The sequence below is a fragment of the Daucus carota genome, chromosome 1 (assembly GCF_001625215.2).
Source record: "Daucus carota subsp. sativus chromosome 1, DH1 v3.0, whole genome shotgun sequence".
Classification (NCBI taxonomy): Eukaryota; Viridiplantae; Streptophyta; class Magnoliopsida; order Apiales; family Apiaceae; genus Daucus; species Daucus carota.
In genome coordinates this window covers 34,067,467-34,211,645 of record NC_030381.2, presented here as the reverse complement: position 1 = coordinate 34,211,645, position 144,179 = coordinate 34,067,467, and the positions used below count along the sequence as shown (strand labels likewise).

The following is a 144,179-nucleotide window of genomic DNA, read 5'->3' as shown; positions in this document are numbered from 1 at the left end:
AATAATATATTTATATATATTATACTAAATATATTATTAAAAATGAATACCTTTTATAATATTATTAAAAATTAAGAAATAATATTTATTTTTATTGATCGATTATTATTATATTGTAATATAATATATTTAATAATTTTAAAATTATCGTTTATTTATATTATAAATCAAATTTAATATGATTTGATGTTAAAAATATGAGATAATATCATTTTATTAATATACTATGAGTTAGTAGTTTGTTTTTAATTGAAAAAGTATATTATATATTATAAAATTATTATTTTTTTATTAAAAACTATGATAGAGTATATATTTACATATATTTTATATGATTTTATTCGTCATATTTATTATATTTTGCATTTAATTGGATATTTATTTAATAGATTTTAATGTTTTATTGTAGGATGCAAGGAGTTCCTAAACTTGGAAGAAATTGGAATAAAGAGTTTAAATTGGAGATTAATTTGAAGGAAATTCGGATTTATTGGATTGCTTGCACTTGACTCACTGTTTGGGCCATAACTTGAGTTCTAGAAGTCAGAATTGGGTGATCTTACAGCCCACGCGAAGCTTAGAGAATTTTCTTTAATTCAAAGATGGTCCAGTATCCAAAATCCAACAGAATCAGCCCAGAAAAAGGACAGAATAATCTGCTGCGAATTTTCTTAGGAGAAACCAATTCCGTTTGGGAAACTGTTTTGTATTTCCTTGTAAGCATTAAAATCATATATATATTAGGAGAATAGACATTAGAGAGGAGAGATTGTATTGTATAATTAGTTTAGGTTAAAAACACCTTTGTCTTCTTCTTCAAGACTTCGGAGTTGAAGAATCCATTGTATAATCCATCTTTATTTTCTTTTATATATTTATTATGCTAGAGTAGATTTTATTCTGGAATTGAGTTGATCCCTAGTTATGGTTGATGCGTGATTTTTGATGATCTCTGATTGATAAGGTTATTTGCTCTTGCTTATTGAGTTGTGCTAATTAACAATAACAGGTCAGACGTGATTTTGTGTATTGTTTGAACCAATATCTATCTACCATCGGAAGTTGGATTTAGATGGTTGTGATTTATCCAATAAGGACATGAACTTCTCCATGGAAATAGGTAGAAGGAATTGTTTGGAAGTTAGAATGCTGTGTTTAATGTCTCTAAATTGCATGATACCATGGAAATAGGCTTGATTGTATTTTTAGAGAAGCCATTAATACTCGGAAGAGGTTATTGGTATTTTATAGGGCGCATCTTTCCTCTTGGGTAATTTATCTGATTAATTGGGGAAGAAAATCATAATCATTAATTCATACTAGTGGGGATACTTGATTCTAGATATTTTTAGTTAATTGTTTTATAAATTTTATTTTTATTAGTTTATTATCTCTCAATATTTTATTGTGTTACTTGTTAGTTGGATTGAATCGAGCATAACTAGTGTTTGATACGTTTGTCTCTATGGGAACGACTCTGACTTACCCTACTACATAGTTAGGAGGTTTGGTTAGATATTTTATTATTTGATAGGCACGCGACAGCCTTGTCAAATTTTTGGCGCCGCTGCCGGGGACAAAGCGGTATTAGATTAGTTTGTTTTTGATAAGATCCGACTAATTTTATTTTATTTTATTATTGCTTCGGCTATTATTCTTGTTCCGTTTAATCCTTCACTTGTGGTTTTTCTTGCGTTTGCAATATTTGAATTTCAGGTTTCTAGGACAAGAAAGTAAGCAAGTGAATGGAGGAAGAGGAAGAAAGCATGGAGGCATTGACTAAGGCTATGCTTTCATTATCTCAGACAATTAATGAACTTGAGCCTATATCTTCATATTTGGTTGCTACATGTGAAGTTTGCGGTATGAAGGGACACACTCGAAATTTTTGCCAATTCAACACCCCTTGTTATCCAAACCAAGCACCATATTGGGATGGTAATTTCGATTACACTACCAATTACAACTCTAACCAAATACCACAGTACAATCCATATCCTAGCACATACAATTCTGGTTGGGAAAATTATCCTGATTTTTCCTACCAAAACAACCCATATCCACCACAAAAGTCTAGCTTGGAAACTGCCCTGGAAGCTTTTATCTCTGAATTTTCCCAAAATCAACAATGTAATCCTCAGTTTGAAGAGATTCAAGTTAGTCCATGCCAAGCTCAACAACCTGAAATCATCTACCCTCAACCACCACAAAATTCCCACTTGGAAATTCTTTTGCAAGAATTTATTTCTACGCAAGAGAAAAAGAATGAAGAGTTTAAGACACATCTCAATGAGATGCAAGCTCATACCAAGTTAATGGAAAAGACACTGGCTCAAATGACTCAACAGGTAACTCAATTCGTAGAGATGCGCACTCAAACGGATAGAGAACCTATAAGCCAAATTGATGATGGAACTTTGTGGAATGGTGAGGAGGTCAAAGAGTCTACAAACGAGGTCAGTAACAGTAATATAATTTTTGATGATTTTGATGATTTTGATGATGATGATTTTGAAAATATTATCTTTGCTGACCCATATGCTTCTCAAGAAATTAAGTTATGTGAAAAATCTTGTGATAACAATTATGTTGATTTCTTAGATGACTCTTTTTGCATGTTATTTGATGAGGGTGATAATATATCTGTGGTGGAAATTGATTCGGATAAGGATATTGTGAATTCAACTGTGGTAGATGATATGAAACCAAATTTGGATGATATTAAATCAATTGATGTTAGGATTGAGAATGTGTATATGCCTTTTGTCGATCTGATTTGGGAGGAATTTGTGAAAAGTAACTATAAACCTGTTAGTGATGATTTCTCTAAATACTTTCACATTCCCAAATTTCTTGAGCATCATATATGTCTTATATGCCAATTTATATATCTCCTTCGTAATTTAATTGGTGCTCAAATGAATAGATTAATTGAAATTAGGAGATATGTACATTTGTTTGCTTTTTCACCTCATTGATAAATATTAGTTATTAAATAAGTCGAGCTAATGACAATAAACAAGCGCTTCTTGGGAGGCAACCCATGATTTTTAAGGTTAGTAATTTTTTACTTCATTCTTTTTGTATTTTGTTTGGATTAGAAATTGTTTATGTATTTTTTTTTTTTACTCCTCAAGGTGCCTTGATAAATTGTATGAAGTGTTTCAGGATTAAGGAAATATTTCTAATAATTTTGAAATAGAAAAAAGAAAAAAAAAGAGCTCAGAAATTTTGGAACGGCTCTCAACGCTCCCTGTAGCTCGCTTGGGCAGAATTTTTTAGAACCACAGCTCTCCTCGTAGCTCTCCCTCGGCAGAAGGCTTTAGAGCCGCAGCTCTCCCCTCCCGCCTCACAGCTCGCGCCTGGCCAGACTGTTTAGAGCCGTAGCTCTCCATCCCTCCTCACGGCTCTGAGACGTTCTGCTTTATTATAATGCGCTTTATTTTGCAGCTGCGCTTGATGCCGGGCTGGTTTCATAGCAAGCCAATCTGTTGAGCCCACCGTGTTCCTGCTCCGTTACTAGGCCTTATGCTAGCCCATAAGTCCATCTCCAGCCAAGTTGGTCTGTTATATCAGTTGTATGCAGCTGGCTGGTTTACAAGGTTGCTGCGCCACCACTTGGCCAAAGTCCACGTTCTGTTATAAGTGGTTAACTTATTACTTAACTTGATGGAGCTGGAAAATTAATAATTGGAGCCAACACTTCACTTCTTTCTCAAACGGCACTTCGTGCTTATGCACTAGGGGAGTATTTCTAACTTTTCTTTGTATAATTTTTTATTTTGTTCTTTTTGTAATTTTAGAAATATATTATTATTAAATTATTCATTGAGGACAATGAACCATTTAAGTGTGGGGATAAGTTTTTAATGAATGAAAAAAAAATTCCAAAAAAATTATATATGATTAAAATTTAAGAAAAAATAGAAAAAGTAGAAAAAAAATTGTATATTGCCTTGTCTTAAATTTAGGAAATTCATGTTAGTTGCATTTAAATTAGAGCATGTAGTTATTTAATTTGTAGTTTTTTTTAGTTTGCATTTGCATAATTCATGAAAGTATATAATACCAAGTTAATTTCTTGTGATGAGTTTATTTGCATAATTTCTTGGCTAGTAGTCTTGATCATATGTGATGTCTTGCATGCTTAGAAATTGCTTGTGCGAAAATTTTAATTACACTATAAAATGCTCTAGAGACGATACTTAGACTAGCTTAATTCTTGAGTATTAACTATGAGTCGAGCGTAGATATTTGACTATTCTCTTTTGAGCTTAGAGTATGTAAATCTTAAGTTTGGGGAAGCTTTGGGATGTATATGCCTTTCTAGAAGAATAAAAAGGAAAAAAAAAGAGAGAGAAAAAAATATTAAAAATAAAGTATCAAGTACTCCTTTGAGATCAATGGGTGACAATATAATGTCATGTGGAAGGGACGATCCATGTACAGGTGCTGGTATTAAGTGATGTACTAGAAATAAAATTTTCTTGGTGACTTTTCACAACCCTTGGTTACTGGAGAATTACTTGACTTCAAAAAAAAAAAAAAAACATAAGCTAGCGAAGTCTATGGTGGTCGTAACTCACTTACCCTGAGAAGCGTCCCGACCTTAGACCGAGCATGAATAAAAAAATATGGATAAGAAAAATATAAGAGAGGCATAGAAGTTCCATTGTGACCCTGACCTATAGTTGACTCCAATGTAACGAAGTGTTTAAGCTTTATTCTGATTAACGGCTCATGGTTAAGACTCTGTTGAAGTTTGTTGGTCTCTGTTTTTGTTTCATTAGAGAGCATATTGAACACACACGATGCACTCCGTACTTGCAGTGGAAGAGTTGCATGACTAATATGTGAGATAGGTGAATGCCTTTATTGTTGCAAATTCTGAAGATTATATATTGACGAGTTTAATGCTTTCATGATTGGGTTCTAGGCATATTCATTTAGATTGCATTCATATTAGTTGCATGTTTGAGACTTGGCAGAAAAAATTGGATTTTGTGGGTAAATCTTCTATAAACCCTCACGAGACAAAACTCGTCCTACTAGGGCTGCCTAGGGGTTTAACGGCTTGTTGCATGCACTCAATGCAATCGTGTCATCTACGAAAGTGGTGTTAGTTAGGATATTTTTATTGCTTTTATTTGCCCGAGGACGTGCAAAAGCTAAGTGTGGGGATGTTTGATAGAGTATATATTTACATATATTTTATATGATTTTATTCCTCATATTTATTATATTTTGCATTTAATTGGATATTTATTTAATAGATTTTAATGTTTTATTGTAGGATGCAAGGAGTTCCTAAACTTGGAAGAAATTGGAATAAAGAGCTTAAATTGGAGATTAATTTGAAGGAAATTCGGATTTATTGGATTGCTTGCACTTGACTCACTGTTTGGGCCATAACTTGAGTTCTAGAAGTCAGAATTGGGTGATCTTACAGCCCACGCGAAGCTTAGAGAATTTTCTTTAATTCAAAGATGGTCCAGTATCCAAAATCCAACAGAATCAGCCCAGAAAAAGGACAGAATAATCTGCTGCGAATTTTCTTAGGAGAAACCAATTCCGTTTGGGAAACTGTTTTGTATTTCCTTGTAAGCATTAAAATCATATATATATTAGGAGAATAGACATTAGAGAGGAGAGATTGTATTGTATAATTAGTTTAGGTTAAAAACACCTTTGTCTTCTTCTTCAAGACTTCGGAGTTGAAGAATCCATTGTATTATCCATCTTTATTTTCTTTTATATATTTATTATGCTAGAGTAGATTTTATTCTGGAATTGAGTTGATCCCTAGTTATGGTTGATGCGTGATTTTTGATGATCTCTGATTGATAAGGTTATTTGCTCTTGCTTATTGAGTTGTGCTAATTAACAATAACAGGTCAGACGTGATTTTGTGTATTGTTTGAACCAATATCTATCTACCATCGGAAGTTGGATTTAGATGGTTGTGATTTATCCAATAAGGACATGAACTTCTCCATGGAAATAGGTAGAAGGAATTGTTTGGAAGTTAGGATGCTGTGTTTAATGTCTCTAAATTGCATGATACCATGGAAATAGGCTTGATTGTATTTTTAGAGAAGCCATTAATACTCGGAAGAGGTTATTGGTATTTTATAGGGCGCATCTTTCCTCTTGGGTAATTTATCTGATTAATTGGGGGAGAAAATCATAATCATTAATTCATACTAGTGGGGATACTTGATTCTAGATATTTTTAGTTAATTGTTTTATAAATTTTATTTTTATTAGTTTATTATCTCTCAATATTTTATTGTGTTACTTGTTAGTTGGATTGAATCGAGCATAACTAGTGTTTGATACGTTTGTCTCTGTGGGAACGACTCTGACTTACCCTACTACATAGTTAGGAGGTTTGGTTAGATATTTTATTATTTGATAGGCACGCGACAGCCTTGTCAAACTAAAATTCCCCGAATTCCCGCGGGGATCCCCGTTCCCCGTTCGGGGTTCGGGGCGGGGTTGGGTATTAAATTCGGGGATCAGGGGCGGGGATAGCACTCCCCGATCCCGAAGTGCCCCCGTGCCGATCCCTAGTATATATAGATAGTCACCTTTAAACTATTCATAAAAATTTGTTAGGAATATGTGATGCTTGATGATACAAACTATTTTATTCTTACTTGGAATAAAATTGCATGTAGCTGATCAATTGATAGCATGCTAAGGCAGTATCAATTGATCAGATCAACCCATCAACGGATGATGAGGTATTGTAACAAAGCTGGAGTATCTTAGTAATTGATGTATTATTTTGTATACTTTTAGATTAGCAGTTGATCTATTAATGGATGTATAGATAGGGTGAAATAATTGTAAATATGTGAAGTCATGTAATATATCCAAGTGAAGTGAAGATCGATCGCTAGTCATAAAGTATCGATGGCTAATTTAAAGAGAGCTTATCAATCGCTACATCAACTTCATCAATCGATAATTCAAGAAGGCTATCAATCGCTAATTCAGAGTGCATATCAATTGATAGTTCAAGAATATTATCAATCGATAATATTAGCAATTGACAAAGAGCACATGGGTTGATGTGACAGATGCTGCACCAGTTTTGCAAGCTAAACCAAAAGCAGTTTAGTCAAATATTGCGAACCTCGAACCCTGCCATTTCTGGCAAAACAACAAGAATTTCAAGCTGCCAAATGCTGTATCAAGTCCAAGAAATTCTATATTTTCAATAGCTTGAAATTGAGTAGGAAAATTTACAGACTAGTTTTGTTTGTAGTAGTATATATTCACTTTGTAATTTACATTTCAAAGTATCCAAATACCAAGAACTGAAGAGCAAAGCAATAGAGATAGTAAACAAGAAATTGTAAGCTTCTGCTCTTCATTTTTTTGTAAGCAGCCAAGTATTTTTACTTGGAAAGTTCTTAATATAAAAATCTCTCAGGTGGATCAAACAATCCACCTGAAATTTTTAATATCCTTGTTTTTTAAATTTCTGTTTTAGTTTTAATATTCTCTTGTAGTTTGAATGATCAAATAAGCAAAAATTTGTTAAAATTTTTGTAGATTGTATTCAACCCCATTCTACAATCTAATTTATTGTTTGCATTGTCTGAATAACAAAACTTGTTTTAGTTATACAAGTATTATCATATTTATTATAAAAAAATCTTAACGTTCTTAGTCTTATTACCTCTTAGGCTCTTAGCTGTAATCAGAACATACCATCTATGATAATTGTCCAAAACTAAAATAATTATACAACTCATATTGATCTTTAGATCACCTAAGCTCATAACATCTTATTTGGTTAAACTCTATAATATTGTATTTAAATTGAAACTTCACAATTAATATAATAGAAAATGTCCATGTATCTAGCCTGAAATATTAACTTTTCGATCTCATCCTCTAAAGTTTGAAGAATTGCTAAAACTTGTATGGTCACTTTCAAATTATCATTTTTCATCATAATAATGTATCTTAATGTAAAATCGCATAAATCAATCTCAGATGTCTTTTTTTTTTTTTAATTAGTCAATTGATCCTTGCTTCATCAATTTTTAAATCTAGTAAAGAAGAATAGTAGCCTCATCCACGTTATATATATATATATATTTTTTTTTACGAACCCATCCACGTTATATAATTGGGCCTTTAACATTACTTGCGTAAATATGTTTCTGTTAATTATAAACTTGATGTTAATATTAGCTGACAAATTTGTTAATAAATACAATACATGTGGACTAAATTCGAGTAAAGATAAAACGAAATGATAAAAGAGTTTCTATAGTGTATATATAAGCATATATTAATAATCGAACTGATGCGGTGTGACATATTTTTATTGGTAAAAAATTTAAAACATGCAGAATTACATTATTTATATGATTGGAACCGATAAATTTTTTTTGTGTGATTAAAAGTACTTCTTCCGTCTCAATATACAAGTCTCTTTTGAAAAAAAGACGCATAAAAAAGAGTTAGTTAGATATGATTTTATCTTTTATATATCATTAATTAGTGTATTGAAAAGTGAGAATAGAGTTGAATCTCAAAAAAACTACAATAAATATAGAGATTTAGTGCATTGAGAAATGAGAATAAAGTTGAATTTCAAAAAAATCACAATAAAATATAGAGATAAATTTGTGTTGAAAGAAAATAGGGACATGTAATATGGGGCAAATTTTTTTCTTAAAATGGACTTATTTGAGACGGAAAGAGTAGTTATAAGTGGAAACGAACAACAAAAATCGGTAATAAAATACTAACTCTATCTCATTTTAATTGATATTTGATTTTTTGACACGTATATTAAAATGTTAAAAAAAAAAATACTCTCAATAAAAAAAATTCAATTTATTATGTCAAATAAAAATTGAGATTCTAATTTTTTATTTGATATAAATTTTATAAAAATCATTATATTTATATATGATTTTTTTAACAACTTAAAATATGTGTAAGAAAATTAAAAACTCTCGAAATGAGATGGAGGGAGTATATGTTCATATTCCAAGGACTGTATATATGTTCATATTCCAACATAACTATTTGACACCAATAAATACGCAGTGATCCTCTGAGACGGGCTTAAATTTGGTGTAGCGAGTGTAGACACTCCAAAAGGATGGTCTATAACATGCCCGCACCGACTATTCTGACATTACAACCTTGTATTCACTTTCTGTAACACACAGACGTCTGTGACACACTAAATGAAATACATGTGTGCTCACGGTCGTCTTGGACTACCATTTTTGTTTTACCAACAATTCCGAACATTCCTCGGACTGTGGACTACACAAAAGGGTTAGAGTATTCTTTGACCTAGTTTAGGAAATAAGTCATTAATTATAAAAAGAATATATTTATATATTCCGAGAATAAATAACTTGTTTCTGAATGTAAATATAAGACAAGCTTTATATATAAAAAAGCTCTAAGATATATAAATACTTATTTGCCTCTAGAATGCTGATCCAAACATGACCTAACTTTCAAATAAGCTTATATGACAAGGCGAAGGAAAGTCGGTCATATTCCTGTGAGGACTGAGGACCCAACACAGAGGTTTTACTCATGCGATCTTGTTCAAAGGATAAAAAATAGAGTTCGGACAGAGTCAAATCAAATTAATTAGCTAAGCAATTGGAGTCAAATGAGGACGAGGAAACAACGCATCAATTCAAAGGAAAAAATGACAACAATTTCTTTGTTTGAAAAATCACTCACAAGCTCTTCTTCTTGAATATAATTAATTTTCAGAAACTCGAAAAACAAACACTTTGAACAAAGAAATATGTTAATCTTTGTGAACACTGAACCGGATGCACACGTTATGAAATGAATATAAAAGGGGGAGACTAATAACATTATACTTTTAAGTAGACAATTGTGACTTTTCTGGTGTGTGGTATGTTATTCAATATAGTAGTAAAATATCGAAAACACTGTAATGTTTTTTCGTACATTTTGGAATGGCGGCTGTTTGTTTAGTTAATGTAGCAGATTTTATGCGCCTTATTTCGGCGTTTAGAATACAAATATATATATCTTCCCGCCAACTCTTTACGTTTAGTTTGGACACGGACGTTAAAATGTATTTATAAAAACATTAGAAAAGGAAAAGAAAAAAAAAGATGAAATCATGAAATACATTGATTTTTAATATATAAAAAAAAGATAGTGGAGTAAACGTGAAAAGGAAATAAAAAAATGAGAAAAGTGATAAGACTCATTGATCATTTTTGAAAAATGTTGTTACGTAAAGAAATGAGTGAAATGTGAAGAATACAGTACGACGGAAGAGGGAGTATAAATTAACTTTAACTCATTGGTGTTATATATAGAATTTATAAATATTGTAACAAGATCTACAGCCCTATACTTTTCAAAGAAAATCTCTATTTTGCTAAATGAAAAATACTTATTTTTTGAGATATTAAACAAAAAATTCTAACAACTTGAGATTATTTTGTATGTCAATTTCAATCATAATCTCTACAAACATTTTATAATAACAATAATAATATATTTGAACTATACGAGAAACCGCGGAAACCAGAATTGGAAGAACTATAATAATAATGGAGACCAACAATATAAAAACGGTGAAAAATTGAAATAAGAGATGATCAGCGGAATAATGATATATTCCGAGGAAATTCTAGCAGAAATTATCAAATCCAGTTAAAAGCATCATTTTAATATTTAATTATAGAAGCTCTAATATAATGTAAATGACTAAGAAATAAATTTAATTGGATAAAAAATGTAAAGATATATTTGAAAATTTGAAAATCATATTTGATTTGAAGTATAAATTTTTTAGTTTTGTTATTACAAAATTGAATTGAAAGTTAAAGTTATACGAAAAATTTTATTGTGAAATTCTAGTTTCTGCAGGAATGCTATTATCGATTGAAAACTATATGATTCTACATGTCATTATTTTGAGATTTTGGAACAACCTCTTATTTCATATAGTATAAGAGTTTAGGCTTGCGAAAGATAACAAAATTACGCTTGTCCACTCCCCACTCAAAACTCCTAGTATGTGTGAAGAATCAAATTTATTTTTTATTTTTTTTACGGAAGAATCAAAATTATTAAGATAAAGAATGTGTGATTTATCAACATATATACTTCTTAAAAAACTCAACCAACTCATAAAAGAATCTGTCCAGGTTTCATAAACCAGCTACAATTCCTTATCTGTTAGGCACTTGAAACACGTTACTACTGAGATTGTAATAAATTTGTTCCTCATCAACTCTTGTTTTTCTACTTAGGCGTCAATTCAGTAATGCTCCAATTTGTTTAATATATCTTTTATACGTGTGAATCAAATTGAAAAGTCCCGGTTCCAAAGCTATAATCATTTGACTTTTCTGTCTGGTATTTTATTTCTGAACCTAATTCAAGCACAAAACGTGCCTATAAATAACTAGCACATGATCCTGCAATTATCATTCATTCTCCTCCCCCTCAAATCAAAACCAGCAAAATCAAACATATAAAAAATCACAAATGGATAGTTTTTTCAAAAGCCCTTCAAGAAAAACAAGCATTCTTTTGGTTATTTTCATCTTTTTAGCTAGTAACAATAGTATAATAAAGGGTGGAAATGCCATGAGGCCTTTGAATGAATACAAGGAGTGGCTGAGGGAGTTTGAAGCTCCGTTGCTGCTGGAGTCGCTGCAGAGAGGTCCGGTGCCACCGTCTAGCAGTTCTCCCTGCACTAACATCCCCGGCAGCGGCGGAAGGTGCACCTTGGAAGTTAACTTTGCTGCCGGGGCTGTCGTCCATCCTCCACCACCACCTTTTTACAAAGAATCAGCTAACTGAAGCTGAAGAGCTATAAAGTTAAGCTTTTGAGCTTCATTCTTTAATTTTTCATTTACTTTGTGTAATTTGAAGCTTGGTCTTTGGATGATTATCACACACATTAGCTTTATATATTTTGTTTACTGTCTAGATTGAAGGATTTAGACTAGTGGATGTTGAAATTGTTACTTTGCATTTGTATACCTCGTTCATTATCCCTGTATCCATTAAATATTCATATTTTATGTACATATATATTTTGTTAAATTCAATCTCATTTCGATTTTCTTTTTACAACATCCTTTACATGATCAACAAGGGCTCGATTTAAAATCCCGGAGCCTTAAAATAATTAAGCAACTTGCATGCAATGCCTAGGAATCTTGCATGCCACAGTCGAAATATTGCAGACTATAGTTGTAGTGGGAGCTTCTTAATCAGCTCGATTTACTTGGTTTGAAATTTAACGCTCGGATTCGATCCACAAATTACTTAAACTTAACTACGCATCAAATAGCAATTCGAATTTGACATGTGACAACAAAAATATAGTATTCTCTCCGTCTCATTTATTAATTATTATACCGTTGTTATCTTTTTTATCTAAAAAAATATATTTCTATAACTTATTTTTATTTTCAGACATTGCCATCAGCTTCTAAACAGAACCCAGAAGATCTAAACCTATATCCCGAAGCCACCGATGGTGATGATTATTAATATATGATTAAACATAACGTATCCCTCAAGAATGACGTTTACATTATCAACTTTGATAGTATAACTTTCATGTCAACTTTGACATGCTATACGAAGATTAATATGCGCCCATCATATTAGTTACTCACTTAAACACCTACTGGTCAACCCGACCTATAAACTCTCACTTATATTAATATGCAAATCAAGTACTCCCTCCGTCCCACCCATTTCTTATCGAATGGATTGGGCACGGAGGTTAAGAAATATGAATAAAGTAGTGGAAAAGAGAAAGAAAAGTGGGTGAAGTGGTGGGACCCATTGATTTTTAATGTATAAAAAGAAGATAGTGGAGTAAAAATAGTGTGAAAAGGAAAGAAAAGTGGAGAAGTGGTGGGACCCATTGACTATTTTCGGTAAGTTTTGAAATGTAAAGAATTGGGTGGGACACCCCAAAAAGGAAAGTGTAAAGAAATGGGTGGGACGGAGGGAGTAGTAACTAATGCTATTATGTGTGTTTGGTCAAACTCTATACAGTGGCATTTCGAGATGACTTCTTGACTTTTTTTTTTCTTTTTTCTTGAAGTTAGATGACTTCTTGACTTTAGTTCAAGTCATTTCTATCCATTTCATGTGTCGTTCCATACTTCTGTTTGTGTACTTTTCCATCTCTCTTCTTTGCATTACAAAATTTATATAAAAATTAATAATATCTATTACTTTCTTCCATTTTCAACAATTTATAAATTAAATATTATCATATCTTGTCATTTTACCCATTTTTCATCTTTTTTTCCACGCTACTTTATACTACATTTTAAAGTAAAAATTTAAATAGGTAGCAAGAAATATTTCTATCTTCTTTCATAATTACCTTTACTCTTTGGATAAATACTATTCCAAACATTACCCTTATCTATTGTTTTAATAATTGATTAACTTGTATATACAAACATTTATATGCATTTTTAAGACTTATTAAACTAAGTTGTTCTTAAAACATGTTATTTTTTCCAAATCAATATGTAAAAGAGAGGAAGGAGTAATATAATTTTGCCAAATTTTGTGAACGTTTTAGTTGAATCAAGTATACAATAGTTGTAGTGAACATTCATATGATGTGTGTTTAAACACTTAAACATGTAATCATGTATACCCAAAGCTCATGTAAATTTGGGATGTAAATCAAGGATGGAGGGATCAGTATTACACTAGGAATTTAAACTTATTACTGATCAAAGCTGACCTAATTTTCCAAACTCGTTTAGCCCCATCTCTCCATTAATCACAAATAATTTCTGCAAATTTATAGAAAGAAATTCAAATCAAGGTAATTCTGTGTGTTTATAATCCGCCTTTCCTAAAGAAAGGTCGGAAACTGAAAATCATCCTCTACAAATTGGTTTCATGCGGAAAAAAGTCACAATCTGGCTGCCTCCAAAACTAATAAAAGAAAAAACAAACAAGGCTTCTTCCTTGAATTACATTATTCATATTCATTACACCAGAGCCATAAGCTTGCTAATTTGTAACAAGCTCCACTACAGTTAGGTTTATCTAGGAAGGCCGGAATACAGTATAACCATTTACACCGCTCACCATGTTTGAATACTCTGGAATGTGATACGAGAAACCATCATTTTCTGAACTTCTCATGCTTAGATATGATAGATCAGAATTATCCATCTGCCATTGATTTGCCATGAACCTATCAGAGTGTCCATCTGGGTGAGGTTGTAAATTAGCCTGATGAAACATATTTGAGTCGAACTGACCAGAAGAAGAGCTGTAATTATAATGATATTCGTCATCATGGTAACTTTGAGTTTGCTCAAACATGTGGGAGCTTGTGGAGGTCCCTAAATCATTAGAAAGGCCAATATCACCGGGGAAAGTAAGCCGCTGGTTCTGATGGTGAGGCCTGTTGCTAAAAGTCTGAAAGCCAGAACTTGTGCTTGCTGCCATAATTATCTCATCATCCAGCAAGTCATTTATGATGTCCAAATGTGGAAAATCATCAGCCAATACCCCAGGGTTTTGACGGCCTGATGTGCCAACAGGAAATCCAATAGGAGACTGATCTTGAGATCTGTTTTGCAAAGACTTGTCCATATCAAAGTTTTGAATGTCGCTACGTAAAGAATGGTCTCCGTTTATGCTTCTGCTGGTATCCCTTTGATGGTTTTCCATCCATCGAGGCCCATTGTGTATTGGAGAATCGAAATTGCTCCTCCTGCTGTCCCTTCTACGGCTATCTATCCACGAAGGGCCATTCTGAAGCACATCATGACTCTGTATTCCAAACGAAAGGTTTGACCTAACCGACTTTGTGTCTATCCTTTCAGAGCTCTCAGGCGAATACATCGGTGCAGATATCACAGAGGACGGTTGTGAATTTGATAAATTTGCTGCTAAATTTGGTGACTGAGTAGGAGTGTAACCTGCTGAACTAGCAGTAGCATGGTTTCCCATCATAGCATTTCGATATGACTGAGGTACATGACTAGTAGTTGCAGGCGAGGGATCAGGGCCTAAACGACCTGCTGCACTCACCGAACGGGACAGAGACTGTGCTGTTTGGGCCACTGTAACTGCAGGCGAGCTTTTTTCGGGCCCTGGAATCACGGGTGCACTTAAAGGCCTCGAGATGCCTGGCTGCACTGTAGTAGGCTTCTCAATTTTGACTAAAACCTGCTGGGATACGGGCTTTACAGTTGTGGCTTGCATTTGCACAATAGCTGACTTCTCAGATGAGTTGGGAACAAGCTGAGAGACTGGCTTCTCAGTAAGCCTCCGCATCCCCGTTTTAACAGCTATAGTTTCAGATAACTTTTCTGCAATGGTCGACTTACCAGTATCTTCAGCACTCGGAGATGATAAATTTCTAGCAATGACTGCAGCAGTCTTCAACTGCGCTGTTGGCTGAACGGCAGATGACTGATTCTTCACCGGACTCCTCAAGGAGGACTGGATTCCTGGTGTCTTCCCTTTGATAGGTTTTTCCACACCAACTTCCTCTATAACAGTCGATTTCCTTTGCAGAGATGCAACTCCCACCTGTTAATACACAAGTCAATGGATCATCCTAACAAGATTGAACCAAAAGACGACAGAAATTTGTATAGTAAAGCAAGTCTGTGACTAATTTCAAAGCTAATAGAACAAAAATTTTAAACACAATAATTTTATTAATTGATTCACAATAATGCTATCACTACCAGCTGCAAATTGCTTCTTACTTTGTACTAAATAGTGATTATCCTAACCCTTCTAGCATGTTCTTCATGCAGGAATTTTACTAGTCCTAACACTAAAGGGACTTTACTTGATGTTATGAATGTGACATGCATTTCAACCAAAAAAAAAATAATGCTAGGATGTCAATATGAATATGCAAAGAGATAGATAAACAAAGAATGATATTAACTGAATCACACTCATTCTGGTTCTGATACCATATTTTGCTTCCTTTAAAATTGAGTTAAAGATAGTAATGGTTTGCATTTCGATTATAGAACAGACAATAGCTGATGACCAAAAAGTATGTATCCCACCTTTGCCACCTGTTCCGTCAACTTTGTCTGGTGTTGTAACGAGTTCAAGATACCCTTCTCTGGTTTAGCTACCTTGGATTTTCCTGATTTATAAATGACATAGCCCTCGTTAGAAGTATCAGGTGGCTGGATGTTAGTATCAGCAGCACATCCAGTGGCTTCTTCAATTGCTTTAACCCTCTGATATTTTCCTCTGAAAAAATAAAGGACAAAATTTAGTGAAGTTCTAGGCTTGCGAAAACTCATCACAACAGTAAAGACAATTTATAACCTTGACGGTGATTTTAGGCTGTTTTGTTTTATAGGTGAAGTTCCTTTACAAGGCCCGTTTGCTGTCACTGATGGGAGTGAGTCAGTTGAGCATGTAGATGAACTATCATCCATTAATGCAGAACTTTTTCTTTCTCCGTTTTGTACAAATGAAATTCCACTGCCGTTGGCTTCTGTGGTTAGATGCATTTGTGATGTGTTAGTATCCCAATTGACCATGCTGGAATCTCTATCTCTGGAATCTTCCTGAAGTCGTTTAGGAGGGCAATCTACTGAATCTGAGACATCAGAAACATCTTCAAGTGCATGGGTTTGGCCAACAGGTTCAGCCTCCTCAGCTAAGAGCTCACTTCTTCCACTTTCGAGCTCATTTTCTACTGTAAGATCAGGCTTTTCATACCTTCCCTTGTCCTTAACTTTGCGATTATTTCGCTTCTGTTTCCCCTGATATGTAACCAAAAAATTGAAAGGATAAATTATTTAAGTGAAAAGGGCCAGTGTAACTAACAGTATTACATGGATGGTGTGGTCAGTTTCTAGTCTGCCCTTTTAATGCAGTGCTGGAAAAAGAGGACTCTTGCATTAAGATGTCTTGATATATTATCAATATATATAACTAAGAACAAGATTTTACCAAAGGGATGATGTAATTAAAAAAAATCATATATGCCTCACATAGAAAATCAAGAATAGCCCAGCGGTGGCTACATAGAGTTTGATTCTTAACCCCGTTCCCCAATACTTATATCGAATCAAAGATATTATTACCCCAAAAAAATTATTCTTAGCCAAAAAAAAGGTGAAAATTATGGCATTTAATTGAATATTTTGGGGTGGGGTTTAATACCTTGTGAAAGAAAGAGGTTAGCACATAAATGGATCTGCTTTACTTCCATACAATTTTCATTAACATATATTATCTTAAGCTCATCTCTGTTTGTCATCTTTCTTCTGTTACTCTTCTCTATGAGGTCCCATTTTAAGCCTAACCAATAATTGTGTAAACATAAATATGAACTGAAATAACACTTATTTGCTGCAAAAAATACAAGTGGTATCCCAGTGCACAAGATTCCTAAATCTGACTGAGTGATTCAACAAATGTTCACATGCATGCAGCCTTGCCTTCCCTCAGAGACACTGCTCATAAAACTTGAAAAAACAGCCCATAATATAACAGGAAACACTTGACCGTACACCAAGCCCAACAATATTTTAATAAATACAGTTTATGAGGTAATTACGTTAATTGTATTACCTAGATCTAGTCATAAACTAAAACCAATTCTCCAGATTCATATGCTCATTTCCACATGGTGCGACCATAAAAGTGTGTCTAACCTGCTTTTTTTTTGATTTTTTGTCTTTATCAGGTATACCACGTCTCATTTTCTGCTCAGTTTCAGCTAACCAAGCCGCCTCTTCCTCACGGATAAGCTCCTCTTGTCTCCTCAAAGCAACAGCCTCCTGGTACGCAACTTCAATTTTACTGCTGCAACAATTGGGAAATAAAGGAACTTGAAATATGATGACAATATATAGGTGTTACTGATCAAATATAAGAAAGGACTGATCCCTGACATGGCATATTCAAATATAACAGAGATAATTTGGTGAGAAATTTATAAGCTGACACAATCTGTTAGTGTGCTGGATGATGAATATGGAGATGTCAAACAAAGAGTTCCATTTTGGACAATGCAACTGTTTGCGTATGTTAGCAGTGTAACAAAGTGCAGAACTCAGAGTTGCAGCTTAATATCTAGTAACAAACTAACAATGACAATAAGGGCCATCCAAATATCTAGCAGTTTAGGTCTAGATAATAGCAAATAAAATGCCGAGTTAGCTAACCTTTTCCCATGGAGTACTACTATATAAAATAAGTCATAAACTCATAAATATTTTACAAGTTACCTGAAGATATGAGCTAGGACGAATATATCAATAGTTCTACGACCAAGTTCCGTCAGCCGCCTTTCATCACGCTCAATTGAATCTTTAGAGAAGTCCTCTCCAGAACTACCATCCTATATGACAAAATGAGCAAATTTTGCAAAATCAGCATATGTCCTCAAAAACCAGTTCTGAGTACTGACGTGATATATATATATAGAGGGAAAAACTAAACATGAGGTTTGGTGCCTCACAAACTCCAGATATAGGTCTTGCACACAAAAAACAATACTTATGAGCATATTCTGTTGCTTGTACTAGATAAACTACCATAAAGCTAAACTATTAGACCTATGCAAGACCAGTGGCATTGCCATCAATTTGCTATGTTTCAGCCAGTCCCCCTTGGTAATGTTTTATGGAGGGTTCTTGAGTTATGAGAAGTGAATGAGTTCGGAATACAAACACTGTATCTGACACTTCCAAAGTGACCAATTCTCTGAAATGAAGATGAGTGCCAAATGAACTTAATGCTGATGCTACAAGTAAGAATATAGGACAACGAAACAATTAGGCGAATCACATAGGAAGAAAACATACTGCTGAGACGGGGTTATGTAAAATTTTGCCATTTAACTCTATTAATATAAGCTGAAGCCTCAACTAGGAGGCAATGGTGCTACCTACCCAGCGTATTGCGCACCGCGTACATTCAGCCGCGAGGGTGCAGCCAGATACGCGCGTGCCCCCCATATGTTACCGATCAGATTCGTGGCGATGCGGGAAGGGGGTGGGGAAAGGGCATAAACCTTAATTGTTTAATTGATTTTGACCTACCAAATGATTCAAACATGCCCTAATCTGAAGACAACTGTAAAGAAGGGAAAGATGTCGCCGATTACCAGTTTTCATCACTGATCTGTAGTGATTAAGAGGTGTAATGTATATTATGTATGTATGCAAGTATGTATATGTGTGTGTGTGTGTGTGTGTGTGTGTTTGTGTGTGTGTGTGTGTGATGTACTGATGTATGTAAGTATATGTGTGTGTATGTCTTGTGTCGACTGCTGTCTGTATATTGTCTATTGACCGTTCTCTTAATTCAAATTGTGTATATTGTCAACTAATTACATGTTTTATCATTTTTTTAGAATTCGGTGCCTATTTCTTTTACATACTAATTGTTATTTCTAATTTTTAAATTGCCAAATTCCCGTATCCGGTACCCGCACCTGTGCTCCATAGAGCCTCACCAATCATAAGAGGGTAAATATGTGAGGCTTTCTCTCACTAGGACCTAAATACCTCATAAAGGTATTTTTTGTTTTGCAAATAAAATGAGACAAGAGAGACGAGTACTGAATGACATGGAATTGTTTGAATTTAAATTGATAGTATCAAACAAATAATTCAGAGTGAAGAATGGGGGCACATAGGGGAAATCTAGTTGCTTTGAGGTGATATTTTAACTGCCAAACTAGCTTGCTGGTGTGTGTTTAGTGGGGTAGGGTTCTTACAAAGAAGAGGTAGCAGCAGAGCAAATGTTAAATAACACTAACAAGTGGGCAAACTTTCCTCACAAGAATGACAGTAGGGGAAGATGCCAATAACTCGCTCGTATTCCATGTTTCAGAAGCTCTAGACTGACCTAGGGACCTTGTGGCGCCTAGACCTACATCCTGTTATTTTATATTATATAGCATGACAAAATACAACATGTAAGTTCTGCTAAACTTGTAAGATACTACGTTTTTTTATATGCGATGATTCTAATTCTTACATAATTATTTATCTAATACATATCGCTAACGATACAACAATTTCATTTCAAGAAATTCTCGTATAATGGGATTTCAAGTGATGCACTGTGATAAGAGAGAAAGAGTAAATTCAGAATTTAATTAAAACACAAATACATATCATACCTTGGTTCGGTTCTGGGGACCTTTCTCATTATTTGCCGGCAATGGTTCAATAGCGGCCCTCTCCAGTAGTAGCAAGACATCTTCCACCAAAACAAATACGTCTTTCTCAATACGGACTATGGGAACTGGTTGTTCTTCATCAGCCAGATATTTCCCCTTGGGTTTCTTGGATGGACCTTGGAGGGCCTTCAGCCCACTGTGCAAGGAATCCATAACTAAAGTAGATGTGACTTCCTTTTCTATAAAGAAATGTTTCACAATAATTTTCAGAACCGATTCAGTTTTCTCCCTGGACATGCGGTGCCTAGCATTTGAATCAATTCCAAGCCAGAAAGCACGGAAGCTGAAAGACTTCATATTAGTATGCAGAACATAAAACAGTAATATGGATTACAATTTCACACTCCAAAGGAATATAACACAGAAAATAAAGCACCAGAGGAACAAATTATATTGCTTGGATGTACTTTTGTCCTATATAAATCTTCATATAGTTTAAAGATAATAATTACATGAGCATTTTAGACTGCTTTATGTGATTTTGACTTACAACTAGTCCAACTAATCACAATTGGGCATCCATAAGAACGGGCACTTTTATGTTTCACAGACCTTATTAGGCCGTAAGAGGATAGAGCGATTTAGCATCAGTGGCTGCATCTACTCTTTGTGCTGAATGTAAAATACTGAAATGGATGGAGCTGAATCTACATAGCAATGAAATGATAGAGTAGTAACCTGATGTAAAAAAAATACAGTTGTTTGTAATTCATTTGTTTATCTTGGTGAAGAAGTTTACCACCGGCCTTATTCCCTGCCATGATGGATTACGGGTGAGGAAGCTTAATACTTTATATGTACATAGGACATAACATGTACACAGATTCTAATCAAGTAATTTCCAAGCGTGCATGTACCTTGTAGTTGTAGACAACTAGATGGACTATCTTATAAAGCTTTACCCCTTTTAGCATACTTGTTCATGTGAAAACACTAGTCAGAACTAGAGGTAGAGGTCCTGCCACCCGGAAGTCCAGAACTTTTACAAAATAATTTGGAAATATTTACATTATTTTAATAATTTTGGTATTTAAGATTACAAAATAATGTATAAATTAAACTCTGCCACCCCACCCCCCTAAATAATAATAATAATAATAATAATAATAATAATAATAATAATAATAATAATAATAATAATAATAATAAATGTATGAATAAACTACATCTGTTATGATAATATTGGCCGTTCTTTCAAATTTATAAATTTAAATATAGACATCAGAGTTAATTTAAATATTTCTATAGTTTAAGAAAATTTTAAATTAATATGTTTAGAATATTTTACATGTAGATATGTATTTATTTCATATTTGGTATATAAAAGCTAAAACAGGTATAACCACATGGGAAATTTAGCTGCCTCTCCTTGATGTTTCTTTATCGGGGTCATTTTTCATGTTCAGTAGGAGGCCTATTACTTTCCTATTCGTTTGAACTTACAGCATAACTTCTTTAATCTTCATTTCTATAATGAGAATTGAGAAATGTACTAGGTCTATAGGTAGGCGATGGACAACTTCCACTATTACATGCTGATACGATAATGTAAAATTTTTCAATCCTACTAAGAAAATAATAAAAGATTCTGTCAAATGGGCCACCCTTGAAGGTTAAATATCCTACGTTCTCCTGTTCTGAACTGTGGTTTTTGTGCTAGCAAATAGGTATTATGTTCACTTTTCCTTTTTGAGGCTTTTGTACAGGGTCAATTGGCTGAAACATAATTGAAGTCACCCCCAACTTGCAAAAAAGCTTGTAGGTACTCGCAACAGTCGGTCTAGAATTGAGATCTAAGAATGTATAAACATAAGTATAGCGATTTACATACAAGTGAAGCAGGTAAAATGGAATTCAAGTTGAATCTGGTCAGGTCAAAATTCTTATATGGCAGCTGAACTAACAGGTAAATTGGTAGATTTCACGGCCATCCTTTAAAGTCAGACAAAAAATAATTGTTCATGATTTTTTCCAGTTCAGTGACTCAAGTACAAGACAGGGGTACGCATGCTTACTCAGTCCTACCGTCCATGACACGGACATGGTATCATATCCTGTCAAGTGATCCCCCCCACCCCCAAATATATATATATATATATATATATATAGAGAGAGAGAGAGAGAGAGAGAGTCTTACTCTAATACAAACTCCTTATTCTACAAACTAAAAACCATCACTAAATTACTAAATTCTTAAGAGAATATCACTAAATTCTCCAACAACCCACCTCCTTCTCCAAGCCAGCCTCTGCCTCCACCCCACTTCCGGCAGCTTCAACCCCCCCCCCCCACCCCCGCGAAGTCTGCCGCTCCCTCCACGTCTGCCACCCCCATCTCTACCGTCCCCTCCACCATATCCTTCTCTTTTCCATTGTAATTAGCCTTTCTAGTCTTTACTGCCCTCTGTACCCTTCCGACATCGTCAACTTGCCTCACCGGAAAACTCCCACCAGCACTCAACAACAACCACGCCACCATACAAATCAATCAAAGCCACCACCCACACCACTCTGAGATATATATACACACATACCCATATCCTCCAATCCCAGTACTGCAGCACCTTGACGGAGTCCGGCCAGCCACCAGCCCACTCTCCCGGAATCCTGGCTCTGCAATACAACGATAGCCAACCCACCCCCCCACCCCCCCACCTCACCCCCCGTGCTCTGTCAAACACCGCCTTACACAACCACAACACCAACCCGAACAACCAACATCCTTATCACTCCGGTTGTCGAGCCACCCCCTTAGCAGTATAGTCGCCACCTTCATCTCCACCTCCGCCTCCACTATCTTCACCACCACCACCACCAGAATCGAGTACAAGAACAGATCCACAAATTTTAATCGATTTTTGGAAGATTTCACCAATTTTTGCAACACAGATCACTAAATTCTAAAGAGAATATCACTAAATTGAATTGGTTTTTAGTTTTTATTTAGGGGTTGGTTTGTATTTGATCACTACCCTTATATATATATATATATATATATATATATATATATATATATATATATATATATATATATATATATATATATATATATATATATATATATATATATAAAGTTTATATAATGTACCCAGAGAAGAAAACTTTCTTGTAGAAACATTAAAACAGAATTACTGTCAGGGATGGTTTCTAAGTCTCGGTTCCACACTCTTTGTGCAATTATTGTTCCTGGCTTAGATTGTCATGCAAAATTTCATCCCCTTGACTTTGTATCAAATTGTATGATTATTATTCCACTCTAAAAACAGAAGGCAGTTAAACAACCATCAGGAACACACCTTCCAAAAAATGTGTTCATACACCATGCATGGCTGACAAAAAGTGAAAATTAACATTAATTACCTTGACCATCTAGCCTTATCCTCTATCAGTTTCCCGAGCTTGCTTCTTCTTTCTTCAACAAAGCGACGGCAAATCTGCTCTACATTTGTTAAATATACACGAACAAGTTCTCTCCTATACTGGCAGTCAAGGCAACGAAAGGGACGGTCTGCTCTTTCCCTACAAAAAATTGGATTAAGCCAAGATTATATTTCACAATGATAGTTTTAACGGAAAAATTAAATATATTCGTACTTGAATAATCAATCAAGCGAATCAAAATGCCCTATACCTAATTAACTTGATTCCCAACTGAAGACATTTCATAGCTCTGAAATGGAGAGGTGACAGAAGACACTCCCCCATATGTATAAAAATTGAAGATAAGAGAAGAAAGGTGCTCTTGATAGATTAAATTTTCCTTCATTTTAAATCTTCTTTTTCAAGTTTAGGATATACGAACTAGCAAAGACAGCTGTGAAATCTGACATCTATTCATTCCCTTTTAGACTATAGCTGTTGACGAAAGACAAAGGCTGGTCAAGATATCCAAGATATTTACCTTTGGAGGTATAAGGTAACAGGTTCAAGGAATTAGGTCTTATGATCTATAGCATCAGCGTTTCTAAAGAAACTACTACCTAGGTAAGAAACAAACAAATATAATAGAACAGAAGGCATGAAGCATATCAGCCACTTTCATCAGAACCCAACCCATATAAATATATACATATATATATATATACACACACATATCATATATAAATATATACACACATATAACGGCCTTTTCAGAGTAAGTAATTCAGTTCATGGTAAATCTGCTCTGGTCTTGCATCCATCTAATCTCAAAGGACACTAAACAACACTATAAAGAGAAGTATAGAAGTCATTTTCAAGGATGAAAACACCTTTGCTTAATGATGTTTATCATCCTTTTGTATAGAAGAAATTACGAGTTTTATCCAACAACAAAAACTAAACAAAACCTGCTAATTTTGTGTGTTTATCATCTTTTAGCACATCAATTAAACACTACACAGCATTGGTTAATACAACTCTGTTTAGTCTCAACAATGCTTATTGCTTGCAAAAACCAATATAACAAGAATACAAACATTCAACAAGGTATCAAATGGAAGAATGACTGGCATGCAATCTACCTTCATAATAAGGTAAGAGGGAAATTAATTCAGGCACTAATAAACAAAACTCTTAGTAAGCTTGATCATAAGAAACCAACTCTGCTAAGCCTGATCATGATAATACCAACTGAAAAAGAGATCAGTAAAAACTAAATATGAGTTCACATTTATTATATAATCAGATTACCAGTCCAGATGAAGTTAGATACAATTTTTTGAAGGGTTTGTCTAGTGTGTGCCCATGGGCACATGCTAGGCACTAAAATCTATGAATTTGGATGCTTTGATTGGTGTAGTTGTTGTAAATGCAAGGGGGTCCACCATTATTAAAGAGTGTAAGCCAATCAAAACAAGAGAAATTTATCAAATTTTGTGCTTATTGTGTGCCCATGGGCACACTATAGAAAAACCGTTTTGTGAAACATTTTAACAAAGACATGGTCCAACATTATTTACACTAATAAATGGATATATAATTTACATGTTGACCACACTAAGTATCAAACAGAAAACCTATCACCTGAAGTAACTTATATAGTTATATATCATATCATTGTACAACAATATAATATCAGCATTAATAAGGCTGAATATGCAGTGGAAACTTATTACTATCAGATAACAAGGTTCCTAACAGAGTAGATCAAAATGTAAGAACAGAATGGAAAAGATTCTCACAGACAGAACAGAAATGTGAGGAAGATTTGTATTTGAAAAACATATTACTATTTACAAGGCAACTGAAAAAAATAAATGGTACTCGTAATTAATGAAATCCAAAATTTTGAAGCATGTGATATATGAATTATTTGACAATATATACAACAATGCAAAGCAGCAAGCAAGCATACAAGTAAGAAATGTAGGAATGATGAGTGTTCAGTATCAAACCTTATGACTTGGACTTGAGCTTTGATTATGAGAGTGTCAGCATCAATGAACCCATCCAAAACTTTTGACAACTCCATGAATTTTTTCCAACCCCAATCGTGCTCCTTTTTCCAGAACCGGTGTAATGTATCTGCAAAAGAAAATTGCAGCATATAAGAGTGTCGTCAAAATGAAATAAATTAAAATCTAGTTTGCCCAGAAGAATATCTAGGCAAGCACCAACTAACCAGAATACTTAGATTTCTTTGGATCCTTGTTCACAACTGCAATTGTAAATTGTGCAAAGTGGCTCCACCCTATTTTAATGGAATAAGAAACCATATGGTTAAACTCACAAACATAAAAATCATTATCAAGCAACAAAGTAGACACTCTATCTTATCATATTACCTGGAAGAAGCTTGTCATGATTGGCAACACAAAGAAACAAGGAAAGATGATTGCAGACATCACATCCTTGAGGGTAAATCAATATATACCTGCCAAAACAAATCAAGGTAACTAATTCTTGAGATAGATCCTTTAGATGATGACCTAGTGACTCTAAAGTCTAAACCATTTTTGACGATTAATCAAAAAATCAAAGGAAGATTCATAAAACAACTTGGATATGGGATCCCATACCACTTCTGTTATATGAACCAGACATCAATCGTAATATAAACAAATCCACAGCAGGCTGCATGAGTTGTATAACATAAATTATCAGCATGCCCGAATTAATAAAAACTTGGAGAAAATGAACATTGCTCTCCTAATTCAAATGTTCAAGCACATGCTGGACACATGTTCTTAGTTATAAGAAAAGAGTCGTCAAATATATTCATATAAAATCTCTAATCTCATCATCACTTCCACTGCATTCAGCTACAAACATTGATTCAATATAAGCCACCAGAATAGTCTACTTATGCATGCTATATATTCATTCCTAGAAGATATCTACACAGCACACTGGTATTATTTTTATAAACTACACTATGTGATGATAATAATCCACAGAAACTTAAACTATTAGTAGGCAGAACAGAAAGTAAGAAAATGACTGTTTTTTAAATATTTTACGAAGAACAAGGCTTACCATTTGTAGCCGCCAACCTCAAATGCATTACTACGTAGTTCCCTCTTGTTAATTTGGGAAAATTTATCTATCTTCCATGTATACCTCCCATACAAGTCAGAAGGTTTTGGCCCTGCAATGCAGTGAATGAACTGATGAATGAACCTAAGAGCAATATTGGAAAACATGCACCAAAATAAAGAACTGGTATGCTTCTATCCAGAGCAAAGGAATTCAGAAGTCCCAATTAAATTTAGAATTCTGAAACTATAGAAGTTCTAAAATCTGATTGAAACATAGGTTATTGCAAATGCCTAGTCACCGAAAAAGAGATGCAAGTTCAGAAACACAAACAAAAAAGACATGTTTAGAGGTAACAAAAATATTCGATTTAGTTCAGACACCAGGGACACACACACACACACACACACACACACACACATATAGTTTTAAAAGCTTTAAAAAATGATGCTATTAGTGCAAGCACTGACACATATAAACTCAATTAACGATGTCAGACTCAAAACATAAAAGAAAAACAAAATGTTTCAGTTCTATGGGATATATGCTTGGATTTTGCAGCCCAGACATGAAAAAAATTATCATTAGGAAAATTTATACAGGTAAGGCAAAACACATCTAAGCAATATAATGATTCCTGTGATATTGTCCATAATTAAGCATTTAATATAAATAGAAAAGATAAAACAATTTGATGTAAAATAACAACTTGCCCAATCTTGTGGGAGTTGTGGCATCAAATACCTGATCACTAAATAATAATTACTTTCCTGGGGCCATATACTATCAAAATTACCTCCTATATCATGAAACATATATGATCACTATAAGATTGCCTGGTGAACTGGTAAATTGAAACAGTCAGCATGTCAATTAAATTGCAGCTAACAGCAGCAACATAATAACAGACAAGAACATATGTCCCACTCTCCTGATATAAAACAGTTAAAGACAAATATTAAATCAATTTTAGTGGGTTGACCATTTGAAGTCAGAATTATAATATGCCGATATCCAAAATACAAAGTTCATAATACAATTATAAGTGCACCAGAATTGGCAGGCTGTCTCTACAGTTCAATGAAATACCTTATCACTTAATACATAAAGAAACTGGAGAAGATACTTTACTTTGCTAACATAGCTGCCAGTAATTATACTACAAACATACACAACATGTAATGCATACCACAGTCATCCTCATCATCAGTATCCCAGTATGGAGGTGAAGTCGATGGTGATCCATTTTCCACATGCTCAGAAGATCGCCACTCAGCCAATGCTTCACTTGATTGGCAACGCTGCTGCGCACTTGATATTCCCTCCAACGACCTTCCAACTCCAGACTCTTCACTTGCAGTCCCAGCCATTCCCACTATAACCCCCCCTGCAATAAACACCCCTCCAATCTCAGCTACTAAACAAAACATCAAAAATAAAAACACAAACTCAATTCACATAAAAATCATCATATACAATTATCCATTTTCTTGATTCTCAATCTAATACCCAACATTAAAAATCCGACCTTTCATCCGAAAATATCATCAGCTCATTCAACACTACACATTTCACAAACACCAATCCACAATCACATCAAACAAACATCCAGAATAGGAATACCAATAAACAGAAACCCAATTCACCAATCACACAAACCCAACAAAAATTAAGAACTCAATTACAACAAAAAGACTATAAATTCAAGAATCGAAACAAAACCCGCATCAATCAAACAATCCAAAAGAAACCCAATTTCAAGAAAATCACAAAAAACCAATCCCAACAGTCCATCACCACTAAAAACAAACAATAAAAACTGAAACTTGAAGCTAAACCTAAAACCCCAATAGAAAAACAATAGAAATTAAACAGCAAAAAAAAAAGATTAATACAGATCTCCAAAGAGAACTAACCTTAAGCAAACAAGAGAGGTTTAAAAATGGCGAATGGAAGATTATGTTGTTAAGATGGGGCGGAAGGAAGAAAAAGAGAGAGATTTGGGTCCAAGAAGCAGCAGCAGAGCAGAGGCGGAAATGTTATATACTATGCTATATAATATTTTAATATGTAAATGTGGATTATGTAATTTTTATATTATGCTCCTCGGCTCCTCGCATATATTTAACATGTATTATTCTCATCCTCGTGAAATTATTTGTGACATATAAATTATTAAAATTAAATTAAATAAATTTTAAATTTGACTACAGGTCATATATTAGGGAAATCTACAAAACTATCTACCTTTTCTTTTATTGTTTTCAAAAATACTACCTTCCAGAATTACTTTTAAAAATACCTTTTCATAAATAAAAAAAATTCAAAAATACTGTTTGCAACTTTTGCAACCTCATTTACAACTACAGGCGGCGCCAGCCGTGTTGCAACCTCTTTTGCAACTTCATATGTAGCTGAATTGCATATATGGTTGCATATGGTTGCATATATGGTTGTATATGGTTGTATTCAGTTGCATATGGTTGCATTCAGTTGATTCTATTGTAATCTAATGGCCCCGCCAGGGGCACACCATACATCTGTTGTTACTTACAGTTTTCAGTTGCATTTAATTGCAACTGAGGTTGCAAATGAAGTTGCAAAAGTTGCAACTATAGTTGCAACCTCATTTGCAACTTTTGCAACCTCATTTACAACTATATATAGTTTTCAGTTGCAACCTCATTTGCAACTTTTGCAACTTACAGTTTTCAGTTGAACTAGTTGCAATTGCAGTTGCAATTTTCCATTTTTATTTGCAACTTTTGCAACCTCATTTGCAACTTTTACGGTTGCGCCGCCCAAGGTTGCAAATGAGGTTGCAAAAGTTGCAAATCGTATTTTTGAAAAAAAAAATTTATGAAAAGATATTTTTAAAAACAATGAAAAAGATGGTAGTATTTTTAAAAAAATAATTTTACAGATGGGTATTTTTAAAAAGATCCCTATATATTACTTGGTTATAATTTTATCAATTTAAAATTAATATAATAATATATTTAAAATATATTTAAGAACGCCAGATTTTGCATGACAGAGAGAGTACAAACAAATTTTGTTGTGTTTATTGCTCAAGTATTTGCACATAAATATTTTGGGATTATCTTAAATCAAGATTCTAAATCACTTTTAATTTTAAACTAAAATTATTAATTTATAAGAAACAGATTTAAAACAAAATAATAAATTTGAAGAAAATGTAAAATTAGGAGTTGCTATGATGTCTTTTCCACGTAACTTATTTGACTTTCAAATTAATAAGTTATTCTAGTCGTTTTGATTTTTGGCATGTACTTTAAAATTCAAAGAAAATATATTTATATAAATAATTTCATTTAAAAAAATCAAAATAAAATTTTAACATATATATATATATATATATATATTCTGGAAATGAAAAATAAAATATAAAAATATGTTCTTTTAATCTCAAATTACATGCAAAAAATGATTATTATTTTGATACATAAGAAATGTCAAATCATTCTTATTATTACATTTTTAATAAATTAAGGGAAAGATATAAAAATTCATAAACACGTGATTAATATATATATACTTCTCATATTTAATCATTACAAGTGATAGATAGTGTAACCTTTTGCCGTAAAACAAGTGGAAAATTGTTTGATAAATTTAAAATCAATTTTTCCAAACAACAGTTTTAAATGAGAAATAAGCAAATATCAAAAAAAGAACCAACAATTATTTGACAACAACCTAAATTGAGCAAATTTTAACAGCACTTCCAAAAAACACATAAATCGTTATTTGGTGAATAACTGATGCTCTCTCCAACTTTTCAAAAGTTGACACATACAAGTCATAATTAAATTTATTATTTTTGAATTTTTTTTCTATGATCAATAATCCTTCCAAGTGATTATTGTTGATTTTTTTATAGCAAAAAGATAAAAATCGTGGATGAAATTCTAAGTGAAACACTTATTTTTTTACATGAACGTCATTTTTTTTTTCAAGTAGTTAAAATAAGTTGCTAACTTTGGAGACTATAAGACTAAATTCCTAATAGCATGTGCGTTTACCGTTAGAACAGAGATTTAAAACGGTTTCATATTAGGCTGAAAAATATTTGTTGCTTAATAAATCAGAAATTAGTTTAAAGTCAGAAATATATTTTTTTCAGTAGCTTTGATTTTTTTGATAAAAATTAATCATAAATCATAAACTATCCATAAATCAATTATATATTATTATATTTTTAATAGGCCACAAAATCATTGATAAATCAAAATTATCCAAATAATATTTTAAATTATCAACTTATATTAAATAAGTCACATTAAATCATAGGCCAAACCAATCGAGCTCCAAGTATTAACTCTTATTCAAAAAATTCAAATTATCGTACGGTCTCTTCACTTCTTGCCGAGATTGTCATAAATTTTAAAAGTCTTTACCAGTAAATATTCAACGTTTAAATTTTTATTGAATTTTTAAAATAATTTATAATATAATATTTTATATAATTTATTTTTTTGAAGAAATATATAATTTAAAATTTAAATTGTGTGTCAAACAGTAAAAAAATAATAAGATTAAAAGAGAAAACAAAACTATAATTGAATTAGTTTGCAGTTAAATAATTTTCTTACCCACTTGAGTTATGACGCATATTTTAGGTGGTAAACTGGAACTCGTCAATTGATCTACCAGTCTACCACTCAACACTTTTTCTTACAACATTTTTTAATCACTTTCCAACAACTTTTTCACTTATGTTCGAGTTAACCACCGATCAAAACTGAAACTGCCTTGACGACTTCTCCAAGTCCCCAACTAACTCTTGTAAGAAGCAAAACCTCATGGCGGCAGTTGTCAAAGGAGGGACAAGACCACCGTGGGTGGGGCTTGGTGCCGCAGTGTGGGTCCAAATAGCTGCTGGTAACGCTTATACTTTCCCCTTGTACTCCCACTCTTTGAAATCTGTGCTTGGTTTTACTCAACAGCAGCTCACAATCCTCGGAGTTGCAAATGATATTGGAGAAAACGTTGGAATTCTTCCTGGGATAGCTTCCAACAAGTTCCCTCCGTGGGTTGTTATGTTTGTCGGTGTTTTCGCCGCGTTTTTCGGGTATGGTGTCATCTGGCTTGCTGTTAGCCAAACTGTTCCCTCCATGCCTTATTGGGTTGTAAGTCACTGTGCTCTCATCTTATTTTGGTAGACTAGAGTATGTGCTTTGAAAAAATAATTGATCATTCAAACGAATAAAAATAATTGAACAAAATTGATCCGTTATTTGATCCAATGAAAAATTGATATAGTAGTGGTCACCAGTTTGATTGATGGGCCAAGAACTACTGGTTGCTTGTATACAAGTCCTCAATTCGTCGATTATGAATCATTTAGAATCAATTTGCATCGTGGCATTAAATTAACGAAAAAAGTGATTTTGTAGTGATTATTTGACCTTATCTAGTAAATTGATAAATTGATGTTTTGGAGGTCATGAAGCCTGAAGGTATGGGGATGCTTCAACTTTCCCCCATTATTGGATTTTAACATGCTCTTATTTACGAATCACACATAAGGACTTGAGAGCATCTCCAAGGGGAGGGAGCCCTTAGGTATAATATCTATGTGGCACGGGTTATTGAGAATTTGTAAAAGATGTAGAGTTGTTTGGATCTTTTTTATACAATAGCCATATTAACCTTAGTCAAACTATCCCTGGATTATGCTCTTCCTTCAGAGTTGTTTGGAATTCTTATACAATATCTATCTATGATCTCCATTAGGAAAATGATTTAATTGATTGTTGAAGAAGTTTGGTATGTGATCTAAGCTACATATTACATTTATATCCAGAACAAGTTTATGTATCACTACTGTTGTTTATAAGAAAATATTTATATTTTTGGTTTTCCCTTGGCATTACTTTATGTACGAGCACTTTTGCTGCTCCAGTTCTTTCACACACACACAGATTATATGTCTAATTGAATGTCAGCATCAGTGTGGAATCTGTCAATTTTTTAAGAAAGAAGCATAGTGATAACTAATTAGTAACTTGAAACAGTTTCTTTTTTAGCTGATTAACTTGAATCCATTATATTGGGTATCCTTCCTTCATTACTCTTCTTATGCTTTCTTGTGAAAAAGAATTATTATAATCTTTTTCCTTTACAACAAGAAATTTGTATTTTCATAATTTTTATTAATTTTCTGTATTAGATGTTTCAATTCCATTATCTGGACATATTACTCTTTATATCTACTTGACTTTTAAGTTCATAATTTTAGTTCTATTAGAGCCCTCTATGTTTCTAAAGCCAAGTTTGGTGCTATGACAGTTATGGGTTGCACTTGTTATTGCCACTAATAGCAGTGCATGGTTTGGCACCGCTGTACTTGTTACCAACATGAGAAATTTTCCTCTCAGTAGGGGAACAGTTGCAGGGATTCTTAAAGGCTATGTCGGGCTTAGTGCTGCAGTTTATACTGAGGTACACAGTATGTTGCTTGGTGGCTCAGCTGAAAACCTACTGCTCTTCATGACAATAGGTATACCTGTTACATGTCTGGCTATGATGTACTTTGTTCGAGCATGCACGCCAGCTTTAGGTGAAGACTCTTCAGAGCATGTTCACTTTCTTTTTACCCAAGTATCAAGTCTAGCTCTTGCTGTCTATCTCCTCACCACAACAATATTGAAAAGCATAGTGCCTATTAGTAGATCTATCTCCTACACTTTAATAGGTATCATGGTTGTACTTCTCATGTCTCCATTGGCGATTCCTATTAAAATGACACTGTTTCCTGCAAGTAGTAAAAAAATAGGCAAGCAAGCTAGTTCCTCTGACGATATTGTTACAGAAGATGGTGAGTCAGATCTAACAGGTCCACTGTTGAGTTCATTTTCGTCAGACATAAATCTCTTAGGCCTATATGAGAATGAAGATGTCTCAGAAGTTGATATACTCCTGGCGATGGGCGAGGGGGCAATAAAGAAGAAAAGAAAACCCAGGAGAGGGGAGGATTTCAAATTTCGTGAAGCCGTAATCAAGGCTGATTTTTGGCTTCTCTGGGTAGTATACTTCCTTGGGGTTGGTTCTGGAGTAACCGTGCTTAACAATTTGGCAGAAATCGGGGTTTCACTAGGTGTTAACGATACGACAATATTGTTAAGTCTATTTAGTTTTTGCAACTTTCTGGGGCGTCTTGGAGCAGGTGTTGTTTCTGAACACTTTGTCAGGTAATTATAATTACAGACTCCTGTCACTTATAAAAACATTAGTAAGAGCATGTGAATTTGATATATTAATGCAGTTTTAAGTTGTATCTTGCTTAATCCTAAATAGAGTGTTGAAAGTTTCTAAATGGCACTTTCTATAATAGCCAGATGGAAATCAAATTTGTGCTTAGCTGGCTACGGACTTCTCAAATTAAAATTGTTCTAAAAAATCAATGCTGATCCCTAACTGTCTCTTCCTATATGGTGTGCACGCTGCAGGTCAAAAGCCATTCCTCGCACTCTTTGGATGACAGTCACACAAGTTCTAATGATAATAATATATCTTCTATATGCTTCAGCACTACATGGCACTTTATATGCTGCAACAGCGTTACTTGGTATCTGCTTCGGTGTTCAGTTCGGTATAATGATTCCCACTGTCTCAGAGCTTTTTGGTTTAAAAGATTTTGGTATAATATTTAACTTCATGCAGCTAGGCAATCCCATCGGAGCTCTTCTTTTTTCTGGGCTGGTTGCTGGTTATGTATATGATTCCGAAGCAGCTAAACAACTAAGTTCCTCTTGCTTGGGTCCCACCTGCTTTAGGCTTACCTTCTTGTTCCTTGCTGGAGTCTGTGGTTTGGGTACTATCTTGAGCATAGTTTTGACAATCAGAATAAGACCAGTTTATCAAATGCTTTATGCTGGTGGTTCGTTCCGGCTGCCAAATGGTGCTAGTAGCTGATATATAGATTTAGGCTTCCCACATACAAGGAATCAAGTGTTTATAATGCAGCAGCGTTGTCTTTATAATGCAGCAGCATTGTCTCCAGTCCAGGAAACTATGCAATTTACATGGATAGCATATTTAGAGCTCCGAAGAAATGAGCAACTTACATCTATCACTAGTCGAGGAAAATCCATGACTGTTATATTTGGGTTACCAGTGAAGTATTTGAATAACTATGCCATTATATGAAGATAATTTTCGTAACCGGGTAATGGTTATTAGTCATTCCGGTGAGTTGGTTTCATGTGCCATTGCCGTAAATAGGATGTTGCTAGTCAATCTTACAGTGCCATCTAAATCACATCTAGTGATATTTCCAAAACCAAAAGACAGTTATTCTTCTTGATCTTTATTATCATCTTCTAACAGTAACTCGCGCATCATATGAAAAGGTACTCTCGTTCCTCTACACTTTATATTTTTGTCGTCTACATATTATATAAGATTTAGCTAGTTGGCTGAGAACAAATTTAGTTATCGCATACAGCTTTACAAGTTTTATGACAAATATGAGCAATTAAGCTTAATCGTTCATCAACAGACATTTCTTAAACCATGATCTCCATATTGCAGTTCTATTCTATATAGAGGTAATTGCATATCGCACCCCATAAGTATCGTTCAAAAACGATAGAGTACCAATACTTTAAGAATCTCAACTCGCACCCCTTATCTTTACTTCTCAAAACCGAGATGCACCCCCTGCCATTAACTTCCGTTAACTCAGTGCACTCCGTTAAGTCAGTATATATATAATTGCAATTCGGACCCCCTAACTTACGTTCAAAAACGATATGGTATCCATATTTTTGAAAACTCGAATCGCACCACCTATTTTTACATCTCAGGAACGATACGCACCCCCTCCGTTAAATTCCGCTACCTTCGTTAAAATTCTCCCCCGTCTCAATTCACATGTCCCTTTTGCTTTTTGAGGAGTTAAATTGACTAATTTTTTACCAACTATTTGTAAATATGTATTTATTATTTTAGAAAATAGAAAGTTACATATTAAAATAGACTAGATTTATTTTTTGATGATATTTTTTTGATCAATTTTTCCAAACAAAATAATTAAAATTTATATATTTTAATCAATAGATAAATTTATGTAATATTTATAATAAATATCACATGATATTTATTTTTTATATTTAAAATAGTGTATATTAAATACCTAATACACATGTCACTAAAAATTTAAAATCATTCAATATGTAAAATCATTTTGACTTGGGGATAACTTAATTAAACAAAAATTTAAAAAAAAAATATCATCAAAAAGTAAATCTAGTCTATTTGTTTTCGCAAATAATAGAGGGTCCGAATTTCACAAATAATAGAGATAATTGCAATTCGGACCCCCTACTATTTACCTCTATTAAAATAGGCTAGATTTACTTTTTGATTAAACGACAAGAGGCTTATATAAAAAGCACATTATACTTAACTTACGTTCAAAAACGATATTATACCTATACTTTTGGAAACCCAAATCTCACCACCTATCTTTACAACGATACGCACCTCCTCCGTTGAATTCAGTTATCTTCTGTTGAAATACTCCTCCGTCTCAATTTACATGTCCCTTGTCAAATTGACTAATTTTTGACCAACTATTAAAAAAATATTTATTTATTATTTTAGGAAATAGAAAGTTACACATTAAAATATATTTTCTAGCCTGTTTTAATAGAGGTATCTAGTCTATTTTAATATGTAAATTTCTATTTTCTAAAATAATAAATACATATTTTCAAATAGTTGGTAAAAAATTAGTCAATTTAACTCCTCAAAAAGCAAAAGGGACATGCAAATTGAGACGGGGGAGAATTTTAACGGAAGGTAGCGGAATTTAACGGAGGGGTCGCGTATCGTTCCTGAGATGTAAAAATAGGTGGTGCGATTCAAGTTTTCAAAAATATGGATACAATATCGTTTTTGAACGTAAGTTAGGGGGTCCGAATTGCAGTTATATATATACTGACTTAACGGAGTGCACTGAGTTAACGGAAGTTAACGGCAGGGGGTGCATATCGGTTTTGAGAAGTAAAGATAAGGGGTGCGAGTTGAGTTTCTTAAAGTATCGGTACTCTATCGTTTTTGAACGATACTTAGGGGGTGCGATATGCAATTACCTCTTCTATATATGGGAAGTTGAAAACGATATTTTAAAACTGTAAACACTTCAGAAACAGAGTTGGATATGATAAGAAGCATAAGCAAACAGCTCCTTTCTTATTTTGAGAGTAATGGGGCATCAACAAACTATTTAAAAGAACCATAAGTAAGCAGCTCTTTCTGTGCTAGAAAATTTTTCATATCCTGCTCTCCCAATCCTACAACAGCTCTAATTTCGTCATTCGCAGTATCCATCAAAGAAATGATATCGACCATCCCCGTGTCAACAAGAATGGCTTTGATCGGCTTTCCCCACCCGAAATCCGTCGCCTCATATATTGGAAAATTACATATGCTGCTGATAATGAAGAACCTGTAGTTATTTTTACTGAACTCAACTAACTTTGGTCCCAGTTCATGTCCATCTAAATTTTTGATTCCTCTGAGCCGCCTCTTCTCTTCCCTCATCCGCGCCACCAGCGTTCTGTACTTGGTCTCACTCTCTGTGCTTGTTGGAATGTAGTTTACAGTTACAATATTCCCCACACTTGTTTCTGGCAATGGCGGATCAAGCATAGGCCTTACGTTTACACCTCTAATCAGAACTGATCCTTTGTCCGCTCCTGTATTAGTCTCAGCTACCGCTGCTACAAGACATCTGTAAAGGAGTGCAGTCAGGAGCTCATTGCGGGTGTATTTTTGATCTTCTGCAATGCCATCGAGCTTGTCTTCATTTCCTACAACCACCTTCAGTTCTGCTAGCTTTCTGTTGGGAAATACCACCTCCTTAGTGGTCCAATTCTTATCAGGATATGAAATATTTTTGATTGAATCATCATCAGAGGGAGGCAGCAGCTCATTCACCAAACGCGGACAGAGATGTAATAACTTCTTGTGGTCACCGGAGTGGAGTGACAAATTTGCCCAGTACCTTAGAAATGAGCACAGAGTAAGAGCATCTCCGAGATGGTGATGAAGGGTAACTGCAATGGCTACTCCTCCACAAGTAAAATGGCTAAGCTGAACGTGCATTACGACACCAGGATACATCTTAGATGAATGATTCCAAATTGTGCAAGCCGGAAAGAGATGGCCTAAGCCTTCTTCTTCTTCCTTAACAGGAGCTTTTTCCAGAACTTCTGACAACTTGCATCCAATTTCAGCTTCAACAAAATGAACCCCTTCATCGTTGCACTCAACGTAGGATCCAGAGCGTAGCCTTCCAGCAAACGGGTAATACTTAGACAGTGTCTCTGACAAAGACTTCTTCAGAAGATCTGACAATGATGCATCATCTGGAATCAGTTTGAGACTATGATCAGAGTTGTAGCTGGGATACAATAAAAGCAACGGCATATGAGCATCTGCAGCCATGCGATCATATAAAGGAATGTTGTATCGGTTGAGCTTCGAGGGAGTTGGAGAAGCTGGTTTGATGTTGGTGGATGATCTTGAGATGACATGGAGCTGCCTTTGAAAAACTACTGACTGGATCAATCTTGACCGGATCAATCTTGTAAATGCCATTTGTTTTAACCTGCCAAAAGAAACTTGATGTATAAAAGAAGGAAGCTGATCATTTATGGAGTGAGTTCAGTGTGTGAATTACTTATCAGTCCAAGCTGGTGATTCTGGACTTGAGACCCTGCACAATATTATAATCGATGTCAATGTAGATCAGTGATTGCATGTTAAATGCTATTCGCATTTCTTCGCCTGTCTTCTTGATTCACGTTTTAAAATGGAGCTGCTCAGCTGCATTTATGGTCCACGTCCCAACAATCACGTACTAACAGTCTAACACATGCTGGGAGCTCTTAAACAACATAATAATTTATAGCTGTTCAATGATGAATCCAATTGCTAGGATTATAGAAATAATTTCTCACGTCCAACATTTCACGTCTAGTGTTTTTTAACCGCCATTGCGCTTACTTTTTCCATTGGATGTTTTAATTTCTTTAATCCATTCAACAATTTAAAAACTATGCTCATCAAAGTGTGTATCCCTCTTATTATAAAACTAGTTGAGAAGCCGCGCGTTGCGACGGCCCTATAAAAATTATATTAATGATTCAATATTAATATTTGTAAAATAAAATAATTTTGTGGATGTCTATAAAAACTATATTAACGTTTCAAAATTAATATTTGTAGGATAAAATAAATTTTATATTATAAAAATCTTGATGTAATACCAATACTAATATATAAAATTGCAAAATTGGACTATAATTCATGGTGAAAAATGAAAATAATTTATGCAGGTAATTACCTATTTAAAGCACGACGAATCTAAATTTCATTTATGTTTTTTTTTTTAAAAGTAATCATTTCTTACATTGTCACCTTCCGCCAAATTTTATGGATTAATTGTGCACAAAAACATCTAACTTAAATCCGTGAGGGTGTGGTATTGAGAGAGAGGAAGTTGTGTTTAGATGATTCAAAATCTTACGATCTATAAGGGTATTTATAGGTGCAGAAAGACTTGTGTGTTACTCTTTCCATAATTAAATAATCTGAAACAAAATCAGATTAAAATTTTCAAGCTACTATATTCCTTAAATAATCTGAAATAAAATCAGATTCTGAAACTTGCTTCTAATATATCCGAAACTAAAAAAGGTAGTTCAAATTTTTGATATTTTTCATCCAAAAATTCCAGAAAATTAGAAAAATAGAATGGAGCGATGTGAGAGACGTCACCTACACGCCCCTCGCTTCTCTGCTTTATTTTCCTGTATACAAAGTAAATCATATAAATATTAAGAATAACAAACATGTCCGATGAACAAAACAAATATTATAAAAGAATAATCAACAAACATACATTACTAATAGTTAATTTATGATATTATCCATCAATATCATGTCAAGACTATATTTTTTTCCGTTTGAATTTGTCGACTCCCACGTAACGATCTATACCTTTGCTTGCAACAACCTTTATTTTTTTAATACTATATAAACAGCCTTCACTTATCGTTGCAGAAGAACGGCACCACCAAGTTAGAAATCAAATAATAGAACTATCACTAGAGAGACATGGAGTTGTGGTATTGAGCGAAAGGAGGAAATTCCTGAAAATTAGAAAAATAAGATGAAGCGATGTAAGAGGCGCCACCTACACGCCCCTCACTTCTCCACTTTATTTTCCTGTATACAAAGTAAATCATATAAAAATTAACAACAACAAACATGTCCGATGAACAAAACAAATATTATAAAAGAATAATCAACAAACATACATTACTAATAGTTAATTTATTGATATCATACATCAATATCATGTCAAGACTATATTTTTTTCCCGTTTGAATTTGTCGACTCCCACGTAACGATCTATACCTTTGCTTGCAACAACCTTTATTTTTTTAATACTATGTAAACAGTCTTCACTTATCGTTGCGGAAGAACGGCACCACCGAGTTAGAAATCAAGTAATAGAACTATCACAAAAGAGACGTAGAGTTCTGGTATTGAGAGAGAGGAGGTTGTGTTTAGATGATCCAAAACCCTACAATCTATAGGGGTATTTATAGGTGCAGAGAAACTTGTGTGCTACTTTTTCCCATAATTAAATAATCTGGAACAAAATCAGATTAAAATTTTCAAACTACTATATTACATAAATAATCTGAAACAAAATCAGATTCTGAAACTTGCTTCCAATATACCCGAAACTAAAAAAGGTAGTTCTAATTTTTGAGATTTTTCATCCAAAAATTTCAGAAAATTAGAAAAATAGAACAGAGCGATGTGAGAGGCGCCACCTACACGCCCCTCGCTTCTCCTTTATATAAGTATATTGATTCTCAAAATCACTGGACATCAAGGTGGATATCTGTGTTATATTTTATAAAATTCTACAAATTGTATATACATGAGTTTCATAGTGTGACTACTTACCGGAAAGAATAGAAGAGGCAGGGGTGTACATGGATTGGTGAAAACGACCAACCCGATCTAAATCAATCCCTTCTAATCCGAAATTTTTTAACCCGATAATTAACTTGAATGAAAATGTATTAACCCAATTTAGTTGGGTTGGATATGGGTTTCCGATTTTACAAACTAATTCAACCTAATAAGATTCAAAAATATGAGTACATATTAAATTTATCTATCCCATCGCATATTAGCCTAGTCCATTTGGTTTTATTGTATTTGTGTGCTCCTTAAATTTAATATAATATTTTTTGTTTTCTATTTAAATATATATGAGATTAAATTCATTATCATGTTTATTTAGGAGCACACAAATATGAATATTGTTTGTTTGTTACGTAAATGTATTTATGACCTTTTTTTTTTTTTTTAAACAATGTATTTATGACGTTAAATTTATCTATTTAAGTAGCAAACAAACATGGATGAGAATATTAGATTAAATTCATGAATATATTTGTTCATTATTTGTTACCACTTATTTTATTTAACTGAATTCAGTTTTATGTCTTGACAAGATTGTTAAAGTAATATTTAGTGTAAAAAATTGTACGTTGAAGACATATTTGACACCGACTATTATAATATTTTGCTGAACTATATTCAATTATTAAGATCTTGAGACTTTCCGTTCTAGTTATATAATTTATCAACCCAATTAAATCGATCTGAACCGAAGTATTACAAATTGGTTTGGCTTTCAAATTTATACAATTCAAATTGGGTTAAAATTCCGATTTAATTGGGCTGGGTTAATAAATTCCGTCAACCCGCCTAACTCGAACAGTGTACACCCCTTAACCGGATGTGTGCATATTAAGGTAAAATCAAGGGCTTTTATATTCCAAGAAATTATGGGCATGTTTATTTCACAGAAGTAAATTCTGCTTCTATTTTCTACTTTTCTTGACCCGTTTACGTATTAAAATGAAGCATTTTTAAGAAGGTAAGAATGCTAGCTTCTCTCTTAAAGTCTCTGCTTATTTTCTAAATTGTTTATTAATTTATTATTTCTTACTTTTAATCCAAATTTACCCAAGGGCCCTCAATATGTGAATATAATTAGGGGGATGTATTCGATTGGGATTTTAATGGATTGTTTTTAGTTTATGGATTTTAATGGATTGTATGTGATTTTGATTTTGTGCGTATTCTTGATAAAATGTCGTAGAGTTGATGGGATTTAAGTACAATGCTTCAAAATCCCATTGATTTTGATGGGATTTCAAAAAACTTAAAATACACTGAAGAATGCTACAAAATCCATCATTTTATGAAATGAAAAAAAAATCCATCAGCATTTGAATACCATCAGATTTTAATGGATTTTAAACAATCCCAATTGAATACCATCGGATTTTAAAGCATAATTTAAAATCACAATTGAATACCACCAGATTTTGTAGCATAATTTAAAATCCCAATTGAATACCTTAAGATTTTAATGGATTTCAAACAATCCCAATCGAATACACTCGGATTTTATAAATGCAAAAAAATGCTTTAAAATCTCAATCCAATACCCCCTCTTAGAATCTATCAGAAGAGAAGTGATTTCCACACGACCTCTATTTTTTCCCTTCAATTGCTAAGAACGTGGATTAGTGCTAATACATTGCCACCAAATTAAGGATTACTTTATATTTAGTTCATGAGTTCATCGCAGAATTCATCCGGTTTCTCCTCCCATATCTTTCTGTATCCGTTATCCCCTCCTTTTTTCTAATGAAAATGGGTGACACCGAAATCATGTAAAGACAATACGTATTATTCCCTCCTGATTTAGATCTATTATCTTCTCCATCCAGATTGAGACAATTTTTTTACTAATTTAACACATGTCAAGGAGTATTAAATGTTTGTATTTTTTTTTCATATTTTGTTTATATTTATTATCTTGACTTTCTATAATACTTTGATATATATATATATTGGATATGTCAAATGAGAAAGGTAAAAATGTAGAAGAGAAATTTAACTAATTTGAGAATAATTTTCTTCAAAAAGATTATCTAAACTTAGAAAATGCATTTAATTGAAAAAAATAAATGAAAGAGAAGATGGGCTGCTACAGGGGTGTTGTGTGATAAGAATGTACCTTTGAAGTTGAAGGGTAAATTCTATCGTGTAGCAATCAGACCATCATTATTATATGGTTCCGAGTGCTGGCCATTGAGAAAGGCTCAAGAACGTAGGCTAGAGACAGCGGAAATGCGTATGTTGCGTTGGACCTGTGGTAACACCATGACAGATCATATACCGAATGATACTTTTCGACGTCTTTTAGGTGTTGAGTCTATCTCTAAGAAGATAAGGGAGGGACGTTTACGTTGGTATGGACATGTTCGGCGTAAATGTAACTCAGCACCGGTTAGGAGAGTAGAGCACATATCAGTTCGGGGTAAGAGAAAGAGGGGTCGGCCTCGTCGGACATGGGCTGATCAATTAAGTTTGGACATGGGAGCCTTAAATCTCACAGGTGATATGACATTAGATAAGAATGATTGGAGACGGCGTATTAGAGTAGTTGAGACTAGGTCTCGTGTCTCACAGAGATTATGATGGTTATGGTGTATGTTTTAAGGGAGGGTTCAGCTCAGTCATTACCAGATGCATTAGCGCCAATAAAAAATGTTTGGGTAAGTCCCATGTGAAGAAGGCCATGGGCTAAGGTATTATTTTCTTCTTATAGCACACACTATTTTATTTGTTGTGCACTAAGCCGGGGGTCTTCACGGAAACAGCCTCTCTACTTTAAGGATAGGGGCAAGGCTGCGTACATCTTACTCTCCTCAGACCCTGCTCTAAGCGGGATATACTGAGTATGTTTGGTTTGGTTTGGTTAGAAGATGAGGCTGGGACAGGCGGACAGCCCACAACCACAAAGGCAGGAACACTCTGAGCTGCTTGTTTTAAAACTGATTTCTCGTTACGTTACATATTTTAAGTGACACATTCAAGGTTCAGGATGTTAACCAAAATGTGAAACATGAGGTTCAAGATGTTAACCAAAATGTGAAACATCTCAATTTCAGCGGACAGGTAACTGAATACGGATTCATTATTAAATTTAGTTTTGAGTTTCTTCAACATTTACTCAGTCTCTAGAAAAACGGATGTCATTGATCAGAATCAAATTTACATATTTTTATGCGTTTGAAAATAAAACAAATATCTTTACACAAAAAAAAAAAAAAAGAAAATAAAACAAATATCCTGACAAAAAAAAACAAATATAAAATTCAATTACTTATATGGAATGAATTTATACGCCACAAATTATTATTACTATTTAAATTAGATTACATGTGTGTGCTTTTGTGTGTGTGTGTATATGATATTTATAAAAACGTGCTATGTTTTAGTTATATCAGTTCAGAGTACGTATAAGATACAAGTTAATTCTAAATGATTTTTTTAATAATTTATAATTATTATATTTTATATTTTTTAGTAATATTATAATATAATTATTAAAATTTATATTGCTTTTATAATTATAATAAAAGGCAACGTTACGTTTTATATTGTTCTAAAAGACAAATTATTCTCACTTATTCAATAACTTAAAATTAACATTGTATAAGTTAAAGCTTGATATGTTGTTAGTAATAATCTCGGAAGTTAGACCTTTGTAAGAATTTATTTTAATATTAACCTAATAATAGTTCACATTAATATGAATTTCAACATCATTCTCTTAACATAATCAATTTCCACACAAAACTGTAACAAAAAACCAAATCAAACCTGCCAAGTATATTTCGTTTAGAATACGGTCTGGGCACAGAACATGTTCGTATTCTTGAAAAGGTAGGGAGATTGTTTTTGTGAAAACCTCTTAGTGTAGACAAAATATTATGTGATATATATAGGTAAATAATATCTTGGACCACAATTTTCTATACATAGGATTCATTTTTGTTGCGAGGTCATCTGTCATTAATTAGACGATCTGAGCGTTTTTTACAAACAAAATTCCATATCCCTCAAAATTTATGTAAACTACAAGACTGAGTCTCAATCATTCTAATACGTCGTCTCCAATCATTCTTATCAAATGTCATATCACCTGTGAGATTTAAGGCTCTCATGTTCAAACTTAATTAATTAGCCCACGTATGACGGGCCGATCTCTCTTTCTCTTGCCCCGAACCTATATGTGTTCAATCTTTAACCGGGGCTGAGTTGTATTTACGCCGAACGTGTCCATACCAATGTAAAAGCTCTTTCCTTATTTTATTAGAAATAAACTCAACACCTGAAAGACGTCGAAAAAGTAACATTCGGTATATGATTTATCATGATACTACCACAATCCAATGCAAAATACACATTTTTGTTGTATCTAGTCTGCGCTCCTTAACCTTTCTCAATGGCCAACATCCAGAACCGTATAGTAATGACAGTCTGATTGCTAATCGATAAAATTTACCTTTCAACTTCAAAGGTACACTTTTATTGCACAACACGCAAAAAATATTTTCAAAAATACTTTTAGCAAAATAAATATTTTCAGAATTATCGGCTCTTAAAAAATATTTTCAATAATATGGTTTGCAATTGTTGCAACCATATTTGCAATTGATCAACCAAAAATAACCACAAATGCAACGTTAAAAATTTAATATTTTGAATCATATTTAGTTACATGTATTGCATAAAAAGTTGTGTTGTGTGCCTTTAAATAAAATAGTCTTTTTTCTCCCACTCCATCACTCTTAGAGATGATTGTAAATAAATTCATTCTACGAAGTAACATTAAAAGTCTGGCATGGGATGTAGTGCTGGATTAGTATCCATTGATTTAGCCAGAGATTTAATACAAATTCATCCAAATTCAAATACTAATAAGTACTAGAATAATTACTCCAAATTATTACCAAGACAAAGGATGAACACTGCTTCTCCTACACTGCCTAATCCAAATGGGAGGTGCAGCTATACTTTGTCCAACAAAAGGCCTGACCGTGCATGAGCGATGAGCCAAGTACAAACTAATACATATAGTCGGAACCCATCTAGGAAATGATAACAAGGCATACATGTGCGTTTATGAAGAACAAGATCCACAGGGCAAAACGAGAATCAACTTGTCAAAAGACCTGATAAGTGGATTTCATATTCACTTGGAAGCCTTCATTTTGACTTAAAACGATGGAATGACCTCAAGTTTTTGATGTTTTTGATATTTTTTAGTGTGGTGTTATGTAGGTTTCTTGGAAGGAGGACGAAGGGGAGAATCATAGCTTTCATTGAAAAAAACGGCGAAGCAATCGGAGGCCCGAGGAGAGAGTTATGGGCAAAAACGCGTTCTGCCATTGTGAGGCCCCGGCCTGAGATGTGAGGCCCCGGCCTGAGCTGTGAGGCCCCGGCCTGAGATGTTTTATTCTCATTAGTAATTCGATTTTAATTCTCTTAGTTAATTAGTTAATTTAGATAAAAACCAACCAACTTGTTAATTGTCCGAGCATTGAACAATAATCATACATTGGTGCATAAGTGCATAATTTTTAATACACCAGTCTCTGTGGGAACGAACTGAATTTGATTCTATACTACTTGTGACCACGTACGCTTGCGTGATTTTGTGCGAACAAGTTTTTGGCGCCGCTGCCGGGGACTCGGTGTTTTATTTTAGTTTATGTGCTTGTCATTAGTGGTCATTAAAGTTCAGTGACTTGGATTCTTTTCTCACTTTAGTTCGTTGTGTGTGTTTCAGGTACTTGAGTGACGTGTATGCGAACACGTTCTCGGGCTCATAAGGAAGCATTGGTTAAGGAAGAAACGATAGTGAGTACTACAATGGTTGATCGACCACCAGTTGTGAACGATACTAAGGCTCTTAAGGCTTTCACTGAGCCTAAAATCAATGACATTCAGTCGAGCATTGTTAGGCCAGCAATTCAGGCCACCACTTTCGAGATCAAACCGAGCACTATTCAGATGGTGCAGAACTCAGTACAGTTTGGGGGTTCTCCGACTGAGGATCCCAATACTCATATTCGGGACTTCATTGAGATCTGCGACACTTTCAAGTTCAATGGTGTTACTGACGATGCTATCATATTGAGGTTGTTCCCATTCTCTCTGAGGGATAAAGCTAAAGGATGGTTGCATTCTCTTCCTGCAGGATCTATTACGACATGGGAGGATCTGGCTCAGAAATTTCTTACTAAGTTCTTCCCTATGGCTAAAACCGCTGCAATCAGGAATGCTATCACTCAATTCTCTCAGTTGTCTGGTGAAACTTTATGTGAAGCTTGGGAACGCTACAAGGAGATGCTTCGGAAGTGCCCACATCATGGGATGCCTGATTGGATGGTTATTAATTGCTTTTATAATGGGTTGGGTCCTCAATCGAGGCCAATGCTCGATGCTGCATCAGGTGGAGCTCTATGGGCTAAGAGCTATGATGAGGCTTATGAGTTGATCGAGATGATGGCCGCGAATGAATATCAGAATCCTACTCAGCATCTTCATCAGGTCAAGGCAGCAGGTGTTCTAGATCTTGATGCTACTACAGCCTTGACTGCTCAAATTAAGGCTCTTACTATGAAGATAGATTCCTTAGCTAACTTGGGAGTTCAACCACCACCTAATGTTTGCGAGCTTTGTGCGGGTGCACATTCTTCGGATCAGTGTGCTATATCGAGCGAATCCGCTCAATTTGTGAGCAACTTTCAGAGGTCGCAACAGCCAGCTCCGGCCACTTATCATCCCAATAATCGGAATCATCCGAATTTCAGCTGGAGCAATAATCAGAATTACATGCCACAACAACAGCAACAGTTTCAGCAGCAAGGATCTAGACCTTTTAACCCTTCTGGTTTTCAACAACAGTTTGCACCGAGGCAGCAATTCCATCCACCCGGATTCCAGCAACAAAATCATGGGGTGGCTGGACAGTCTTCCAATGAAAGATCAGAATTGGAAGAATTAAGACTAATGGTAAAAAGCCAATCGGTGTCAATCAAAACTTTGGAGAATCAGATTGGGCAAATTGCTAATGCGTTGATTAATAGACCACAAGGAACTCTTCCTAGTGATACTGAGGCCAATCCGGGCAAGAAGGAAGTGAAGGAACAGGTACAGGCTGTCACCTTGAGGTCCGGAAAGGTTACGAAAGATAAAGAATCAGCAACAGAGCGAAACAAGGAAGAGAGTGATCAACAGGTTGAAACACCCGTACTCTCATTTGAGTCTGATAGTGGAAAAACTGTTGTTGAAGCTGACAAGAATAAAACCAACGAGGAAGCAAGCAAGGATTCAGCCGAAAAGTCTAGCCCGAAAACTGATACTGGGGTCAAGCAAGTATATCCACCTCCACCTTTTTCGAAGAGACTTCAAAAGCATAAGCTCGACAAACAATTCGCAAAATTTCTAGAGGTCTTCAAAAAATTACAAATCAACATACCTTTTGCGGAGGCTCTGGAACAAATGCCGAGTTATGCTAAATTCATGAAAGGTATTCTCTCTCGAAAACCCAAACTTGAGGAATTGGAGACTGTGGCTTTGACCGAGGAGTGTAGTGCTGTGTTACAGCAGAAATTGCCCCCGAAGCTGAAAGATCCGGGAAGGTTCACAATCCCGTGTACTATTGGGAATTTGTCGTTCGACAAGTGTTTATGTGATTTGGGAGCTAGCATAAATCTGATGCCCTTGTCTATTTTCATGCAACTTGGTCTGCTGGAGCCGAAACCTACAAACATGCACTTACAACTGGCTGATCGGTCCATCACATACCCGAGAGGTATAGTGGAAGACGTCTTGGTTAAGGTCGATAAGCTCATCTTCCCTGCTGACTTTGTCATTCTAGACTTCGAGGAGGATAAGAAGATTCCCATTATCTTGGGAAGACCGTTCTTAGCTACAGGACAAACTTTGATCGATGTGCAAAAAGGAGAGCTTACAATGAAAGTTCAAGATCAGAGTGTCACTTTTAAGGTGTTCAACGCAATGAAATTTCCAACCGACGAAGAAGAATGCTTTATGGTGGAGCCACTAGAAGCTGTTGAAAATTCTGAGACGGGGCAAAAGCTAAGGCCGGGTACCTTAGAGAGAGTCTTCACAGGGGATTCTGATTTCGAAGATGAAGGAATAGCAGAGCTTAAAAATTTTAAGGAGCATCTTAAACCATCTATTAAAGAAGCTCCCATACTCGAACTCAAACTACCACCGGATCTCTTAAGTAATGTGCAGTTTAGAAGGTTGTCACGGCGCATAGATGACATGCATGACATTCACCGCCGTTTTGCAGAGGATTTGACTCAGGCTCTTGGGAGTGCTTTTCGAGCCATTGGTGTTGAGGTTGATTGGCCAGTGTTTGGAGATGGCATGGTATATTCACCACCTGATCCTCCACCCGAGGAGGGTGATCCTCCCGACTTCTAGGTACATTCGATCCTTTTTATCACCTTCAATGAGGACATTGAAGATTTTAAGTTTGGGGGTGGTAATCTAAGGACTAGTAATAGTGTGTTCATATAGGTTGCATGTTGCATATAGTTTAGCATATTATCTCATATTGTTTGCATATTGTTTGCATATTAGTTCGTTTTCGTTTTTTTATATGCTTGTGTTTAGTATATGTTATTAGTCTCATATAGTTGCATGTGCATGAATCATGAAGTTGTTTTCCAAGTTGATTTCCTATGATGATGATTTTATGTGCATAATTTCTTGGCTAGTAGTCTTGATTACATGTGATGCCTTGTTACTTGGAAACTACTTGTGTGGAAATCGTAATTACACTTATGCTCTAGAGATAAGACTTAGACTAACTTATTTCTTGAGTCCTTGCGTTGAGTCGGGCGTAGGGTTTGGATTATTCCCTTTTTGAACTTAGAGTTTGTAAATCTTAAATTTGGGGGAGTTAAGGAATGATCATGCCTTTCTAGAAAAAAAAAGAGGAAAAAAAATAAGAATAAAAATTATCAGGTACTCCTTTGAGATCAATGGGTAAAATGCAATGTCATGTGAAAGGGACGATCCATGTACTTGTGCTGGTATTAAGTGCAGATGTATTAGAATAAGCAAATTCTTGGTGACCTTTCACAACCTTTGATTACTGGAGAATTACTTGATTAAAAAAAAGAGAATAAGAAAATTAGCAAAGTCGAATGGAGGTCGTGACTCACTTACACTGAGAAGCGTCCCAACCTTAGACTTAGCAAGAAAAAGAAAGAAAAAATAAAAAAATAGGAGAGGTGTAGGAATTCTTTAGTGACCCTAAATTGTAGTTGACTCTTTAGTAAAGAAGTGTTTAAACCTGATTCTGATTAACGGTTCATAGTGAAGACTCTGTTGAAGTTTGATGGTCTTTGTTTTGTTTCACTAGAGAGCATGCTAGCACACACGATGCACTTCACACTTGTTAGTGGAAGAGGACATGGCTAATGTGTGAAACAGATGAATGCCGAGAATGTGCATATTCCGAGGATTCTATGTTAACGAGGATTGCACTTCATGATTCGATTAGATGTAGGCATTTAGTTGCATTCATGCATTTCATTGGTAGTGTTTGTGTGTGTGTCTATGCTTGAGGACAAGCATCGGTTTAAGTTTGGGGGTGTGATAAGTGGATTTCATATTCACTTGGAAGCCTTCATTTTGACTTAAAGCAATGGAATGACCTCAAACTTTTGATGTTTTTGATATTTTTTAGTGTGGTGTTATGTAGGTTTCTTGGAAGGAGGACGAAGGGGAGAATCATAGCTTTCATTGAAAAAAAACGGCGAAGCAATCGGAGGCCCGAGGAGAGAGTTATGGGCAACAACGCGTTCTGCCATTGTGAGGCCCCGGCCTGAGATGTGAGGCCCCGGCCTGAGCTGTGAGGCCCCGGCCTGAGATGGGCGGGATTTTTGGCCCGTTTTGACCGTTTTTGATCCGTTTGAAGGCCCGTTCGTTGGGGAAGTACAAGAAAGGCTTGGGGAACTAAAAACATAACCTAGAATCATTCCAAGGAGCACGTGACGGCTACGGAGAAGATCAAGATCGAATTTCATAGTTTTTACTTTTGTAATTCTTCGAAGGAGGCGTAACTTTGGATGCTCATTCGGATTTGTTTCGAAACTCTTGCTTTACTCTTTTAATATTGTTTAGACTATTCCGTACCATGTTTACATTCGAACCCATGATGATGAGAAGTTCGATTATGAACTAATCATTATCGTGGGATTCTAGCGGATTTATATATGGATTTCAGTAGTTGATTTGCCTTAATTATTTGTGTGATGAATGTTTGATTTCTTCGTATTGGTTGTGCTTATTCTTCTGGGATGCGTAGCTAACATCTAAGTTGTGTGTTAATCTTTATTGAAGCGACAGTGGATATATTGATTTAGAACTTGCCATGCGAACATAGGATTATGTATTCGATACATGATTAGTGGTGTGATTTTAACCATCTTGCATCGCCTTATGTAATCTTGATAGATAACTTGTTCTTCAACCGTTATGTTTTCAAATTCTATAGACGTATAGGGTCTAAGCATAATTGGTGTCTGTTTACCTTCTATCTTAATTGTGGATGTGTAGCAGTATGGTGCACGTATAACGACAGTTAGCGTGTATCAGTTTCGTGTTATCTGATTAGTTATCAACCATCACATATCGATACGGCATAACTCTGAATGAAGTATATAATGAAGTTAGAATCTCATGTTTTATTCTCATTAGTAATTCGATTTTAATTCTCTTAGTTAATTAGTTAATTTAGATAAAAACCAACCAACTTGTTAATTGTCCGAGCATTGAACAATAATCATACATTGGTGCATAAGTGCATAATTTTTAATACACCAGTCTCTGTGGGAACGAACTGAATTTGATTCTATACTACTTGTGACCACGTACGCTTGCGTGATTTTGTGCGAACAAGACCTAAGAGTATCTCCAAGGGGTATATGTATGATGACCGGCTATATTAATTCACTAAATTGATTATGTAAATTTTTTTCTATGAGGACATGTATATGCTATAATGAGATTATTTATAATTGTGCTTGTATAAAATTGTACCCAAAGGCTTACTTGGTTGGACAAATATAGCCAACCAAACATGATTGACTATATTTTTTGCTAAGGAGATGAAGGGTTGGAGTTGTATAGTGTTTAAATAATCTCTATATGTGTCATCTAGATGTCGCGTGGATGTCACATAGAGAATTTTAGCTTATAAGCACTTTTGGGGTTGAAGATGCTCTAATGACAATTACAGCAGGGGCACTAAAATCAAACATAACTACTCTCGGACCGCTAGTCCTTCTGGCATTTGAGCAACTACTTTTTCTCTTCTCCATCTCTATCGTGTCAAAACAACTGGAATCAACCAAAATCAACATATAAATTATCCTTTTTTAAAAATTAAATCATTATTGCAAATATTGCAAATGTGGTTGTAAAAGTTGCAAACCATATTTTTGAAAATAAAATTTACGTAATTTCAAAAATAACCCAACTTATTATTGAAAAACGGGTCAAGAAAAGTAGAAGCCAACTAATTATTGAAAAAAACCAGAAGTGACAATCATCATACATGCACTTACTGGGGCTGTTTGGATGAGTTTAAAATATGTTAAAAGTGAAGTAGAAGTTAGAAGTAAGTTAAGACTTATAAGTGATTAAAGTGTTTGAGAAAAAAGCAGGAGTCATGAAACAAAAGCTAGTATTCTCAATTTCTTATAAGTACTTTTTGACTTTTTACACATACAGTACGAATAAGTGATTCTAACTGTTATATTAACTTTTGTGTAAGTATTATATCAACTTTTGTATAACTATTCATCCCGCTCAATCTTTGATTAATTCATGGACTTGTTATAGAATCTTATTTTGTATATAAAAAACTCTTTTTTTTTTTTTTTTTTTTTTTTTTTTTTTTTTTTTGCTAAATAAAATGTATTAAAGAGAAAAAGAGACTACATCTCTAGGGGCATACCCCGCGTAGGGAAGGAAACACCTACTCTAAACAACAGAAACCTCTCAAATAAAGCAGATCACAAAACAAGGATTACAAGTCAACATCAAAACAGATCAAGTAGACTAGTAAATAAAGCTTAGGAGTGACTGATCCATCTTGAGCTTGGCCTGGAAAGCAGTACATGAAAAAAGTCTTCTACGAACATTTTCTTTAATTAGATGAAGAATGGAAGCTGTTGAGTTAAATTTACCAGGATTGTGCATTCGAAAATTCCTTTCGGCCCAAATGTGAAAGAACGCAGCAGAGATAAACAATGAGGCCACCTTAAATCTTGTGGAATCAACTTGAGTTAAAAAACAGCGACCACTGTAAAAATCCTCCCAATTAGAACTAACAGGAATGGGGCAAGAATCCAGAATTGGCCTTGAGAAAGGGCAGTAGCAGAATAGGTGGGCATGGCTTTCATCGTGGTTTTGACAGAGCAAGCATCGAGCATTTGTGCGCATATGGAAAAGAATCATCCTGTCTTTTGTGAGTAAACGCTCCTTAATTGTGAGCCACGCATTGAAAGCATATTTCGGAGGGTTAAAATTGTGCCAGACTAAAGAAAACCAAGAAGGCTTTAATCTGTGAGCTAATAAATCAGCATAAATAGTGGCAATTTTTACCGGACTAGAGAGGCCATTATTCCATGAAATACTGTCCCGTCCAGAAAATAAAATGGTAGAGCATTCCTGTCTCAAATTTCCAATTAAAGGATGAGTGCTAGCACCAAAATGCCATTGCTGATTATCCTGGACATGACATAGGCGTGTCATGCTATCAATCTCAAGAGCAGAAAGAATAGAATCATCATATTTGGACTTAACCGAAGCGTTGTGAAGCCAAGGGTCGTGCCAAAAAAGAAAATCCGAATTACAACCAGGGGAGTACCGAATAAATTGCTTTGCCAACTCTCTGATATTAAGAATCCTCCGCCAAGACCAAGAGCATTTATATGGAATGGCTAAAGTCCAGAACCCGTGCTTCTTAAGATCATGACAATACAACCACTCGATCCACAATGATTTTTCTTTGTTAATAACCCGCCATAATTGGAGAATAATCGCAGCATTACTCCAGACCACAATGTTTTTAATCCCAAGACCTCCTTCCTCTTTCGGGTAACAGCAATCCACCCAAGCCACTTTAAATACACATTTGCTCGTGAGGTTACCAGCCCATAGATACTTTGCCAGAATGCTCTGAACAGCCTTAATAGCATTGTTAGGCAAGAAAACACATCGTGCCCAGAAGCTTTGAATAGAAAATAGAATTGAATTAATAAGCTGAAGTCTACCAGCCTGTCCGATGCATTTAGAAGTCCAAACACTTATACGTTTGCAGATTCTGTTGATCAGAGGTTGACAATCTCTAATAGTGAGATTTCTGGAGACAAGAGGCACTCCAAGATAAATAACAGGCAATGATCCCTCAACAAACCCCGTAGAAGCAAGAGCCGCATTTTTTGTCTCAACATCAACGTTTCCAAAGTAACAGTTGCACTTAGAAGAGTTAAGTTTCAGCCCAGAAACATTTGAAAAAAGAGTAACCGCATTGAGAACTATATTGATAGAGTCAGAATTACCTTTACAAAACAACAACAAGTCATCTGCAAAGGTTAGATGTGTTATCTTTTGCTCAGCGCACCTCCAATGATAAGAAAACCCCGAGTCTCTTATTACATGATTCATGCAGATGTTGAGTACCTCCATACAAATAACAAAGAGATATGGGCTGAGAGGATCTCCCTGTCTCAGCCCGGCTGAAGCCGAAAAATATCCCTCTAAAGCCCCATTAATCTTAACAGAGTGTCTACAAGAAGTTATGCAAATACGCACCCAATCAACAAACTTCAGGGGAAATTTCATAGCAGTAAGCACTGTTAAAATAAACTCCCAGCTCACCGTATCAAAGGCTTTCCTTATATCCAATTTACACGCAAATCTCGGAGGCCCAGAGTGATAATGATAATCACGACATAATGCTTGAGCAAGGAAAATATTGTCACAAAGATTTCGCTTCGGAACAAAGGCAGCTTGATTCATAGAAATAAGAGAGCCTATAACGCTTTGCATTCTGTGTGCCATCATCTTCGTAATGCATTTGTATATCACATTGCAGCAAGAAATGGGTCTAAATTGACTCATATGAGAGGCATTCGAGACTTTTGGAATAAGAGCAATGGCTGAGGAGTTTATCATGCGAGGGAGCTGTCCAGAATCAAAAAAATGGAGAATTGCAGCAGAGGTATCAGCTCCCACCACATTCCAGGATTTAATAAAAAACTCCGGAGAAAACCCATCTGGACCAGGGCTCTTCCCCTTTGCCATGGTCTTAAAGGTAGCTAAGACATCATCCGCCGTGAAAGGAGCAATCAAAGCATTACTCTCCGACTCCGAGAGAGAATTCAGATTCTGAAGATCAAGTCCCTCCTGCAATTGTTGCGAACCATAAAGCTTTTTGAAGTAGTTAACAGCCACTTGTGAAATATTAGAATGCCCCACATGCTCAATTCCCTCATCATCAATAATCTTGAGCAATTTATTGCTATTCCATCTATCTTTACACGAGTTGAAGAAAAATTGATTGCATCCATCGCCATGTTTTAACCATTTAACTCTGGATTTCTGTCGAAGAAATTTTTCCTCTGTGAGCAAAGCATTCTGTAAATTCTGACTCAATTTTCCCTCTTCAATGCGGAGCTGTTGACTAGGGACTGCAGGGAGATTCATTTGGAAATTCAAAAGAGCATTGCGAGCAGTTTCCACCAAAGCATGGATATTCCCAACACTACGATTGAGGTCCTTCAGAGCATTCTTAACAAACTTAAGCTTCGATGTCAGAATAAACCAAACATCGCCATGAACAGGGGTGTCCCAGGCCTGCTGAACAATTGAGAGAAAATTTTCCTTCTCGAGGAGGTGATTGAAGAGCTGAAAGGGTTTGTATACACGTTCCACAGCAATTCCAAAGTTAACAGCAGCAGGACAGTGGTCAGATAGGCCCCTGGGAAGAAAAGCAGCCTGAGAAAGATCAAATAAATTGAGCCAGCTATCATTTACAAGAATTCGATCTAATTTTTTCAAGGTTGGGTCCGAAGTTCTGCTATCCCACCAAGTAAAGATAGGACCAGAAAAATGTAAATCAGTCACTCCCAAGCTTTGGCAGCAGTTGCGGAAGTCATCCGTAGAAGTATGACTTCGAGACATAGTCCTGTTAGTTTCAAAATCAAAAAGAAAGGAGTTAAAATCTCCAAGGAGGCACCAAGGCCTCTGCTGCTCAGTAATCGAGAGCCTGTCCTGCATATTAATAAGATCTGACCATAGTAATTTACGTGTATACACTTGATTCGAAGCATATACAAAAGATATGAGACAAGAGCAAGACCCATCAATACGTTTAACATCACAAGTAATGTGCTGAGCCGAGGAGCATACAAAATTCACATTCCAAATATTCTCATCCCAGCCCAACCAAATTCTGCCATTATCATGATAATCGTAATTAAAAATCCATTTAAATCTCGGAGCAATAATAGAAGAAATGGACAATGCGTCTTCCCTTTTAACGTGAGTTTCCAGGAGGGCTGCCATGGAGATCTTGTTGACGCTCAAAAAATCCTTCACAAAAGATACTTTATTATGCAACCCTCGAATATTGTAGGAACAAAAATCGATTATCATAAATATTAGGCTTGGGCTTGGGGACTGCTCCCCATTGAAGTTTTCAGCTTCTTCTTTTGAGACTTCGTTAGACGCTTGGGGCTGCCCGGTGGTACTGGATGAGCCTTTTTACCCTCAATTTCATCAATTTTCTTGAGATTTTTGAATTTGACAGGAGGTGTAGGGGAATACTCAGATTCCATAGGTGATTGTGGCTTTTTCCTTTTAACTTCTGTCCAATCATCGTCAGGATTGGAACTCTTAAACGGGGTAGCATGAGAGTGCTCAGCAGGGCTATCCCCATTTGGATTATTAACTTCAGCAGCTGTATAAGATGTATGCGGGTTCTGGGCATCACCAGGAGGACTCTCCGCAGAACTCACATCCTTTTGCTTCCACACCCTTTTAATTTTCGGACAAGCAGAGGGCGAATGGCCCAAAGAGTTACATCCAGTACAAAAAAGTGGTCTTACCGGGTAAGAGACCAAGACTTTAGCAATAGAGCGTTCTTCAGTTACCGGGTCAATAACAGTGACATTGATGTCATTAGGTAAGGGGTCACCTAATGTGTAGTTAACTTGCATTTTGGCGAATGGGAGAATTTCCAATTTTGCAGTGAGTTGGTCCGCGCCAATCGGTTTGCCAATTACACTAGCAACGTGAGCAAGACCATCCTCTGTCCAGTAACTATCAGGAAGATTATAGAACTTGACCCAAAGCGGCATGCTAGTGATGATCGAACTCCCTGGTTTTTGTCCCCAGGCTGTCATGATCATTGGCCTACGCTCGATATACCAGGTTCCCCGAGATAATAGATTGTTGACACCAATAAGGTCAGAAAAGCGAAACATAAACGTGGATTTGTCCTTCTGGTGCACTGACAACAGACCCCATGATTTCCAGAACTTAAAAGCAAACTCCGAAACCAATTTATATGCCAAAGTACCTTTCGAGAAAGTGCCCACAACACAAAATTTATATTTGTCATTACCTTTCTTCAAAACCTCATCCGGAGGTTCAAGGAGTGAAACACCTTTAGCTTTCGGATAATAGTTAAATTTCAGCTCAGGAACATCTTTTTTAACCACATTAGCCCAAGATTTCGGCTTACTCTCCTCGCTTTTAGCTTCTGACCCAGGTGGTTTTTTCTCCTCACTTTTCTCTACTGGTTTAGGGCTTTCCTCAAACACCCTCTGAGCAGGGGATTGAACATCATCCATCTTGCTTTTCATCTTATCCTTGAGAGGATTTAGGACTGAGTTGAGGAGAGGGAGGCCACTCTTTGCGATCACTCTTTTGATTCGGGATTTCGGGTCCTTATTATTGGACAGGTACAACAAATCAAACTGATACAATTTCCTGATAACTAGTAAATACGCTTAATTCTGATCTTTTGGGCCTTCCATCGTTCCATACTTCCATATGTGTTAATTACTGTCATCGGTATAAAAATTACATACTATTGGACCATATGAAATTGAACTATATATAATAACATAAATATAATAGGAGCCCAATTAGAATTGGGCTAACAAAGAAGATGTTGATCAAGACATTGTTAACGGGAGCCTGTTTGCGTAATGTTAAAAATAAGTCAGATTTAAATCTAACATGTTAGTTTGAGATATCTTTTTCAGTAACTTAATCTTTTTTTAATAAAATCATCCATAAATCATAAATTACTCATAATTCACTTTTATTTTTGTTATTTTATTTGCACTAATCCATAAATCATTAATAAATCCAAACTATCTAAACAAACATTTTAATCTCGGCTTATCACATTAAATCTCGTTAAGTCATACTCTAATTTATAATTTTAAGCTCAACCAAACTGACGGGGTGACTCAGTTGATTGACAACAGTGAATAATTGATTAGTATCCAAAACATGCAACAGTGTGATGAACTCGTCAACATTTGTAATAACAAAACCACCAAAAATTATCAAACTTGAGCCAACAGAATTCGGATTGGACTAGGTTCATGTATGCATATGAATAATGAATATGATGGATGGGGTTTTTGAAAAGAAAACACCAGCGAGTTCACCGCATGCCATGCTTGATGATACCGCTACTGGTGGGACTCTCCTTGTTTCCCATGTCTCGTACTGCTCTCACATAAAGGGTGGTTGTGTATACTTCAAGGCAGCGATTTAGAGCCGGACTATAAAATGAAACCCGTCTCTTTATGTATTAAGTTAGAAAATAAGAGAAATATCAGGGATCCCAAAATATTTTGGCAAAATTTTTTCCCAAATGACACGACAGGAGGACGGACTGGGGCAGCCAACTCACTACCCTTTTTATCAATTTTATAGAAATCACGTCTAATATTTCGTATCTGCACTAGTTTCATATACCGCACGTACACATCTTCATCTTCTTCCATCTTTGATAAATGATCTTGCTTGTGAATCTAGTTAGGTTAATGTGCTATAACATTCATAATCAAACATAATTAAAATAATATATTTCTTAAAACAAGTCAGAAATTAGTTTGGGTTATTTTTCTAGTGATTTAATATTTTAAATTTTTGATAAAATTTATTCATAAATAATTTCTATTTCTAGTTATAATTTAATAACCTATAAATCATTCATAAGTCAAAATTACTAAACAAACATTTTAGGCGCTCAACTCATCATAATAAGTATCAATTTTAATCTCAAACAGACGGGGGTCATTATCACACAGTTACATTAGTTTTACATACAATTTTCTTAAGACTCATTTTTTATTTTAAATATATTTTTAAAAAAATCAGTCGGTGTAACACCCCAGTCCCACATCGAGTCGTGTAAAGACTTTAGTTCAGTTTATAAGCATAACTACCAATTACACCAACAAATCATGATCTTTTGGGGGTCTGTGGTGGACTTGTGCATTACCCAAATTGTTACAGTGGCCAGTTTATTTCGGCTTATTTCAGATTTGGAGTTCGGGACTTGACCCGATTTTCAGAAAAGACTCGGGATTTGACCCGGGTTGTCGCAGTCGGCCTACTCTACACATTTCTTCAAACTATCAACGTATTCCTTTAATTTCTTTTTAATTTAAATCTCAAGTATATGAATTAAATTAATGTAATTAATTATATTAGGTAAACTAACATAATTAATAATAATTATATTAGGTAATACTCATATTAGGCCTTACAAAAAAATAAAAATTATATCAGGTAAAATTATTCTCCTATATATATATTTTGTTTAATTCGAATCAAAATTTATATCACACAGCAAATTGGCGAATTCATAGTCTACACTGTCACATGACTCACCTTACATAGAAAGAAAGGCCCAACTCCAACTGATAAGGGGCCCAATTATCCCCCCACACTTGTTTTAGTGTGCATATTATCCCCCACCTTTACATAACAAGAAAGACATCAATGACAATGTAATAATGAAGCCAAGCTGATCCGCATTGTAATTCACTAAATCGATGAGATCAAAGAAAAATTGATGACTACTAGTATCCGAAACAACAGTGTGGATGATTAAGAGAGCACTCGCACTCTGGATTTGTCAAGATTTGTAAAACCAAAACCACCTCAAATTATCAAACTCAAGCCAACAGAATTTGGTTTGGACTACGCAGCACATGGACGTATATGAATACGATGGCTAGGGGTTTGAAAAGAAAACACCGAGAAGTTCACCACATTCTCTAATGCCAGATGGTGCCGCTGTTGGTGGGACTCTCCTTGTTTCCCATACATGTCTCGTCACATTCATAATCTACTTCCTTATATTTCAAAATTTTAAAATCGCGCTTTTTTAATGAAATCCGAAGATATTGAGAGGACGGTTTAACCCGAGTCTCTAACGAGTCTGAGTTTTCGTACCATGTTAAGAGCATCTTCAATATTATTGACAATAATCGTTACATTATATAAAACGTTATGATTCGATGATTTTGGCTATATTGGTTAACTATAATTAGAAAAATACCAATATGTTATTAATATTTTAGATTTTTTTTAACAGATATTAATATTTTAGATTGTTATACATTGAATATATCATTTCAATATGCTAATAAATACAGGTTCCACAAATATTATCATCCATAAGACAAGGAAAGTGCGAGGATGGTTGAAGTATGATATTTTTAGAACATTCACTATATTTTTCATTTCTGATATGCCTGAAGACCCGACTCTTGTTTTGCAAGGCAGATGAAGTTTTCTAATACGTACAAACTTGACGTGACGAACAAATACACATCTGCAAGTGCTCGATGAATTGTAAAATCTTTTCGCCCAAACACATGTTCAGTCATGCACTCGTACAGAATCCAACTTGATGAACCTCTTGGATCCAGGAAATTTGAATGTTAATGTTAAAGGTGAAGCAACTATTATTAGGCAGCTGCTACTAATTAATTAAGCCAAACCAGCTACTATTAGGCAATAGCTACTTTGTTTAACATCACTTTGAAAAGAATCAAAGTATCATTTTTTACCATCCACTAGATATATAGAGTAATTAATATATGAATGTACACATTCTGTAATGCTGTAAAGAGATGGGCAAATAAATAACTAAATAAATCAAAGGTTCATTCCCCCTTGCATATATACTTTTGGCCCCTTGGTAAAACTTGAGATCATCGAGTGGATATATTTTTGTTTATTAATGATATAGTATTGATATCAGGAGCTAGGGAAAGTCTTGCAAGTACTCTTTGTTTAATCTTTTTGTTGTTTTGTTGTTCTATCATCTGTGTAATCCGTCCGTGGAAGTTACAAAGGTGAAGGTGAGTCAAAATAGGTATGAATAATAATAAGATCGGATTCGGCTTGAATTTGTAGTTATGTGTTTGGATTCGGTCTGATTTCAAAGTAAAATTATATAAATTTGTTCATGTCCGACTTGAGTGTGGATATCAGTATTCGTATATGATGATTCCGGATTAAATCCGAACACGTAATTATAAATTCAAGTCGAATATGATCTTATTGTGTTATATCTATTCGACTCGTTTTCACCCCTAACTTCTATAACACATTTTTGGGTTGTATAATAGGAATTATTATTTTTAATATTTTTACTAAAAATTTAAAATTATATTTTTAATTATGTGATAAAAATACTTAAAAGGAGGTTATAGTCAAAACGTCATACGAAACAATAAAGTATTTAGAAATGAATTAATGTGCTCGATTGACATTATTGTCTTTCTTCGCATTATGAAAAAAGTCGGAGTCAATCATACTTGTAAAATACTTGAACTCGGATCATACGAGTTGAAGCCAAATATATATAATTGAGGCCTTGAAATAAAATCAGTATACACTTATAATTTGTGAAAAGTAGTTTGAAGCAATAATTTTTCCTAAACTAACAAGTTCACGTGTGAGTTAAATTGATATTCGTTTAAAGAGTTTGAGGTTTAAAGCGTTCGACTGAAATTATGAATTTAGTTTAATTGATGGGTACTCAAAGATAAATATATAACTTGAATTTCTACGCACTAAAATTAACAGTGCTGTATTGGATTGAAATTTTAAAGTATTTTTTTCATTTATTAAATCCGAGGGTATTCGATTGAATTGTTCGAAATCTATTAAAATCTTGAGGTATTCAATTGGGTTTTTAAATTATGCTACAAAATCTGGTGGTATTGAATTAAAATTATTTAAAATCTATTAAAATCTGATGGTATTCAGTTGGGATTGTTTAAAATTTATTAAAATCTGATGATATTCAAATGCTGATGGATTTTTTTGGATTCCATAAAATGATGGATTTTGTGGCATTCTTCAATGTGTTTTAAGTTTTTTGAAATCCCACCAAAATTCATGAGATTTTGAAGAATCGTGCTTAAATCCTATCAACTCCGTTACAATTTAATCAAGAATCCGCATAAAATCAAAATCACATACAATCCATTAAAATTCATAAATTAAAAATAATTCATTAAAATCTCAATCGAATACACTCCTAAGTATTTTAATAAAATTAATACTAAAATATCGTGTTTTGCACAGTATATGAATATCAATTAAGACCGGCCGGCCAGTTGATCCATCATTTTTTTAGTTATAAAACTTGAATATTAATACAAAACGAGGACTCGTTAATAAAAATAAACGAAGCTGTGACATGTAGATGATACTATATTACTATTTACTAATGTTTAAAAAAACACGAAGAATTCTAATATTTTCAGCTATCATTAATTAATACTGTGAGAAATTGCATGTTTTATTATGAACCAATATTCGCCGGTGTTAGAGTATCTTTCTAGCCAACGCCTGTTGGCAATCCAGGATGAAAGACAGAGGCTTTGACATCAATAAGAACAAAATTATCTGAAAATTATACCGATAAAAATGCTATTGAATCAGTCAAGTGAAGTAATAGTACTAATCTTCGTTTACTCCGATTTGTCAGACGAGAAAAACAGTTGTATTCAAAATTACGCTTTGTTTAATTTGTCTATTCACTCGATCTACTATAGGTAAACAAATGTTACAATTATAAACTGATATCTTTATTTTTCATTTAACTTATATATTTTTTAACGATGCAATACGAATGATCAGACTAACATAATACAAATCGTATTAAGCTCTAATGATATTTAAGCCATAATTTTGTACTCATGTAAGCGTGATTATGATTTTTGACCAATACACTACTTATTCATAACACCAAAAATGATTAGAGTAAATATTACTTTATCTTTCAAAGCACAAAACTTTGACAAATGACATAATGCACAGGTTTGTTGCAAACTTGAGAGTGATTTTTTATTAAATAATTGTTTAAAGTAGCGTTGAGCATTCAAATAAATACTTTATGTGTTCTCAAAAGTACCGATCCTTCCTCGACTAATATTTACCTTCCTCAATTCATATTTACATGTATATTAGATTAATATTTTTAATATTTTAAATTAGGTCCTTAGACTTTTTAAATGATTTTGATGTTTGAATTAACTTTTAAAGTTATTACATAATTATTATTTTAATATAAATTAAGAAACATATATTTTTAAAACTTTATATTATTATAATTATGATATATTTATTCAAAATATTGCAGTATTCTGATTTTAAATCTCAGCATTGCAGATGTTAACATATTTATTTAATATTTTTTTTTGCCACAACATATTTATTTAATATTAAATAGAAGTATGAAGACAAAAAAAAAAGAAATATTGAAAAAAAATTCAATTTTTTTAATATTATTGTATTAGATTGTAATTCCTTTCAATTTTTGTTGATACATGAAATAATTGAAACAAGAAGAAAGATTTTAAGTTATTATTGTCTTTCACATTATTTCTTTTAAAAATTATGCACATTATTTAAGTTTTTAAAGTATATTTATTGTTACGTATTTGAATATGAAATTTGTAAATAAAAATGTCCAAATAATATAAATTTTAATTTTTTGAGGTAATTTATATTTTAATAATAACATCTATTTGCTCACATCAAAATATTTTGCAAAATTATTTAACAAAAATCAAGATATTTAGTACATTTCATTTTGAAGAGTTTGTTATATTTAATTTTATTATTTGGTAGTTTTTTTAAAATATAATATCGAAATTACATAACCAAACATAGGGGCTGTTTGGGAACAAGAAGTTGCTTCTGCTTCTGGCTTCTGCTTTTCTTGACCCGTTTGTGTAAAGAAGTAGAAGCACTTTTAAGAAGCTGAGAATGCTAACTTTTCTCTCACAGCTTCTGCTTCTTTTCCAAACACTTTATTAACTTATTTACTTCACACTTCTACTCCACTTCTTTACTTCAAGCATGAAATCACTTTTTTTAAGCTTGGCCAAACGGCCGCATAGTCTACTTGTGTAAAGCCAAGAAAATAAAACTAGCGAGGAGAGAGAATTAAATAGGAAGGGTGAAAAAGACGTTTTCTATCAAAAGTGCGTCCAAGTTCTCTTCATGTAATGATGTAGGTCCTACAACATCAACAATATAATATAATAAATGGAGGCCCTGGGATAGAATAAATTATAAAAGTTTAAGGATATAATATAACATAAATCATATTACAAATAAGGCGCATCATATTTTATATCGAAGTTTGTAATTAATTAATTTAAGCTTTGTGCTTTAGAATAAAAATATTATTTTATTTTGTTATTTTGAAAAATGACCAATATTATTTTTTTATATTTCAAACTATTGACTAAAATGCCTATTCTTCTGTATAAATCAGTCACGCCTTTTCTCTAAAAATATAGATAAGAATTTGGAATCTTACCCTCTTTTTTGAACTCAAAAATAGTCATCATTCTGTAACTTATATAATATTTTATTATATATAATAATAAAGTATACAACATTTCTTTAATAAATATTTTCATATTCTTAATATTTTATCTTAGTCGAATATAAAAAAATCATCACACAAATAAAAGTTTTAAATTCTGACTAGAAATATTTGTTGATGAGAATTTATAAACATAGAATGCAACTACATGAAAAGAGTTTCATAACTGACATAAATGAATAAACTAGTCATAATCTTCTGCTTCTGTACTAATACCATTCCCAGTATACAAATACCACCTATTCCCTTTTTCTCCAACCTATTAAACAGGTGTGCTCAAACCCCCTTCTCCAAAACAGCCCAAACTTTCTTTTCACCCCATTACCAATATACACACACAAATATATATAAGTAGGCAGAGAAAAAGACAGTGAAATGGAAATGGAAGAAGAACTGAGAAAAAGCCTTAGGCTCTTTATGTAATTTAATTTTTTTTTTGTAAAGTTCTTGTTTTTTCTTTCAAGAATGAAAAAAGATTGAATCTTTGGATGGTGGCTACTTTGTTTTCATTTTTTGGATTGAGATATAGCTGGGTTTTGAAGGTTGGGTTGAGGAAGAAGTTGATAGATGGGGAGAGATGTGTGAGCAAGGTGTTTGTTTGTGTGTGTGTGTATTTGCACAGGGTACATTTGAATGATTTAGAGGATCTGAAGATTGAGTTTTGATCTGGGGAACTCTTTTCAGGTATTTTCTTTTTATATTTGTGTTTGCCCACATTACTGTTATTTATTTTGTTCAGTTGATTTCCCATCTCTTGTTTTCTTACAGTTTCTATCTTGTGTTTTGAAATGTTTTTTTAGTATGTTGGTTTTTTTAGTATGTTGGTTTTCTTACAAGTTTAGATTACTATTAGGTTGGTGAAAAGTTTGTGATTACTGTAAGAATCAAAGTGATATAATTGTGTATAACTGTTGTGGTGAGCTAGATTGTTATTTGCTAAGATAGATTGTTTGTTTTTAGATTTTCTTTGGTTTGGTCCAAGATGATTATGCTATTACCTGCCCATAGAAAGGTGTACTATGCTTTTTAGATAAGAGATTATGTCTAGGATGGGCTTCTGATCAGTTTGATATCTATTTGCAGGTAATAAATGCCAAAAGCAAGTGCAGTGACTATGTGGTGATTAGGATTTTTGTGATAAACCCTTCTTGGCATTATAAGAGAGCCTGGCAATGTCAAAATCATTGCTAGTTCAATTATTGATCTTGTGGGTTCTTTTCTCTGTTTCGGTCGCGAGCAATGACTTCTCTGGTTGTAATTGCGATGAGGATGAGGGATTTTGGACTGTAGAAGGCATCACGGTATGCCAAAAAGTGAGTGATTTCTTGATTGCTGTGGCATATTTTTCCATCCCTATTGAACTCCTCTATTTTATTAGTTGCTCAAACGTTCCATTCAAATGGGTAATCATAGAATTCATCGCCTTCATTGTTCTATGCGGGATGACACATTTGCTTAATGGTTGGACTTATGGCCCCCATACGTTTCAACTGATGCTTGCTTTGACTATTTTCAAATTACTCACTGCACTAGTCTCATTTGCAACTGCCATAACTTTAATCACCCTTATTCCGTTGTTGCTGAAAGTAAAAGTTAGAGAGTTCATGTTGATAAAGAAAACTTGGGATCTTGGACGCGAAGTTGGAATAATAAAGCAACAAAAAGAAGCAGGTTGGCATGTTCGTATGCTCACCCAAGAAATACGGAAGTCACTTGATCGTCACACTATATTGTATACAACGCTAGATAAGTTGTCTGAGACACTAGATTTGCAAAATTGCGTAATTTGGATGCCCAATGAGACTAGAACTGAGATGAACCTTACACATGAATTGAAAGGGGGAAACATTTCTGGGTTATATAATCTTTCCATCCCAATTAGTGATCTTGATGTTAGAAAGATTAAGGAGAATGATGGAGTTAAGATACTTGACCCTCAATCAGCACTTGCAGTTAGAAGTAGCCGAGGAACTGCTGAGCCAGGAACTGTGGCTGCTATTAGGATGCCAATGTTAAGAGTTTCTGACTTTAAAGGTGGAACCCCTGAAATAATACAAGCATGTTATGCAATACTTGTTTTGGTTCTTCCCAGTGGACAACATAGGTCCTGGGGCGATCAGGAAATAGAGATATTAAATGTAGTTGCTGATCAAGTAGCTGTAGCACTTTCCCATGCCGCAGTTTTAGAAGAGTCACAACTAGTGAGAGAGAAATTAGGCGAGCAAAATCGGGCCTTGCAACAGGCAAAACAAGATGCTATGATGGCTACTCAGGCAAGGAATGCCTTTCAGACGGTAATGAGTAATGGACTGAGAAGACCTATGCACTCAGTTATGGGTTTGCTTTCTATTATGCAAGATGAAAACTTGAGCAGCGACCAAAAGACCTTGGTTCAGACAATGGCTACAACAAGTGATGTTCTCTCTGTCTTGATAAATGATGTGATGGATGCATCACCGAAGGACAATGCTAAGTTTCCGTTTGAGATGAGGTATTTCAGCCTACATTCTATGGTAAAAGAAGCAGGTTGCCTTGCCAAGTGCTTGTGCGCATACAAAGGTCATTCGTTTTCTATTGAAGTTGAAAGGTCACTTCCAGATTATGTTATGGGGGATGAGAGGAGAGTTTTCCAGGTTATTTTACATATGGTAGGAAATCTCCTAAAGGGTACCAACAAACAAGGGCGTCTAACCATAAGGGTATTCTCAGAGAGGGGAAGCCAGGGAAGAAATGATCAACGATGGGGAACATGGAGAACAAATTCGTTCGATGGGCAGGTTCATGTAAAATTTGAGATTGGTATCAAGAATAATGATGCATTGATGAATAGTTCTGGTGAGGAAAGATATTGGAACAAGAGAATTGAGGAAGGCTTGAGCTTTGGCATTTGCAGGAAACTAGTCCAGGTTTGTTATACTTTTTGTTTCAATTATTTTATTAAAATTAAACGAATCTGTTAAAAAAGAAGAAAAATGATCTAAAAGAGGCCTTGACAAATTGTCTTATATGAATTATGTGTAATTAAGGCTATAGTTAAAGGAATTTTAAAAAAATTGTAACGCCCCATGAAATTACATTCTTGAATACTTGTACAGTGTTAGCTTGTTCACTGTTAATTCACTTTGAAACCGCTTGCCTACGACGTTAGTGCACTTTGAAACCAGTGTCATGATCTCCCTTAAATTAACATGATTTTTTGCATTTATAGGTTCTAAGTAGGCCTTGTATTCGTCTATTTTCTTTCAGTTTGTTTATTGTTTATAATCATTTATAAAATATATCTATATTTTCTCCTCATTGCAGATGATGCAAGGAAATATCTGGGTAGTTCCAAATCCAGTGGGTTTTGATCAAAGCATGGCTCTTGTTCTTCAATTTCAACTCCGGCCATCGATTGTAGTAGGCGTTTCAGAAACTGGCGAGACATCCTCTGAGCTCCAAAACTCAAATTCTCTATTTATTGGGCGGCAGGTGCTGTTAGCTGATCATGATGATGTAAACCTTGCTGTAACTCGAAAGCTCCTGGAGAAGCTGGGATGTGTAGTTTCCGTTGTCTCATCCGGGCATGAATGCCTTGCTGCATTGGGAACCTCCGCATCACCTTTCCAAGTTATCTTCGTAGATCTCCACATGCATGACCTCGATGGATATGATATTGCAATGAGAATCCGGAAGTTTAGAAGTCGAAATTGGCCGCTCATCATCGCCTTGTCCGCAAGTGATAACGAAGATGTGTGGGAAAAATGTTTGCAAGTAGGGATTAATGGCCTTGTTCAAAAACCGGTTCTTCTATCAGGCATTGCTGATGAGCTTCGTAGAGTTCTTATAAAAACAAACAAGGTTGCATAATATCTGATTATAGAAAGCATAGATGTATGCATCTGGAATAACATATAATGCGATATCTTATTAGTGGATGTATAATTCAAGTTGATAGAAAATATTGTTTTATTTACTTCTCCTCAAGTTCAAAAAGTGCAGAAAAATTATTGTCTTCCCTGGTTGGAACAGAAGTGTAGGTCAGTTAAAATTAGTTTTTTCATTTACAAGTAAAAAGTTAAATAGAGAGTGATTTGAAATTATAAATAATAAGTAGTCAGTTTGCTTTCTGTGTGAATAATGTAGAGATAGTTCCATAAATTTTTGTAAATTGAAATATTAGAAAATATCTTTTAAATGATTATATATGTTTAAAAAATTATATATATCATCATATAATTATAATTTTCAACTTTTCATATTCCAGTGCTTCACAAGTTTCAAATCTTGAGAAAGTTGGAAAACTTAACGTGCATTCCCTTCCTTTCTTTTCGGTCTTTTCCTACATGCATGATTCATGAAATGATGGAAATTTAACAAATACCAAACACATTCAAATAACTGACTCCTAATTATTTCTCTTCACTCATGAATTGTCTTGAATTAACTTTCGGTGAATATATATTTGTAATCATTTTGGCTGAATAATTGATGGGTAACCATGCACATGATCACGAGGAACAACCCATTGGCGATAAGATAATGAGATTTCGGTGCATGTGCAATGTGCACGCATTTGACAGTTTGGCCAAATTTTAAACAAAGTGAATTTAGTGTTATAATTTTTATTTTATTTTTTGATAAAAATTTAGTGTTATACTTATATACGATTATAGGTATGGAATGGTCAAATAGATCATATCCCCATGTCGGTCTTCTTTGTGATATATTGTGATAAAACAAGAGAAGAATTCATGTCCGAATTCTGAGGTTCCGTATGTAGACGCTTGCTGTGTCTTTCGTTTAATAATTCGCCTTCTTAATTCGGGATCTAATTGCGTATCCATTATGAATTATTCAATCTTTTCAAGGTTCAAGCTACTTGTTACCGGATCATCGAACCGATCACTTGTTAATCTACTGAAACTCGAGTTAAGTCAAGACCGGACTGTCCGTTCATTCGGACAGGTCACGTGCCTTGACTCAAAAGGGACCTAGACAACCCGGTCCGGACTCACCGGACCGCCCGTCAACTAAATCTAACTCAAAATAAGCTCAATTGATTTTCTTCAAATATGGAAATGTCTAGATCTATTATATAATTTGGGCATAACACGATCAATTCAAAAATGAACACTCGACCATATTAAATATCCGATTTTTTTTTCTCAAATCTCTTATGATAGTTTTGTATTCAATTATCTTATCTTCTGTCTCATCCTATTTTCATTATTTTTTTAACTTTTACTCATTCTCGTACAATTTCATTCCATCCATTTCTCATCAACTGATGTCCCAACCAAACACATGTTGTGCTCATCAAATAGAATGCAGTGAACATTTTATTGTTATTTGAGAAAAGTAAGAAAACGTTTTATAAAATTTTATTCCTTCTTTTCATTCCAAATTATTTAAACCATTATTCAATGTCTCAAGCAATTCATCATTTTCTCTATTCACATTTTTCTTTAAATTTTACCATAAAAATGTTCAATCCCTGAAATTCATTTACTATATCTTGTATATTCTTTTCGTTTAAACATATTGTAATAATAACTTCATACAATTTCTTTTCTATTTCATTTTTTAAAGCAAACACAATCTTTGGCTATTGACATGGGCAACGAGGAAAAGAAAACCTTATGTTGGATGTTGAGAGGGTCTCGAGACAACCGATGCGAAATTTGTGAATGAGACATGTTAAAAGGATTGTCCAGGGGATCTGCATTTGAATTTTATATGACACATAGTACATAATTACACACTTTAGACCATATAATATGCCAATTTTTATTTACTACTAATTTAGCAAGTTGCGAGTAGATAAACATGATTAAGGATATAAAAAATACATCCAAATCTAAAGTACAGCAGGCATCGTCCACTAGTTCATTGTGATTCACAAATCACAACTTATATAATTTAAGTAATTCTTTAATTCTGAGTGATGAAGCTGCACAAATATCTACGGTTTTTGAGTTTGTTTATGATGAGTAGTCCATATAAGTTAAATCTAGTCATTTGGATTATGCTGTCCATGTAAATCTATGGATCCCTTATAATTATACTCATAAACTTGCATCTGAGTCCTAGATATCTGCATTATCAATTACTATTCATTATCTTTTCATGGTCCTAGATCTTACATTGTGTACTTGATCATATATACAGATAGATTTTGTTCTTTCGATCTATAGATAGAGTTATGTGTAACCTGGTCAGATATTTGTCAGTCAATTCAAAAATTACTCCATACTCCGTTTTATTTATTCAATTACTAATTATGAAAAGAATTATTTTAATTTTAAAGAAATTAACATAACAAAAGTTAATTTATTTTATTATTTTAATGATTACAAATAATAATAATCTTAAAATAAATATGATTAAACATAAGATTAGAATAAACAAACAGATACTCAATAGTCGGTCAAGTTAACAAATTTTACATTTCATAAATTATACATTTTTTGTCTCACGAAGTTATATACATATGAGGTGTAATATGGAGGTTAAGAAAAAATATAATTTAGTTAAAAAAAATGAGTAAAGTGATGCGCCAATTAATAATTAATATATAAAATTATACTGCTTTCGAAATATATAATTAAACGTTTAAAAAAAACGGTGAGACAAACGTAACATTAAATTCTGGGTGTGACTTGAGATCCATGACTACCCAATCAAAGTAGGTGTGAAAGAATAAAATAAAATATTTAAATTGCAAGCAGGACAAGTGGTGACTGGTGCCACGTTTATTAAAACAAAAACGATGCCTTCCTCAGACGAAGATACAGCAGGTCAAAAGATAATAGGATCAGATGTCATGATCTATCGCTCTCGTAATCATTGAGCAAAATAAATACATGCATCATGCATGAATTAATTCATTGTCTTTGAATTGAATTTACCTACTGCTCACTCCCCATTTGATTTGCCTCTTGAAATCTTAAAGCAGAAGGGTAAAATGGAGAGTTACTGTGGGAAAAGGATGATTTTCACTGTTTCAAACTTGGCTGGCTCTGGTCTTGACTTGAGATCTCAATTATTCATCGTTTATGTCGATAATAATTGTATATTTGATTTTAGGGGTAATTTTACCACTGATAATAATCAGATAAAGACCCAGTTTTTCGACGTTTTTACGTATTGAGTCTATATCTAAGAAGATAAAGAAGGGACGTTTATATTGGTATGGAGATGTTCGACGCAAATGTAACTCAGCACCGGTTAGGAGAGTCGAACACATATCGGTTCGGGGCAAGAGAAAGAAAGGTCGGCCTTGTCGGATATGAGCTGATCAATTAAGTTTAGACATGGAAGCCCTGAATCTCACATGTGATATGACGTTAGATAAAAATGCTTGGAGACAGCGTATTAGAGTAGTTGAGACTCGATCTCGTGGTTTAAAGAGATTATGAGTATTATGGCGTTATGCTTTAAGGATAAGGTTCAGCTCAGACATTGATAGATGCATTAGCGACAGGTGGTTTGGAATATTGTGGAGCTCTGTTTTGAAGACAAAGCTCGGATCATTCATTGCCAGCTATATTCACGATAAAGGTAGGTCGCATGTGTCAGAAATCGTGGGCCAATGTACTATTTACTTAATTATATCTCACATAATACTTTGTATTGCACTAAACTGGGTTCTTCACAGAAATAGCCTCCCTACTCTTCGGCGTAGGGACATCGTCTGCGTATATCTTACTCTCCTCAACCCTGCATATATCTTACTCTCCTCAACCTTGCTCTAAGTGAGATATACAAGATATGTTTTGTTTGGTTTGGTTTATAAGACCCAGCTTGTGTACATAGCCGATTTATAATTTCTAAAAGAATCGTCACACGATAATAAAATTGTGACACATAAATAATAAATGGGCCGTGTGCTTTTAAGTGTCTACTTCGCTTCTCAAGTATTTGTTGGGTTGAAAAGAAGTCCGGGATGACTCATGTTTTGTTGGGTCGGCCCACACTGTATCCGGCTTATTTAATATTATGAGAAAAAGACGAGAATGAGTGGGCCTCCAGAAAACTAAACCCCTTTCGGCAAAAGTTTATTTGAGCCGAACATTAGGCTCTTCATTCATTAAAAACTGGAGGATTAATTCATGGAAATTTTAATCGAGGATAGAAATTTCCTGTTTTATATTTTTTTGTCATATTTATTAAAAATATATATATATGTTTATTATTCAAGTCCCAATCAATCAATAAATAAATAGTATTCCCCCCACTTATTTATTACTGAGTACCAAAATAACCCAAAAAACACATCTCATATTTTAATTAGTACTCCATCCGTCCCTTTTTAGTTGTCACAATTCTATTTTTGTTGGTCAAATTAACTAATTTTTGTCCAAAGATTATATATCACTCTTTCATTATGTTGAAAAACAAATTGCATCTTGAAATAGATTAAAAGTCATTTCCGGTGATATTTTTTTTATTTTATCAATTAATAAAATATTAATAATTTTCAGTCAAACTTTGATCAATTTGACCGGCGCAAAGTCAAATGTGACAATTAAAAAGGGACAGAGGGAGTATAATTGATGTGCATAGCATCTCCAAGTGTCATTGGTAAAATGGTTAGTTATACTCCCTCCGTCCCAAAAAGAGTGAGCTGATTTGACTTTCACGGAGATTAAGAAAAATGTAGTAAGTTTAGTTGAAAAGTGGGTAAAGTGGTGGGACCTACCAATATTTAATAATAGATTTGAGATAGTGGAGGAAGATAGTGGGTGTAATAGTGTTTATATTATTATAGAAAAGAGATAGTGGAAGAAAGTAGTGGGTGTAATAGTGAAAAGTAGTGTTCAAAAATAGTAAGTATTGTAGGTTCATTCTTTTTGGGACGTCCCAAAAAGGAATAAGGGTCACATAAAATGGGACGGAGGGAGTAATTATTAACTATATTGATGATGTAAAATTTTTGCTAACAATGAAGATATTTACCCCGTGGTTAGCTATGATTATGATTACCGAAAACTATGCATAAAAGGTATATTGGTTCAACAAATATAGCTCATCGTATATAATTATTTATATTTTTTGCTGACAGATGAATGGTCATACTAAAGATTATAGATATCCTCTAAAGCGTACCAACCAGATATATTTTTAGAGATATCCATCATATTAATAGTGCGGATTTTCTAAGAATATAAGTTATTGCATTCTTATTGGTTCCGATCTTATTAATATAGTGGTCCAAAAATCCTCACCAATCAAAATATTTCATCTAAGTTAAAAGTTGTTATTCGTATGTATGCCTGAGCACACATTAGAAAAACCTTTGGTAGTAAAAGAGTGACCAGTAACAGCTTGACACATATGTTATGTTTTAAGAAATTTTTGGGATATAATTTTGGGACCACTGCCATTGTTCAACATTTTTAATGCAACATAAAAGGCAAAGATAACGAGTACAGTAACTGAGCATTGCATGTGATCAAACAGAACTTATTGCAGGCCAAATACCTGTAAACCCCAGAATACGGATACATTCTCAGTCTGTAGAAAACAATTACGACTTGCACAATTCATATTCGATGAATAATCATTTCCAAGCTTTCACCAATTCTCGAAATTTAAACAATATACTGTAATCACTAGGATTGCATGTCTCAAATTTCCAAGAAACCTGTGTAATATGCTGAAGAACTTCCCCAGCATTCCTAAAATGAATATATGTAATTACCTGTAAAACATTTAGTTGTATAGTTACTGGCACCAGCTGCACAGAATTGAATCCAGCAGGTAGGCTGTATATGCATTCTAGCCATATGTGAAGTACAAGAGGATCCTGAAATTGACGCATGTTTGAAAAAATTAGCATAAGATACATCTACAGTGGAAAAAATCAAGCAAAGTTACTTCTTTTTAGTGTAGCAGAGAATATAGTTTATCTGTTTAGTTCACTTCGCAATATGTGATAAACTAAATAGAAGATAGATAAATGAAATTTATAAGGTGATCACTTCGACTTGGTGGCCTTTCTCGTTTTGTGATCCCAACTCTTTCTCCCTCTTTCCTGATTAACATCTTCTATCAGTTTTCTAAGTGGGGCTGGCAAGAGACATCTGATAAGAGATCCAGCCGACCTAATCCATCTCATATTAATGGTGAGATTTCTTCTGTATCGCAATAGCGATGCTCAAGTAAATGGCAGAGCACTAAAAGAGTTGGAATTTAATTTTATTTTGGTTGGATAAGGAAATTGTTTGTTCTCACTAATGCTGCTACGAAGTGACATTCATATATCAAACTCAGCATTGTTCTGGTTATAAAATATATAGGATCAAAATAGTTTCAACTTTCAAGTAAAGTATTCTCGCTGGAAGAATGAAAGTCTAAATATTAACCTATCGAAAAATTGATTAAATCAGAGCGTTTCATTTCTCTTAATAGTTAACATTAAATGCCATATATGTTATAGTTTAAGCACAATATATATTAGAATGAGTTAAATCAATTCGTTAAAGTAGAGATCCTGATTTCCAACTGGGAAGGGTACATAGACAAGAACAAATAACAAAATACAAAACATGCTATTTAGCAAAATAATGGAGTGTATACCTAAGAGAATAAGCACAATAAGCATAGAAAACCACAAAACAAGCAGAAAAGAAAGAAACAGTCTACCTGAAAGAATAGTATAATACAAAGAAAGAAACCACAAAACAAGCCACAAGTCCACATGTTTTTCGACTTGATCTCTTCTCAAATACCTATGCAGAAGCCACAGGATAAATACGGTTAAGGCAGAAAAGAAAAGAACAAATATCATAAGATAAACATTTGAATTCTATTTTACATACCATCTTGAACCTATCCATTGTACCTGACATAATTCCCCTTGATGCATCCATTTCACTTCCCTGGTATATAAACAGCAGAGCTTCAAAATCTCATAACGAAATAATTTTTGCACCAAGTGAAATTTCCTGCAAGTAAGAGCCATACTGTTCGGTCCAGCATACGATTATGACTTTCCACCTCATTGTGTATGTCACCTGTCAACTGTCAGATGCGAAATTATCAGCAACTCTTTTAAGCAAAAGTGCCAACAGTTTAGTATTTTGCTTGAAAATTTCTGAGTAAAGAATTCTCTAAATAGTTCTAAGTTCTTTATATGAACGCAACTTGGTTTAATTTATGCACCGCAAACACACTGCACATATGTTAAAACATTACACTGCCACGCAGTTGGGGGGACAAAAGAAATGGAAAATACAAGATAAAACCTATAAATGCTAAATTTGTTTATTAAATTAGAAAAACAACAATGTAGTGCAACCTTCATCATACAACTTTTATCAATTTTATTTGCAGTACTAATTGCTTCTTGTATAGCTTCCCAACAAATATAAGAAAATACTTATCAATTTTGCCATCTGTCACAGGACAGTCCAGAAAAAACATATATCATTGGCGATTCTGTTTTACAATTTCCTTGTCTCAGTAGATATGTTTTTCTGGATAACCAGTAGCAATTTCAAAGTCAGATATTCAACACAGAAACACCTTGATTAGGATCATAGGATTGACTCAAACTTGGCGAACAGGAAGTAGCTGTGCAGGAAGTATCTATGCACTTCTTGTATAAATGACATATTCTGTACAACCAATCAAGCAATCATATTATTACAAGAAACCATTCCAACAGAATTTTCTTCAACAGCCTAGAAGTACTACTGAGTTTAGACGATAGATACTAGTTAATTTGCAGCTAAACCACATATTAGAGATGAGGGCCGTCCAAAGCAGGAAAAGATAGTAGTCCCTATCTGAAATATAACAATCTCATGCAAATATTAGTTCATGAAATAAAATTCCTCAGACATATTTTAAAGGATCGAACAGTCAATATAAGTGCAAGTTGTAAATAGTCATTGGATTCTAGTCCTTGCAAACAAAAATAGCCTCAATGAACAACTCACCCTCTTCAAAAACACGACTCTGTCTTGCAGGCTGTCGATCGCTTTGTCATTGTCATGCTGATCAATATCACGAGAGTAGAAGGAAGAGGCCTTAAGACCACCCTCCTCAAGGCTATCATAATCATCAAAGAGTGAAGATCTAGAAGCACGATGCTCCCTATATAAAATATAAATTAGAAGTTTAAAATTTTATAATTCAGTTACAGTCTTGACTTGTAAATAAGTTCTTTCATGCAGAAATGATAGAAAAAAGGAAATCAGATTAGTCTCTGTATTATTAACATGAAGGATGTCACATAGGGAAGATTTAGAAAACTAAGGTTGTCTTCACTTGGATGGAAGAAATGAGGAGGGAATGTAATAAAGTTGTACTCTTATTTAGGGGAGATTAGGGAAAATGTTTATAATTTTTATTCCTTCTTTCATTCCATTCCTAACTATTTGAACTAGAAATCTACCAACATGTTTTGGAGGAACACTCCATTCCATTTCTTGACCATTTTCCCAACAATCATTATTATAAAAAATTTAGACTCCCTCGCTTTCATTCACTATTCTCTTATACATTCTTCTCTCCACAAAGTTTGTCTATAATTTCACATTCCATTCCTTCCCATATTATTCTCACCAAGTGAACACAACATAAATCACCATAAGTAGGTAGGTACTAAAAGACGTCACACTGCCAGAGGTGTTAGATGGATTCAGGTTCTGCGTAAGAATGTTATTTTAATGAGCTGTGATTTAGAAAAATGAATTCCTGGAAGTTGTGCAGACACAGAATATACACTTAATAATACTCATTGTTCAATGAAACCGACAAAGAAGTGTAACATAGATAGATGAGATGACCAAAAGACAATAAAGAAAAAGAAATTATTGAAAAGCAAGAAAAGCAGGATCAAATTGCTTTTTATCAAATCTCACTAATTAATCTTACTTTTGCTGGTATCTACTTGCTGACACTAGTTACAACCAAATCTGAATTATACCAGTGATGAAAACCACACAAAGAAAAATCATGATAACTATAATAATAATAGTAGAAAAGGTCGAGGAATATATAATAAGACATATTTCGCTTGTAAATTATCTATGCCTCCATGAGCGGCTTCAACAAACTGCAAACCTTATGTTGCATCTGCTTTTTTTATCTCATTTCTGTATCCTTCCTCTCCAAACACTTTTATATTTCAACTTTTGCTTTCTTTTTTGGCTTTCCTTGATTGCTCTTCTTTCTTCTCTCATTCTAGGCAATAACTCTATGCACTTTATAATGAGAGATTGAAGAAATATATCTACTCAAGGAACTGACTGGGTCCTGGTCCCTGGCAATCGATTGCCAGGGACCTTTTAATTGGCAGGCTAGTTTCTGGCCGTTGGATGAATATCCCGCGGCCAGGAGTATAACAAAATTTTAATACGTTCAGCGCTTTTTAATAACTGGACGGGTAAAATGACCCCGTCCAGCAGTTTTAAAGCGTTGGACGAGTCCCCGTCTAGTGGTAAAAAAACCCCGGACATATTTAAAAAAATGTTATACCTGGTCGCTGGATACTCATCCAACGGTCAGAAACTAGCCTGCCAGCTAAAAGGTCCCTGGTATTTGATTGCCAGGGACCAGGACCTCCATTGCCGCGGAGCAGGACCTGGAACTGATTATTGAATAGTGGATATTACAATAACTTACATTTACATGTTGAAATTTCCGGTAACTGTATATATTATAAATCTATAAGTATAGCATATAATTAGACGATTAGAAGATGATTTATTGTAGACTTTCAACGTTTACTATATAAGATATGTTCATACAATCAGACACAACGTAAATGAGTATCCTAACTTCTTAATTATATCTTTTTTGCTCTCAACTATTGTACAACAGCACTCAAAATTCCTAATTAATCAAGTCAGAAATTACTAATCAAGCGGCTTTTGTAGTATGCGCTTTCCAAATCACAAAAGAAAAAAAAAAAATTCAAAATCCTTTCTCTTCCTACAAAACCTAATTACATTTTGCAAAAACTTGCAATTATTAAAAACCAAAACAGTGACATTAGATTCCGCAGAATTCACACAACAGAAGTTACGAAATGAGACACTAATTTTAAATCACATCAAAATAATGAATCAATTGATTTGCTATAACAACATTCATATCAGCAATGCAGTTAATCTTATATAACATAAACATATGCAGATAAATATCTGCAGCACTTGTTAATCATGAATGCTATAAAATTATATATAACATTTAACGATACAACTATGTATGTGTAAGCATCAAATTGAAGAGAGAGAGAAGAAGAAGAAACCTTCTGTAGCTCATGGATAGAAAGTTGATATGCTCTGCAACAAAAAAGGGGAAATGAAAATTTTATTAAGGCAATAACAATATTCAGAAATTGATTAGAGAAACAAAATTGCAATAAAGATTCAGACAATCGAGGAGCGGAAGGGGAGGTTCTGGAACATGGAATACGTCGAGATGTGAGAGATCAGTAGTACTATTAATTAGAGAGCAGATCTGCCAAATTAAATCATTAAAAATTTGTTTAAGGAAAAATTGTCAATTATTCCCTGGGTGGTGTTCATATTTGAATTAGATACAGAAATTATAAAACGACTAAAATAAGTTTAAGAAATAAGGAAAATGATTAGAACTGTGGACCATGGGTAAATGAGTACAGGGGAGTAAACTACTACTACTGTATATAGTAAATTTTTATGCTATAAAATTTTATTATCTATTTATTATAAATTATTGAAATATAAAAGTTCAGAAAAAATATTCTAAAAGAGACATATATAGGGGCCATTTGGTTAAATTTAAAAGAAGTGACTTATTGCTTAAAGTAAAGAAGTGGATTATAAGTGAGAAGTTGATTTGAATTTATAAGTTGTTAGAAGTGTTTGGATATAGTGATTTATAAGTTTGAAATTAATTAAAACAAGAATAAGTTGTGGTGAATCAAAAAAAGCTAGGATCCATAGCTTACTTTTCTGAGCTTTTAATACCCATGAAAAGTACTTAAATTTATTTGCCAAACATGTCATCAAAAAGCAGACAACACTTCTTTTATAAATAAGCTCAGAAGTAGGGTTGCCAAACACCCACTTAATACGGGGTAGATAAAGGAAATGACAAGTAACTAATATTTTGAAGGATTAACGTCAAAATTGTTCGGTTAAATTTTTACAAATGATAATTATATTGTGTCTTTACACGCGCTTGAAATTGGCTTTTACTACTGATAATATCATATTGTTATTGACTTCATAATCTTGTACTTCTGATTTTTCATGTATAATATTCTCATGTTATGTAAAATTTGATAGAATTGATTTCATATTTTAAAATAAATTGTATATTTGAATTTTTTATAGAAAAATATATGAGATAGATTTTTAAATCATTTAAACTAGAGTCAAACTAAGTGAGATATTAGTGACGAGAATTCGGTTATGAAATTTAAATATATGTCACTCAATTTACATTATTCAAATGTCTATTTCATGTATTTTTTAAACAAGAATTTTAAATATATAATTTATTTTACAATTTAAAATCAATTCTATTAAATTTTATATAACATGAGGAATTATATATGAAAAAAGTATAAGATTACGGAAGATAGAAGTAAAAATGTGATGGTATCATCGGCAAAAGTCAATTTAACGAGTGTACCATAAACAATATCTCTTATATTTTAATGATATGATATCTTAAAATTTGTTGGAAATTAATTTTAAAAAAATATACGAGATAAAATTTATAAACCAAAACTAAATATAAAATAGTAAAGTAAAACACCAAGTCTTATAAAATTGGGTATTATGATTTTTAAGTGAGAATAATACCAGGTAATTTGTTCAATTATTTATATTGTACATGTAAAACCTGAGTTTATTACAGAAGTGAATTTCCTGAGAATGCCGGGATTAAATCATTAAAGGGTAAAGTAGAGTATATATAGAGTCAATTCTTGAACACAGTATATATTTCAATGTTTCACTATTACGTAAAACTTAATTTATACTATTAGAAATTTAAATTAAATTTGTATTATCAATACAAGTACAAATAAATTCACCTGGATTGATTAAAATTTTCTAATTTTGAACTCAGTAACTAGATACAAATAAACCTCATCACAACTGGATCAATATTCCAACTTATTGCATAAAAACTTTTTGTCAACTACTCCCATTTTACATGTCTATTTTGCTTTTCGAATAGTCAAATTCACTAATTTTTTACTAAACATTACTATAAATTATCTACTCATTATTTCTAAAATCTGAAAGTTGCATATTAAAATAGATTAAATATAATTTCTAATAATATAATTTTTATTATTTTTTCAAATGTTTAGTCAAAATATAGTCAATTTAACTAGTCAAAAGTTAAAACGGGTATGTAAAAGGGGACGGAAGTAGTAGTAATAACAAACCCATCACGAACCGGTAACCACTATTTAAAAGGAAGTCAGAAGCTCAGAGTTTGTATGATTTCCTGGAAATGTATGGAGTAAGATGTCACAACTCTCGCTCTTTCAAGACCTCTGTCTCTCTGAGGCTGAGCTGTTAGCAAATATACGTGGGAAGTTAATTATAAACGAAAAATAATTTTGAATTTATGTATTTAGATAATTTTTTAAAATTTTATAATTTATCAGGCATAAAATTATTAACATATTAATAAATTATTATAAATTACTTTCTATAATGGTCCTTTACATTTTATAAAATCGAATTTCAAAAACAAATATAAATCATAAAAAAAGCTAAAATTTTCAACTTCCCAAACTTAAAAGTTCTTTACCCAAACTATACAATGATGACTGGTCTAGAAGCTTGAAAAAAATGCTTGCCTAAACAGACCCTAAATAACCTCCTTCTCAGAACCTTTCTACTATTTTTTACCAACTTAAAACATAATTATATGCACCGGAAAAGTGGACAAGCTGTGCCTAATATTTTTAGGCATGCAGCTTAGTAGTGTGAGCGTGAAATAATTTCTGACAAGATAAACATGCTGATTCTCGTGAAATTATTATATCACACCACTACAAGATGTTATTATGTCTAAACATAAGCATTCAGGTCCCATGATTATAGATTCAGCATGTGTGAGGATACCATTCTTTCTTCCAGCTGAAAGAGAAACAATCAACATTTCTTCTGTAGTTCATCTCCCATTAGGTGTACCACAGAAACATTAATATAGATAATTTAGATTTTTCTGTGCACACGACTCTTGCATCCGCAGGTGCAGGATACTGAACAAGGTTTACCATTAATTTCTGTAAAGGGGCGGTTTTAAGGTTTCAGAGCAAACTGCAGAATATAATCTCAACGATATATGCAATCGTGCAGACTATATTCAGCAAAATCATTAATGCTTAAACATACTGTGTAGGTCTTTTTATCAATCAGTTATACAGTTCAACAAAGGAAAGTTTCAGCAATATTATTAACTCATATTATGCCTAAGAGTAAACACTATGGGAATAGGCATATTCACAATTGCCACAGATTAGGAAGACTACATAACAAGTATAGGGCAGAATCCAAATCTATGTTTCTTGCTTCTAGATTTCAAGGCATACCTCATTTTTCTTGCGCCAGCTTATGCAAACACAGGAACAACAGCACCACAGTCCACAGACTGTCATTATCCTGTTAACTTGTCATAAGATAGACTTTGTTAGTATTTAGCGATATATCCAGTAAATCTGGAATCATCCTTAATTTATATTGTTCAATAATTTTTTGTGGACTAAAATCTGTTCTTAGTTACCAGAATTTAGCTTGTGTATAACTACGCGTCAACCACAAATAAAGGTCAATAAAACAAGATAAATAAATAAATAGAAATCCCATAAGCATTGAATACATTTACATTCTGCGATATCGAAAGATAATTTGTTTTCATACAATGGAATTATGTACAAAGTACATTGATCAACTCCATTATACGAAAACAGATGCCTTTACTATCCGAACTTGGACATTCACAATGTGTCGAACTATTGTCTAATTGAAACATATTGACTCGAACTTGAGAAAAAAAAACACCACTGTCTTCATATATGCGAATCCAACTGAAACACCTATTGAGAGCTTACTGTTGCAACCGCCAGTCCATGCCATCATCAAAATCGAAACTACTTGCACAATCCAGCAATGCATTTTGTTGATGCTCATAGCGACAAATATAATTCAATCCAACTAGAAGCTCACATATAGCTGCCTCTGTCTTTTCCCTATCTGCAAAATACAATGTCTGTAGCAGGAGGACATTAGTTCGTGCAACAATTTGCTGCTGCTCAAAATTGCGCTCACTTTGCCACCTCATCATGTTATGTGCCATAGGAGCAAGCCACTTTAGTATTTGATCAAGCCTCTCTTTCCAGCCATGAGCAAGGGGAGCATCAAATATTGCCAAATCTTTGATGTAAGACTTGAGACTGATCTTCAACAATGTTTTTAAGCTTGTTGGTAACATATGGTAAAGATCATCTCTGGCTTCCTCGCCAACTAGGTGGGGATACCGAAGTAGCTTCTCTATGATGATTATGATGTTTGCATAATGTAATGCTAGTGCTGAGCCTCCAACAGTACTAACAGGAGCATAAGTCGTCAGCCAACTCTTGGGGCCAGATTTTGGACTATTTGTTGCACTACCCTGCAAAGATCGATTGAAGCAATCTGATTGATTCAGATTACCTCTCTTCACTCCACTAGCAACACTACAACAACCAGAAACTTGACTAGATCTATCATCATGCCCAACAGAATCATCGTCGTCGTCCACTTTTGAAGCTGAACTGCTCAAACTAAGGCACTCCATGAGAAGCCTCCCAGGACCCATACCACATGCAAAATGATTTTCAGCCCGCACCAGAGCCATACCACCTCGCTGATCTATTTTATCTGACGAACCCTTCTCAATTGACCCAGAATGAGTATAGCTATAATTCTTAGTAAGACCTCTCCTCATTGAATTAGAATTCCCAAATTTCACATCAATTTGACCTGATTTTAGCCCATATTCTTCCTTTATATTACCTAAACTTCCATTTGAACGGAACTGTGGCCCCGAAATGGTACCACTGACCAATTCTCTTTTCATAACAGGTTTGCCAAAAACATGACAAATTCGCACATAAAGTGTGCAAACCGTTCTGGCCAACAACTCCACAACCTTGTCATAAGTCTGATTCCAGAGTGAAACATCCTTGAGATGTGCCACATCTTGCTTCTGCCAAGCCAATTTCTGTTCAAAAGCCTTACGACTTTCTTCGTGCTGAGTCTGCTGAAATTTCTTTGTCGCCTGCTCCAATTCACTTAACACCTCCATTTCACCATAAAGATTTGCAGTCGAGTTCACATACTTCTCCATTTTCTTAATCATTCCCTCCATATCCTTCACCAAAAACCCCAATTCTCTCACTTCAATCACTCCCCCAACAATATCCCCATACACATGCTCAAACCCTTGCAATGCAGGCAATGAGCATTTCTTCCCCAATCTCGAAACAACCGCAGCCACTCGATTCAACTCATCAAGCTTTTCAGCCAAAGCAAGTTCCAAAAGAAAAGCCTCATCATCTGATATCAAAGCTTTAATGCCATCACAACTAAAGATCTCACCTTTCAGCTTCACAATTTCATTATCAACAAGATACTTATGCAAAATAACAGTTTTCGACATCACATTAGCAACTTCAAAAGAAAGGATTCCAATAGTTTCTTTAACCTCCTGCTTTTTGTTACCTTTTTTTGGAGCTTCAATTAAAAGGGCATGCTTGAGATTAGCACTAAACTGGTTCCCCATCTTCAAAATCCAAGCCTCAGCCACCATTTTGACAACAAATTAATACTAAACAATAGATCTGAAACAAAATTCAAGAAAACTCAAAACCCCAGATCTAAAATCTCCATTATATGCAAAAAAATCCAAATGGGTCACCAAGAAAATGAAAAAGAAGCAATCTTTATCAACATTGGACTAATTAGAGCACAACCCAAAAAAATTCTTGAAAAATCACCCAAAATTGAAGGGCTTAAATGTGTGAAAGAAACGTGTTGAAGACTAAATGGGGTTGACTGAAATGCATTTGAGAAGGCGTGGATGGAGGTGTAATTGATTGATTTGAAGAAGTTTTCAATTATATCAGTTTTTTTGTTCTTGGGTAATATATATAGAGGAGTTGTATGTATAGATGTTTTTGTAAATTTGAAAAAGGGTAAAGTAAGTTTGAAAGGAAAGGTCCAAAGAGTTTGGGTGAGTTACGTAGGCACAACTCAACTGAAGTACTGAACCCTCTTACTTTTAGCAAGTATAACCTATTTTGTCTTGGTGGGTGGTGTTTTTGTGTATAAAATGCAAGTCAATCTAACTCACTATGTGACCATGACGCCATTCTTAAATTTTGAATCTACTCCACCTATGTACTCTAACAAACAACGTGAGTGATGAGCATTGTTATAAAAATTCTTAATCTATGGAGAAATTTTTATTAATTTTTCAAAATATATTATTAATTTACTGACTACACTGGATTGATTAAAAAATTCATTATTTATTAGAAAAAACTCCGATAAATCTTGAATCAGTGTGTCAATCGATTAAATTCGATTTCCTATTTCTATAATAACTAGTGAATAAAGCCGCGCTTCGTGGCGGCGTTATAAATTTTGTATAAATTTTGATATGAATTAATATTACAATAGCATAAAAAATATTTTGAGTTATCTTCCGGTTAAACATATCACTAATAAGAAAAAAATATAATAATTAATATAAAAATTTGTTTAAGTGGCCATCCTTTCAAACACAATACTAATAATAAAATTAGTTCGAACCGCCATCCCGTCAAAGACAATATTAATCCACAATTATTATTTTTATAATAAAATTAAATTAAATTTAGATCAAAATTAGTTTGAGCCGCTATCTTGTCAAACACAATACTAATAATAAAACATTATAATTTAGATATTAGTTTGAGTATCCTTACTGTCAACCACAAAACTAATAAAAATTATTCTAAATATGATAAAATTAAAGATTATAATTGGATAAAAATTATTTAGAATCGTGGCCCCGTTTTAAAAAAAATATATTATAACATAGATAAAAAAATTATTTTAGCCACTTTCCCGTCATTCAAAATACTAATAGGAAAATTATTATTATTTAGATAAAAATTAGTTTGGGCCGCCTCTCGTGCCCGTCAAACACAATATTAATCAAGAATCATTTACATTATCATAAAATCAATATATGATTCCTATTTTATATATCCTATTTTATTTTATTAATTATTTTCATTTTATGGTTCCTATTTATTAGTTAAAAATTATTATTATTTTATGGTTCTAAATTTTTTTGATATTAGTTTTTTAATGATTATTATCTTTACAATCCTTTATTTTCTATTCGAAATTTAAGAAAATTATAAGACTAAATCGAAAATAAAAATTATACGTATTACCTTACAAATCTTTAATATAAATTGTATTTTATCTATGATTGTTTGTTTAAATAAATATAAATATTATTCTAATTATGATAAAATTAAAGATTATAATTGGATAAAAATTATTTTGAATTGTGGTCCCGTTTTAACATAAAAATATATTATAACATAGATAAAATAAAATTCTTTTAGCCACTTTCCCGTCAAACATAATACTAATAGAAAAATTATTATTATTTAAATAAAAAAATTAGTTTGGGCCGCCTCCCGTGCCCGTCAAACACAATACTAATCAAGAATTATTTACATTATCATAAAATCAATATATAATTCCTATTTTATATATCCTATTTATTTATTAATTATTTTTATTTAATGATTCCTATTTATTAGTTAAAAAATATTATTCTTTTATGATTCTAATTTTTGTGCTATTAGTTTTTCTAATGATTATTCTCTTTACAATCCTTAATTTTCAACTCGAAATTTAAGAAAATTCTACAAACCTGTTTAGACAATTTAGGATCCTGGAAGATGTTGGTTTTTATTTTTTAGATATATAATTTGTAAAAAAATAATAAAATAAGATTATAAATTTTTTAACCTTGTTTTGAAAGAAATTTTTTATAACTTGTGAAAATAAGAATTGTGTTTTTTGATTATATTTGTTCTATAATTGTTATTTTGAATAAATAGAATCCTACTCTTTTATGATTCCTAAATAAGTAAAACAATTGTACTATCTTTGCAATCCTTTTATCTATAAAATACTTGAATCTGGTTTTTAGATTATAATTTTATTTTCAATCCGAAATTTAAGAAAATTATAAACTGAATCGAACAATTCTAGAAACGCAATTTTATGATTCGAACATATCGTGTTCTCTAATTTATTATTTGTGTCTACTATTTAGACTGTTAAACACAGTTGTGATTACGAATCTAGTATTAGATTATTCTCTTATATATCTTATCGAAAATAAAATTTTATAATATAAATTTCAACTACATCTTCTATATATCTTATCGAAAATAAGAATTGTACATATTACCTTACAAATCTTAAATATAAATTGTATTCTATCTATTATTGTTAGTTTGAATAAATATAATCCTATTTCTTTTAGGATTACTAAATAAGAAAAGAATTGTATCATCTTTAGAATTAAATAAGAAATACTATTATATCATCTTTAGAATTCAATAAAAAATACTAAATAAGAAAAGAATTGTATCATCTTTAGAATTCAATAGGAAAAGAATTGCATTACTTTTAGAATTCTTGCACCTGATTTTTTGAATTATAATTATATTTTTATTAGAAATTTAAGAAAAATTAGAAAACTGAATCGAACAATTCTAGAGACGCCCGCATCCTCCTTTATATATATATATTGATGAGTATTTATTTTTGTGGGGGATGAAGATTTAAATGACGAGGAGATATCAATGCACTTATACACAGGATCTTCAAAGTTTACATATTAATAACTCATTAATTGTGATTATTTATTCAATTCATCATGGAAAAATAAATATAGGAAAGCAATATTCGAGTCAAAAAGGACGGATGGACAAATTATTTAGGGCTTTTTTATATGTCAACTTTATTTTAGGTAATCTTTACTTTTTAAATTTGGACCACGTCCAAAGAGATGATGATTTCTTGTTTTTATTTTGGTTTAGGAACAACTAGTTGAGAAGCCGCGCGTTGCGGCGGCCTGTAAAAATTATATTAATTATTCAATATTAATATTTGTAGAATAAAATAATTTTGTGGATGTCTATAAAAACTATATTAGCGTTTCAAAATTAATATTTGTAGGATAAAATAAATTTTATATTATAAAAATCTTGATGTAATATCAATACTAATATATAAAATTGTAAAATTGGATTATAATTCATGGTGAAAAAATGAAAATAAATTTATACTGGTAACTAACAATTTAAAGCACGACGAATCTTAATTTTATTTGTGTTTTTTTTTTAAAAGTAATCATATTCTTACATTGTCACCTTCCGCCAATTTTTTTGGATTGATTGTGCACAAAAACATCTAACTTAAATCAGTGAGGTTGTAGTATTGAGAGAGAGGAGGTTGTGTTTAGATGATCCAAAACCTTACGTTCTATAGGGGTATTTATAGGTGCAGAGAGACTTGTGTGCTACTCTTTCCCATGATTAAATAATCTGAAACAAAATCAGATTAAAACTTTCAAGCTACTATTTTCTGTAAATAATCTGAAATAAAATCAGATTTTGAAACTTGCTTCCAATATACCCGAAACTAAAAAAGGTAGTTCTAGTTTTTGATATTTTTCATCCAAAAATTCCAGAAAATTAGAAAAATAGAACGGAGCGATGTGAGAGGCGCCACCTACACGCCCCTCGCTTCTCCGCCATATTTTCCTGTATACAAAGTAAATCATATAAAAATTAACAACAACAAACATGTCCGATCAACAAAACAAATATTATAAAAGAATAACCAACAAACATACATTACTGATAGTTAATTTATTGATACACCGAATTAGAAATCAAGCAAGAGAACTATCACCGGAGAAAGGTAGAGTTGTGGTATTGAGAGAGAGGATGTTGTGTTTAGATGATCCAAAATCTTACGATCTATAGGGTTATTTATAGGTGCAGAGAGACTTGTGTGCTACTCTTTCCCATAATTAAATAATTTGAAACAAAATCAGATTAAAACTTTCAAACTACTATATTCTATAAATAATCTGAAACAAAATCAGATTCTGAAACTTGCTTCTAATAACCAAAACTAAAAAAGGTAGTTCTAATTTTTGATATTTTTCATCCAAAAATTTCAGAAAATTAGAAAAATAGAACGGAGCGATGTGAGAGGCGCCACCTACACGCCCCTCGCTTCTCCTTTATAAAAGTATATTGATTATTATGAAGTAAAGCTTGGGTCTATGTTTGTGGGAAACTGTAAAAGAAGCAGTAGTTGAAATATGGTCCAGACTTTTAACAGTAAACTACAGTTGTGCCCATCATCCTTCCTTCTGAGTTCTGTCTAAGGTGAAATGTACAATCAATAAAATACTACTAATAAAACCTACTACTGTAATCACTTATAATTATTCGAGGTTTAAATATAAAATTCAAATGTAATGAGCATGAAGTAATGATAATGCTGGTTTAGTTGGTTAGTATCAGATGTTAGATTGTTGGTTGAGGATTTAGTAGTACTTGTGAGTTTGACCATTTGTTCCCTCAGAAAAGTCACCACTATCCGAACTACTACTATTCAAAAATTATCACCAATTCCTTTTGTGGGACGACTTATTGGAGTACTATTTTGGTTGACCCTCGACTTCCATTCAGATTATTCTAACCACGAAATCTAATGGTCCTGAAGTGGACTTCACCTAATAATTTATTATTGGGGTTGGTATTATTTTTTAGATAATTAGAATGATACAATTTTTGTCCCTATCAATAATTATTGGGGACGGGGTTGGACCCCTTTTTTAAATCTATGATAAAATATTGATTGATAAATTATTTGGATTTTTCTTTTCTTTTGAAAAAAATTTAATGTTTAAATTTTTATATATGACAAGAAAACTATGCATCTATATTTTATATACATTTTAAAAAACGTGTTAAATAGTTTAAAAAAAATGATAGACACAGTAAGTTGGAGTATTATGTATGGTTCGGGAGGTTAGTTCAAGACAAAAGGGGCTCCAAAATCGAGCTGACCAAGCAAACATAGAAACATGAAAACAAGTCTGCAGGCCCGAACAAAAGAGTCCAAAGAAGCTAAACACAAAAAAGGCTGATCTAACAGACTATGAGCCCGTTCAAGTGAGTTTATAACTTATTCCCGGAATACTTGACAGTTGACAGGCTTATGTTAAAACTAAATCATAAGCTTGTCTGCTTGACAGGCTATTAGGTGTTCCACAATTAATCTGTCCTATTTAGGAATGGTGATTGACAAATACAAAAGATTATTATCTAATTTAGAAGACCACGAGGTGATTCTAACTTTATAAATTGATACACGAATGTGACTCATTTCATAGCGAGACATATTAGTTCATTTAGTGATGGTATTTGGTGAGTGCAAATGTTTCTTGAAAGGTTTAATGAAGACATCTAGTTTTTAAAAACAAAATTATCATTCAACAACTAATGCTACATAACTAATATTTAATCAACGCTCTTACAAATATTGTGATAAAAGTATAGACTAACATATATGATTGATGTCATGATGTGTTAAAATGACTAGATTTTATTGTTTACACCAGGTGTTTTAAAAATTTTCAATTTAACTGATTAATCTTCAGCAATGTTGTCGACCAATTCGATTTTTGAAATTCGATTAATCGATTAATCTTTATAAGTTTTTCTTAATAATATACATAATAATTTATTAAAATTAAAATATTATATCATTTAAAATAATGCTACATAACTAATATTTAATCAACGCTCTTGACAAAAATTCTGATGAAAGCGTAGACTAACAAATATGATTGATGTGTTAAAATGACAAGATTTTATTGTTTACACACAATCATTAAATATTAAATATTCAATAAAATAGGGGAAAAAACCAGTTAAAACTCAAAAGACTCTGTGAAGAGAACAAACTCAAAAAAACAAAGCGGGCGTTGTATTTAAAACACAATCTCTCCCAATCCAACTCTCTCCCAACACATCTCCTTGTTTCTTTCAGTCTCCCTCTCTCTGTGTCCATTTTTTCCAGAGAGAAGTCTTCACCCTCCATCGATGGCCTTCTTATCTTTCTTTGGCAGAGTCCTTTTCGTTTCAGTTTTCATGCTTTCTGCTTGGCAAGAGTAAGCCCTTCTCTTTTCTACTTCAGATCTACTACTGAATTGTTATTAAGCCAAACAATTTACTTAGATATGCTCATGTATATAGTGTATTCATTTAAATTACGTTTCTTTGTTTGTGCTAGGGTATTTTTTGTGATTTAAGTTCTAGATCTGATATGGGTTTTGGATTTACTGCTTATTTAGTAGTTTTTGAGTTGTGATAGTGTTTTATTTACTTCAGATTTTGCTGATATTTAGTCAAGTTTGTGTCTTCTGCCAGATTTATGCAAGAATTGTTGAAATTTTGGGTGTAAAGACAGGGGATTTGTTTCTTGATTAGCTTTTTTGAAATTTGACTTCAAGTTGTAGATTTCGAGAAGGAGTAATTTTTTTTCTTTACACACACACAAAAAAAAAATATTCGAAAAGAATTGATGTTGGTTACTGAAAAAATGTAGATCACACAAGGACTAGTTAGTGTCACAAGGGGATCGGAATGAATTGGGAAGCTATCACATTGGTTCTGCTTGCTAAAGAAAAATATTGATGATAACTTGTTATATAATTTTATTGTAACTAGTAATTGGAGTGGACAAGATCTTTTTAGTTGAATTAACCAACTTTCTGATGTGTATTTATACCTTCCATAGAAGTGGTGTGTTATTCTGCTATTGTTGGTGGAGTTATTGTCTTTCAGTTTGCTAGGGGAGGTGAAACTTCAGTAAATTCTCCTTTCTCTAGAAACATGATTGTTTCTTGGAGATTAGGTTGGTTTGTTAATTCTGGGGTGTGCATATGCTTTTAAAAGTTAAAAGATTTTCTTTCTTTTGATGTCCTGTCCTCTCTTCTAATATGTTGTCCTTCATCTTTGAAGTTTTAATATATGGAAAGTTTACTTATTTTGGAAGCCAAATATGCTGAATTGTAATAAAAGGCTTTAGTAGTTTGTCTATGCATGAGTGCAGATGTTGCAATTGAGATATACTTGCAACATGAAAAATAAAAAATTGATGGTGGGATGGCCTGTTTTGCTGTTTGCGTCACATGCAATCAGGAAAGATAGGTCATTCACTCTCTTTTTAATTCACATGCCATAATGATCGGCATGTTCAGTACATGGACTCTAATTCTATGCCATAATCAGTCATTGCCGCATTGCTTTGCTGCCTGCTCAGTAAGCTGGAGTAAGGGGTTCGAATGCTCCTAGCAGGGTCTTTTTAGGGTTCCCACCGGAACGAAAACTCCTGCTAGGGCCCACATCGAAGTGGGGGTTATTAAATAAAGAGTCGGGCCTAATTGGTTGTTTTGGTTTAAGTTTCCTTTTATTGTTAAATTCGTAGAGTGAGTATAATATGTGATGGTTTTAGGTCATATTGAAATAATCACATAAACCCTTGTGTTTTGTGTGATTATGTTTGTTTTTTTGAGTGTGCGAGTATATTCATATAGAAAATAAAAGAAGTCTGTTGTTTCTTGTTCTTATCACTCCCCTCTTTATTAGCTAAAGCATGTCTTATTGTACATGACATTCTACTTGATACTTGACTCCTTATTTCCCTATGGGTATTCATCCACTTGACATTCGAACATGGGTATTGACAATTTATTTTGGAGCAAGGCATAAATTTTTTAAAAATTTTATTAGTATGGAACTTGGACACATATATATTGTTGGACGATTCTCCCGAGTCCAGGTATCATGAATCATTCTCGTGAGCTGTGACCCTAAAATCTAGTTACTCAGGCGTATTATAGAAAGCCAGTTATATATTTACGCAGAAGAGGTGCCTAACCAGTTGTTTGTCATTCAACTTCTTATAGAGGTTTTTATAAAGAAAGTTACTTGTAAATATGCTATAACTGCATGTGATGATTCATGTTAAGTTCTTTTGTCTGAAGTTTTATATTCCTGTTGCAGATATCAAGATTATGGCGTAGATGGAGGGGCAGCAGCAAAGTCGCTTGGTCCAAAGTTTGATACTGTCACAAAGCATTTCACAACCCAGACGGGGTTACAAGTGCCAGATTTTGAAGTAAGAATTTGTCTTCATTTTGTCTTTGATAAATCATTTAAACTTGTGTTTTTCTTAATTTTTGTCTACAAACCCAATAATTAAAAACATATTGATTTACCTTACTGGTTTACAGATCAAATTTGCAGTTGCTGCAGCAATTGGCTTAAAGACTCTGGGAGGGATTTTCTTCATCTTAGGCAGCAATATTGGGGCTCTTCTTTTGGTAAGCAATCTCCTTGCTTTTATTCTACAACTGAGCTGAGTTATATTTTACTGCAAGACTTATCTGGTGCTTCTTGTTTTCCTGTAGCTTTTGCACCAGGCAATCATCCCAACAATCGTATACGACTTCTATAATTATGACATCGACACAACTGAATTCGCTCAACTCTTTGTAAAATTCACTCAGGTTAGCAACTTTAGCTTGACTTTTCACATTGAATTGAACTTAATGAAGCCTGAATATTAAAAACACAGTTAACAATTGGCCGCTCACCTGCAGAATTTAGCACTTGCTGGGGCACTCCTCTTTTTCATTGGAATGAAGAATTCCTTGCCGAGGAGGACTCTTAAGAAAAAGTCCGTTGTTAAAGCCAAGACTGGTTAAAGAAGAACTAATGGTAAGACGTATGGAGCTTGCAACATTTATGTGCGACTTGTCAGGATTTGTACCCATACAGTAGGTGGTGACTTTCTCTTGTTCAATCGGGTCCGAATCCTGTTTCCAAATATTCTGTATTCGTTTTTTTAGCTAAAAGTACAAATTTTCAAAGAGACAGATTAAGTTAATTATAATTTGACTAGGTATTGTCTTGTTAATCATCGTGCTCTAAGGCATGTTCTTTGTGATCCTGGTAAGCACTTTTCGCGGGAGACTCGGGTTCGATTTCGTGCTTCTGTTTATAGAATATAGTTAATCTCCAAACTTTCTAATAAAAGGTAGGGCTTTTTATTTTCAGGATTCTTGGAAGAAGGCCGGTTTTCTTTTCGGACATTAAAGTTTTATTGTCTAAGTTTCCCCGGTCATCTTGCATGTTCGACGGTTAGATAATAAGCTTTCTTTAATGAAAGAATTATCACGGTGAATTGCCGATTCTCGTTGAGATTTATTCTCATTTTCAAAAAAAATAAAAAAATAAAATAAAAGGTAGGGCTTTTTCGAAAAATATACTCGGCTTTTTAAGTTTTTGAAAAAATACTTGTGATTTTTTAAGATTTTTTTTTAAAAAAAAATACTATTTTCTGAATTTTTTTTGTAAATTTACCGTGTTGCAAATAAAAACTCGATATAACTAAAATCAACATCCCATACAATCATTAGGAACTCCATTTTTTGGAAAAAATTGCTTTGAATTGTATATCATATTAAAAAATATATATCCATTAGAATCTCCTCTCTTTGTTTATCTTTTTGTCTCTCTACTCTGGAGTCTCAACACCTTCAATTTTGCTTTGGAAAGTAACCTGCGAGTCTAATAAGATTGGAGGCAACTTTTGCACCAAAAACTTGAAAGATGGTGGTGACTCATTAACGTTTTCAATAGTCTGATTGGCATGCTCATTTTGTAAATTTAGAACTAAAACATTCATCTTTTCATAAGTTTGTATGCGCACTGTGTATAGGTCATCATTTAATAAAAATTCTTTCTTCCTTAAAAGTGAAAGAGACCGGATAAGCTTTTCACAACATATATAAAACGAAAGAGGTCAACTGTATTTTTGATCTTATCTACCATTTTCTAGTGCTGAAATACTCTCGGCAAGTTGCCGGCTTTGAACTTGGAGAAGACTCTGGCTGCTAATGACATTGTAGAATATAAGGTGACATACACATCATCATCCAAAGTTCCATAAATTTATTCATCAACTAGTCAAACAAATAGAAGATATTATTACACGCCATAACAATATAAGATTTTTCCAGGGCCACAAAACTCTCATAAATAATGATAACGTTCTTACATTCACAAAAATTTCCACATAGTTCATAGTTGTTAGTCTATACTACTCCCTCCGTCCCCGTGGTAGTTTACGTGCACTGTTTGCACGCATTTTGAGGCTCCAATAAAATATAGTTTCATAACTTTTTTTTAATATTTTCTTTTTTGAATAAAAGTTTAAACATCAAATTTTTATTCAGAGAAAAATAAAATAAAATATATATTATGGAACTATACTTTAAATATGAGTGTGGAAAAACGAGTAACGTAAAGAATGACGGGGACAGAAGGAGTAATTTTTAGTCTGCACGAACACACACCAAAAAGACCCAACAATATGATATCCAGCCCAAGAAAATCTCGTTTGCTCTTCTAGTATTCTGGTATCTAAGGCAGACTTGGCACTTTAGTTCCGATAGATCACCAAAAATGGATGGTTTAGACATGAAAGCATCTCTAGTGAGTTCTGTACGAGAAAAAGAGTTGAAAGCTTTTGATGACTCTAAATCAGGTGTCAAAGGTCTTGTTGATGCTGGAATACTTAACATTCCTGGAATCTTTATTAGGCCACCTGATGAGCTATCTGCAAAATCGACCTATTCCAGGACTCAGCTTCAAGTTCCAGTGATTGATTTTCAGGGCATCGAAAATTCAGACAGGCGAAAACAAATAGTTGCTCAGGTGCAGCAGGCATCCGAGCACTGGGGATTCTTTCAAGTGGTGAATCATGGAATCCCTCTGAGTGTGCTCGAAGGAATGATTGATGGGGTACGTTTGTTCCACGAACAAGATTTAGAGACAAAGAAACAATTGTATAGTTTTGATGCGAAGAAAAAAGTTAGATTTTTCAGCAATTATGATCTGTATCAATCCCGAACTGCTAACTGGATAGACACCTTGCTTCTGACTATGTTTCCTTCTGATCCAGTTACTGCTGATGAATTACCCAAAACATGCCGGTAAATTTCTCATAAATCCTCAATTTTTCAATGTCATCAATATGGAAAGTTGTTTTTTTTGCGCCCCTTAATGAATGTTACATGCAGAGCTATTTATATAAGCTTCTAAATTTGCAGATCCACAACAATGGAGTACTTGAAGCATTTGTCGGAGTTGGGAGATACTGTGATTGAGCTATTATCGGAGGCACTTGGGCTAAAAGCGGACCATCTTAAAGCCATGGATTGTTCTAAAGGGTACAAGTCATTTGCTGGCCATTATTACCCACCATGTCCTCAGCCAGAGCTAACTAAAGGAGTTAGTGAGCACAGTGATTCTACTTTCTTTACAATTCTTCTACAAGATCGAATCGGAGGACTCCAGATACTACATGAAGATCAATGGGCTGATGTTGAACCCATTGCTGGAGGGCTGGTAGTAAATATTGGTGACATGCTCCAGGTAAATTCCGAAGCTATTAGTTGTGTTATCTATTAAATTATTCGTTCTTGAGACAAACAGTAAGCCGTGTTACTAACAACTCAACATTTTTTTTGAGAACTGGCAACTTATTTTGAGTACGGAAAATGCTGCATGTACAAAATTGGGTACAAAATCTTTCATAAAATGACATGTGTTAAGTTTTGATTGAAATGAGTCCCAAATTATTTACATAAATAACACCAATTTAAAACATCTCATCTCAATTGTCATGTCATTTTGTGCAAAATTTTGTATCCAATTATAACTTTGTTCTTAGAACTAACCAACTTGCATATGGCCATTTAAAATTCCTGGAACAGATTGTATCAAACGACAAATTTAAAAGTGTGATTCACAGAGCATTGGTTAACAGTGTCGAAGCAAGAATATCTGTACCATGTTTTTTCCATGGTTCCACAGCTCCGTCGATTAAGTATGCCCCTCTTGAAGATTTGTTATCAGAAGAGAATCCCCCTATTTACAAAAGTTTCCAGGTTAGTGATTACATGGAAAAGTTCTTCTCTAAGCCACTTGATGGAGAGGAATTACGTGACCTCTTCAAGATATGAAGGAATATAATAATCACATTTATATTGCCAACGATATTTTAGCACTCAAGAAATTTGATATTTCTTTCTATGCTTTCCAAACTTTTTATTGTCAATTGTTGTAATGTTAAACGTTTCTAGTGCTATCAATAAATACGTTTTCCTTTTCTATATCAATATGCATAGACTAATATGTAACTAAACAATTTGAACTTGTTGATCCGGTCTCTATTGCTCTAATCATCTCTTTGAATGAAGTACTACATCACGAGTTCGATGATCAAGTTTAAAACTCCAGAATTCCCTGCAAAAATGAAGATAACCAACAGAGAAAAAACAACTATGAAAATGAACGGAGTTCTACTCAGTTTTAGCTTTTGAGCAGAAAACCGTTATTCGGAAAAACAGTTTTACCAAATAAATTTTCTACCTGTTTTTCAACAAAAACCTATTGTTACGTCAAAAATCGTTCTCAGAATTTGGTATTCCTCTTAATTCTTATAGATATTAACAACAAAAACATGTGGAAAACTCTTTAAGAAATCTAAAAGCAGCTTTTTAAAACAATAGTAGTTTTTAGCTTTTAGAAAAAACAGATGCGGCCATACTTTTGAGAAAAACGGTTTTTCGGCTTTTACGGGAAGGTGTCACAAATTTTAATATAAAATCTCATTATTAAATCTCACCAAAATTATTATTTTTAACCCTTTTTTATATTATAACTCAAAATATGCAAATATCAAAAAAATTATCAAATAATTATCTAATTTTTACAGAAATATTTTTCTACCAGCACTTCATACTTCATAACAACAGAACAATTTCTAAGTAACACTTTCAAACTGACTTCAAGTCCACAATTAAACAACTTATTTACATCAAACATAAACACCACCCCAGTTTGAAACTTGAAACTGGCTTGGTAAATGTCATGTGCACATATTTTCTTACCAAAATTTTCACTCAGAATCTGTCCGGAACTGCCTTATGAGTGAAACCACACTTGATATGAATTACGCAAATGTATTCATTCCGGTGCATGGTTGGGTAGATAAATACAGGGAAAAGACGCTGGGATCGAACTAGTTTGAGAATATACATGAATTTGTGTAAATATTTTTGTCGACAATTTTTCTCACAATTCATAAAATATTTTATACTTCGGTTTTATTTACATACATAATATATGTATTTATAATTAACGATGTGATAAATTTTGTCTATTTTACAGTACTAATCTCATAAAACATATTTACATATAAAAATATTAAGAACATAGAAGAAATATGTTACAAAACATATTAATGTCTCATAAAATATTATATAGAATTTAATTATATAGATAATAAATACTCTTTTCTTATGAACTGTACATGTTTGAGAGGACGATTCGTCACACATTTAGGGTTCTTATAAAATATATTTATATAATTTATTCATTTGTTCTGAATTAAAATATAATATTTAAATTTTTATTTAAAACTATTTTTTTAAAAAAAAATTATAAAACTATGTAATTAAAAAAAATTGTATAAAAATATGTGCCCGAGGGAGTACTTATTTTTGCAACCCACTGTACGAAGGACATACTCCCTCTGTCCCTCTGATTTCTATACACTTTCCTTTTCGGATGTCACATTCAATTCTATACATTTGAAAACTTTCTTAAAATAGTAAACTTTTATAATATAAAAATCCCACTCACCCACTAACTTCATCTACTTTTCTCAATCTATCACTTAAATATTAATGGGTCCCACCACTTTACCTACTTTTCTTTCTCTTTCTTATTACTTTACATTACTTTATACACTTTTCTTAGTCTCCGTGCCCGATACAAATGTATATATCTCAATGGGACGGAGGGAGTAGTAAACTATTTTTACAAGTAGTTTATAAGTCAGAGAAAGTCAACATATGGGTACTCTAAATCTGTAATACAAACTTCTGGGCATTGATAGATCCACATCTATGGCATCTGTGGTAAATTTTGATCGAGAAAAAGAGTTGAAAGCTTTTGATGAAACAAAATCAGGTGTCAAAGGTCTTGTTGATGCTGGGATACTTAACATTCCAGGAATCTTCATTAGGCCACCTGACGAGCTATCTGAAGAATTGAACTATTCCAATCTTCAAGTTCCAGTTATAAATCTTCAGGGCATCGAAAATTCGGATACGCGAAAGCAAATAGTTTCTCAAGTGCAGCAGGCATCAGAGCAGTGGGGATTCTTTCAAGTGCTGAACCATGGAATCCCTCAGCGTGTCACAGAGGGAATGATTGATGGGGTACGTTTGTTTCACGAACAAGATTTAGAGACAAAGAAACAATTGTATACTCATGACTTTACGAGGAAAGTTAGATTTAATAGCAATTATGATTTGTTTCAATCGCGTTCTGCTAACTGGAGGGACACTCTGGCTCTCACAATGATGCCCTCTGATCCACTTTGTGCTGATGATTTGCCCGAATCATGCAGGTATATTTTCATAGTGGCAAATCTTTATAATGCAGTTTAGTTTTGTGATTCTTGATTTGAACATGATCATTTATACATACACGAGGTGTTTGATTTACCTTTAAGGAAGAAGTTACTTACAAGTGATAAACTGATTTTTAATTTACGTGTTTAGATAATTCTTTTTGATATTTACAATTTTTTAGGTATAAAAATTATTTATTTTAATAATAAAAAATTATAAATTATCTTTTAAAGTAATCAAATACATTTTTATAGAATCAAACGTTAAAATAAAGTTACAATTTTAAAATCTCATATTCGGGCTTATAAATAAGAAGTTGGATATAATTTTTTTACACAAACGGTATGAACATGATTATGAGTCGTAAGCCGGTTGCAAAAGAAGCATAGCCCAAATAGGCACATCTTATGCTAACTCCATCTTAAAACCTAAACCATCTCTGTTATTTATTGATTAAACTGTTTAAATTGACAGATTTACATCAATGGAGTACTTGAGTCATATTTTGGAGTTGGGAGATACTCTAATCGAGCTATTTTCAGAGGCTCTAGGCCTTGAAGTTGATCATCTTAAAGCCATGGAATGCACTAAAGGCCACAACACAGTCTGTGGCCATTACTATCCAGCATGTCCTCAGCCAGAGTTAACTACAGGAATCAGGAAGCATAGTGATTCTACTTTCATAACCATTCTTCTTCAAGATCAAATCGGCGGACTCCAGATACTGCACGGAGATACATGGGTTGATGTTGAACCCATTGCTGGAGCACTCGTGGTAAATGTTGGAGACTTTCTACAGGTGAATACGAATTATTTTGTTATTTATTCATATGAGTAGCTTGTAGTAAACATGCGGATTTGAATTTTTGACACGTACTTCTAAGTAATCTGATCACATAGTCAAAATTACTACTTTTAATAATTTTATATATATGATTACTTTTTTATATGAGAAAAAAATTATTAAAATAATAATTTTAATTATGTGGTCAAATTAAAAACTTAGAAATGTGGGTTAAAAAGTCGCTATATTATTTCAAATTCGAAGGAGTATTTTGTTACGGACTTTGAGCAGACCAACTTGGTTTAACTTCATGAAATTTCATGTAACAGATTGTATCAAATGATAAGTTTAAAAGCGTAGTTCACAGAGCGCAAGTGAACAAAGCTGAGGCAAGAATATCCGTGCCATGTTTTTTTCATGGTTCCATGGCTCATTCGACTGAGTATGGCCCTATCAAGCATTTGGTATCGGAAGTAAATCCTCCTGTTTATAGAAGTTTTCAGGTAAATGATTACATGAAGAAATTCTTCTCCACCCGACTTGATGGACAGGAATTACGCAATCTTTTCAAGATTTGAAGCTATACTAAAAATCAGAACACGACTCATATGCTAAAGAAGTATATGAATTTGTTTTTTTCTGCCTGTGGTTAATCTCGGCATTTTCAATATTTTTTTCTTAGTTGCTATGCCTTAACAACACTCCAACAGGAGGCAAGAGTGTGTTGAAGTGCGGAAAAAAAAAAAAGCAAAAATGTAGAGAGTCCGAGTTTTATAAAGCAACCTGCTGCAGGATGGGAGCTTTTGTACACCAAAGTTGACTTGTCGTAGAATAAGAAAACCCTTTTTGATCCGGTTTTAGGCAAAGATTGACTCATTATTATTTTATTTAATTTTATCACCATCGAAAATATTCCAAAGCTGTGTTAGAAAATGGGAAGTTTGAAACATATTATTAATATATTCTTAATGTAATTTATGGATACTAGTAGTTGAAGGTTTTGATTTGTTTAGAAGGAAAATAAATTTTCACTAATACTAACTATATATATCGATTCTGTCAAAAAAAAAAAATTATATATATCGATTGGGGAACAGAGTTTCCTTCATGGATAAACAAATGCCACCTAACAGAAAAGTAAGCAAGTACTCCGTATATTAAGACGATATATCATTAATGTCTAAAAAGATACTGTAACTCACAAATTAGGCATGAGGGACAAGTGTCTTGCAAAACAAAAATACGTCATTTACAAGAGTTTACAAATAAAAACCATATCTTATGATAGCTATATGAAGCCCTCTACTACTAATCTTTGTAGTTAAGATGACTTGTACATTTATTTATTTTTTCCATCCACTGTCTTCTATCTCTAAACAACACCAAACTCCGTAAAATAAAATATTTAACGCTAGACTTGCAAAATGACCGAAAACATTAAGATAATCAAGCATCTTCATTCTTTTCCGCCATTGTTACCCTTTCACTTCCACACACGGTTGTGCTTTGATCTCCAGGTTTCGGAACCGCAACTTGTTATCTTAGCCTTTTGAAAATGTCTGATCTTTCAATGAACGAGTCACCACTGAGCATCTCAAATAAACCTCAAAGGACTTTCTCTTGTTCAATTATAAATACTGATATTGCTTGTGGCTTGGTATTTATCATTGCGTCAGTATGTTGATGAAGTTGCGGAATTAGTGTATTTGAGAATTACGATCGGCGGGTTCAGTATATTTCTCTGATTTTATCTGAAATTTTCATGCACCTAAATTTAATATATCATTGAATTTATAATTTTTAATTTATCAGGCTTATAAGTAGTCTTCCCAAACACTTTACTAATATATAAATTCAAATTTAATTATAACTATTAATCCATTTTTAAGTTAAAATAATAAATAAACTCAAATCAAAACCAATTATAACCCACCCGTATGTCTAGAAACACTAGTTGCCACTTGCAACCAATATAAGGTAGCTAGCCGGTCATTAGCGGACTTTCAATAATTCAAAGTGTTTATATAATTGCAACTTGACATGATTTTCAATAATTTAGAGTGTTTAAATATTTGTAACCGATGACCTATGACTACACATTAATATTATATACTTATATATAATAAGCGTAAGGGAGATAATTTGGTCGCATGGTCCTGTGATCCAAAAGCTTATCATCCGTTGGATCGTATATTGAACAAATAAGCACCGTTAGATTAGAACAAAATTAAATTCTGTTCTATAAGGAAACTGACATCTACTTGCATGTTTATAATTCCTTTTCTGAATTCAAAACAAATTATGTCTTTCATGTGTTTTTGTTTTTTTTAATTCAAAATAAATATTTCCTACAAATTTTAATTGTGGAATCGTATAAATCACACCGTCACAAGATTATTTTTATCCATCGGATCGTATATTGAACAAATAAGCACCGTTGGATTAGAACAAAATTAACTTTTGTTCCATAAGACAACTGATATCTACTTGCATGTTTATAAATCCTTTTCTGAATCCAAAACAAATTCAGTATTTCACGTGTTTATGATTTTTTTTTATCCAAAATAAATATTTTCTACCAATTTTATTTGTAAAATCATATAAATCGCACAGTCACAAAATTATTTTCACCTAATATATTTCAAAATTAATAAGCCCGATTTATGTGAGGAACAAATACAATTTTTTTTTTTAATCCAAAACAAATTCTACCATCTTATTGCACGTTTATGATTCATCTTCTTAATTCAAAACAAATTGTGTTCATCAATTTTAATCTCGAACCATAAAAATTTTTAAAAAAATATTTAAATGACATTATAATAATTCTAATATAAAATATATTTATAAATATAATCTAATAGGAGTTGGTTTAAAATTTGATAGAAAGAATTTAATACTTTGGCATGATATATACAATTTTAATTTATTATTTATAAATTAATTTTTTCACACCATTTAAAATATATTTAAAAAGTTTATAAATAATTAAAAAGCTCCCGTGCCTTGCACGGGCTATAAGCTAGTATTGAAAAAGAGAGGACCCGGTGTGCATTTAAATATATTTTTAAAATTAAATAAATATTTAGTAGTTGATGAAGTTTAATAGGAAAAAAGGAAAAATTTAAAAATAAACTATGAGAATGTATTTTATATTCATATGAAAATGTGTGCCGACAATGAAAAAACATGCATGTATAGAATGGAATGAGACAGAGGGAGTAAATATGAAGTTAAGTTTGATGAAGTTTATTTATAGGATTCTATTTATATTCTGCAAGTGAAATATAAATTAAAATATTACAAAACATATAATTTTCTGAGTTATGTCTTATAAACAGTACTATTTTATATTGAAGATATTCCGGTTCCCATAAATTTTACAAGTAGAACATTACAAGATATATTATACTATAAAAACATGTTTAATTTACTGAACATATATATTCATATTGCAGAAAATATATATTATACTTGTAAATGTACGGGATTTATAATATTTTATTAAAGTAATTATATATGTGAAATATATTTTGCAAGACAAATGTTTTACAAAATATTTTATTTAGAGAATATGCATGGACTCTGAGACTTCCAAGAAAATGGTGCCTCAACAAATATATTTATCCGCTTCAAAATGATATTATCATATTCAAAAAAATTAGACTATAGTGTTTGAAAACAATTTTAATCGAATAATTTTTTTATCTAATATAAAAATTCAATGTCACCTTTTAAGTCAAAAAGAAAGGCCCATATTATATAGAAATGGGAGGAATCCTCGTCAACGTTTCCGGCTGGGATTCAGACAGAATTCAATTCGGATCATTAATTCACATGCAACTGGGGTTTACAACTTGTCCCATGCGCGAAAATATTTGACCAATACATTCTCATGCAACTGTAGTCTGTATATATACTTAATCTTGTCATGACTAATTTCTATTGTATTCGTTATCTTTACAGAACTTCACTCTAACAGCACGAATGAGTATCACCGACTCTACAAACGAGCTTCCTCTTCAAGATGAAACAGATGCATTTTTGGACAGGCTAAGAGAACTGGAGGCTTTCGACAATTCCCGAGGCGGTGTCAAAGGATTAGTTGATGCAGGGGTTGTTACGATTCCTAAAATATTTATTCGACCGCAGGATGAACTTTGTCAGGATAAATTGAACGCTTGTTTACTAGGGGATGTACAAGTACCGATCGTAGATCTGGGGGGCATTGAGTTTTGTGTCGAGAAACGGAGAGAAGTTGTGAATGAAATCAGGGTTGCATCGATGACTTGGGGATTTTTTCAAGTGGTGAATCATGGTATTCCTGTTGAGGTGATGGATGAGATGATCGGTGGTGTAAGAATGTTTCATGAACAAGATCTGGAGCTAAAGAGAGAGTTTTATTCTCATGATCATATGAAAACTGTTCGATATGATAGCAGTATTGATCTCTTTCGATCGAGGTTTGCTAAATGGAGGGATACTTTGAATATTTCCTTGTTAGTTCCTGGAGATTTCAAGCCTGATCATTTACCTCCTATTTGCAGGTATGAACGTATATATTCTGTCTATCGGTTTGAATAGTATATATTTGAGACGAGTTGGGCACGTATTTTAAAGTTTTTATAAATTATTTTAATTTTTTAAGGATAAAAATCTTATGTTTAAATTTTTATTCAGAAGTAAAATTCGAAAAATAATTTATGAACTATATTCTATAAAAATCTTAAAATATGTGTTAAATAATGAAAAAAAAATTGCATATAAATGAGTAGGACAAAAAGAGTATATATTTTTATAGGAGTTTAATCAATTACTATTTACTAGTTTGCCTCTTATTTTACAAGTAATATAATATTTAAAATGCCTTCAAGCTATCTAGCTCAGTTACAAACATGAAGGTCAATAGGCAAGTCAAGGATAAGATCGTACGAGGATAAGTAGCTATCTTTCAGATTTATCGAAGATTTAATATGAGAATAAAGTAGTGCTTAATCAAATATTAGAGTATAGTTTTAGACTCATGCATGTGTCATTATAATATGATTGAACTACCTAATGCTGCGCAGAGACATCACAATGAAATACATGAACGAAGCAACAAATTTGGGACACGCTCTTTTTGATCTATTGTCGGAAGCTCTCGGCCTCGACAGAAACCAGCTCAGATCCTTGGATTGTGCAAATGGTCGGAAATTCGTCGGTCATTACTATCCGGCATGCCCTGAGCCAGAGTTAACTTTGGGAGCCAACAAGCACACTGATCCATCTTTCTTAACCATTCTTCTTCAAGATAGCATTGGTGGCCTCCAATTTCTCCATGAAAACCAATGGATTGATGTACTGCCACTTGAAGGCAGTTTAGTTGTTAACATTGGGGACCTTCTTCAGGTTTTACTTTGACTTTAATCAATGTTAAATATCCACTTCTTGCTTCCAAGATTATTGATGTCGTTTTGCGCAAACCTAAAAAAGTGATTTTTTGTAGAAGCTCTCAGAGAAAAATCAACATTCTCAAATTTCTAAAAGTGCTTCTACTTATTCACACAAACAAGTCAAGAAAAGTAGAAGTTAGAAGCAATTTGTGCTTTTCTTGAACAAACGGGCGCAATATATTTTTGTTTTTCTAGATAATTAAGCCACTATATTTTATTTTGTCTAGATTGTATCAAACGATATATTTAGAAGCGCGGAGCACCGAGTGCTTGCAAATCATGCCGGCCCAAGGATTTCGGTGGCGTCATTTTTCACGGGTATTGTTGTTCCAAAACAAGTATACGGCCCAATCAAAGAGTTGATACCTGCAGGGAATGGTGCAATATACAAAGAATTCGTAGTAAGCGAGTATATTAAGAGGTTCTACTCTAGATCAGGGGACCTGTCCGGTGTTGACAGTTTAAAGCTGAGCTAGGAACATTGCATTTTCATGTATATGTATTTTAGTGTCATCTTTATGTTATACCCGCCAGCTGATTGCGTGTTTTACTTGCAGTAATATTATATATCCAATTTTATTTTTTTGGTTTTTCTCATCATTATTATGTTTTCTGTATATATACGAAGTTATTTATAGATGCTGATTTTTTGCCAACATTTGGAAAGTGCGAATGAATCCACATTTGGACGTTTCAAAAGAGCCGAACGTTTATAAAATTTACTAAAGGTTTTGTGGTGTGATCATTCTCATTCTACTTGAATTAGTTTGTATTTAATTTTTATTTTAGTAGTTTGTATTGAAGGAAGACCATCTAATATTAAATTTATAAGAGATAAAGTAAGGGTATCTCAACCGGACTCTTAAACAAGTCCTTAAATCCAAAAATGAAAAGAATGATAAAAAGTTAAAATCGAGGAGATTCTTAGTAGTTCTTAAATAAATTTAATAGCCCCTTTTTCTTGCGTCTCTTAAAAAAGCTATTACATGATTCTTAATTTATTTTTTATTATAAAGTATTCGTGCTTTAAGTTTTGAATTTGATTTTTTGTCAAAATGGAGTTCAAACAAAAACTTATACTAATTATAATTATATTTTGTAGGATAATATTACTTTGGTTATGTTTTTTTTGTTCATGTTTTGTTTATAATCCCTAAATTATCATTACTTAAAAATGAAAAATTATCCAATATTAAAAAAGTCTCCCTCTCTAACTACTACATGTATACAACACGTAGATGTCCTTTACTCTTACATCATTAAATAATTTCAAAGACTTCAAACACGCTGTAGTGTAGTTCGAGACAAAAATTCCATCATTATCTGTTTAAATTATCATGTAACTGATACAAAATATGTAATATTTAATTTATAATTAGTTAATGTATAAAATATTATTTTATTATATATTTAGGGAACCGGTTACAACTCTGCTAGAGTTGCTTTAAGGTGGCTAGAGATTATCTTGAAGCTTAAACGAAAGGCAAAAGCCCTTGTAAGTCGGAGACCAAAACAATAAATATTTTTATAAAAGCATCCAGATAGGCCAAATCAAAATAGAATTTCCTTGATCAAAATGATCGAAAATTTTAAATCTTCAGGATTTTTTGATAAGCACATTCGGGCAGATCAAAGCTACCATTTTTGCTCTGGGGTCGAGACGAAAAAGTTCCAGGCCCTAATGGCTTTTCTTCGAAATTTGGAATAGTATATTTCGACGACTTATTTTTGGATTCAGCATTTGGGATTTGAACTAATTTTTGAAAAAGACTCTAAATTTGAGATCTGACCTTATTTCCGAAAAAGAGTCCAGATTTGACTAAGATTGTCTCAATTTAGTGTTCTCGAAATTATACTAATTTTATTCGCGAAATTGAATATTCATCTACAAGTAACTGAATTCGTTTACTTGATTATTGTATTATTGGTGTGATCCTTACATTTATTTGGATGATTTGTAATCACACGAGAAAGTCCAAAATCAGAATCGAAAATCAAAATCAAAGCAGCTCCTTGGCTTTATTTGGTGGACAACTGCAGCACATGAAATCAGACAAGCTTAGTTCCGACATCCACGGCAATATTTTGTCCAGTGACAAACTGAGAGTCCTGAGATGCCAGAAACAAAACAGCATTCGCTACATCCCCTGCCTTGAGTACTCCACATCCCTTTAAAATAGAATTCCTCGCAAAAAATTCCTCACACTCATCCACACCTGCAAATTTCAATTCACTACAAGCAAGCAGAGTCGCCACTGTCCCAGGCGACACACAGTTGACGCGAATCCCATGCTCTCCCAGCCCTTTGCTGGCAGACCGAACCAAACCCTATCACCGCGTGCTTCGACATCACATAGTCAATAAAATGCTCCCTCCCCGTGGTGGCTAGAAGACTCCCGGTGCACACTATGCTCCCTTTTACACCTCCTTTAACCATGGCAATTGCAGCATGCTTCACACAACCCGTCATTCCCCTGGCATTAATTGCGAAGATCCTGTCGCTGGCCTTGACGTCGAAATCAAGAATCATTTGATTGCCTTGCGACGATCTCATAATTCCCGCGTTGCTAAACATGATGTCCAGCTTCCCGAAAGCCTCTGTTTGTACCTAGATTTCACAGGCGTCTGGACACGACGGGAACTGCACTGACACGACGGGAAGTACTGACGACATGACGCGTGCGGACATATAAGGAACAGATAATGCTGACGGATAAAGGTTGACTCCTACAATCAAGGGACGACAGGCTACTAAGTTGAGCCATCTACACTCTGCATATATCAACCTATTAAACCGAAGTTATGTAGTAATTCTACTTTTCGTCACCTGCAAATTGTAATCAAAGTCATCTTGTACTACATTATTATAGTGAATTTCTTTATAAGCTGGGTAACCAATCCCACCCGCGGTTTTTAACCTTTTACAAAGGGTTTTCCGCGTCACCAAAATTGCTTGTGTTCTTGTCTTTAATTTTCTTTTCGATATTTATCTATTCGATCTACTAAATATTTATACATTAAACACTCACTCCATTGTTATAAAAATTAAATAGGCTTGGCTTTTAACCCTGCAAATTTTGGTAAAAACAATTGGCGCCGTCTGTGGGAAACTAGCGAAGGACTTACATGATTTCTATGACAATGGAGCTCACGTCGACGCGCATATTAATCGGTTCAAAAGGTGCTACAAGAGATAGGCGACGTGGTACACTAGTAATTTATTCATATATCACATCACTTTGGTTGACATACAAAAAAGATTTCTGGTTACAAACATGTAGCTGTCCGACGGGTTGGCTAGGGGTTGTTCGACAGGTTGGCTGTATTGAAGAACACGTTGCCCAACACACACAATGGAGGTCTATGGTACTGATCTTTATAGCATTACGAAAGCCATCTATAAGTAAGGATTTGGGAATTACACCGACATGTCCAACATTACAATGGTTCAGGGGACTACCCGATGAGTTGATCAACCTGTCCATATATGGCCGACGCCTTCAACGTACGACACATGATAGTTTGAGAAGACGACAACATTCTTGTGTCACATCGTTCAGTAATACACAAAGACTTCAAGAAGGTACTTGTCAAGGCTAAACAGAGCGGAAGTGACCACAAACGACCATGACATGTATGATAGGAACAAGTTACACTCATCTCATCACGTCTTATGGGTACTAGTAAACAACACGGAGAACAAGACATGGTTGACATCTACGCAACGAAAACAACAGCACAACTTGTGAATTCTATGTTACAATAAAAATGTGAATACAAAAAGAGAACGACGTGCGAACCAAGGACATGATTTGAAGAAGACGGACATGAAAATTTTAAATATCTACGGATGAATGAAAGAGAACCATGTCAAAGACATACACATTTCGACGACACGGTTGGTGACAATTCTGGAAATATCCAACTCCAACCTGAGTTGACTACAACCTCTAAAGAGACAAACAACATGACGACATGAGTCAAAACACATGGGGCTGACGTCATATCCAAAATTTTCACCTGTCCGGACATGACATGATCAATAGGTTCAACATGATGTGAAGTAAGGAGACATGACATGACCACGAAGGATAAACATTGAAGAAAGAGTCAAAATGGACTAGTTGCGACAAGTCCAAAAAAAAAACTTGATTAAGGTCAGCTTGATGACAGGGGACACGAAGGTGAACACTATGACAGAACATGAATCATTGACGCCTCTGGAGGTGTCCGACGTCTCGAATCTGATTCAACAATACATTACAAATTACAAGTCCTTGGGGGCTCGAACCTGCTACATTTGAATCTTTATTACATGTAAGTAAACTCATCCTCTTTATTCTCTTAGTCTTTAACAGTATGATAATAAGTTGATTACGATCTTTGCTTGGGCTTATGCCATTTAGATGATATTTCATGCTTCCAATAAATGTTTGCTTGAGTGATTCATGATCTAATCATAATATACATGTGCTTGTTTCCTACATGACTTGTTACTCCACTTGATTTGATGTGTGTGATGATATATGATTATGCAAGTGCTTACAAGCTGTCTTCATTTCTATCTATTTAAATTTAGCAACTTAGTTATCATCTTTATTGTGACATGAAATTGTGTAGATACAAATTAGATACATATTTAATAGACAAGGAGGGCTGATCACCCATCCTACTACGGTTAATCATTATCGAGAGATGATGACGACAATATTACACACTACACAAATAACTTACGATGCCACGAATAATGATGCATTAAAACATTATGTATTTAAACATTACATAATCACAATTACAATTACGAGCTAAGTTTCAAGAGGAAAAGGCCTTTTAACTAGCCTACGAATGCATGCATCGACGTTTGAAAATAAACAAATTTGTCGAATACAACAACGTTTGAAAATTATATATTTGTCGAATACATATACTACATGCATCAACGTTTGAAAATTATATATTCATCGAATATATATATGTCGAATACATATACTACGTGCACCAACGTTTAAAAAATAAATTTGTCGACTACAATTACGCATATTACAAGTTTAAATACATCAACGTATTTAACATACATGACGACAAAAACTCCACAAAATTACACATGTTATGACCCTTGGTCAGACACATTACACATGAATTACGACAGACATTTCTACATGTCATGACATTGACTACATGTAACACATACTACAAGTGACATATAAGGTTGCAAATAACATATCACGTTATAGCTATGATGACGAGTTACACATCATGTCTACAAATTACATATTACGAACGGAAGACATGCTACAAAACACTTTACATGTTGGTACTCCTATTCATTACGTCACGGCCACTTCAGGGGTCACATGAAACAACTTCAAGCCACAAACACATAGAAATACGCAGCCGACAATCACAAGATTATATACGACATCTTGCACATGTCGGAGACATCTACAAGGGGCTTTACAAGTATAATGCAAATCAATGTCACACAACTTGACATGTTAATACTACGAGGCTGATTTTAACTACATCCAATCCCACAAACAACTAGAGCGAATACAAAATGTTCTTATTTTAGAACGTGAAACTGACGACAACAAAGCAGCTACTCGTCGATGTTTACATCATTGAAAGATCTAGACAACAATGAAAACTCGAAGATAACATTATAACGACACAACGAGATTGACAATTGATACATGACGACAGTAAACATTGCAAATCAATATGGCATGACGAGAATAGAAGTCAAAACTACCACAGTTGCAACTTGCAAGCGTCAGTAGTAAAACATGGCGTTGGTGTTCTCTTATCACAAAGAAATAGACGACATTGACGTTAACCCAAGTTTACCTCTCGTCAACAACATCAAAACAAGTCAAAATCCTCAAAGCAAAGTACGTACGTCTTCATTGAACTTTGGAAATGAAACTTCATCTCGACTTCAAGTTGCTGGTAACTGCTTGGTCATCTAGTCACGGGGCTCGACACTACAAGTTATCGTCCATTCTGATTGCTCCTTAGGTGAAGGAGTAAATCTCAAGTTGGTGTTCTTATTTACCATGATCTGAGGAAAAAAAGAGTGTTTTAGAAGTAATTTCATCGGTTGCATGTCTCCACCCAATAAAATTAGGGGCTATTGTTTGTACCTAGATTTCACAGGCGTCAAGACACGATGGGAAGTGCACTGACACGACGGGAAGTACTGACGACATGACGCGTGCGGACATATAAGGAACAGATAATGCTGACGGATAAAGGTTGACTCCTACAATCAAGGGACGACAGGCTACTAACTTGAGCCATCTACACTCTGCATATATCAACCTATTAAACCGAAGTTACGTAGTAATTCTACTTTTCATCACCTGGAAATTGTAATCAAAGTCATCTTGTACTACATTATTATAGTGAATTTCTTTATAAGCTGGGTAACCAATCCCACCCGCGGTTTTTAACCTTTTACAAAGGGTTTTCCGCGTCACCAAAATTGCTTGTGTTCTTGTCTTTAATTTTCTTTTCGATATTTATCTATTCGATCTACTAAATATTCATACATTAAACACTCACTTCATTGTTATAATAATTAAATAGGCTTAGCTTTTAACCCTGCAAATTTTGGTAAAAACAGCCTCAACTGTCGAGTCCACTAGCTCCTTCACTTGTTCCTCATCGGATACATCGCAATGCTTGTACGTGCACCGTCCCCCGCTGATTGATTTCGCGACACGTTGGCCTAGTGTGTCTTGGATGTCTGCTATTACGATGGCGCGTGCTCCATGTTCAGCGAAGATATAAGCGGTGGCCTCGCCGATTCCACTTGCACCGCCAGTGATTATGGCGACCTTGCCCTCAAGCTTTTCTTCAAGGGCTGGATGGGTTGTTTTTGCCATAATTTCAAGAAATATTATACAACTTTTAGTATCGCAACTCACAGCTTACAAGTAATTAAATTATATAGATAATTAGTAGTCAACCCTAGGCAACTTACAGGCCATCCAGTGGCGAAAGACTGGTGTCCAAAGATTATAAAGTACTTTTTTTTAAAAAAATTCTGGATAATCTACCTCCTTGTACAAAATAATTTTTGGATATATTTCTATAGACTATCCTTATATATCAACTTATTCATACTGTTTATCAAAAAACTTATGAGTTATTATTCATACCATTTATCTAAAAAACTTATAAGTTATTTCCGATTTGTAAACTTGAGAAGTTGAATCCTACTTTTTAGTGACTTATTTTTTTTTTTGAAATTTGATAATGAAATTTGATTACAAATAGGTAAGGATCACTTTAAAAGATGATTTATAATATTCTATTATTATATTGATAATTTTTATATCTAATAAGTTGTAAAAATTAAAAGAATAATCAAACTACATAAATCAAGTTACACTTTGCTTACAAATAACTTCTCACGTATAAACAAAAACATTTTTTTTAAGTAAATTCAAATGCCCCCATATATTTTTCAAATTATCCTTTATAAATATATTGAATTGAATAGAGTTTATATCTAAATATATAGAAGATATTAGAACAAAAACAATTTTGGCAGTTGGCACAATAGAAAACAATGATCTCTTGATTACTGTTTTCTAGTTCGTCTTATGCCTAATAGAGAGAGATATTGCCCAATGTTGAGAGTAAGGTTACTGCATGACAGTAGATACGAGATAGTAGTGTAGGACTGTAGGTTAATAAATGGCGGTCCTTCCTCTTCTAGTAATCTCGTAAAAGAAAATACTAATTTTAAGAAAATAATAGTTGGATAATGTGCTGATGAAAAGAGAACAAAACTTCTGCGTATGTGCGCTTGACTTCATTCACACGGTGTTTAGGCTTAACTGCTTTAACATGTTTTATGTACAGTAGTCTATGCTAGGGATGGCAGAAAAATCCGATCCGAATGGATATCCGACCGTTTCGATCCGAATGGATTTTACCAAACCCGATATTTTGGATTTGGATTTGGATTTTAGACCCGAACGAGTTTGGATTTGGATTTGGATATTAGGTATTCCGTATCGAAACCCGATCCGAAATCCAAATCCGATCCGAACCCGATCCAAACCTGAAACCCGAAAAAAACCCCGAATAATATATATTATATATTATATATTATATATATTATTTATATTATATATATTTTTTTGGGCAATGATGTATATATTATTTAATATATTATAATTATACTAATGTACATGTACTAAGTTGCTATATAGTTTACGGGTCCGAACCGATCCGACCCGTTGCCATCATAGTATATGGACTGACAACTCCAACATCATGGTGGCAGTATATACCATGCTTGTACGTAGAGTGAATAAAACAAGACCACCGAATAATTTGGATAGTTATTCTTCCTTTATTTTATCTCTTTTTTTTCTTCTGAATGTATTACATTTTTCCTTTATTGTTTTCTATCGAGAATTTGACCTAATACACGAAGACTACCGTTAGCGAATGAAGATCCAAAATATTTGGAGTTAGTATATTTAATATTTTATTTTGTCCAATTTTAGATTTAGTATAATTTAGACCCATCTATAATATTTTGAGAAAGTCCAGGTAATTTATTAATTTGATCTTGAGGACTTTTAGGACGAGTCCAAAGATATACTCGTCTCAACTCAAATAATGTAGTACATGATCTTTATGATAGATGGACACGTGAATATCACTAAGTATAAGTGTAGCTTCAGTGCGTGTTTGGGACAGAGTGCTTCTGGGTTTTTTTTATAAGAAGTTGCCTTTATTGATGAGAGCTTGCCTAAAAAATCAGAAGTATTCATAAAGAGTTAAAAAATTAACTTTTATTTGGAATTTTTATTGATAATTTAAATCATTTATAAGTTTTATTTTATTTCTCAGTTTTGGTCAACTTCTTTACTTTAAATAACAAATACTTTTTTGAATTTACCCGAATCACCTCTTAAATTTCTCAAATTTGATGCCAGAATCTTTGGATAATGTACATAGGTGCTTAAATTGGAAACTTATGACCTGAGTACAAGGTTGTAAAAATCGGAACTCGGTCCAACTCGGTTTGGTTTCGGAAAAATGAGTACTCGGAACTCGGGAGAGTACTCGGAATGAGTTATCGGATTACTAATCGGGTATTTTTTTTAATTAAATTTTTTCTCATATATGATTATATACTGATTAATAATAAAACTATATGATAATATCAATATTTTAATAACACACTTGAAATAATGAAGTTCAAATAAAAGTTACTTGTTTAATAGTTTTTGACATAATAATCATTCACGGGTTTTAATGATAAAACACACATACTTTTTAATTAATGTCAATATTTTATAAAGAAAGACCAAAACATATATAAATTTACGTTTATTCTCTTTTGAAATAATTTTCAAATAAAACAATAAAAAATTGATAAGTCAAACTCGGATTTGACCTCGAGTACTCGGAGTCAAACCGAGTTTTGACCGATTTTTTTATAAATCGGTTTTGAACCCGATTACTCGGAACTCGGATCGGACGAGGGGTTAAAAACGAGTACTCGGAATGAGTACTCGGCTGACTCGGCGATTTTTAGAACACTGCCTGAGTACTACTGATCTACATGTTATGCGCCCTTAATCTTTTATTTAACATGATCATAAATATTTTTTTAGAATATAATAATAGCTTCATTGGAAATAAAAATAAACGAATTCTCTTAAATCTACTTAATTTCAATTATACATTCTCAAAAAGTTAAATTTTGCTCCTCCGGATCATTTTTTTTACAGTTTCTTTTTGTATGTGCCATTCGATCCTTTACATTTCCAAACTTACGAAAAATAGTTAATAGGTCCATCACTTTCATACTTTTCCTTCATTTTCACACTATTTTTACGCTACTCTCTCTTTTTTATACATTAAAAATCAACGGATCCCACCACTTCACCCACTTCATAAGCTTCCAGATGTGAAAGTGCACTAAAATTATTAGCTGATATTTGTGGTCCCGACTATAGAAAGTGTTAATATTATTGACTATCATACTCCCCCTCTGTCTCAATTTAAATGTTCCTTTTGCTTTTCAAGAAGATAAATTGACTAATTCTTGATCAAATTTTAAAATATATTTATTAGTTATTTTAGAAAATAAAAACTACATATTAAAATAGACGAGATTTATTTTTCGATAATCTTTTTATAATTTTTTTTCAATTATATAATACATATAAATGTCAGTCAAAATATAGTCAATTTGACTAGTCATAAGGGATATGTATATTAATACGAATGAGGTATTGAGTAAGCTTTTTTATATAGAATGTTTGTGTACCCAAAAGTGTTTCTAAATATTTTTTCGAATTCGGTTTGTAATGTATGATTGGTTCAACTCAATACATAAACATCAACCATCAATTAAAATTAATCATATATCTGTTAAATTATTTGAAAAAATATTTTACAGCAAACATTTGAATACGTAGCCCTACTCTTTTTACGTAGTTTTCCTTTTCACTTGTATAATTCTAGCTAGCTAGTACATGATTATTTGTGATAGATGGACATGTGGACACGTGAATATCACTAAATACATGGGTGTTATTGTACCTATCAGTTTCAAATTCCACAAATTTTTTCACCAAGAGTCTTTGGATAATGTAAAGTTATTTAAATGAGAAACTTATGACTTGATTTCTAGAAATAAAAATAGGTTGCGTGTCCTTAACTTTTATTTAACATTATCATAAAAAATTATCAAAATATATTAATAGCTTCATTAGAAATAAAAATTAAAAAGTTTACACCTAAAACCCATTTCAATACCTTCTCAAAAGTTATATTCGATGTGATCGAGAGCTCCCAGACGTGGAAAAGCGCTAGAATTATTAGCTGATATTCGTGCTCCGGATTATAGAAAGAATTCATATAATTCACTAACATATTCAACATGTTTCTTTTTTAATGTAATTGTCGTTTTCCACTTGTATTATTCTAGCCAGAACACCGATGTAGAAACTCCTAGGAAATTAGTTGTTTTCTTCTGAATATGGAGATTAATAGGTAGAACAATATTATAGAAATTAGCATGACAGGAAATAGAGAAAGCCAGTTATACCTCATATGTGGTTTCGAAATCAGAGATTCGAACTCTTCTTGGTAGCCTGAACTAATAGTATATGTTCTTAGAAAGTGCTACTTGCAAAAAGATTTTAATTTTAATTTTAATTCAAAAATAATAAAAATATAATTTTATTTTTATTCAAAAATAATATTCCAACAGTTAATTCTAAAATTGTGTAATACTGATATTTGAACCATTTATGAAGAAGTTGATTCTAAAATTGTCCTACTCTTATCGGAACTGTAGTTGGAAATCTTGTTTGACGGCCCATTTTGGAAGTCCTACGTGGTCAACCTCTATAATCAACCAACAAAAATAGAAATGGATGAATATTTAAGGATCACAATATTGGCGGGTGTTATATTTAGTCAAGATTCAAGACGACGTTAGCCCTCCAACATAAAGTAGCAACAAATATGAGATAGATGAATTAATTAAGTACTCCCTCCGTTTCTTTTTTCTTTTCCTGTTTGTGATGTCGGTACTGTTCATAACATTAGACAAATTATTAATTTACATCTAATCTATAAAACTAAATATAGTCATGAGTGATCTTGTTAGATTCGTATTCACGAGTACTTTAATACAGTGAATTTTTTATATTTAATGCTACTACGAAATGAAAGATATTAACGATTAAAAGTATGTGTTGGCAAACGTGAAAAGTACAAACAGGAAAAGTATTTAGAGACGGAGGGAGTAATGAATTTATAATACGGTTTTTATATGATGTGTCCATGGGCACACACTAAGCACCAAAATTTATGAATTTGGATGGTTTCTATTGACTTATGTTCTTTAATAATGGTGGACCCCCTGCAGTTGCAACAATCACATCAATTAAAACTTTCCAATTTTTTAAATATTAGTGCTTAGCATGTGCCCATGAGCGCACACTAGACAAACCCTTTATAATATTGAGGACAGATGAGTATAAATCCTAATTAATTTTAAAACCAAAGTATTTGCTTCAAAGCGTTAAGGAAATTTACAAGTAATTAATTGTGAAATGAATGAATTCTATTAATCCATATATTCTTTTTATAAAAAAAGTTAGTTAGCACTAAACATTCACTATTTTTGACAAATGTGATGTACGTTCTTCCATTTGTTGATTCTTTTGGCAAGTTACAATTAAAGATAATTAAAATAAGTAGAGATTATCAGTGTAACAGAGGTTCGGTAGCTTGTATATCAATAGGCTTCTGAAAATTTAATATTGCTATTTGGAAACGAGGTTCGACAAAACGAGGTTCCACAAAACAACATTACTAAACATGTATGGAGTGCTAGGATTGCGGACTGTACATGTTTTTTTTTTTTTTTGTTTTTTAGCAGTTATACAGGTGAACTTCATGCCCGTAATTAATTCAAAATATGGTGCCCACAAGATAATCAATTTCAAAATAAGCGTATTAGACGTTGTTAAGCGTGCCAGAAATTCAAGCTCTCCGATAAATAATACAGCTACAGCAGCGATGTTGGAATAATTAGGTGGCACCCATATGAAAGTGAAAGCGCAGCGGAAGTCCTGAGCATTATCTTTACCAAATAATTAGCTGCCAGAGAAAATTTCAGGTCTTTATGGGATATTAAAAAAAGCAGGCACGTGTCTGTAATGCAGCAGCAATATGTTAAAGACTTTTATGTGTACATGCAGCTAGTTGCGGATCCAGAATTTTATCGAGAGGGGACTTCAATAATATATACTGAAAAAAAATTGCAGAGGGAAGCAGTGAGGAAAGCTCTAAAAAAATTGCAGTGAGGAAAACTGATATTTTGTGTATGCTAAAACTATTTAGAGAAGAGATGCAGAGCAAAAATGTAAAAACTGTATTGAACTAGTGGTGAGTCTGTTACAATATATACAACTTCATCAAGTGAATGAAGTGGAGAAACAGTTACATCTAGCTAACTAACTTTTACTGGACTTCTATAACTTATGGGCTTGTTACTGGACTTACTACTGGACTCGTCTTGCTGGTATGATCTAATATCCCCCCTCAAGTTGGGAGCTGCTAAATCAAGGAGTCCCAATTTGGATGTGAGATTGTGTAGCTGAGGGGAAGCGAGACTCTTAGCAAAAACATCTGCTAACTGATTGTAAGTAGGCAGAAATGACAATTGTAATAATCCTTCAAGAACCTTATCCCTTGTAAAATGGCAATCAATTTCTATGTGTTTAGTTCTTTCATGAAAGATTGGATTCTTGGCGATATGAATGGCTGATTGATTGTCACAATGAAGTGTAATTGGTTGATTGATATGAATGGTGTCAATTTATCAACTCCTAGTTCTGTTAATAATCGCACCATCCATGTAACTTCAGCTGCAGCAGAGGACATGGCTCTGTATTCGGCTTCTGAACTCGACTTAGAAACAGTTGGTTGTTTCTTTGATTTCCAGGAAATTGGACTATTTCCAAGAAGTAGAACATAGCCAGTGACAGAACGTCTAGAATCAGGGCATGCTGCCCAGTCGGAGTCAGAAAATGCTTGAAGAGTGAGATGATCATTTGCCTTTAACAAAATCCCTTGTCCTGCAGACTGTGATATGTATCTTAGAGTATGTTGTAATGCTTCAAAGTGTGGTATCCTGGGATGTTGCATATACTGGCTCAAAAGCTGTACTGTATATGATAAATCTGGCCTAGTGTGTATGAGAAAATTTAATTTTCCCACATATGATCTGTATAACTCAGGGTCAGGAAACAAATCACCCTCATCTGAGTGAAGTTTGATATGAATAGGAAGGGGAGTGACAGCTTTCTTAGAAGTATCAATGTCTACACCTTGAAGGAGTTCCTTGGTGAACTTCTTTTGACTGAGAGCTATTCCATCTGGCATGTAAGTAACTTCAATACCCAAGAAATAATGCAATAACCCCAGATCTTTAATGCTAAAAGCTTGATCCAAAAACTCTTTAACAGCCGAAATGTGTGACTCATCACTACCAGTAATCATAATATCATCGACGTATACTGCTAAAATAGTGATGTGACTATCAGTTTTGTATATGAACAAACTGTAGTCATTTTTAGACCTCACAAAACCTTGTGAAATTAACGATATAGCAAGCTTATCAGACCATATTCGAGAGGACTGCCTTAATCCATATATGGATTTGACAAGTCTGCAGACTTTGTTTAGTGGGTTAGGATAACCTTCAGGAACCTTCATGTAGACTTCTTCAATCAAATCGCCATGTAGGAACGCATTGTTTACGTCTAATTGAAATAGTTTCCATTGTTTGGATGCTGCCAAAGCAATAATACACCTGACTGTACTCATTTTCACAACTGGGGAAAATGTTTCTTCAAAATCAACTCCATACTTTTGATTAAAACCCTTTGCTACCAATCACGCTTTGCATCTTTCAAGACTACCATCAGCATTTAATTTGACTTTGTATACCCATCTGCTTCCAATAGCTTTCTTTCCTTTTGGTAAATCAACCAATTCCCATGTATTGTTTTTTTCCAGGGCTTGTACCTCCTTTTCCATTGCTGCAACCCATAATGGATGTTTGCAAGCTTCCAGATAATTTGCTGGTTCAGTAATAAAAGCTTGACTTTGAACCATGCTTGTATGTGTAGGTGGAAAATCTGTGTGTGCAACTAAATTGCACCAGTGTTTAGTTGTCGCAGTATGGGCTGTACTGGATGTGGTAGTATGAATATAATCCTTGAGGTAGGTTGGAGCCTGTCTAGATCTAGTAGACTGACGTAGAGGTAAGGTTTCTGGATTGGATGAGGTATGTGTATCAGCTTGATTTGACATAGTTGAAGTGTGTGTATCAGCTTGATTTGACATATTGGACTGAGAAATAGTACTATCATCTTCACATTGTGGCTGTGGTATTGCAGGAATAAAAGTAGACCTGACAAACTCAGTTTGAGTCTGATTGTTGGTCTTAATAATCTGATATGGGAAAATGTGTTCATGAAAAACTACATCTCTAGACACAGAAATGGTATTTGTCTGTAGGTCATAAACTTTGTACCCCTTGACATGATTTTGATATCCAACAAATATAGCTGCATGAGCTCTTGGGTCCAGTTTACTTCGGTTTGCTTTATGTGTGGAAACAAAACATAAACAACCGTATGATCTAAGATCATCAAGAGGATAAATGGACTTGTAAAGTCTGGAATATGGTGTTGTGTAGTTCAAGGATTTCAGTGGCATTCTGTTTATAAGAAAGGTAGCACACAACACTGATTCCCCCCAAAATTTCAGTGGCAAATGTGCCTGAAACTGTAATGCTCGTGCAGTTTCCAATAAGTGTCTGTGCTTTCGCTCCACAACACCATTTTGTTGTGGAGTGTATGCACATGACGTTTGATGAATTATGCCAAATTTAGCATATAGATGTTTAGATAATCCTTCACTGAATTCTTGTGCATTATCAGATCTAATACACAAGACTTTAGCACCAAATTGTGTATCCACATGTTTCAAGGATGACTCTAAAATGATAGGAACTTCAGATTTATACTTCATCAAGTGTACCCAAGTAAACCGAGAAAAATCATCCACAATAGTCAAAAAATATGAGCATCCAGTAATAGACTTAGTCCTATAAGGACCCCAAACATCAATATGCAAAAGTTGAAAAGCACAAGTAGTCTTGATTGCACTTACAGGAAAAGATTTTCTAGTCTGTTTTGCAGTAGGACAGACCTGACATATAGTAGAATCGTCAGCATTTTGTATTGACTTCACAGGAGCAACATGATGCAACAGAGAGAAAGGAAGATGGCTCAATCTGATATGCCAAAGTCTTGCTTCATCAACAACAGCAGAATGAATAGCAAGTGGAGTAGATGACACCTTTGTAGACACAGAATGGATAGGTGGAACACTGTATAATCCATTGAGTATTTTACCAAGTGGAATTGGAGGCCTCTTCTGTGAAAGGCCCTGAATAAAGCAAGCTTTATCAGTAAAAGTTATTGAACAACTCATGTCAACACAAAGTTGTTTCACAGATATCAAGGAGAAATGAAATTCTGGAACATGGAGTACCCTTTTTAGTATAATGTCATCATTCAAATTAATTGTTCCAACATGTAAAACTTTAACCTGTCTGCCATCAGGTATAGTAATGAAACTGTCTTGTGAACTTACTTTATCATAAGAGTGGAATTGGTCTAAGTGAGGGCAAATATGATCAGTTGCCCCACTATCAATTAACCAATCATTATGAGAAGTAGAAAGTAGACAGACAGTACCTGCTAGTAATGCAAGTTTAGAGGAGTCACCATGCTGCACATTGGTTTGTTGATCAAACAAGGTCATCAACTGAGAGTATTGTTCTTTGGTAAGAATGTGTGAATCGTCATTTGCAGAAGCCTCTGATTGAGACTGGAAATTGTCATCATCATTATCCATTGTTGAATTACCAAACTGAGTTGCAGCTGCAACTTTCCTGTTCTGAGACTTAAAACCAGGTGGATAGCCGTGGATCTTAAAACAACGCTCTACACTGTGACCTGAAACATTACAATGAGTACAGAAATAATTTGGTTTAGATCTGTTTGTAGAGCTATTGGTGTTGGCCTGTTGCCTGTTGTTTGCATTGTAGTTTCCACTGCTATTTCCAGGAAATTGTCTGTTAGTGCCTTTGTTACCATAATTCTGATTTGGAAGCTTCTTTTTGTCTGAGTAAAAAGCCATGCCATTAGTTGAAGTCGCCAACTGAGATACTTCTTTATGCCTTTCCTCTTGAGCAAACAATTTGTATGCCTTAGCCACATTAGGAAGAGGTTGCATCATTAGGATATTTGCTCGAATAGCAGCAAAATTTTCATTCAACTTCATCATGAACTGAAGCAATCGTTGTCTTTGCTGTCTGTTCTTCAACCTTTGAGTCAAATTACAAGTGCATTTGTTACAAACGCAATGAGGCAATGGATCTGCATCATTTAAGCCATCCCAAACTGTTTTGATTTTAGTAAAGAATTCAGAAACAGTATCTGATCCTTGAGAAACATCCAGAAGTTGTTGTTCAAGAGCATAAATCTGTGCCATAGATGCATCACCAAATCTTTCCTCAAGATCCTCCCAAATTTCTTGAGCAGAAGTCATGTACAACACACTTGTAGCAATCGTATCATCCAGATTGAATATAATCCAAGAAATGACTAAATCATTACATCTCTCCCAAAACGGATAGTCTGGTGAATCTAAATCAGGCATAGGAATACGTCCATTGACAAAACCTAATTTGTTTTTAGTTGATAATGTCAACAACATCGATCGTTTCCAGTTATGAAATCCTTCTCCAGAAAATTTAGTAGAAACTAATTGTGTAGTAGCAGCTTCAGAAGGATGAATGTAATATATGCTAGATGGATCTTGATTTCCTCGAAGCGCCATGAACAAAACTCAAGAAGTAACGAAAATTGACTAACAAATTTGCAGAGATTACTGAGCGAACAAAGATCGGAACAACGCAAACAACGCAATCAACGTAATAGAAACAGTAAAATAGATCACAGAACGGACTAGATGTAATCGAAATCGAGCGATCTCAGAAAGCAAACAGTAACAGTAAAACCTGATTGATGAATCGAGAACGAAATTGCTGATAAATCGATGAAGAGAGAACAAATTTATCCTATATCGAACTGATCCGCCATTAAAACTTGTTCTGCTCGCTCTGATACCATGATATTTTGTGTATACTAAAACTATTTAGAGAAGAGATGCAGAGCAAAAATGTAAAAACTGTATTGAACTAGTGGTGAGTCTGTTACAATATATACAACTTCATCAAGTGAATGAAGTGGAGAAACAGTTACATCTAGCTAACTAACTTTTACTGGACTTCTATAACTTATGGGCTTGTTACTGGACTTACTACTGGACTCGTCTTGCTGGTATGATCTAATAAAAACTGTCAAGCAGCGAATTGGCCTCGACCAGAGCGGCTGTGGGTTGTTTAAGCAGTAGACTCTCGATTAGGCTTTAAATATAAAAAATGAGCTCAAAAGAATTGGATGAGCTCACTTATAAAACATACAAATTTTATGTTGAAAATTGAAGTTGTTAAGCCCCCTCAGCCCCCTGGTAAATCTGCCACTCCATGCAGCTTATGAATAATTGAGGTCGCTGGATCAAATAAAAATATAAAATAATTACTAATAAAGAGAACAGTTAGAGGTGTTGAAAAAATATTCTGGAATTTTCCAAAAAAATTGTGTGGGTTGTTATTAATTACTCTACTATAAATATATTATATGTCATGTGTATATGTATTTATTTTATTAATTAAAATATGACAAGCTTTTTGAAATTAGTATGATATCACTAACGTCACTTAATAATAAAAATAGGAAAATGCTTGGTGTACAAAATTTTGTGCATAATGAGATGTGATGGATTTTAATTGGAATAAATATTCTGTATTTACGTCAAAAACTAACTCCAATTAAAACTCACCACATTAATTGTCATGTCATGCACAAATTTTGTGTATACAATTTTGTGCACACACTACTCATATAAATACCTATGGACGCGGCCAGCTAATACAATATTTAATATATATACAGGTGGACGGAAGCAATGTAAATATATCACCCCACTGATGTTGAGAAGAAAGAGCTGATCCTTGTGTTTGTCAGTGAGAAAGAAACCGTTGCAGCTTGTCATGTTTGTCCAACAAAATATGTATGAGCTTCCCATTTTTTTGAAAATTATAGTTGATGGCAGACAGTAGGGATTTTAAAAGATTCTGTAGCTGTCGTGGTTATATGAGTTTTCGGTATGTGTCTGGTGCTTATCCTTTTCTGGGTTTCTTCTCCCTTTATTTATACTGTGCGATATGGCTACTTGAAGGGATGAGGGGGCTAGTCTAATATGTAGGTAACTCAGATGGGTGGACTACAAAGAGGCACGGGAAGACACGTGCCATATAAATTTTATTTTTATATTTTTTTACTATTTTAAATTTTATGAAATTACAAAAGTGTCCTCTCAAAATTTAAAATATTTTGGTGTTTTTTGAAAATTTTTATCGTGCTCTTTAAGATTTCGTTTCTAAATCCGTCACGGAGGCAAAGCTAGAGGCCTACAGTTTTGTGTGCTATCAATAGTAGTTCTTCATTCATTAGGGAAATCATACATAATATTTCTTAATCATACTTCGATTAAGAAATATATATAAGGATTAATCGGATTTCAAAAATCGGATCGGTGACCGATCTTGTAGGGGATTATCGGGGATTAATCGGTTAAATCGGGGATTTTTAGAACAATGTCCATGAGTGATAAAAAAAAGTTGATAATAATAGGTCCATGATTAGAAACTAGTAAACATAATTGTAAATTAATTAGTTAGAAAAACTGTAAACAAAATTCATAATAATAGATCCAAAGCAATGTCACAAAAATCGAGAATCAGACCTAATCAGCTGAGTTACGGATTCAGGATTAATTAAAAATCAGGGATTAATTGTAGGAAAAATCGATGTATTTTAATATTAAAATATTATTTAATATTTAAGTATTGTTATATTAGTTATTTATTAACAAATATATATTTACTATATCAAAATTATTTAATTGTTCATAATTAAAGTAATATAGTATTGTAATTTTAATAAATTATTGTATATATACTTTGATTAAGAAAGATTTATAAGGGATTAATCGGATTTTAAGAATCGAACCGGCCAATCACATTGTTAAAGATTAATCGGTTAAATCGGGAATTTTCAAAAAACGGATCAAAGTAAAAAATTATCATAACGACATATATAAAGTTTATGGAAAATAAGAAATTCACAAGAACATGGAGTATCGCAATAAATTTAGTTATATTATACTCCCTCCTTTTCAAAATACATGTCCACTTTAGAAGGAAAAAAAATTTGTTCCAAGATACTTGTCCACTTCAACTTTCAATGTAAATTTATATTTCCAAAATCAACTCACCTTCACATATTACTAATTTATATTTCCAAGATCAACCTTACACCATATATTATGTTCAATTAATAACTTAATTATACACCTTTTTTCCTCGCAATCCACTTTTTTTAAATTATGTGATTTTTTAAAAATGGACATGTAAATTTGAAACGGAAGGAGTAATTAATAATATTATAATATGAAAGAGTACAACAGTACTGCTACATGCATGCTTATTACAGAGACCATAGCTCCAACCTTACAGGTCTTATTCATTAATTAGGAGTAGTACATACAGAAAAGCTCCTGCCGCCCAGCTCACAGGTCTTATAGATTATTGAAACAACGAACAGTACCAAAAGCCACATATTACATATATATCTTTTGGAATGGGATTTATAATTAATAATGTTGGAGGCTTATGCTGGAATGGGATTTATGAGAACCGAGGTTATCATATCTTTTGTCCTGGTTGAGGAATGTGTGTATCCATCATGGCCGTCATAAAGAAAGTTTATGACACGAGCCAGATTGAAGACCCTTTCGAGCAACGGCTTAGGAGGGGCTTCTGGAAGGAGGCATTCCTCGTTCATGTCTTTCCATGCTTCTATGATGGGTTTCCGTAATTCAGCATAAGCAGTTTCCTTTGTAACACCACGTGATTTCATGTAGCACTCCACAGCTGATGGTATATGGGGTCTCTGATTCTCGAACTACAATTATAATATCAATCAGTTTATTAGTAGATCATAACGGTAGAGGATTAGTTTAACGTGATGGACTGTTCAAACATGCGATAATCTTATGGTCTGTCTGGGGACCTACATTTCATCTCAAATTCTGAATTTGAATAAATAACATGTTCGGGAATATGGATTTGAAATGACAACTTAAATCATATCATTTGAAATCTATCATTCAAAATGGAATGCACGTTTTCAAACCCCCTCTATGTTAATTACCTCATGTCCCACAATGTCGTCGCTGAGTCTGCAAATCACGGATAAACCATTGACAACTAAGGGATCTTTAGACAGCCACTCGAATGCTTCTCTGGTTGCAATGTCACCCATTCGCACGAAGCTTGCGACTGAGAGCATTTTGACCGCCCCAGAAACAAGGGCAACTCTCATGTACTCCTCAAACGATGGGAAGTACTGGGTCTGGAGCCATTTAGCTTCGTGGAGATATGTTACTGTCAACTTCTTGAACTGAAAATCAAATATCAACCCATTAAATATTCACTACGTGCATAGTTAAACCGTTTCTCTGCCTAGCTACCACAGTACTTACTGCATCTTTAGCATAATCGACTCCAAACGTCGGCAGCCCTTCCTTTGCTATCTCCTTTTCAGCTTCAGCAAAAACATCCAATAGAGGCTTATAAGCGTATCTCATGTACTCCGGCAGCTCATCTAAGATACTCATATCCCATCTGTGGACAATACAATTGCTTAACTACAAAAATTGTCACACATTTTTTCGTCTTAATTTAAGCAACTAACGTAGTATTAAAGTTGTGTGTTGGATATGCCAAGATCTAGCACCTTGTCAAAATACCGTACTATTAAAACAGTCAATCATCTTCAGTAACCGACTTACTTATCAATCGCATCAGTGAGTTGCACAAGCTCTTCTGGGGTTCCATACACATCATATATGTCATCAATTATGGATGTTAAGGAGATAGTTTTGGTTAGAAATTTTCGGGCTGCTGCATACCGGGGCTCAAAGTACACCCCTGTTATCCAGAAGTAGCATTCTACTACCCTATCTCTTGCAAAAGGAGTTCTGTTTTTGAAATCTAAATCTTTCCACCACCTGAAATTTATTCACTCCAAAGATGAAAGATAAATTTATGTATATATTTTGTACCCAAGAGACTAGAGAAATTAAATTTGATATATGTAGATATTACCTTGTGATATAACCTAGCTCATTTTGATGAACCTTTTGCACTAGGTTAAAATCACATTTTGCCAATTCCAACAGCACTTGCTTATGCCACTCAAGTTTTTGGTAGATGGAAATGTAAAACCTTGCCACCATCCTATTAAAACTCTTACGCAGGGGGTACTTCAATGAACGACGAACAAGGTCTGCTAGTGGAACATTCGGGTTGGAATCCAGATATGAATTAAGGTGAGAGGTGGTAAATTCAAGAGAATCTTCCAGTATACTTTCTCCATGCACTCTCATGTGTGATGCTTCAAACAAACTTAGCATTCCTCTCACATCCTTAGCCAATTCCTCCATAAACTTCCCGTTGCTGTCCTGGAATCTGGAGAATACGTCTAGGTAGATATAAACACACATAAACACATATATATGTCAGTACTCTGAAATTATGCCTGTCTCATTAAATAATTAAAACTACACCAAACTGTTAACCCACCAGATGAAACATTATGCCCTTCTTGTCTAAGTAGGCGAAAACTTAGTGCAACATCATGTAAATTATCATTATTCTTAGTGCCATAATAGTCGATAAAGCTATCCTTGACGCAGTGTAATAATTTATCAATCTCGGCTTCAAAGTGGTAAGACAGCCCCAGACGTTGAATGTCATCAATTAAGCATATCAACTCTTGCAGAGGAATCTCTGCACCAGTCAGCATCTTCTTCACTTCCTGTTTTAGCAGTTGGAGCTTCTCTTCCTCTTGGCAGTCCACATCAGTTTTCTATTTACACATGTTGGTTGGTAAGTTTGGTACCTATTCATGCACTTATAGTAACTTAATTAGATACGTGTATGAAAATTTAGGTAGCATACCTTAAGAGCTGAGTCACTGGAGGGGATGAATTTGTCCCCCCAAATGCTTGGATGAAAACCTGCTGAATTACGTCCCACACTTGAAGCCATATCTAAAAGAAATAAATTTTATTTGAAGAGTAGGATAGAGTGATGAATATTAGAGGTATCCTACGACCGTATTTATAGTGCATATATTAACAGCATGAACTTGTTGACTTTCAGACTTTTTGTTAGATTTTTTTGTGATAAGCTGCTGGTTGAAGAAATTTTATCATTCTACCTTTGCTGAAATTTTATCTGTATGATTTAGGTAAAAATTTATTGAACCACTAAGTTTTGTCCATATAATGGTTAGCTAAATTTAAAATTATGTTATTCTGTTATATTGAAATTTTAATAATTATATTTTCAAATTATATTTATTTATTAGAAATAAATTTTATAAATAACTTTCTTATAAACATCTTATATAAATATATATTTTATTTTAATTAACTATAATGATATTATTATATAAGAATTTATTATTTTACTATTTTCAAATTTTAACGGCTAAATTTTCACATCGTAGTTATGTATTGTAAATAGAACTCATAAAAAATTATTTTCTAAATTTAATCAAATGAAGTTCTTATACAAGAATACATGTTATTTAAATATTTAAATAATTTTATTTTATAATGCAAATGATATATTTTTTTATTTTTTATTATTTATTATATATTTTGTTAGTTATTGAAGCTATCTTCTTTGATACACCTCGGCTTTCAAGTTCAACAGATGTAGCGAGCAGTGCATATCTAAAATTTTAGCTAGGTTGCAACGGTGGGAGCTGAGCTTTTGAAGAAAAAATATTTATATTTTCCAATTTTTAATGTCACCTCAGCATTTTTTACCTAACAGGTGATACCTGTTGCAGTTGCTGTTAGAGGATGGACACTTGATTTAAACCCAGAAAACATGCCATATCTATGTAAACCGTAATATAATATATCTTGGTTAAAGTACATAGATAGCATTTTTAGTAGTGGTATTGAAGTTATTTTCTGATATTTAACCAGAAAATCAAGGGCCGTTTAATTTATCTTAAAATATGTGTTTATCAATTACGAGTGAGATTTTATTTCTAAATAAAAAATAATTTTTAATTTATGTATTTGTGTTATTTTGATATTTACACATCATTATATAAAAATTATCAATATAATAATAAATTATTATAATTCTTTTAATGATATCATACGTGTGTGTAAAATCAAATTTCAAAAATTAAAGATACATCACGACAAATAGTTAGGATTTTTAACATTCATATTTTTTTTTAAAATATTCAGTTCACTTTTTTTTGAATAAAATTTAATTCATTAGTGATAAGTCATAAGACATCTACAAACATGGTCGAGTCGAACAAACGTAAACAGAAATAATAGTGGATTAATCTATTCTTCGAGATATAATCACGCGATTTGTTGAACATGATATATTTACAAGTACCATCTTCACCGCATCCATCTGGAGATTTATATGTACTCGCTTTGTTGAGATCTCCACCTAAATTTAATCCTGTTTGAGCTATATGCAATCCCATAAGAACTTTCATGTCTGAATCAAAATCATGAAAATTTTGCCGATCTATAACCTCGGTCATAAAAACATCAAATTTCAATCAAACAAAAGTCAAACTTTGACAAGAAGAGACTAACACAACTCAAAAAAATTGAGAAATTATTGAAACTCAAATAAATTGGGAGTTTTATTGAAGAAATAAAAATGTGATAACAGGAAAACCGAAAAGGAATTGGAGCTTTTCACCAGTAAAAACCGATAAAAGCCTCCTCAAAACTGCTCTAATTTCTAGTTTTTGTTTGCTTAGTTTTAAAATATAGCATATTCAGTTCACTTATAATTTGTACGAAGAGGGAGATTCAATTCATATTTGTAATCAGAATTGAAATTAAGCAACGCAGCCTCAGGCCCTCAGCGCCCTCTCTCCGTCTTTCTCAAAATTCTAGCATCCATTAAAGATTTTGGAGAGGGCTTCTATTAGTTTTCCCCGGTGGAAAACCCCAAATTTTTTTCCTATTTTCTTGTTTTGAAATCTTATTTTTCATTCAATAAGTTTCCAATTTATTTGAGTTTTGTTAGTCTCTCTTTTTTGTGAGAGTTGGTTTATTTTGTTTTGATGTATTTTGATGTTCACCATGACCGAATTTATAAATGAGCATAATTTTCATGGGTTTGATTCAGATTTGAAGGTTATTATGGGATCACATTTATGATCGATTATTGAGAACAATAAATGCAATCAGATGGAAACAAGTGTATATATCTTCGAATTACCTTCAAATCGCTCAGTTGTCTCTCCAAGATGGAAAGATTCAACAACGATATTCTTCGACGTCTGTCCATCCATTGTATTTGTAGATGCTGTATGATTTTTAATTCATGAATTTTATAAAAAATAATAATTAGAATTAAGCACCAACAAATATCAGTCGGAATTACTTTAATGCAAATGAAATTAAATCTAATACGAGTCTCAGAAGATGTCAAACAATTCTCAGATATCAGACATCTCCGAGAGTATATGATTATTGTTTAAATATATAATAAATACACTACAAATTTACAATAATCACTGCTTTTATAAAGGAATTTCGAACCTAAAAAACACGGTCATGAGTTGGAACTTTTTAATTATTTTTCAATTTTATACAACGGCTTTTTATAATGGAATTTCGAACCTAATTTTTATCGTAAATTTAAATGTAAAACACGGTTGGCACTTTTTGATTATCTTTCAATTTTATATGATAAATTTGCACAAGCTGTACCATCCGTCATAAGTATAAGCGTTTTTTGCTCGAGAATATTTCATATTTTTTAATTAACTTACCTCATGATTTAACGATAAAAATAACGACAGATATAATTTTCGTCGCAATGTCTCAGGATAAATGCTTATAATTTCATCATAAATTGAAGTTGGCGATTACGTTAGTTCCGTCGTAAAATGTCTTATCTGTTGTAGTGATTTAACATGTAGCAACTAGCAAGTCATGATGCTAGATCAAATCATCATCTTTATTTGTAGTATTTTTTAGAAGAGTAATGATAGAGGTCCCAATATGTCTCAAAAGAATTTCAAAAAATTGATCGTGTCAAGTTGTTATTAGTTACCTCCCTGTTAATATAATGGCCATGTATATGTACATTCATTTTACTAATTAAACATGTCAGATTCAAGCCAGAGTGTCCAGGACTAATAAAGGATAAGTTCACCACTTCCGCTATCCAATCGTGCACACTTAAAAAAATATTAGTAAAGAAATAAGATTATGTTGGAACGAATGTGTACAATTTTTTTTTAAAAATTATAATGTAATATAATTTTTTTTTGAAACAAATGTGTTAATCTAATAATAAAAAGCCATACGGCATCTACAACAATGATCGAGTCGAACAAACAGTAAATTGCAATCGCCTGTTCTCATAAAAAGACAGTTAAACGATATTTTGAAGAAAATGTATATACAAATACAAGTACCCGCTTCATGCATCCTCGTTGATTTACTGGTACCCTTTTTATCATGCCCTGATAGAGGTATCGTTTGAGCTATCGACCAAAACGGCAATTCCATACAAACTTTCATTACCAAATCAAGATCCCGCTTACAATTAAGAAGCGAAAAACAAAACTCTCACCAGGAAGAGAAAACAGCCTTAGATCTGAAGCAGAACCACAAAAACAAGAGAAATCGGACTAAAAATCCACCCACTTAAAACAGAGAAGAAAGACAATGAAATCTCCGATGGTTTTAGATCTAAGAATTCTACCGATAATAGATCCGGAGCCGAACCACGATAATAAGAGAAATCGGAATGAAACTCACCCGCTTGGAAGAGAGACCGCGAAATCTCCGATGGTTTTAAATCTAAGTTTTCCGAGAAGATGTATTATTCAAAAACTAACACAAAAAAACAAAGCAATTAAGAGATTCGCGGCTTTCCACTGGTGAAAACCGATGGAAGCCCCCGGCGGCTACGACAAAAGAGAGGCTAGAGGTTAGAGAGAATTAGGGTTAGGAGAGGCTAGAGGTTTATAATATAATATATTATAAGTTATTCGGTTTAACTTAAAATAAGTGTCTATTGATTCTAAATGAAAATTTACTTAAAAGTTAAAAGTAATTTTTAATTTATTTGGTTTGATAATTTTTTAAAGGGCAAGACTTATTAGATATAAAAATTAATAAAAAATAGTAAAGGATTATAAAATATATTTTAGAATGATCCATACATTTTTATTAAGTCAAAATTCGAAAATAAAACAAATAAAAAAGTTTGGGTTTTCAAACTTCTTGGATTTTAATTTATAAATCAAAAGTTGGTTTATAATTACTTTACATAAATGATACGAATAAGATGATTCCGACTTATAAAACAGAAGTTATTAAAAAAAAAGCAATACCCAAACAAGGAGGTCGTTTGGTTGAGATTAAAATTTTGACTTATGGCTTAACGTGATAAACTGAGAGATTAAGATGTTTGCCTGGGTAATTTTGACTTATTAATGATTTATGAGTTATTAAAAACGTAATAGTAAAATAAAAGTGATTTATGGGTAATTTATGATTTATGGATGAATTTTATTAAAAAATAGGTTTAAAAAATTAAGTGATTGAAAAAGGTGCGTACTTCAAACTAACTTCTGATTTTAAGTTAGTTTCTGATTTATTTCTAACTTTAAACCGATTTCTGATTCATTATACAAATAGACATTCAATTTAACCTGAAAAATGACTTAAAATCGGGATTTTAAGTCCCTGCAAACAAGCTCAAGCACTATATAATCATCTGTTCGGAAATAATTCTGTAGACTCGCTATGTTGAAAATAACGTTGTACATGGTTTTTCATTATAGCTGGAAATGTGAATATCACCAAATATATGGATTATCGTGTGTCAATTTCAAATTCCACAACCTTTGTTCACTAGAATCTTTGGACAATATAGAGTTGTTTAAATTAGAAATTTATCATGACCTGAATACTACTAATCTATACGTTACGTCTCAAACTTTTATTTAAAATTATAACTAAAATGTTTATTAAAATTTAATAATAATTCCAATAAAATAAAAATAAAATAGTTTTTATTTCAAAACCTGCTTTAATAACTTCTCAAAAAGTTATATACTATGCTGACGTGGCAATCCACGTAGCAATGAGTTCCACATGATGACGTGGCAGTGCAGCCAAGTGGGTGCCACGTCACTTTTCCATAAATTAAGGTGACACTGAATTAGTGTTACATTTGGTTAATCAAGTGTTGCTATATCTCTGCAACGTAATACTTTTAGTTGTGTTACATTTGATAATCAAAATATTACATTTGCTAGCAATGGTAGCACTAGCGGAAGAAATGGTAATTTTGCATTTACATTAGACTTATTGTAACATAAAATGGGTCTAAGGTAAACGTATTTGAGTGTCTTATTTGCCCATATATGACGTAGTGATAATATTTTTTAAAGAAATTTTTTCTGAAAGAAATTTAATTTTTATTAAAAAGATAATTAGAAAAACGTTATGAAATTATATTTTATAGAAGTCTCAACATGCGTGCAAACCGTCAACGTAAAGAATCTCCTATCTCCTCGGATGGAGAGGGTCAGCTGATATTCATAATCCCGATTTGTTGATATTATTCACTAGCATATTCAAAATGTTTGTTGTTTTTTTTTTTTGTAATTCTCCTTTTTCACTCGTATTATTCTAGCCCATACATGATTCTGTAGACTAACGTTGTCGAAAATAATGTAGTACATTATCTTTATGATAGATGTGTTAGAATATAAGATCCTCAAAAAGGTCATTCTCTGACACTTTGAGGTTTTAGAGGGATTGGTTCTCTACATAGTATCAGAGCGAGATGGACACGTGAATATCACTAAGTATACGTGTAGTTCGGGTGCGTGTTTGGGGAGTGCTTCCGTTTTTTTGGATGGTGTTTTGGATAAGAAGTCGACTTTTATTGATCAATTTGCGTAAAAAGTCATAAGTATTTATAAAAAATTAAGAATGTTAACTTTTGTTTCGGGACTCTTGCTTCTATTCCAAACAATTTAAATCATTTATAAGTTTTATTTTATTTCTCAGTTTTGATCAATTTCTTTACTTTAAACAACAAACACTTTTTTAAGTTTACCCGAATCGCCTCCTAAATTCCTCAAATTTGATGTCGAACAGCTACTTTACCCCTTGCGACCCCTAAAAAATTATGTATTATATTTTGAAATTATTTCTGAACACACACAACATGTATCTGAGTTCGAATCGAATATGAACCGTGGATCATATTCGGGCTGGATATAAGCCGAGACACCGAATAATCCGTATCGATTTACTGCCCTCGACATGCTATGCGCCCTTAATCTTTTATTTAACATTATCATAAATATTTTTATTAGAATATAATAATTGCTTCATTGGAAATAAAAATAAAAGAATTCTCTGAAATCTACTTAATTTCAATTATACATTCTCAAAAAGTTATATTTTGCTCCCCCTTAATTTCAATTATACATTCTCAAAAAGTTATATTTTGCTCCCCCGACCATTTCTTTACAGTTTTCTTTTGAATGTCTCATTCGGTCTTTTATATTTCCAAACTTACCAAAAATGATTAATAGTTCCCACCACTTTCACACTTTTTCTTTTTTTTTTTCACACTACTTTTATTCTACAATCTCTTTTTTATACATTAAAAATCAACTGGTCTCACCACTTCACCCACTTCAGAAGCTTCCAAATGTGAAAATGAGCTAAAATTATTAGGTGATATTTGTGGTCCCAACTATCGAAAGTGTTAATATTATTGACTATCGATCATACTCCTTTTGTCTCACTTTACATATCCTTTTTGCTTTTCGAGAAGTCAAAGTGACAAATTTTTGATCAAATATTAAAATATATTTATTTGTTATTTTAGAAAACAAAAAGTTGCATATTAAAATAGACGAGATTTATTTTTCGAAAATACTTTTTTAAATTTTTATCAATCATATAATACATATAAATGTCAGTCAATATATAGTTAATTTGACTAGTCAAAATAGACATGTATATTGAGACGGATGGAGTATTCAATAAGCTTTCTTATACAAAATGTTGTGTACCCAAAAGTGTTTCTAAATAAATTTTTTGAATTCAGTTGGTAACGTATGATAAGTTTAACTCACACCACACCGGTAATACATACACATCAACCAGCAATTAAAATTAATCTTCTATCTATCACATTGTTTAAAAAAATATTTTAGAGCAAACATTTGAATACGCAGCGCTACTCTTTTTACGTACGTAGTTTTCCTCTACACTTGTATTATTCTAGCTAGTACATGATTTTGTAATTATCCTTCACAATAATTTTGTCGACCAAGGCGTTGTAACTTGTTGAACATAACATGGTACATGATTTTTCAAATAGATGGACATGTGGACTCGTGAATATCACTAAATACATGGGTTATTGTACCTATCAGTTTCAAATTCCACAAATTTGTTCACCAAGAATCTTTGGATAATGTACAGTTGTTTTTTTTAATTTTGACGAACATAATGTAAAGTTATTTAAATTAGAAACTTATGACCTGATTTCTAGAAATAAAAATAGGTTGCGTGTCCTTAATCTTTTATTTAACAATATCATAAAAAATTAATCAAAATATATTAATAGCTTCATTAGAAATAAAAACTAAAAAGTTTACATCTAAACCTATTTCAATACCTTCTCCAAAGTTATATCCGATGTGAACGAGAGCTCCCAGACGTGGAAAAGCGCTAGAATTATTAGCTGATATTCGTGCTCCGGGTTATAGAAAAAGTATCAATCATCATCAATCATATATATATATAAAGGAGGATGCGGGCGTCTCTACAATTGCTCGATTCAGTCTTCTGATTTTTCTTGAATTTCGGAGAGAAAATATAGTTATAATTCAAAAAATCAGGTTCAATAATTCTAAAACTGATACAATTCTTTTCTTATTGAATTCTTAAAATGATACAATTCTTTTCCTTTTTATTTAGTATTTCTTATTAAATTCTAAACATGACACAATTTTTTTCTTATTTTTTTTTTGATAAGCAGGAGCTAATATTATAAACCATTCTCGGAGAGTCTTACAATAGGAGGCTTCTTTGAGAAGCCAAAACAAAAAGGCACAAGGCCAAACCACAGTACCCTGCAGCAGAAAATGAAAGAAACCCCGAGAAAGTACATCTTACAACTACTTAGACCTAGGAACTCGGTACGTAATGTAGACTACATATCACCATCAACAAGGACTGGAATAGCAAAAGAAGACTATGGAACTAAATCAAACGCTAGAAGCCCTACGGGCTCTCTTGTTCGATGGTTGGGATGCATCCTCATCCAGACCCATGAGTGTCAACACCGAGTCAACCGGCATGAGTTCCATTTTCTTCGAACTCACAATATCAGCAACCAGAGGATGTTTATCTTCAAGCATAGATTCCAACATGCCAAGAGTGTCAAGCACAGCGTAGTGTAGGATGTCTTTGGCGAAGAAACCATTCGCCACATGAGTTTCAAGGTCAATAACCTTTTCACCAAAAGCATCAGAATAGTGCAGTAAAGCACCAGAGTCGAGCAATTCCATTGCTCGCTTGGACAGATGGCCATCATCATAGAAAGCATAATCTTCGTACATTTTTGCCTTACCCTTGCCACGATCCCCAAACATAACAGCAGCAGACTTGAACGGCGAAACCTTGAACACAGGAGGTTTCTGTTCGCAGGATGGAGTTTTAAAAGCCCAAGAAAAGAGAGAGTCATCCTTACCATGTAGGACGCCGATGTCCAAGAAAGCATTTTCCATGCCTGCCTCATCATCCATGAAAGAGGAGGAACTGAACCTACGCTTAGGATGAGTAGCAGGAGGTGGAGGACCATCCACGACTTCACCCAAACCCAGGTTTGGAAGGAGTTCGACCTCTGGGTTGGCAATGACCATACCCATGTCCCTATCAAGTAGGAACTGTAAATTTCCTACTGTCTGTGGACCTGGAATCTCCACGAAGCCAGAAAAGTGGTGAAGCCCATACTCAGCCAAATATGTTGCTGCCTCATTCATGTGCTCCGGAATCCAAGAGATGCGACGATCAGTTTCGCCTTCCACATAATGGTTTGCATGCACAGTGTTGAATAAGCGAAAAGCCTCTAGCTGCTCCTCAGGAATAGGTACATGCTCTTGAAGTCTGATTAATTCAAAAACGTCGAGGTGGGAGGTCTCAATGTGAGTGACCTGTAAGTCGTGCTCCTGGGCATATATGCAAGCCGACTGGATGCCTGCCATGAGCGCTTGTTCCTCAGTGAAGTTGTTGAAAGGTCCCATGGCTCCCCAAACTTTTCCACCATGTTCGTCACGTATCAGAGCAGCAGCACTTTTGGTGTTGCCATACAGTGACGGTTGTTGCACCACCACACAAGCCACATTGATCTTGACTGCTTCTTTTTCTGGAATCTCCCATAGGTGTTCCATCAGAAAGAGATTAGAAATGAAGAAGTAAAATGAAGAAGTAAAATGAACAGGGGTATAGATGAGAGAGGTGAAGAAGTGGTGAAAACAAATACGTGTATGACAGCATATATGGAGAGGTGCTATCAACGGCATGCTTCACTGTATATTGATGGGAATTCCGAAAGACAGCAGTGGAAAACTGAGAAACGCGGGAGGAAGCTTTACCCAGCGGATAAAACTTATTGAAACCCAAACCGAGGGCTAGTAGAAAGGCTATTCTAGGGACTAGTCGAATTTGAAATTTTTCCCGGGAAAGATGGAACTAGAAAAGAAAGAAAGGGAGACTAAGATAAGCTAAAAGAATAAAAGAATAAACTCTGGAAAGAAAGTCAATGAAGAAATGGACAAATGCCCCTTTAAATAGAATCCACTGCCCAGCGACATGATAAAAAAGTCCTGCTCGTGCCATTTTTTGCTAACAAGCCAGCCTCCTCATTGATTACAGAAGGAACAAAGTGCAAGCAAACAGATTTCTCTAGCAGGATTTGCACATTAAATGTAGTGGCCAACAAAGGGAATGTTCGATCCAAACCCTCATGAATGCTGTCTATGGCCTTAATTGAACTCGAACATAGAACCACTCTTTTGTTATGCAGGATAGAGTACCTGATAATATTTAAGACATGCAACATGGCAGCGATCTCAGCTTCAAGAATATTCTGTGCAGCCGTGGGCCCAGAGAAACTGTAGATGATTCTGCCGTCCTTATTTTTCACTAATCCGCCAATTCCTCCTACTGTGACTCCCATACTGTTAGCATACCATGTAGCGTTAACCATGCAGACTGCATGATAGTTGGCCATTCTGATTTTCCAGAAGTTTGAGACATCTAAGTGGTGATGAACAGATATTGCACCAACCGGGTTGACTTTCCACAAAGGCGAGTTGGAGAAAAGTAGAATTTTGGAAGCGGTTCCCCAATTCGAAACCCTTAACTGTATTAACTCTTGCATTGTTGAAACTTTTACACGAACTTGATTGAATACCACGTCGTTACGAGCAAGCCAAATCGTCCAAAGGGTAGCTGCGACAACTAGTTGCCAAATTCTGTTTATATGTTTTTGACTGTACAGCTGGAGAAGAGAGAAGATATTGAGTCTGTGTCTGTTAAGTTTTCGTGCACCAAGATTCCACCAATTCTGTACAAACGACCACGCCCTTGTTGCTAGTTCACATTCCCAGAATAGATGTTGAATAGTTTCTGGGCTGGAAGAGCACCACTGACAGCACGGGCTCATTGCATGCATCCTTTGACTAAGTATTGAGGCTGTTGGTAAAGCTCCCCATACAACTTTCCACAGAAAAATTTGTATTTTCGGAGGTACCTTCAGCTTCCAGATTACATTCCAGTTATGACGTGGCCTTGAGTATCCGTCATCTAAGGATCGAATCAACTTATGCGCCGTATTGGTCGAGAAGCACCCACCGGATGATTTCCAGATTAATCTATCGGCATCTCTTGTTAGGGTGACCACTGCTAGTTTAGAGACTAGCACATTTAGCGTACTGATGTTATCATGAGTCAGAGTGGACATCCAAAGCGATTCATCCAAAGGAGAGGATCTGATCCTGAATAATACTTCTGTCACAACCGCATGTCTTTTAGAGGACTTCCTATACAGGTCAGGGAATGAGGCAGAAAGTGATGTATTGCCCAGCCACCGATCTTCCCAGAAGTAAATCATTTCACCATTCCCACAACTCCATGAGAAGCTGTCACTATTAGTGATAAATTTACACCTGTCATCCTGAAGAATGGACAAAAGATTACGTACTGTAGGTGAACACGCTGTGGTTGAAATACTTCCCATGCTGTAGTTCCAATTTTTGCCATAGTATGAAGTGAAGAAGTGATTCCAAAATGAACCTCTCTCACTATATGCTCGCCACCACCATTTGGATAATAGCGCATGGTTCCTATCCTTTAGCGATGTAAGGTTTAGCCCACCTTCATATTTGCTCTTACAAATTTTATCCCAGCTGAGTAAGTGTAACTTCCTGTGGCCCTCTAATTCTTCCCCCCACAAGAATTGCCGCCTGATACGCTCTAATTTGTCAAGTACAGTGGCTGGGATTTTGTAAAGACTCAACCAATAAACTGGGATGCTGTCAATGGCTGTTTGAAGTAAGACGGCTCTTCCTGCCATTGAGATTTTGGACGCTTCATATCCGTTAACTTTTTGTTTAAACCTGTCTACTAGGGGGTCCCAGAATTTGATCGAGGTTGGAGAGGCGCCTATCTGTGCTCCTAGGTACCTGAACGGGACTGTTCCAAGGATGCAGTTCAGTTGCGTTGCCCATTTCTTCTTCACTTCACCATCGATATGAAAGCCGTAAACCTGGCTCTTGGTGAAGTTGACCTTCATGCCAGAAATCACCTGAAAGCATTGTAGAAGTCGTTTTATGCCCAGTATCGAGCTATAGTCATTATTCAGGAAAAGTATTACATCATCCGCAAATTGTAGGTGTGTAATACTATCTGAGGCATCCTTGAGCGTGATTCCTCGATAAAGATTCTCTTTTGCTCCTTTAACGAGCATACATGAGAGGGCCTCTCCTACCAAGTTGAAGATGAGTGGGGATAGGGGATCTCCCTGGCGTAAACCCCTTGTTGGGCGAAATTCCGAAGTTGGGGCCCCATTAACTAAGACCGAGATGAAAGAGGATTCAAAAATCTTCTGTATCCATGCTATCCAAGTAGGGCCAAAATTCATAGCCTTCAAAACCTCAAAGACAAAGCTCCAACGTACTCTGTCAAACGCTTTTTCAAAGTCTATTTTGAAAATTAGACCACGTAGTTTGTCTTGTTGTAGCATCGAAACGATCTCACTCGTGATCAAGATCCCGTCAGTAATTTGCCTACCTTTAATGAAAGCGGATTGTTGTTCTGACACTAGAATATGCATCAGTGCACTTAGCCTTGTAGCCATAACTTTGGTTAGTAACTTGATAAGCGCATTCATCAAGCTAATCGGACGGAAGTCAGAGGGGTGCGTAGAATTGGGTCGTTTGGGTATGAGAGCAATGAAGGAGGAGTTGCAGCCTCTTGGAAGATAACCATTAGAATGAAACTCATTGAAAAATTTAAGCACCTCCAATTTGATTTCCGGCCATAGTAGAACCAGAACACCTGCGTTGATACCGTCGGGGCCCGGTGCTTTTGCTTTGTCAGTGTTTCTAAGGGCCAGCTCAATTTCTTGCATGGTAAAATCCCGTTCCAGTCCCTTGCTCTGTTCCGAACTCAACCTGGATTGAATCAGGCTCCCTATGGAGAACACCCTGTCACTACTCGTTTCAGTAAGTATTGAGTGGAAGTGCGTCCTTAGGATTCTTTTAATCTGGTGAGGTTTTGAAAAGATCGTTTCCCCTAGCTGTAGCTTTCTGATGGCATTGTGGGATCTCCTCTTAACCATGATTCTGTGAAAGAAGCTTGAATTGCGCTCCCCATGAAGACTCCAGTTTGCTCTGGATTTCTGGCATAACATGCTCGCCTTGATCTTGTATAGTTCCCGAAGTTTAGACGACTCAGCCTGCGAATCTTGAGTAACCGTACTGCTGCGGTCATTTCTCTCCTGTTTTTCCTCTGCCAATTTTATTTGGACATCTATATTTCCCAGTTTCTTTTCACTCCACTGTCTTGCCACTTTTCTAAGTGCACAGAATTTATGCTGAGGATTTGTGCTTGTTGTCTGGGACCATGTGTTCTTTAGCTTTTGAGCAAGGTCCTTGTTTTCTAGCCAACAATTGAAAAATTTGAAAGGACGAGGCCCCCAGTCGTTGCTTTTATTTTTTAAGATCAGTGGCTTGTGGTCCGACATTTTCCTGTGGTGGGCTTGCAAGATCCAATCACCATTCCCGTACCAAGCCGAAGATACCAGTGCGCGATCGAGTTGTCCTCTTCTTAGTCCTGGTCCTACCCAAGTGAATAAAGTATTTAGAACCGGCACATCCAGGAGTCCAGTTCTCATGATAAAGGAATTGAAATCACGGGTTGTTGTGGCATTGAATAAGCATCCTTGTTTTTCAGTTGATGATCTCACTGCATTGAAGTCACCTAGGAGGCACAAATGGGTGTTCCCTAGCGTGTTTATGATAGTCTCTAGTTCCATCCATAAACATTGCTTGTTAGCTGCTGGTTGCGGAGCATAAACATTGAAGCATGCAAAAGAAGAACCGTTAATCTTGTTTAAGCCTTGGATTAGAATCCAATTTTGAGCTACTTGATGATTCAGAATAGATAGGTGGTCATTAGACCACACAGTAAGGAGCCCTCCTGATAGGCCTCTAGCTGGGGATGCAATCCATCCTGTATCAGTTCCCATGCATAGCTGGGAGATCATTAAGGGACTCCAGTCATGGCACTTGGTTTCTTGTAAACAGCAGATGGCTGGCTTAACTGAAAGATTGAGGGTCCCTACCTGTTGCCTACTCAGCTGGTTGGCAGCACCACGGATGTTCCAAGATACGAAAGAGTGTGTATCCATAAAAATATAGCATGGAAGTGGGTTGATTACTACTTATGAAGCGAGGTTGCTTCGGATAAGTGCTAACGACTCCTTCTTATTTGAAGCTGGAAGTAATCCCATGAGAAGGCCCGTTTCAAAGATTGCGTCCGCTTCATCATGGGTGTCATTTAAAAAGAAGTGAGTTGTTTGCTGCAGCCCTTCCCCTTTTGATTTTTTGCTGTTTCTTTTCCTTTTGGGCAGTTTGAAGTGTTTGTTGAATTGGTTGGAGTTGAATTTGCGTGGCCTACCTCTTTTGGATTTGACACGCAATTTATCCAAGTCATCTAGCAGGTCCTGACTATAATATTCATTGGCCTGGTCTGCTGGCTCTGAGATATCTTCGTTAGTGAGACTATCATCTTTGGAATGAGAGATGCCCATTAGAGAAGACACCGACTGTTGCTCCCTAGGTATCCAATTGCTAGTTCTGATATGTATTGTATGTTCCTGGCTTGGTGACCTGTCTTGCAGTTTGATTGTTTCCATATCTAGGACTTCTATGATTTCTGGATGCTTACCAGGTGGTGGCGATAGAGGTCTGGGCCTCGGGGTTAAGGGGTTGATTTTTGATTGGGTTGACTCCTCAGAACCAGGTGTTGCCTGTTGTTTTCCGATTGACATCTCTTCATTAGTCTCATGAATATGAGACACTGGCGATGCGACAATGTGCTCCAGGTCAACGGAGGGTTCATGATTCTCAGTCTGTGTAAGTCTAAATGTAAAGACAACCCTATCTGTTACATAGGGATGATAACTCAACAATATAACAGGACAAGTAAATAACACTACACCTGCACCCGAATCAGAAGATACGAAGACAAAGGTTGAAGAAGCCATCTACAGTCTTGAAGGAATAAGTTCACTGGAAGAAGTTCATTAATATGTTCATGCCTCAGTGAAGAATAAAGATTGAAGTATTCAAGATTGTGGAAGCAATGAAGATGTTGTCCAAGTACTCGGAAGATTTCAGTGCAACCCCTGAAACAAGATATTTCTATATATCTTGGTTGGTTATTTATAATCAACAAACTGAAGCATAAACTAACCCGGAACCGACTGATCAATGTTTGTTGACAAAGACGGTACAATGTTTAACTTCAGTGTTTGTCGCTTGTGAACCAGACCAGTGCACTAAGCGTCAGCACGTACGGAGTTTTGCAAAGTATTTATCGATCGAAGAATTGATCCAGTTATATCAAGTCATTTGTTCCACAGCTAAGCCAAGCCAAACATCAGCTATGCCAAAGTCTCTGCTCAAATCCATATGTCAAGCTTCCACACAAAGCCATCTCAGGAAGTGACCTATCATTTATATGTGTGCACTTATATATTTGTATATGTACAAATATATTTATATATATGTATATATGTATATTTAATTAAATATAATATATATAATATATATGTATATATGTTTTTTTTAAACATATGTATATGTATATTTATATGTATGTATATTTAAAGAAATATATATGTATATAGTATATGTATTTATATTTTACATAAGCAATTATATAATTAAGTCTATATATACATATTATATTATGTGCATAAATATATTTATATTTAGAAAGAGCTATATATATCTTTATATATATATATTTATATTTATATTTACACATAGTTATATGTATATTATATATATTTAAATATATGAGAATATATTTAAATATATGTGTATATATATATTACTATATGTTTATATAAATATTATATATATGTATATATTTATATATACTTTTC

At 33.8% G+C, this 144,179-nt stretch overlaps 13 protein-coding genes, 1 non-coding gene and 1 pseudogene across 17 annotated transcripts; 6 read left to right on the top strand and 9 right to left on the bottom strand.

Moving 5' to 3' along the window:
• Positions 1–13,856: 13,856 nt before the first annotated feature.
• On the bottom strand, positions 13,857–28,749 carry LOC108221487 (TNF receptor-associated factor homolog 1a-like). 2 transcript variants are annotated; one of them, XM_064080949.1, is made up of 13 exons: positions 28,608–28,749; positions 27,881–28,078; positions 26,692–26,803; positions 26,001–26,089; positions 25,838–25,906; positions 25,611–25,740; positions 23,596–23,754; positions 20,177–20,519; positions 18,273–18,385; positions 17,697–17,847; positions 16,357–16,799; positions 16,086–16,278; positions 13,857–15,588 (listed from the first exon to the last, which is right to left on the bottom strand). In XM_064080949.1, exons 2-13 carry the CDS (start codon positions 28,059–28,061, stop codon positions 14,089–14,091), a joined length of 3,483 nt encoding a protein of 1,160 aa, XP_063937019.1. In that variant the 5' UTR covers positions 28,062–28,078; positions 28,608–28,749; the 3' UTR covers positions 13,857–14,088. The 2 variants fall into 2 exon arrangements, with proteins under 2 accessions (XP_063937019.1, XP_063937021.1); XM_064080951.1 differs by having other exon boundaries at positions 17,697–17,844; positions 28,608–28,748.
• Positions 28,750–31,364: 2,615 nt separating this feature from the next.
• On the top strand, positions 31,365–35,029 carry LOC108205107 (protein NUCLEAR FUSION DEFECTIVE 4). Of its 2 annotated transcripts, XM_017374904.2 has the most exons (4): positions 31,365–31,844; positions 33,007–33,908; positions 34,167–34,309; positions 34,381–34,584. In XM_017374904.2, exons 1-4 carry the CDS (start codon positions 31,518–31,520, stop codon positions 34,437–34,439), a joined length of 1,431 nt encoding a protein of 476 aa, XP_017230393.1. In that variant the 5' UTR covers positions 31,365–31,517; the 3' UTR covers positions 34,440–34,584. The 2 variants fall into 2 exon arrangements, with proteins under 2 accessions (XP_017230393.1, XP_017230392.1); XM_017374903.2 differs by having other exon boundaries at positions 31,367–31,844; positions 34,167–35,029.
• A 1,798-nt stretch (positions 35,030–36,827) lies between these two features.
• LOC108205108 (tabersonine-19-hydroxy-O-acetyltransferase-like) lies at positions 36,828–38,446 on the bottom strand. Its single transcript, XM_017374905.2, has one exon. The coding sequence runs from the start codon at positions 38,323–38,325 to the stop codon at positions 36,946–36,948; it is 1,380 nt and encodes a 459-aa protein (XP_017230394.1). The 5' UTR covers positions 38,326–38,446; the 3' UTR covers positions 36,828–36,945.
• Positions 38,447–46,953: 8,507 nt separating this feature from the next.
• On the bottom strand, positions 46,954–47,060 carry LOC135150007 (small nucleolar RNA R71). Its single transcript, XR_010288362.1, has one exon. It is a non-coding gene; the product is annotated as a small nucleolar RNA R71 (small nucleolar RNA).
• Positions 47,061–56,402: 9,342 nt separating this feature from the next.
• Positions 56,403–57,596, bottom strand: LOC108221474 (uncharacterized). The gene has a single exon (XM_017395351.1). The coding sequence runs from the start codon at positions 57,594–57,596 to the stop codon at positions 56,403–56,405; it is 1,194 nt and encodes a 397-aa protein (XP_017250840.1).
• A 7,323-nt stretch (positions 57,597–64,919) lies between these two features.
• On the top strand, positions 64,920–68,648 carry LOC108204583 (ethylene receptor 2). Its single transcript, XM_017374099.2, has 3 exons — positions 64,920–65,377; positions 65,777–67,599; positions 67,997–68,648. The coding sequence occupies exons 2-3, from the start codon at positions 65,866–65,868 to the stop codon at positions 68,540–68,542; spliced, it is 2,280 nt and encodes a 759-aa protein (XP_017229588.1). The 5' UTR covers positions 64,920–65,377; positions 65,777–65,865; the 3' UTR covers positions 68,543–68,648.
• Positions 68,649–74,124: 5,476 nt separating this feature from the next.
• On the bottom strand, positions 74,125–79,213 carry LOC108210802 (bet1-like SNARE 1-2). Of its 2 annotated transcripts, XM_017382222.2 has the most exons (7): positions 79,066–79,213; positions 78,939–78,972; positions 76,621–76,777; positions 75,644–75,700; positions 75,499–75,558; positions 75,323–75,408; positions 74,125–74,483 (listed from the first exon to the last, which is right to left on the bottom strand). In XM_017382222.2, exons 2-7 carry the CDS (start codon positions 78,950–78,952, stop codon positions 74,456–74,458), a joined length of 402 nt encoding a protein of 133 aa, XP_017237711.1. In that variant the 5' UTR covers positions 78,953–78,972; positions 79,066–79,213; the 3' UTR covers positions 74,125–74,455. The 2 variants fall into 2 exon arrangements, with proteins under 2 accessions (XP_017237711.1, XP_017237719.1); XM_017382230.2 differs by having other exon boundaries at positions 78,939–79,208.
• A 3,274-nt stretch (positions 79,214–82,487) lies between these two features.
• LOC108209064 (uncharacterized) lies at positions 82,488–84,963 on the bottom strand. The gene has a single exon (XM_017379784.2). It carries the CDS (start codon positions 84,491–84,493, stop codon positions 82,751–82,753), a length of 1,743 nt encoding a protein of 580 aa, XP_017235273.1. The 5' UTR covers positions 84,494–84,963; the 3' UTR covers positions 82,488–82,750.
• A 5,782-nt stretch (positions 84,964–90,745) lies between these two features.
• On the top strand, positions 90,746–93,768 carry LOC108209502 (uncharacterized). The gene is made up of 5 exons (XM_017380441.2): positions 90,746–90,955; positions 92,853–92,967; positions 93,083–93,172; positions 93,260–93,358; positions 93,452–93,768. The coding sequence occupies exons 1-5, from the start codon at positions 90,888–90,890 to the stop codon at positions 93,554–93,556; spliced, it is 477 nt and encodes a 158-aa protein (XP_017235930.1). The 5' UTR covers positions 90,746–90,887; the 3' UTR covers positions 93,557–93,768.
• Positions 93,769–95,158: 1,390 nt separating this feature from the next.
• Positions 95,159–97,030, top strand: LOC108208964 (1-aminocyclopropane-1-carboxylate oxidase homolog 1). The gene is made up of 3 exons (XM_017379616.2): positions 95,159–95,848; positions 95,966–96,290; positions 96,632–97,030. Exons 1-3 carry the CDS (start codon positions 95,319–95,321, stop codon positions 96,878–96,880), a joined length of 1,104 nt encoding a protein of 367 aa, XP_017235105.1. The 5' UTR covers positions 95,159–95,318; the 3' UTR covers positions 96,881–97,030.
• Positions 97,031–98,737: 1,707 nt separating this feature from the next.
• On the top strand, positions 98,738–100,974 carry LOC108214251 (1-aminocyclopropane-1-carboxylate oxidase homolog 1). Its single transcript, XM_017386170.2, has 3 exons — positions 98,738–99,336; positions 99,815–100,139; positions 100,454–100,974. Exons 1-3 carry the CDS (start codon positions 98,831–98,833, stop codon positions 100,700–100,702), a joined length of 1,080 nt encoding a protein of 359 aa, XP_017241659.1. The 5' UTR covers positions 98,738–98,830; the 3' UTR covers positions 100,703–100,974.
• Positions 100,975–104,051: 3,077 nt separating this feature from the next.
• On the top strand, positions 104,052–106,159 carry LOC108215373 (1-aminocyclopropane-1-carboxylate oxidase homolog 1). The gene is made up of 3 exons (XM_017387868.2): positions 104,052–104,671; positions 105,194–105,515; positions 105,787–106,159. The coding sequence occupies exons 1-3, from the start codon at positions 104,112–104,114 to the stop codon at positions 106,033–106,035; spliced, it is 1,131 nt and encodes a 376-aa protein (XP_017243357.1). The 5' UTR covers positions 104,052–104,111; the 3' UTR covers positions 106,036–106,159.
• A 1,249-nt stretch (positions 106,160–107,408) lies between these two features.
• On the bottom strand, positions 107,409–112,472 carry LOC108221467 ((+)-cis,trans-nepetalactol synthase NEPS1-like; annotated as a pseudogene).
• A 6,353-nt stretch (positions 112,473–118,825) lies between these two features.
• On the bottom strand, positions 118,826–119,941 carry LOC108221459 (uncharacterized mitochondrial protein AtMg00810-like). Its single transcript, XM_017395339.1, has one exon. It carries the CDS (start codon positions 119,939–119,941, stop codon positions 118,826–118,828), a length of 1,116 nt encoding a protein of 371 aa, XP_017250828.1.
• Positions 119,942–125,733: 5,792 nt separating this feature from the next.
• Positions 125,734–128,471, bottom strand: LOC108205231 (sesquiterpene synthase 2). Its single transcript, XM_017375102.2, has 7 exons — positions 128,343–128,471; positions 127,965–128,250; positions 127,488–127,863; positions 127,172–127,390; positions 126,863–127,004; positions 126,532–126,780; positions 125,734–126,282 (listed from the first exon to the last, which is right to left on the bottom strand). The coding sequence occupies exons 1-7, from the start codon at positions 128,430–128,432 to the stop codon at positions 125,989–125,991; spliced, it is 1,656 nt and encodes a 551-aa protein (XP_017230591.1). The 5' UTR covers positions 128,433–128,471; the 3' UTR covers positions 125,734–125,988.
• Positions 128,472–144,179: the final 15,708 nt, after the last annotated feature.

Excerpts from the sequence above, each read along its gene's own strand:
- LOC108221487 (XM_064080949.1), bottom strand. The coding sequence starts at position 28,061 with ATGGCTGGGACTGCAAGTGAAGAGTCTGGAGTTGGAAGGTCGTTGGAG. Across the intron at positions 26,804-27,880 it reads TGATGATGAGGATGACTGTG|GGCCAAAACCTTCTGACTTG; the intron begins GTATGCATTACA and ends ACTGCATTGCAG. Across the intron at positions 16,800-17,696 it reads AAAAATCAAAAAAAAAGCAG|GGGAAACAGAAGCGAAATAA; the intron begins GTTAGACACACT and ends GTTACATATCAG.
- LOC108221474 (XM_017395351.1), bottom strand. The coding sequence starts at position 57,596 with ATGGATGATGTTCAATCCCCTGCTCAGAGGGTGTTTGAGGAAAGCCCT.
- LOC108209064 (XM_017379784.2), bottom strand. The coding sequence starts at position 84,493 with ATGGTGGCTGAGGCTTGGATTTTGAAGATGGGGAACCAGTTTAGTGCT.
- LOC108205231 (XM_017375102.2), bottom strand. The coding sequence starts at position 128,432 with ATGGCTTCAAGTGTGGGACGTAATTCAGCAGGTTTTCATCCAAGCATT. Across the intron at positions 128,251-128,342 it reads CCAGTGACTCAGCTCTTAAG|AAAACTGATGTGGACTGCCA; the intron begins GTATGCTACCTA and ends ATGTGTAAATAG. Across the intron at positions 127,005-127,171 it reads CTCACTGATGCGATTGATAA|ATGGGATATGAGTATCTTAG; the intron begins GTAAGTCGGTTA and ends TATTGTCCACAG.
- LOC108204583 (XM_017374099.2), top strand. The coding sequence starts at position 65,866 with ATGTCAAAATCATTGCTAGTTCAATTATTGATCTTGTGGGTTCTTTTC. Across the intron at positions 67,600-67,996 it reads TTTGCAGGAAACTAGTCCAG|ATGATGCAAGGAAATATCTG; the intron begins GTTTGTTATACT and ends TCCTCATTGCAG.
- LOC108214251 (XM_017386170.2), top strand. The coding sequence starts at position 98,831 with ATGGCATCTGTGGTAAATTTTGATCGAGAAAAAGAGTTGAAAGCTTTT. Across the intron at positions 99,337-99,814 it reads GATTTGCCCGAATCATGCAG|ATTTACATCAATGGAGTACT; the intron begins GTATATTTTCAT and ends TTAAATTGACAG. Across the intron at positions 100,140-100,453 it reads ATGTTGGAGACTTTCTACAG|ATTGTATCAAATGATAAGTT; the intron begins GTGAATACGAAT and ends TTCATGTAACAG.
- LOC108210802 (XM_017382222.2), bottom strand. Across the intron at positions 75,559-75,643 it reads ATCGTATGCTGGACCGAACA|GGAAGTGAAATGGATGCATC; the intron begins GTATGGCTCTTA and ends TTTATATACCAG. Across the intron at positions 75,409-75,498 it reads CAATGGATAGGTTCAAGATG|GTATTTGAGAAGAGATCAAG; the intron begins GTATGTAAAATA and ends GCTTCTGCATAG.
- LOC108215373 (XM_017387868.2), top strand. The coding sequence starts at position 104,112 with ATGAGTATCACCGACTCTACAAACGAGCTTCCTCTTCAAGATGAAACA. Across the intron at positions 104,672-105,193 it reads CATTTACCTCCTATTTGCAG|AGACATCACAATGAAATACA; the intron begins GTATGAACGTAT and ends AATGCTGCGCAG. Across the intron at positions 105,516-105,786 it reads ACATTGGGGACCTTCTTCAG|ATTGTATCAAACGATATATT; the intron begins GTTTTACTTTGA and ends TATTTTGTCTAG.
- LOC108209502 (XM_017380441.2), top strand. The coding sequence starts at position 90,888 with ATGGCCTTCTTATCTTTCTTTGGCAGAGTCCTTTTCGTTTCAGTTTTC. Across the intron at positions 92,968-93,082 it reads TACAAGTGCCAGATTTTGAA|ATCAAATTTGCAGTTGCTGC; the intron begins GTAAGAATTTGT and ends ACTGGTTTACAG. Across the intron at positions 93,173-93,259 it reads ATATTGGGGCTCTTCTTTTG|CTTTTGCACCAGGCAATCAT; the intron begins GTAAGCAATCTC and ends GTTTTCCTGTAG.
- LOC108205107 (XM_017374903.2), top strand. The coding sequence starts at position 31,518 with ATGGCGGCAGTTGTCAAAGGAGGGACAAGACCACCGTGGGTGGGGCTT. Across the intron at positions 31,845-33,006 it reads CCTCCATGCCTTATTGGGTT|TTATGGGTTGCACTTGTTAT; the intron begins GTAAGTCACTGT and ends GTGCTATGACAG. Across the intron at positions 33,909-34,166 it reads GTTTCTGAACACTTTGTCAG|GTCAAAAGCCATTCCTCGCA; the intron begins GTAATTATAATT and ends TGCACGCTGCAG.
- LOC108221459 (XM_017395339.1), bottom strand. The coding sequence starts at position 119,941 with ATGAGTACAGTCAGGTGTATTATTGCTTTGGCAGCATCCAAACAATGG.
- LOC108205108 (XM_017374905.2), bottom strand. The coding sequence starts at position 38,325 with ATGGCATTTACAAGATTGATCCGGTCAAGATTGATCCAGTCAGTAGTT.
- LOC108208964 (XM_017379616.2), top strand. The coding sequence starts at position 95,319 with ATGGATGGTTTAGACATGAAAGCATCTCTAGTGAGTTCTGTACGAGAA. Across the intron at positions 95,849-95,965 it reads GAATTACCCAAAACATGCCG|ATCCACAACAATGGAGTACT; the intron begins GTAAATTTCTCA and ends CTAAATTTGCAG. Across the intron at positions 96,291-96,631 it reads ATATTGGTGACATGCTCCAG|ATTGTATCAAACGACAAATT; the intron begins GTAAATTCCGAA and ends TTCCTGGAACAG.